The sequence below is a fragment of the Siniperca chuatsi genome, linkage group LG22 (assembly GCF_020085105.1).
Source record: "Siniperca chuatsi isolate FFG_IHB_CAS linkage group LG22, ASM2008510v1, whole genome shotgun sequence".
In the NCBI taxonomy this organism is placed as follows: Eukaryota; Metazoa; Chordata; class Actinopteri; order Centrarchiformes; family Sinipercidae; genus Siniperca; species Siniperca chuatsi.
The window spans coordinates 1,055,203-1,177,500 of record NC_058063.1 but is presented as its reverse complement, the minus strand read 5'-3'; the positions used below and the strand labels follow the sequence as shown (position 1 = coordinate 1,177,500).

Here is a 122,298-nt window from a genome sequence, read left to right as displayed (position 1 = left end):
CAATGATTATTTTCATTATTGATTAATCTGTCCATTATGTATTAAATTCTAATCAGTTAATCTATTTACTATTTCTAATTTAGTCTATACAATTTGAAAAAATACAGAAAAATGGCCACCACAGTTTCTCAGAGCCCAAAACAATGTCTTCATATGTCTTGTTTTGTGCGACCAACAGTCCAAAACCCAAAGATATTCAGTTTACAATGATAGAAAACAGAGAAAAGCAGCAAATCCTCACACTAGAGAAACTTGACAATGGTTGAAATTTTTGTTTAATAATTTTAACAGTTTTTTTTTACACCTTTTTTATTCATAAAATCATCTTTTAGTTACAGACAATATGTGCACAAATCTTTTGATATCCAAGAAAAACGTTACAACATGAGAATAGAATTTTAATAAAATAATATCTTCAATATCATTTCAGATCCATTTTAATGGATATCTTTGACTAGAGCCCTACCAATATGGGATTTTTGAGACTGATACCGATTTTAGAGGGGAAACATTCACTGATATTGTTGCCAATATAGTGAATTTTTGAGCTGGAATGAAAATAGACCTTTTTCTATGTGGATTGTGCACCGATATACCTATGCTCAGAGGGCTGCTTTCTTAAACAAATAACTTTATTAAGAATATTTAAGCTAAATATTGTTTAACATGCACATTGTCAACCAATTCTAGAAATTAACACTGAGAAAATAAAGAAAAAATAAAAATTAAATAAATAGCTTAATAAACATCAGCACTGTTCAGTATCAGTCAATTGCTGAAGTGGCAGAAAATGCCATGGAAATACTCAAGTAAAGTACAAGTACCTAAATTGTATTAAAGTACAGTACTACGAAATGTACTTAATTACATTCCACCACTGCTCTCTACTAAACCACATATTCTCTATCTCTTTGTTACGATTCTGAACCATTGTTTCAATGGATTGAACTCCAATTAGAAATGTTTTTTTCTTGCTAATCAAAACATGTTGTCTGTAGCAATATTTCACTGTTAATGTAACAGTGTTACCAACAGTAACTCATGGTTCGCTGCTGCCAAGTAAAGAGATAAACAGCCCCTCTGCTATAAACGTTCAGGGGAAACATTCAACATATACTTATTTACTTTCCAGCATTGCATCTCACCAACTAGGTAGCAAACTAGCGTGAAGGCAACACTCAACAGACTCAAACTACCACCGCACCGTCGTCTGCTGAGCTGCAGAATGATGAAAAGATGCTTTGACGCTTACCTTTCAATCTGTTACTGATCGACAAACTAAAGCTGGCTAGCTACGTCGTTAACACAATAAACAGTTGTGATAAGCATGAGTGATGTGACAGTTGTCAGGGACAGGGTTATATTAGAGTTTCATTGAAAGGGGAAGTGATGGGTTCGTTGTTTATTTACTTTCCAGCAATGTATTTCACAAACTAGTTAGCAACTTACCATGAACACACCACTTTGACTCTACTACGTCTGCTCAGCTATGCACACGGCACTCTACTACATGTGCTGCGCTATGCTGAGAGTATTGTAGCCATAGCGATGGCCCACATTTCCCAGCATGTACTGCCTAGTGCTGAAAGCAGTTTAAGTTAGCTGTCTTATGTTCCAAAATGCAAGTGTTACTTTTTGTTTGTAATGTGTCTATTCAGAACATAGTGGTTTATGTTGATAGTTGTCATTTTTGTGCTAGTTTATAGTTTTAACCATTAGTGAGGCGGCTGTTACATTTCATGACACCAGCTGTATTTGACTGGTATGATGGGAGTTCTTGATAACTGTGTCTTCTCTGATATTTTACACTGCTTGCTGCCACAGTGACACAAATATATTAACACAGGCCTTTCTTTTTTCCTATTATACTGAGATGTAAACAGTTTCATATTGGCTTATATTGGGTAACATATAAGCAGATACTGATATATCTGTTAAGCCAATATAAATCGTCAATCTTTATCGGTGACAGGGTATTTTATTATCACAGGGTGTTAGACAGGGGTGTCCCCTGTCACCATATCTGTTTCTGTTAGTAACAGAAACATTAGCTATAAAATTAGAAATAATAAAATTATTAAAGGTTTTATTACTCATGGAACAGAATCAAAACTTTAAATGTCTGCTGATTGTACTGTTTTCTTTTTGTCAATTTTGATTAATTTATTTATGAAAATTGTTGTTGTTTGTCTCAATGCCAGCAGGCCCTCATGATGTCTATGTTGGTCAGTTGGTCTGTCTGTTGACCACTTTTATAGAGATTAATATAATCTTGTCAACTACCGCCATGAATGGTTGTATGGATATTTACAGTATTGTCCCCAGAGGATGATTCCTAATGTTTTTGCTGGTCCCCTGAGCATTTATCTAGCGCCACCATCAAAAACATCCCCTGGACCAACACTTTTGTTCATGACAAGTCTCTTAAAAACCACACATTTAATGAATTTGTTGTGAATGTTCACTGTCCTCTAAACAATTAATCCTAGTTTTTTTGGTGGACCCATATTTCCTTATTAATGTTCAAGAACTGAATACCAAGGTTTCATTTAACTTTTTTTTTTTTTTTTTAAATCTTACCATCTTTGCTATCCCCAGGCCACAGGAGGAGGCTACGAAGGTGATGAGTACCAAAACGCAGAGCTCATATTCCTGGACATCCAGAATATCCATGTCATGAGGGAATCCCTGAAGAAACTCAAAGACATCGTCTACCCAAATGTGGAGGAGTCTCATTGGCTGTCCAGTCTAGAGTCTACACACTGGCTAGAACATGTTAAGGTAAGAAAACTAATTTGACTGTTTATTTCATCTAAGTGTACAATATCATTTTTATTTGTATTGTGCCCTTATGGGCTGTCATTACTCATTTTCTAAAAGTCCAAAGCCTTGTCTAAACCGTGTCCTTGTGTGTGTAGCTGGTGTTGTCAGGAGCCATCCAAGTAGCAGACAAGGTTTCCAGTGGAAACTCAGTGGTGGTTCACTGCAGTGACGGCTGGGACCGAACTGCTCAGCTCACCTCTCTGGCCATGCTGATGCTGGACAGTCACTACCGCACTCTCAGAGGATTCCAGGTCAGTAATTACACAAACAAGTTTATGAAAGAAAACCGCTCATCCACGGCAGAGAAAAATGGTTGTGAGTAGCACAATAAGCTTTAATTGCACTGATGCAATGGTTGTACTGTACTTAAAAGTAATAGAATGTCACTTTTTTAGCAGTGTGCCTTTTGGAATAAAACGTTGGTGAAATTAATGGACAGAATGTTAAGACTACAATTAGTCTTGTGTAGTGAACATTTTTTGTCTTGTTTCAGGTGCTGATTGAGAAGGAATGGATCAGCTTTGGGCACAAGTTTGCCTCAGTAAGTAATATTCTAAAATCTCCTGTCTTCAGAATGATCTACTTCAGCTTTGTTTGTGTGTGTTTTGATATACATTTATATTCAATACGGTCAGATATTTTAAAGCAATATTAAAATTGTTCAGTTTAACATTTATACAAGAAATGGCTCAATTGACTGATAAAAATAGTAATACCTTCCTGTTAATCATTTGATGTGTGTAGAGGATAGGTCACGGTGACAAGAACCATGCAGATCAGGACAGATCACCCATCTTTGTTCAGTTCATCGACTGTGTATGGCAGATGACTAAACAGGTATGTTTAATACATCTGAATCATCAAGTTGCACACATGTGGGAATGTAAACTCAAAGGCAGTTACATCATTTTTCTCATGGTAGCTATAAAAATTGATTAGACTGAGATTACACTGGGAGTTTTTCTTCACATTTATTGCGTCAGCTAACAGTACGGGTTTCATTTAATCATATCCTGTGTCACAAACAAGCCCTCCGAAAAGTCCTATTTTATGCACAACGACTAGCACAAATTGTTATTATCAAGTGTTATTGCATGACAATAACTATGCTCAACAAATAATTAACATTAGTACAATTATAATAGAAAGAAATAATCAATTCAATTATTTTGACGTTATTTCAGTCACAATTCTACTGTACTGTTATCTTCAGATGGCTGCAGGGATTTAATTAACTCATATTCATTTATAGATTAATGCACACTGATTTGACAATGTTCCTGGTTTAACTACATTAAATGTAAATTTTTATGCTGATTTGAACGCATCTACATCTATTTTAAGCATTATTCCTTTATTGCTGAGCAACATATTTAGTTTGCTCTTGTTGATAAAATCACCAAAGTGGCAGCAGAAACTTAAAGACCATTCCACCAAAGAGTGTTCCCTGATCTGAGATCTGAGATGTCTGAGGCCATCTGTGATTTGTAACTGGTTAACTCCTCTCCTCTCCTCTCCTCTCAGTTTCCTACAGCCTTTGAGTTTAATGAGCGCCTCTTGCTTACAATCCTGGATCATCTCTACAGCTCTCGCTTTGGGACTTTCCTTTACAACTGTGAGAGTGCACGAGACCAGAATGTAAGACTGGACATAAACACTGCCTGCTCTACAACATGCATGCAAGCATTCTTTGACTTTGCAGTGCATTTCAGCTTTAAATGTGTCACAATTACACTCTTTCTGTTGTACAGGAGGTGAGGTCAAAGACGGTGTCTCTGTGGTCTCTGGTCAACAGTAAGATGGACATTTATTTAAACCCCTTCTACACCCCGGAGTCTGGCAGGGTCCTCTACCCTGTCGCCAGCATGCGCCACCTAGAGCTGTGGGTAACATACTACATTCGCTGGAACCCTCGCATACGACAACAGGTAGGACTTAGTTAGTTAGATAGTTACACTGTATTGTCCCCGGGGGGAAATTCTTTTTCAGAGCTCTGTACATCACAGGGAAGACACGCATCATCACACACAACAGTGACAGACAGAAATACATGAAATACAACACAACAGCAGACAACAACGACAGGCAAAAACATGAAAAACAAGACTCGTCGTTCCCCTAGTGAGTCATCCTGTCTAGGGCTGCTATGGCTGCTTCCAGTGTATTATACCTGCGTATTAGTTAGTTTGTATGTGATTAATTGCAAATTTGTTTCAGAATATGCACTACTACAGTGCAATATCTGCTAAAATGATATGGGCCTTAAGGTGGCTGCTCATATCTATGCCAGTATTTACCTAATTTTTGTGAAATGAATTTGACAGACCAACACATGTGGTAGATGCCTAGACAACTTTGTAATTTTGGAAAATTTGTGTCATCATTCCATAATTTAGAAAAGTATATCAGTCTCAACTCTCAACCATCAAATAAAGCAAAAAAATTGCCCCCAAAAAATTTAAGTATTAAGACCAATGTAAGGAAAGAAAAGGTTGAAATATATCCAATATAAAGTCATAATATTATGAGAAAATCTTTTTCCATCATAGTAAACAGTCCAAACACAATTTCTCTTACAAAGATATTTATATATTTGCAATGCTCAAACATGTACATGTAATTGAATCTACTTATTGTAGCATACAGCATTTTGTTGTTGAAATCTAACAACCTTTTTCGTTCTTAATGAGATAAATGTGATTAAATGTAAAAAAAAAAAAAAAAATGCACAAAACTATATAGTCTCTCAAATTGACACAACATTTTATAATGGAGGCATACTATCAGCAATCTGAATGTTGAAAGTTCAATGTTTTTAAACTAATTTGAGGATGAACTCTTTAAAATGTACCAGGAGCTGTGTATTTGTCACTAATTTGTGTGTGTGTGTGTGTGTGTGTGTGCGTGTGCGTGCGTGGGGGTTGTTGGTTGTGTGTGTTTGGATGGGTGTGTGTGTGTGTGTGTGTGTGTGTGTGTGTGTGTGTGTGTGTGTGTGTGTGTGTGTGTGCGTGCGTGCGTGCGTGCGTGCGTGGGGTTGTTGGTTGTGTGTGTTTGGATGGGTGTGTGTGTGTGTGTGTGTGTGTGTGTGTGTGTGTGTGTGTGCGTGCGTGCGTGCGTGCGTGGGGTTGTTGGTTGTGTGTGTTTGGATGGGTGTGGGTGTATTCCAGCAGCAGAGTCCGGTGGAGCAGCGCTACAAGGAGCTATTGGCCCTCAGAGACGAGTACTTGAAGAAGTTGGAGGAGCTGCAGCTGTCTGACTCCTCCCCTTCCTCCCGTCTGGCTAACAATCCCACCCCAAACACCTCATCCTCCACCTCCTCCACACCATCACAGCAATACACACACCTACACACTCCCCTCTGAGGGCTGGTGACACACAGACACACCTTCAGATGTATTTGTTGACTTGCACTTATGTCCTCTTCACTCTGATTTCTGTCAGTCTCACACACACACGCAGGGTATTAATTAGTATTGTGCAGTCCTAACTGTGGATAACAAAGAATGCTAATAAGATTTAGATTTGATGGTTAATTCTGACGCCATAATGGTGATGATGGTGATTTATGCAATATGTCACAGTACAGCCTTGTCACAAGACTTTTCTACACACATGCATCATACAGTGAAGCCTTAAAGACATTCAGTGGCTTTCAGTCCAAGGGCTTGAACACACAGGACACGCAGTGGGTGTGTATAGGCATTCACACAGACAGCAGAGCAGAGCTTAAGTAATGTTATTTCTTTACATCATGCTCTGATTTGACAAAGACACAACAGGAAGACCGCTGTTAATGGTTATTTTTTAATCCAATCACAACAGAACCACATACATAACCTATAGATTCAGTGATATGAGTACCAGTGACTATACTGTTGTTTGAGTGAGAAAGATGAGTCTTTACTTTGGGAATAGTGGTTAACTCACATTTTGTGGTTGAAAGCTCCAGATAAAGCCAGTAAATGAACCTGGAGTTGCAATAATTTTGTTAATTGTACTGTTGTTGTCCATTAAAGGAACACTGCAACAGTTTGACTGACAGCAGATTCATCTCTGTGCTTCCAGTGCAAAGACATGTCCGGGACGTAGCTTACCTTATGTTAGCTTTAGCATCAATTAAACTAAGACTGGAAGCACAGTTCCCTGTGAGCCTAGCTCTGTCATAATAAAGTAGATCCCTATGCAGTTTGCTACAATAGCTAATCCATGAGGAGTCATTTCTGTGTTTACTATTACAGTTGGACTCAAGAAAAAACTATTTATGTAAAATAGTTTATTGTTATGTAAAATTGAATTTTTGGAGCGCGTGACCGGCAGCGACCTGTCTTGAGAGATGCTGCCAGCACTGGGGAGCTGGTCAGCGGGGTTTGCTCTATTTTTGATCCATTCTGTTGAACATGGGGCTCCTTTTAGTAATAGACTTTATTGGTTCTTACATTTTCAGGTTATAGGAAGTTCCAGGTATTAGGTTCCTATGGTGGAAAAGTGCTACAAGATCCAGGTTGACCCAGTGCTGTGTGTGGGTGGATTTTGTTAGAATGTAATGTGTAACAGGTCCCTCATAGATAGACAGGATGTATTGAGCAGAGCAATCATAAGCTATATTGTTAAAAGTGGACTGATGAGAAACCATTAGAATGAATGATTCTTCCATTTTCAAACACAAGACACATCAAGTCAGTTAAAAGTTTAGGAGCTGTTGTAAGATAATTCTTTCACTAGGCTAGCAGTTTCCCTCTGCTTCCAATCTTTTTGCTAAGCTAGACTAACTGCATCATCAACCTACCTGCACATGAAACTGATGTTGGTATTCTCATCTAAGTCTAGGAAAGACAACTATTGAAGTGTCCTTTTAATATATATATTTTTGGAATATTGGAACTGATTAGTTACAGATAAGAGTAGATGAGCGGTAAAGTCTTGACCTTGGAAACAGTAGTTTGACAAAGAAATTTTAACTCAAGGTCTTTTACTAGCTTTTTCCAGAGCATTCTGGAGCTTTCAACTGCAGAGTTAAGCAAACTCCATCCACTGATGAAGTTATGATTATTTTATCAAACTACATAAAAGTAGATGTTAACATTTAAAGAGGTGAAGAGAGAAACCCTAATCTGTCTCTGTCAGCCCTGCTCCTGCCTATGTCCTGCTACACAACCGTTGGTGTCCTGTGTGTAATCAAGATGTTGTATAATTCTCTTTGCACACTTCTTCCAACTTGCTGCGCTGCCACTGAGTGTTGCCCTGTCCCTTGAGGAATTGATTAGAACTACTGCAGAGTTCATGCTGCGGAGTTGAAGGCTGGTTGCTTCTGCAGTGGATGTCACTATAAGTCTCCAGCTAAGTGTATATATCAAGTGTGTCAGATTTGGATGGATTGATGTGGAATTTGTTGCTTATCACCTAAGGATGAAAGCTAGAGCTGTCTCTGTCACATATGTTATGCCACTGTTTTCAGCTAAGCTCACCTAAGCAGTTTCTTCCAGCACTTCCTAAGCTATGGCACTGAGAGCAAAAACAGTTCTAGCCAGCCAGCAGAGTTTGGTTATTAGAATTGATCAGTGATTTACTTTTATGAATGCAGCTTTGATACGGTTTGAAATATATTTCAGGTGCTCAAGATAGTGTAGGGAAATGATGTGGTGCTGGCCTCTGATCCTGGATCACCCCTTGTATTTTTATGCTCTAATTAAACACAGACTCTGGATGTAGAAATCAGCCCAGGTCCATGATGGCCTTACCATGCCAAGATGTTTGTAACCAGCACATGGTTTTAGGGACAGTGAGCAGAAATAAACCAGCTCTCACTTCCCCTTAAATATACTTTTTGTAAATCTGTTTCTAGATATTCTATCCACCCTCACTGAAAATTCCCATGTGAAAACTCACATGTGATCTCAAAGCATGTGTGCATTTTGGACAGGTGTTGGCTTTGTATGTAAACGTTTTTCCCCCACATTTCAATTGGATAAAATGTGGGGTAGTTTTTACATCAGAAAGGAACGTTTTAATCAGTTAATTAAGTGTTGTTTCAATTTTCCATTTACATTTGCCAGTGTCCCCACATGTCAGCTTTGAAATTGGTGCGGAGCCATGAAAAATAAGGTAAGGGAATTTTATATGGAAAGTAACTGCTGACAAATATATTGTCTTTGTCATATAGGAAATGCTATGGAAGATAATTTCTGCCAGAAAAAGAAAAAATAGATGAAATGTAATGACAAAAATAGAAATATTCATGATATGTCAAAATTATAGGATACCAGGTTCAAATTATCAGCATCAGAAAATCAGGTTTATTGATAAGTAGGTTTTGACATACAAGGAATTTGCATTAGTATTTTGGTGCATAACAAACATAACAGAAAATAAACGGCAAGTACTGCAAAAGTTAAGAAACATAAATAGGAAATATACAATAAAAAATATGAAAAAATATTATTAAAATATGTACCATATGTCTGTTTTAAAGCTAGTTTTCAGAGCTATACAGTTTGTGCAGGAATGTGCAGAATGTTGATGGAGGAATGTGCCTCAGGGTCCTGCAGGCAAACAGGTCCTGATGGGATGGTAGACTGCAGTCAATCTCCTTCTCAGCAGAGCGAATGATGCACTGCAGTCTGCCCCTGTCCTTGGCAGTGGCAGCAGCGTACCAGGTGGTGATGGAGGAGGTGAGGATGGACTCAATGATGGCATAATAAATCAAAGTTATGAGATGTCCTTTTTATGTGAGTAGTTTTTATTTGTAATCTAAAAATGATGAGATAGTACTATCTCATAATTCAGATTTAGTAAATCAAAATTAGGACTTATGTCATTATGACTGAATTTTGACTAACCATGAGTATTTTTCTTTTATACTTTTATATTATCATTTTACTTGTTGTTTCCTGACTCAAATGGGCTTACATAAAATTCCGGATAAGAACATCTGTCCAAAAAGCACATGCTTTAATAGTTGTTTCTTTGGGTTTTGGTGCCGTCGTGGGGCTGATGTCTACAGAGAAGTGCGCAGAGTCAAACTCAGGACATCGCATGAAAAACTGTGTGTGTGTGTGTGTGTGGATAAAAGAGGAATGTTGGAAACAGAATCAAATTTCTCTATCATGACAATGGAATTGAAGGACTTCGAGAAATACCGATATGAGGATTTTGCTGCTAACTCAAAAGACTCCCATTTTAGTTAGTTTGAAAACAGTTGACACAAACCCAGACAGAAAACTAACGGCCAGCGTGCTGCTAAAACGTCTATCACAAATGTATGTTCTGTATCATTCAGTCTGTCAGGATGATGACAGGACTGTTTATTACTTGATCACTCTTGAGTTCTCTGCCGCCATAATTGTTCAGTCATTCTAATGAGTACTGTCTGATAGTCCTCAGTCTCTTATTCCAACCTGGGCCACTTAGCTTGATTACTGGAATACTTTAAGTTTGGGATTTGAGTGTGATATGTTGTGTTGCCAGCACATCATAATCCGTCAGAGAGAGATTTAATAACATGCCAAATGTTGATTGATGTGTTATTTTGGCAGTGCCAGCTATGGGGTTTATCACTGAAAACAACAAATTAAACCAATGGATACCTATTAAAAGGAGCTGGTGGTAGATACACTTGGAAGTCTATATGGATTAGCACTGTAGATAAAGTCCACCTGGCAATATATTTGTAATATTTTATAAAAACCTCTTTCACAAATGAATATTATGTTACAATACCCCAGAAGATCTGTCCAACAGGAGGTGTTTCATTACTTTCATTGGATTGATAGATGCCAAAAAAAACAAATTAGCTTTTTCTCAAGTTTATTTTATCTTTACATTGACACTATGAGGCTCAATTTTTCTTCAGAAAATGTGACTCTAGGCAGACCATTTTAAAGATATGCTGCCCAATAGAATCGCAAAGTGTGAGGAGCTGCTAGTTCCAGAAGGAAAATACGCAGTTGTAATGACCTAACTTCCTTCACAAAAGAATATTGTGTTGCAATAACTCAGCAGTCTTTCTTATTTCTTATATGTTGACAGAGCAGTTTATTTACCTTAGTGAATGTATAGATACAGGGAAGTTTTCTCAGGTTCACTGTAATGACCTAACCTCAGTGTTGCACACAATATACCATACTTACCTACACAGTGACTCGTCAGCGGTCTGTCTGAATGGGTCAAGGCACGTCAGCAACCCTTCTTCTGACCTGGGTAGAACTAGTTGGAGACTGTCCTGCTTTGGTGAACTTAAAACTGCATTTCTAAAAAGCAAAGTCCCTAATTTCAAGCTGCCATTATCAGTGCATGCAACAGAAGCTTGGTGATTGGATGTTTTTGACCAAAACACTCTTTGGGAGTTGTAGTTAAGTCCTCTTTGTACATATGATGTACACAGGACACAGAATGATACTTCTGGAAGCCTTGATACCCAAAATAGCTCCTCCCACTTAGCTTTCTCTGGTGAAAGAGAAATTTTAGTCATGAATGTTAAGAAAAGCCAGCTCACACTCCAATACATTTGCCCTCAGTGTGTTCAACTCATTGGGTTTTCAGCAAGTTGGAAATAACGATGCATTGTATTTACAGTGTGACAATTTTAATTGTGAATGAGGCGCAATAAGTCATTTTGCAAAGTGTGTCAGGTCATGTCCAGATTTGTGCCTTGATTCTTGTGAGAATCACCTTCACCTCTTCAGAGAGATGTACTCTAGCTGTCCTGGGTCATGTTTGAGATTGACTGCTTGGTAGTTCAGGGTTCCAAAGGGAGAAAGCCTTGTATCCTCTGATTTGGAAGGACGCCGTGTTGTTGTTTATGCGTTGTTGGAAGTTTAAATTCGGAGAAAGTGGGTAGTCACTACAGGAATTCTACAGAGTAACTACAGAGCGCAGCCTCTGTTTATCCCCTCCAAATCAGCAATAGTCCAAACTGAAGATGTTTTCTAACAGCTCCAAAGCTGCCTTGCTTTTGAGCATCTTGTTAGCTAGCCAGTCACCAGTCCATCTAAGAGTCACTTGAGTTTTGTTCAAAATTCCAACTGGCTTTCTACTTGTTAAACGTGACGATTTTCTTATAGCTCTGTCCAACCATTTCAGTAACTTTATGAAACCAACAGTCCGACATTTACCTTTCCAAGGATTGGCCTGCAGATTTCACTGAAGCTTTCTTTGAACAAAAAAATCAGGGAGTGTAACCACAGCAATGAAGTCTTCAATGAAGTTGAGTTTCAAGAGAGAATAGGACTTGAGCTACCTGCAAGTATATCAGTCTTAAACATGACTCTTTTCTATGTCTGGGTGGGTCAGAGTGGGCAGATTGAATAGTGCGCCCTGATTCCTGTGTTCAGAGAAGTGAATTTACACAGGTTCTACCAAATGGATACTCCAGACAAGTATTTGACGTCCTTGATGAAAGGTTTGATCTCACTGAAGACGTTTATGGGTAAAACAACAGAGACAGAAAATATGTGACAGCAACATTAAAAAGTGTGCGTTGGTCGGGTAGTTGTGTTTTTAAGGGAAAAACAGATGAAAATCTATTTTTTTTTACTTTTTACTTTGTACAAGCACCATGATGTAATTACCTCAATCAAAACCTATTTTACTGCCTAAAGTTCTATTGTTGTAAAATACAATTATTTTATGTAGTGTAAAATCTTACAGTTTTATAAAAAGGAAAGTAATATTGGTTCAGAAATTGTTGGTATAAATTGTGGATTTCTGCTCCATTGGTTAACATTTGTTTTGAGGGCATTTTTTTGGGTTTGTACTTGTTAACCCAGGATGAAAAGACAGAAGCTTCTGGATACTAATCACTAGTCACAAACCTTGACATCTTCTCAGTTCTCTTAAGGATCTTTAGCTTTTAGATGTTGGCTCTTCGATAATGAATCTGAGAAGTACTCTCATTGTTCATTTCAGTTTGACTCTTTCTTTAATGTATGGGGATTGTAGTTTGAGCGGGGTTTGTGTCATAATATAGCCTGCTTTTTAATAAATACACATAAAATGTGTTTCAGGATCTTTTTGGCATTAACAAGGGAAGGTAAAATCAGAATACATTTCAAATATATTTCTTTTAATCATGGTATATCCTCTCCACAGTTTGTTGGATGGCTCCTGTTATGTAAATATTACTGATTAAATTAATTTAAGCATTTCTGACTGGCTCCTTGCATGTGTTGTTTATTCAGTTATTTGAGATTTTGTATTCATCTTGCTTTTCAAGGTGGTCCTTTCTTACTGCATCAACATATTATACTATGACTAAAAATGCTGAAAAGTGTATATATAATGCATTTTGGTGAGAAATCTAAATTAAATGAGCATGAACAAAATTTTGCTTATTTATAATGAAAATCCTGCATGGAACCTGTGAGTTTTGTCAGATATCATATTCATGGCTAGCCCTGATCTATAACGGTCCTGGGCCCTGTTCTTCAAATGTAGCTCAACTAATTCAGGCTAACATGCTAACATATCAGGCTAAAATAATCATTTTTATTTTTATCCAGCTAATTTGGTTCTTTGATTGCAGATTGAGGATTGATTTGTTAATCTTGGATGAAGTTATCTTGAATAACAGTGCACTCTTATTTTGAAATACAGCCAAAAATTAGTGAGAAACCATGACCAGCATTCATATGATTTGGAGTGCTGATCATGTGACTGCAGCATGCAACAGGGCAATAGATCCATGAACTTAAGTCTCATTTCATGTGTGTTCCTGCGTTACAGGTGTCATTTTGTTCTACATTGTGCTCCACAATGTTTCTGCTGTTTCGACACTTTCATCACTGTTAAACATTAGATATTTCCAGTAAATGTGGTCAGACTACGAGTGAAGCTGATGCATAATTGGTGAGGTTCTCCCCAATGGACGTGCAATTGACTTTTATGTGATAATCATAAGCCTGCTATGAAAATGAAACCTCAACCCCATCTCTTTAAAAGCAGCTTTAATTGTATGAACAATTTTCAGCAGTTAATCATTTAATAGGTTTTAGTGTTCAGATGACAAATTAAATGTCATATGTTCTTGCTCCACTGGTCTTTCAACTGTGAGAATCTTTTAGTTGAGTTTATGTATTTTTGCTGACCGTATCTCAGACTACATTTGGCTTGGTCCTTTTTAATGTACAAACTTTTAGTTTAATACAGATAATGAATATTAAATTGCAGTAATTGCATCAGTAGGTCATACTGATTTCTCAATAACCAGCCTGTTCTCAACTAAAATCCTAATTATATCAACACTCATTATAAATCTAAGAAAGCAGCCATTTGTATTTGAAAATTAGTTCATGTATGTGGTTCACTGTAATCTGTCTTTGTCATGATCCGCTAACTGTCAATAAGCCTGCACTTCTCCGGTTTGGGCTAAAGCACATATTGTTCTGATGACAGTTCCAGATGGATTTTAAATCCGCTTTGAAGAACCAAAAAATCCAGACTTGTGTCAAATTCTCAACATTCTAATCTGGATAAATTGGTCTTCCACGTCTGAAGAACGAGGCCCTGGATCAGGGTGAATTCAGGGCATGATCACAGTGATGTCACCCTCTCTCAGATGGGAAAAGATGTCCTGCTACAGGAAATATATTTTACAGTTTTCTCAACACTTTCAAGCGCATTACCACATCAATTTATTTTATTAATTTATTATTTACTTGATTTATCCTGTAAAAGGAAAACATTTAACTTAATTGTGAAGAAAACAAATTCATCAACCAGTGCATCACTGCCACCAAAATGACATTTCCCTTTATCATTGCTTAGGTCAGGACATTTCTGAAGGTCTGTGTCATGACACTAATACCATGTGTCTGTATTTCATTTCTCATTAAGACTCACATTCAGTAACCCAATAATAAAGTCAATCATCCCTCACAGCCACTGAATAGATTTTATTTCATACAAACACCAGTTTTGACAGTTTATTCACAGGTTCCTCACTATCAATATTTACCTTTCTGGTATCTTCACCATTCACAGCAAGTACCCTACAGTAATGCAAAACAGAAAATGATTTTTTTAAAAATGAAAGTGCAGTAATAACAAATATTTTAATACAACAAAGCCATGTAAAATAGGAATTATTTAGAAATCGGTGGGGAAAAAGTAAATTTCCCCCATGGGCAACACTTGTTGCTGGGCAGAAATCGAGGCAGTAGTGGGAAATAAATTAGTACGTAATCAAAGTGGAAATAGCTAAGCCCAGACCTGGCTAAGTCTAGCTAAGTTAGCCTCACTACCTTATGTTTGGTGTAGAAAAGACCACAACATCACCCATATAACGCCAGCTCAAACAAACTCAGGCAATACAGACACATCATAGCTCAATGAAAAAACACGTTTTCCTCAGAAAATATACTTATATAATAATTACTTACCGGTAAAGTACGTCGTTCCCACCTTTCCACTGTTTATGTTAAATCGTTGCAGTGCAAAAATATTTAAAAAATAACAAACGGCACTGTAGTGTTCAAAAAACCAAAGATAAATATTTATTATTAATCCCATACTCTACATTTTACGGAGCTACCTAAAGGTCACGGTTTTGAGGACTACTTTTGTATGGGAGGTTGGTGGTTAGGAAATGCAGTCAGCAATATGGGGTGTCTAGTTAGGACACGGGAAGCAGGAATATCCTTTGAGTGTTTCATTGTGAACTACATGTAAATATACAGATGCACAGGCACTATTACTTCTCTACTATGCCGTGGATGTGTGGTTCGAAATGAGAGGAAAACAAATACATCAAAGTTATACTACTTAGCTATCTCTATAATCAACATAAACATCACCATTGTGACTAACAACTTCCACAATTACAGGCAATAAACAGTCTCAAACAGGTACTTAAGACTATAATCTTCAACAGGAATGCTGTTCGATAGGATACACATACGAGATGGATAAAAGAGTACCACTCATTCAACACGCTGGCACACTGCTACATAAACAGCTGGCAAACTCACGACATCACTCTACAAATTGCCAACAGTAACTGAATATCTTCATAATACACAAATTAGTACTCACTTTTGGTCATGGACGCGCACAACTGAGGAAATCAACTTTTTAACCGTCTAACTCTTAATTAGGCAGCTGTTCTCTACAACCCAGCATGGGCTGTGTGTAAAGGGACGTTGCCCAGCAACAGGTTAAGCCTCACTGTCCGCACTTCTTCACATTCCTTGAGCCTTTTTCTCAGCCACCCCCTAATTTACAATGTGAATTAGTTCCTGGAAAGGCTCAACTGTCTACAGGAGCTGTGAAAACTATTCCCCATCTCTTCTCTGTACCTCGAGCCTCATTTGACCTGGAACAGACCGAAGCAATCCATTCCTGTTGAGTAGAAAGGAGACTTCATAAGGCAAAGACAACAAGGGGGCAGATCTGCTATCTTAGGAATAGTAGGCTTCACTCTCCGTTTCTGGTACTCCAGGCAGGTTCTCTGATGGTGACACACAGCTTCGTGGCCTTGGAGGATCCAGAACTTGCGTCTGAGTTCTGCAAAGACCCTCTCTGCTCCACTGTCGAGTTACTTCTTGTCATACTATCGTATGATGAGATTGGTGACAGGCTTTTTGGGTTCTAGCATGATTGGGTGCACAGCAGAAGGAAAATAGGACTATGACTGAACTGGTTAGGCTTGACTAGACCAGACACCGTCATTCCTCTGGTGATGGCGTCTGCTGGGTTATTCTGCGTGTCCACATACCTCCATGACTGATGGTTTGTCAGTTCTTGGATACATGGGTCCCAACAAACACCTTGTATCTGAACTCATAGTGTATCCAGGTAAGAACAGGGGTGGAGTCAGACCACAGCACTGTCTCTCTCAACTGAAGGGTGAGCTTTCTCTGGATCAGCTGGGCGAGCTGAGCTCCAGATCACCTCCAGCTGGTTACTGGCCCACTAGCAGATTTTGAAGCTGCCTGTGGCTAGGAGGGCTCTCAGCTTGGTCACAAGGCTATTTGCTTCTTCTTCGGTGGGCAGACTCGATGGGCAGACAGTTGTCAATGTAGAAACAGTGTTCTACAATGTGGTGGACATCTACTGGTTGGCTGGAGGTGATGACGTGTTTCCGGAGTGCAAAGATCGCACAACAGGGACTGCACGTCGTACCGAAGGGCAGGACGTCCCATTGGTACACTGTTGGTGGCTGGTCAGTCTTCAGGTCCCTCCAAAGGAATCTTAGCAAGGGCTTGTCTCTGTCCAACAGATGAACCTGATAAAAGGTCCCTTTGATGTCTCCACTTATTGCAACTCGATGCTCTCTGAAGTGCAGGACTCCAAGGAACGAAGGTCCTAAGGCCGGGCCAGGGAGGAGGTACTTGTTCAGACTGAGCTGAGCTGGAAGCTACAGTTGAACATGATCCGTTCTTTGCCATTGTGCCTGACCATGTGATGGGGCAGGAACCACGACGAGAAAGCACAAAACTACGGGAGAGACAAGATGTCTCTGGCTCTGGCTCCCATTCTACTTTTGGTTAATCTAGGAACCACAAGTAAGCCTGCATTCTGGGAGTGCAGTGTTCTAATGGGGTAATAAGGTATTATGAGCTCTTTAAGATACGATGGTGCCACACCATTAAGAGCTTTGTGGTCATTCAGTATGTATCTTCCAAGATTTTAAGAGCACAATGTAACGTGTTGTCTCAACTAATTCGTAACTAATTTTATAACTGATAGTTATAAAAAGTTCAAACAATCCAAAATGTATTAATTCAACATTAATGAAGTTGCCGTTTTTACAGCAACACCTCATTGGCCATTCAAACACTTTGTCTATCTACTCACACTATTTCATACACCTAGCTAAAACTAATACAGTCTAATACAACAGTCCTACAATAAATCCTCCCTCCCTTTGCTTTAAAATGAAACCACATAGAAATAAAAAATGACCACACATACATAATTATAGGAAAACATACTAATAATGCAAAGGAATTACCAAAATGAGAACCAAAATAATAATGATAAATTTGATATTAAAGTAATACTTATTGTATTAATAAGTTATTATTATTATCATTATTATTATTAATATTGCTGTATTAAAGTGAATATGATCAATGGTATGACCAAGTTCATGATTTGACTAATCATCCATATAATCAGAGGGAGGCACAATGCAAATACCACCTAGAATTTTTAAAATAGTAGAAATGTAATTGTAGTGTTGATATTAATAAATTAATAATACTTAAGCATACTCACCTATGCTTAAGTGTGCCTCATAATCAAACAATTTACATTAGTGTCTCCAATACTCAGCTTCTTGATTTCTAATTATATAGGTTATTCTCTCGTCTCCAAAATTCTGTTTATTGCTGTCTTCAATTTTTGAAGAGAAGGTGAGTGTGTTTTAGCCTACATCAATGCAGTCCTTTCAAACCGACTTTCTTAGTTCAAAGTCCTCCATGTTGCCTTCACCTGAGAGCAGCTGTTGCAATGAACTTGATGATAGCTTCAATTCTCTTCTGTTGGAAAGTATTGATGCTGCTGCACCACTAAGATCCAAAACATTTGGAGCAAATGTAAAGCCCCATGGAGAAATACTGATATAAAGCAACTCAAAAGGGACTGCCGAATAGCCCAGAGGAAGGTTAGAAAAACAAAACTGCACATTGACTGGGACATTTTCAAAAGCACCCTCAGGAACTACAGGCCAGAAAAGAATTCTTCTCAACTCTTATCGACACCCACAAAAACTTTTCTCAACCATTAATAAACTCATTAGTCCCTTCCCTGCTGTCTTCTGATACCTTCTCAACTGCCAAATGCAATGAATTTGCCTTATTTTTTATCAACATCAGGTGCAATATCCATATTACAAATTTCACTGCTAACTACAACATATCTCCACCACTGCGTGCCGACAGTCTCAAGCACGTCTCCTCTCCCTCACTTCCAGCATCCTTTTTTAAAGGATGCTGCCATTAATGTATTGACAGATGACATCCTGTCAGTAGTAAACAGTTCTCTCCAGACTTGTGTCTTTCCCCACTGCATGAAAACTGCTGCTATTAGACCACTTCTGAAAAAGAACAACCTGGACCCAAGTGCACTTAACAACTATAGGCTAATCTCCAACCTCACCTTCCTGTAAGATCATGGAGAAGATTGTACATCTGCAACTGAACTGTTATCTTACATCTAATAACATTTAGAACAAATTCCAAAGTCTGGTTTCCGCATGTCTCATAGCACAGAAACTGCTCTTTTAAAACTTGTTAATGACATGAGCAGTAGGTTTTCCTCTTTGATAAAGCTTATAGTTAGGGCTGGCTTGGGTGAGTCCTGAACCATCACTTAGTTCTGCTGCTATAGGTTGTCTTATTACTATTATTAACATTACTATTCCTATCACTATCATTCCTATTATTATTACTTTATCAATATTAATATTACCACTACCATTACATTATTATTATTGTTATAAAATTCTAGGTGGATTTTGCATTGTGCTTCCCCCTCCCCTCCCCCACCTTCTCTCTCTCCGCCTCTCCCACTCTCTCTCTCTCTCTCAACCCTACCGGCAGCTGCTGATGGCCATCCACCCTGAGTCTGGTTCAGTCCGAGGTTTCTGCCACTTAAAGGAAGTTTTTCCTTGCCACTGACGCCAAGTTCTTGCTCGTGGTGGGATTTGTTGGGTCTCTGTAAATAATATTATAAAGAGTACGGTCTAGACCTGCTCTGTAAGAAAAGTGCAATGAGATAACTCTTATGAATTGGCACAATATAAATAAAATGTAATTGAACTGAATTAGTAATAAATATTTTTATAATAAAGGTTGTAACTGATTGCCAGAAGGCATAAAAAGAGAATATGTGAGTGATTTACATTACATTGTCTGATGTACTGAAATTGGTCTGCTAAACTGAGGTTGTATTTTTGGTCTATAAATCTTGTAACAAACAACAATATTTGGAGGGAGTTTGCTGTTTATTGTGTTCTTATTTATTTCCCAGTCTTTCTCTTACAACTGTCCTTTTAGCTTTGTGTTCCACTCTTGTGTCCTTGATTCTGTGCGATTTTTTTTTTTTTTACGAAAGGAGGGACTAATCATGCACTTGTGTCTGAATGGGAGCAAATCCCTGAAGCTTGGTTCCAACATCTGGTGGAAAGCCTGAAAGGGTGGGGGCTGTTATGGCAGCACATTAATTATCATGGGTGGGTGTAGGCTAGTGTTAAGGCCCCTTATCTCATTACATTGTGCTGGTCAAACAAAGGAGCACCTTCAGCGAAAGACTCATCCCCCCAAAATGCATTATATTATTACATTGTATTATTATACCGTACATACTTATCATCAACCGGTAATCCACTTTGTACTTTACATTTATTTTAATTTATACTTATACCCACTTGATACTTAATTTATCTGACCTGTATTATAGTGTATTATATTTTTTGCTTAGTACTTCTATTCCTGTGTGCACTGACGTGACAGTGAGCTGCTGCAACAAAAGAGTTTCCCCTCGGGGATCAATAAAGTGTTTCTGATTCTGATTACCTAAAAGAACGACCACCATTTTGACGATATCTCCTTGCCAAGTGAGCCAAAAGGACAAATTGCTCAAAGCTAATCACAACGGATGTAAAATGTAGGCTATCACAATATAGACAGAGGCTATTTCTTTCCATGATATGACATGGTACAGCTGAACATGGGATGTCACGTCCAAGCGCTCGTCGAAGCAATGACATGAATGGCTCGTTTGACAGTTGGTGTCGCATCCTTCCTCTCATCCTCGCATCTCTGGCGTGTTGTAAAATAGGCGGAGCTACCGAGCGAGGAAGGGGAAGAGGTGAGCGAGATTTAGGAGGAAGCACAACCAAATGAAAGGAAACCACAAGGTCCACTAGAGAGCCCAAACAGAACACGCTGAGGGTTTGTTTTCATCCGCATCCTCATATCAAAGGTATCGTCCACCCTTGCCCCCAGTGACCCAGAAAGTAAACAGGTCTCTGGCAGATGGAGAAACAAACCGGAGCTGCCGGGTTGGCGGACGGAGCAGGGACGAACAGAAGGCCATGGGGCTCGCCGACTTGCGGACCAGCCGCCGGTGAAACTCTGGACAGGTGAGTAACTTAGGCTCAACACTATAAGAATATGTCAAATGTCGACGTGAAACGTCTTGCTTTTCCACAATATGTAATTTCCCATGAAATATTAACGTTACACAAAATAGACAATTTCCTTAATCAAGAGGATCATATATTTAATTCGGCGTAGATCCAATACAATTCAACTTTTAAAATTGGTTAAATAGTCTTTTCCAATGAGCAAAGTCTACAACATATTGCCAGATTTTTGACTGGAGTTTGGAGTGACTGTACAGTAACGTTACAGTAGCTACGATACAGTAGCTAACGGTGAATAGGCTACAAGCTTATCTAAAACACCATACTGTAGTTATATGAACAAGAAGACTATGTTGCTGGACGAAACAATATAGTCGAACGATACCAGTGGACTTACAGACAACTAATAGCTAACGTTAGCGTTAGCTCAGTAAAACAGGCCTAGCTTAGTATAAAGTAGCAGTTACACTAATGCAGACCACTGTAAAATATATAGTATAACCTACACGTAGATATGGCATTGGCCATACGTCAACGCGGCCGCCATATTGGTACAGGGAAGCCTGCATGTAAGTCTATCAAGGTTAAAATCATCATAACTCGCTGAATTTTCAGCGGATTTTCAAAATGTTTGGTTTGGTACAAATGCCAAACATGTATTTATGATATAAGATACTTGGTTAAATAGAAAATGCTTGTTTTCATACCAAAAGACTTTCTTTTATTAACAGTATTATTACTATAATATTTAAGATGAATTTATCCTACGTAATTCGTTTTTAAAAGTATTTTATGGAAGCCCATATGGGACTATATTCAAATGATAATGTAAACTTGAAAATGAAAATGTAATTCCACAATAGCATTATCATTTTCTACATATGTATGTGTTATTTGAGTAAAAATGAAAATGAAATAATCCAATTTTAATTTTCACGTACTTTACATACATATGGGTGTTCTATGACTATATTAAAATGAAAATGGAAAAGCTGTTTGACATTTAATTTTCAAAGTTGTTAAATGCTGTACCGTGGACAATATTCAAATGCTATTTCAAATTTGATAATGAAAATGAAATATAAACAATGTAACCTGATTTTCCATTTATGCAAGCAATATTTAAGTCAAAATGAAAATGAAATTTTCTAACAATTTGAAAATGAAAACTGCATTTCACATTTCATTTTCAAAGACTTAACCTGCTGTACAGGGAACAATATTCAAATTCAATAAGCAAAACAGGACCCCCAGTCTATTGCATTTAAATTTACATGCCACCATGCTTTTTTGATGTCTAAATGAAAATAAAAATGCAATGCAGCATATGAATCCTGTGGTTGATGCATCGTGTTGACCTCCTTCCTTGGCATTGTTGTTGTGCTCCAAAACCACAAATGTAATGTTTTATTGTACACAACCAATATATAAACACAATATTAATGATAAAAGATTACTGTTAACGTAGCAGGATCAAAAGATAGATGCTTTTAGTAATCAAAATCACTTAGGAATGGTAAATTAACACAGAAAAGAGTTCATGTCAATATGTTTCAAAACTATTCAATTTATTTTTGTCAAGACTGTGAAGATATTATTGATATACAAAAGTTTAAGGTAGGCCAGAAAGGATGAATATTATATATATATACATATATACTATGTCAATGCTACTATTACTTACAGATCTAAATGCACAAGAGTCAACAACTAACTTTTTCAATATTTTCAACAAATTGAAAATCAATTGACCAATCTCAGATATGGGACGGACATGAAGGCTGTTTGTTAAGTATTTTAAAGCACTATACTGATGCTCAAATGTTGTACTTAACTGACAATAACTGAACACTGTGGTATTTGTATATTTTACTGTTTGTAATACAAATGACTTGAATGTCAGTAACAGCAACCTGATTTCAATTTCTTAAACCAACTCAATATATTCAGGTTTATATTTAAAAATCAGAATCAAGGAATAGTTTCTCCTTACAACTGATGGCTGATTTATTACAGTATATAAAGATTTAAACAACAACAAAGCTCTTATATACAATTATTGATTCAAACAATGTGAATGGTTATAGATTAAGTATAAATTATATGTGAACCAGGCAGAATTAATACAATGTATGCAGTGGTATTACTTTTACACTTGTTTACACTCAGCAAAGTTTTCAAACTTCCAAAAATCAGATCAGAGTGGGATAGAATTAGAGGGATAGAAAGGTAGAATGTCCAAAATTAAAGACAGAACTGTACATGGGACAGGAAAGCTAAAGGACCCGTAATTAAGATTGAGAGTGGATACAAGGAATAGGACAGACAGAGAGCCACGTTGATAGAGGAGAGGATAGTAGATGGACAGCAGGAGACCTGTAAGACAAAATGGAAACATACAATAGAAAGTTGTTTCAATATAAGAAATCCAATTAAGCAACTTCTACCCAAAGCTAAAATGTCATTAAAGGTGTCTGCTTTTAATGTCTTCACATGAACAGAGTGTGAAATCATAATCAATTCAATTTTATTTATATAGCGCCAATTCATAACAGAAGTTATCTCATTGCACTTTTCCTATAGAGTAGGTCTAGACCGTACTCTTTATAATATTATTTACAGAGACCCAACAAATCCCACCATGAGCAAGCACTTGGCAACAGTGGCAAGGAAAAACTTCCTTTTAACACAATATTGTCACCACCAAATACCCCTTTTAATACAGCATTTCCAATTGTTGCTAGATTTATGTAAAACACACTGGTGTCATTCAATTTATTTATATAGTGCCAATTCATAACAGAAGTTATCTCATTGCACTTTTCCTATAGAGCAGGTCTAGTCCGTACTCTTTCTAATATTATCTTCAGAGACCCAACAAATCCCACCATGAGCATGCATTTGGCGACAGTGGCAAGGAAAAACTTCCTTTAAGAGGCAGAAACTTTGGACAGAACCAGACTCAATGGGCGGCCCTCCGCCGCTGCCGTGTTAGGTTTTGAGAGAGAAAGGGAGAGAGAGGGAGAGAGAGGTTTTGGGGGGTGGGGGGCACACAATGCAAATACCACCTAGAATTTTTTTTTTTTAAATTGTAGAATTGTAATTGTAGTGTTAATATTAATAAATTAATCAAAATAACAATGACAGTTTTAGGAAAAATAATGTCAGTATTAGTAACAGAGCCAATAACAACAACTGTAGTAGCAGTTGTCGAGCAGGAACACGGGGGCAGCAGGTGGCCCACAACCACAGATCCAGTCTCTGCAGCTCCGAAGGCAGAAATACCTGCTGAAAGCGACAGAAGGAGAGGGGAGAGAAATGAGAAAGCAAAAAACTATGTGAGAGAGAAGATGTCGAGTTAGTAACATGCAGTAATGGGATAGAAATGCATACAGATGGAGAAGGAGAGAGGAAATAGGTGCATCATGGGAAGTCTCCCGGCAGTCTAGGCCTATAGCAGCATAACTAAGGGATGGTTCAGGGCTCAACAGTTAGCCAACCCTAACTATAAGCTTTATCAAAGAGGAAAGTCTTAAGCCTACTCTTAAATGTGGAGATGGTGTCTGCCTCCTGAACCCACACTGGGATGTGATTCCACAGGAGAGGAGCTTGATAACTGAAGGCTCTGGCTCCCATTCTACTTTTGGAGGCTCTAGGAACCACAAGTAACCCTGCATTCTGGGAGCGCAGTGTTCTAGTCGGATAATAAGGTATTATGAGATCTTAAAGATATGATGGTGCCAGACCATTAAGACAATCTATAAAAACAAACCTGAAGGGAGAATGTGTGCATCTGTAAGTTAGCTCTGACACATGCATATGCACATTTTGGAGACAGGGGAAATTGGCGATGCAGATGGTGAGGTGGTGAATTGAAGCCAGATTGTATAATGATGCCTCACACATTTAATTTCACTTAATAGCAAATGTTAATTATAGATCCACGTTATCATAAACATTCAAACCAGCAATGTACTTACGCTTGTAGTGACCCATAACAATTCCTTAAGCACCTTTCAGTTGTAAAAGATATAAGCCAAATCAAATCATAAATCAAAGTCTGCTCAATATTTCATCAGCGCTGTCTCACCATCACACCCCCCGGAGCACAGAGCAGAGGGCTGGACTGTAACTGATGAAATCATCATTGGTTGTAGTACATCAAATAGCATTAAAGAATTGCAGAACAGAGCGTCAGTTGTTTTTAATAATATCTTTGAATATTGTGCATATATCACCCAATTACGATTTTAGTTGTTATATAGTTTTTGTACGTAAAATCGCTGCAGTGAACATGACTGTGCTGTCAGGCGCACAGAGCGCACTGGAGACATTTGGTAAGTAAATTAACATTATACATTAAGGGTGCTCTGATCAGGATTTTTGGGGACGATCACCGATCATGTGGTCTATTTGAAGCCTCCTATTTATTTATTTAACTATTCTTAACAACATTGTATATGAAGTATTAAAATTAAGAGATGAGAAAGTATCATGAATTGACAACTGTTTATTTATTAGTAGGCAACATGTGCAACATATTTGTATTTCTAGTAGTGTTGGGCCGATGAACGATGCCATCGACAGCCATCGACAACTGAGCCCTCTACCATCGTAACATTGTGATTTGAAAGCCCTCCCCCCCGCGAGGAAAATCTTGTTACTAAAAGTGCAATAAAAGCTTTATCACTATGACTAGTATTTCAAATATTTTTTATAATCATATAATTTAAGCATAGTGTTAACCATTCCTGCTGCAGCTTTCAGACTGTGGTTGAGAAGCACAGGGAGGACTGAAGTTGATGCTAACCTCGGGGCTAACCACCTTCACTTTTACCCAGCAGCTGGGAAGCAAGACTGAATGTCTTGGGTATTGAGGAGCTGCAGTGTTTATTTATAGGCAAACTGTAACCTACACTGTTAGGGGTGTAATGGTACACAAAATTCACGGTTAGGTACGTTTTCGGTACAGCAGGAAAACAAAAAAAATGTATTTTTGTAATTTATTTTGAAAAATGTAAACATTCAACAGTGGCTCAATTACACTCAAATACTGTCATATTGTCAATAAGAAAAAATAAATAACAAATAAATAACAGAAATGTCAGTAATGCTTCATCATAAGACTCTGACCTGTTGATAATTCCTGAACAACTGCAGCTTGCGCTGGCATATACAGAGCTGCACAACGGACTGACTGAAATGCTCACGTGAAGCCACATTGTAGCGATTCTCAAGCACTTTGACCATATGCTTAAATTCTGTATTCCCTACGACTGGGTATGGTCGCATATCTGCAGTGATAAATACACCTATAGCATTAGTTATTGCTTTGGCTCGGTCTGAATCTGCAATGAGAGGCTGCCTGAACACTGTGGGAAGAAAGACTCGCCTTCCAGTCTGGTTTTGTCTCGTTCCGCTAATCACCACATTTGGGTGATGCCGTCGTAAATGACACGTTTTAAGTGTTTTCACAGACATACCATCGTAACTAACCGGGAAACCGTAATGCTCCCATACACTTGATCTACAGTGGTGTGAAAAAGTGTTTGCCCCCTTCCTGATTTCTTATTTTTTTGCATGTTTGTCACACTTAAATGTTTCAGATCATCAAACAAATTTAAATATTAAAGATAACACAAGTAAACACAAAATGCAGTTTTCAAATGAAGGTTGTTATTATGTCATCTGTTCGTGACCTGAAGCTGAAGCGAACTTGGGTTCTGCAGCAGGACAATGATCCAAAACACACCAGCAAGTCCACCTCTGAATGGCTGAAGAACAAAATGAAGACTTTGGAGTGGCCTGAAAGTCCTGACCTGAATCCTATTGAGATGCTGTGGCATGACCTTAAAAAGGCAGTTCATGCTCGAAAACCCTTCAATGTGGCTGAATTACAACAGTTCTGCAAAGATGAGTGGGCCAAAATTCCTCCACAGCGCTGTAAAAGACTCTAAAACACTTGATTGCAATTGTTGCTGCTAAGACTGGCCAAACCAGTAATTAGGTTTAGGGGGCAATCACTAGTTCACACAGGGCCATGTAGGTTTGGATTTTGTTTTCCCTTAATAATAATAACCTTTCATTTAAAAACTGCATTTTGTATTTACATGTGTTATACCCTTTACACTGTACAATTACTGCCACTAGGCAACTTCACTGCTAACCTTTCCCTCTGCTCCGATTGGCAACACCTGCCTACTTTGAGCGCAGTCACCGTCACTCTCTCTATCGCTCAAGTCGCCCAAAAAACACAACTCGCGTTTTGGATATTTTCACCCGCAATTCTTTTTTCACAGCAGCAGGTGAGCCGCATGTGGAGGTGGCTTGTTGTTGTTAATGATGTATTTAAACCATCCAACCAACGAGGTACTGAATGACATCGGCAGCAACCAGGTGTATTCCCCTTCCACTGTTACTTTACCTGGTCTGTGCATGTAAAATATCCACCGTGTCCACGTCTTCTAACATAATACCAGTTAATGTCTCTCTCTCTCTCTCTCTCTCTGTTTCTCTGCAAAATGCTGGCGCCGGCCATTAATATACCTGGGCGGCTACCTTGGCAACATTCCGACTTGACGTAATGACATTGTACTGTTATGCACAGCAACAACAAGCATGGCTGAAAGCGAAAGTAACATTGCTATTGGCTCCATGGTGGAGTAGTTGGTTCCAAAAAGGAGAGCTACTTCAGTAGTGGAAGTAGTTTGGTTACTAAAGATCAAGCAGTGTTTCCCACACATAAACTTTATTTGGTCGGGCCGCCCAAAAGTCAACACATACAGAGACAAAGAGAAACAGAAAGAGGCGGGGCAAGCCGGTGTGTGGGGAAAAGAGAACTGAAGAGAAAAGCAAGGTGAGCAGATTAAAGTAGTTTGTGAGTAAACACTACAATAAGGTGGAGGATTAAGTAGAATTAAAATGGTGAAATAAGAAATAATTTACTAGAAATAGGGTAATGTATTCTTTCAAATATTATATATATAAATATTTTTCAGGATTCTTGTCATATCCTCAAGAATATCGTTATTGCAGAAATACCCTGAATTATTGTGATATTATTTTAGGGCCATATCGCCCAACCCTAGTTCCAATGTATCTTTTTGACAAAATCCTTCTTTCTGCTTATTCTGATAAATTGATATCCTCATTCATCTGAATAAGAAAAATCCACGAATTTGTAAGAGCATTTTACAGCGACACAGTGAGCATGGAGTATTAACCTTACCCAACTTTCAGTATTATTACTGGGCTGCTAATATACGCGTTATATTGACTTAATTCATCACATGATAGTGGCCCAAAATGATTACAGTTAGAGAACTTGTCATATGGACCTGCCTCTTTACATGTGTTACTTTGCTTCAAGTTCCCACTGCCTGAACCTATACCCAGACACTCACTCTGTGAACCCAGTGGTTATGCACTCCTTGAAGGTTTGGGCAAAGTTCAGACGAGCCTTTTCACTTAATAATTTATCAATCAATAGCAACCCTATAGCAAGAAACAACATGTTTTAACCCTCTATTATAGACGGATCCTTCAATACCTGGACCAAGAATGGATTAGTCACATTAAAAGATTTATATTTCAACGACAATTTTGCATCATTTAAGCAACTGAGATTAAAATTCAAAATTGAGGTCCTCCAACATCTGCCGGACAATGCTGAAGATGTTATATGAGTCTGTGGTGGCCAGTGCTATCCTGTATGCTGTTGCATGCTGGGGCAGCAGGTTGAGGGTAGCGGATGCTAACAGACTCAACAAACTGATCCGTAAGGCCAGTGACTTTGTTGGGGTGGAGCTGGACTCTCTGTCAGTGGTGTCAGAGAGGAGGATGCTGGCCAAACTACATGCCATCTTGGACAGTGTCTCCCACCCACTCCATGACCTGCTGGTCAAACAAAGGAGTACCTTCAGCGGAAGGCACGGACAGGGATGGAGAACACTCTGGAGAAGTATGAAGAAGATGAAACACTAGGTAGCGGTTGCAAGTCGAGATGAGTCCTTTCCGTCATAAACAAGACCAGACAACTGACTGGGGTGAGTGATGATCTTTTATCCAGTACGGATTTGATGCTGATGGGGAGCAGGTGCGTGTAATTAGAATTCCGGCGAGGGATCTCCCGTCTGCCCATTCGACTGCGGATGGTATCCAGATGATAGGCGGATGAATTGGGGTCCACGGTCTGACACAATATCTTCGGGGATGCCATAGTAGTGGAACACGTGGTTGAATAGAAGTTCGGCAGTCTCCGTGGCGGTGGGTAGGCCTTTGAGGGGTAGTAGTCGGCACGACTTGGAGAATCTGTCCACCACTACAAGTATGCATGTGTTGCTGTCGGAGGCCGGTAGATCGGTTATGAAATCCACCCCTAGGTGTGACCAGGGTCTATTGGGAACGGGCAGAGGAAGTAGCTTGCCGGATGGAAGATGGCGAGGGCTTTTAGAGGTGGCACAGTCCTGACATCCCTGGACGTACCTTCTCACTTCCCTTGCCATGTTTGGCCACCAGAAGCGCTCTCTCAGCAGCGAGAGGGTTTCATTTGCCCCTGGGTGGCCAGTGCCCAGGGAAGAGTGTGCGGAGTGGATGAGCGGGTTGCGCTGAGGCGTACATATTGCAAACCCGGGGGACAGCCCGCCGGAGGATCGGAGGAGGCAGTGGCAGAGGGTACCAAGAGGTCCGCCCATTGAATGGGATTAACGATGATTCTTTGGGGAATGATGGATTCTGGTTCCTCTGTGGACTCATCGGTGGTGTACAGTCGGGATAGGGCATCTGCTTTGCCATTCTTGGAGCCGGGACGACAGGAAATCTTGAAACAGATAGAATAGTGCCCATCGGGCCTGACGTGGTTTCAACCTCTTGGTGACCCGTAGGTATTCTAAATTTTTGTGATTTTTGTATTTGGTACCCTTTAGCCAATGCCTTCTTTCTTCTAGGGCAAGTTTGATGGCTAGCAGTTCTCGGTTGCCGAAATCATAATTCTTCTCCGCCGGGTTGACTTTCCTAGAGAAGAAGGCACATGGGTGGAGTCCGGTGGGATTCCCCTGCTGCTGTGAAAGTACCGCTCCTACTCCAGTAGTGGAGGCATCCACTTCTACGATGAAGGGCTTTCCAGGTTGGGGTGGACCAGGAGTGGTGCGTTTGTGAAGGCGTCCTTTAAAGTGTTGAAGGCCTCATTAGCAGCTGCAGACCAGGACAGTGACTTGGGCTTGTTGCGGAGTAAACTGGTGAGTGGGTAGACAATGGAACTGTAGCCCTGGATGAATCTTCGGTAAAAGTTAGCGAAACCGAGGAATCTCTGAAGCGCCTTTATGGTGGATGGAATGGGCCAGGTTCTGATTGCGTTGACCTTCCCCCCGTCCATCTGGATGCCACTGTGGCTGATGGTATTGCCAAGAAACTGCACTGAGGTTTGGTGGAAAGAGCATTTCTCTGCTTTTAGAAAGAGCTGGAACTTCCTCAGGCGTTTCAGGACCTCCGCAACGTGGTGGCGATGTTCTGCCATGCTCTTGGAGTAAATCAAGATGTCGTCTATGTAGACCAGGACGAACCTGGAAGCAGCAGGGGAAGTGGATGGACGAATGTAGCCTTGTTAGAGTGAGTCATGAATGTAATCCTCCATGGCCTTCTGTTCTGGGATGGATAACGCGGGGCACTGGCTCACCCGGAATTAGGTCTACAGCGCAGTCCCATGGCCGGTGTGGAGGCAGCTTTGATGCTTTCTTGGGGCAGAAGATGTCTCTGAAGGGGACGTAACAAGAAGGGATGTCCACGGACTGTTTCTCCACTGGGCTCTTGATGGAGGTAGAGCATACCGGGAGCCTCTCGGAGCGGGAGGTTGAGGTCGGTGAGGGAAACAGCCCGGGAAGCAGGTGTCGCCCCACTTCAGAATCTCGCCGGTGGTCCAGGAAAGGAAATTGGTTGTGCTGCTCCAACCATGGGCGCCTGAGAATCACCTCAGTGGTTGATTCCTCCAGAACCAGTAGATGTAGTTGTTCCCTGTGGAGTAGTCCGACTTGAAGTGTGACTGGGCCAGCAATCCACTGAACATGGTGCCTGCTGAGGGCTCGCAGAGGTATGGTGAAGTGGAGGACTGGCCCTGGACATGCCTGCATACGAGTGGCTACTCGGATGGTGAGCTGGATGAAACGTTCAAGGCCGATGGAATCCTCGTATGCAGCGAGATGCAACTGCACTCTGGGATCCAAACCCTGCCGATAAGTGGTGATCAGTGATGTTTCATTCCACCCACTGGCTGCTGCGAGAGTCCGGAACCGTAGTGCGTAGTCTTGGATGGTTTGCGTGCCCTGTTTTAACTGATAGAGCTGCTCGCCTGCTGATGAATCACCCAGGGGAATGCCAAAAACCTCTTTAAAGTAACTTGTGAAGGTAGACAGAGATTGTGTGGCGGGCCTATTCTGTGACCATAGGGATTCTGCCCATTGGAGAGCGCGTCCGTGTAGTTGTGAAATGATGAAGGCTATTTTGGACCAATCGTCAGGGTACAGGTGTGGTTACATCTCCAGGACCAGTGACCACTGTAGGAGAAATCCGTTGCAGTCCTCCGCCGAGCCAGATAAGGGCGCGGGTTTGGCCATGGGACTGGCATACGCTGGTGGTGACGGCGTGATTGCGGAAGTAGCGGTGGAGCTCGCTGGTGTGGAGATAGGCGGATTGGAGGAGAGTATCGGGGGGTCCGGTCTTCTGTTACGGACAGAAAGTTGGGAAACACCGATGTGGGACAAGATGGAGTTTTATTCAGACAACAGCAGAGCAGATACAGACGGTAGGCTATGGCAGTACAGACGTTGAAGTGTGAACCAAGATACGGTCCTTAGTCTTATTGATGTGAAGAGGATAATGGAGAGCTGTCAGTTTTTATGTTATATTTTACCGGTATTTTATTCCTCACAACAGTGACAGTTTCCACAACGTCTAATATCTATTTGTTCCTACATTAAACAAGTAGCGTACACTCCACTCGGTAGGTTGCGGTAGTACGTCTTGGGTATAGGCTGTGATCCGCATTTTAACCTAGAAGAAGAACTTGTTTAAGGAAAACACCAAGAACACGACGCTGCGAGCAAGCAATGCAGGCTCAGCCATGGTAAGGCAAATTTAATAAGAAGTTCCAGTGATTCGTACAAGGCGCGATGTGAACTTTGTCGCAAAACATTCAAACTTGGGATAATTGTAAGCACAAATTCTCACGTGAAATCTCAAAAGCACAAGCGCTATGCTAGCACTCAGAAAAGTACTATGCCCATCGAGTTGTACGCTGCTACTGTTAGTTTGGCTGAATGTACTAGAGATGATTTGTCTACTGCAAATATGTCCGCTCTGCAGTGGTGGAATGTAACTAAGTACATTTCGACTACTCAAGTATTGTAATTTGTACAAATTCGAGGTACTTCTACTTTACTTGAGTCTGTTCTCTTCATGCCACTTTCTTCTTCTACTCCACTAATCTTACATCTCAGCATCAAATATTGTACTTTTTAATCCACTACGTTTGTCTGACAGCTTTAGTTATTATTTTTCAGATGACAGCTTTTCATGCCCATCTTGTCCAGTGAAAACCATGTATCTCCACATGTGGTGATGTTGAATGTTTAAATGCGATCAACTGAACTGTGTTCCTTCATGGGTTGAAAAAATTATCCTACTTCTTAAGCTAAATAAACTATTTAAAATTAGCTAGAAAATGCATTGTCACAAAGCTAAAAACAGGCTGTTTTTCTGAGCTCATTAAAAAAATTATTTTTAGAGATACGTGGTTCTCTAAATAGTAAAACACTGATACAGAACATTTTACTGCACAGTGAGTACTTTTACTTTGATACAAAAATATCAAAGTAAGTACATTTTGCTAATACATTATACTTAAATACTTTAACTTAAGGTTTTTAATGCAGGACTTTTACTTGTAGTGGAGTTTTTTTCACAGTGTGGTATTGGTCCTTTTACTTAAGTAAAGGATCTGAATACCACCACTGCCGCTCTGTCAAAGCTTTCCGGCCCCGCTACTATTCATCAGACTACCGCCATACATTAATGAGAAGGTAGTTATATTAGCTAATGTGCACTGAATATTTCAGCTATTCAAATTCAATAAAACTCAATAAAGGTATATACCTTTGTATAAATATATATTTTTTAAATTCTACGTGGTCTTTGCATTGTGCCTCCCTCTCCCCAATCCCCCCTCCCCAACCCCTTCCCTCTCTCTCTCTCTCTCTCTCTCTCTCTCTCTCTCTCAAAACCTTGGCAGCGGCGGAGGGCCGCCATCATTGAGTCTGATTCTGTCCAAGGTTTACGCCCTCTTAAAGGAAGTTTTTCCTTGCCACTGTTGCCAAATGCTTGCTCATGGTGGGATTTGTAGGGTCTCTGTAAATAATATTATAAAGAGTATGGTCTAGACCTGCTCTGTAAGAAAAGTGCAATGAGATAACTTCTGTTATGAATTGCCGCTATATAAATAAAATTGAAAATTTTAATTTAAATTATACTGTAGTCTAGTTTGTTAGATTTCTTTTGCTGCGGTAATGGTATTTTTTCCTTTTAGAGGTATTTTTAGAGGTATTAAAAAGGTCATAAAAGTCATTAAATTTGACACAATGATTAAAGTGATACAAAGTGTTTTGAATATCAAACACTCACTGTAGACTTGAGAGATGGCTGTCACACGTTTGCAGTTTGCTTCCTCAGAGTGTAAGAGAATAGAAGGAGAACAGAGGTCGGGTTGTAATCATGGTGGCTACACTGGATTCCAATAATGACAAGTTTTCACAGCGGAAAAAATAGCAAAATATCTCCAGAAACTATATAACTACTGTATAATAATAACAAATAATGGCCGAATCTCGTGACCTGCATGAACAAATAAACATTGGTTGCTATTAAAGGGCGTGTAAAAAACATTGAGGGGGTGGAATTATCTGTACTATAATGGTTCATATGGTAAATTCAGTACATTGTACATTTCTACAGCACTAATTCCATCAGTACAACAACAGAGTAACGTCATACTCACCACTCTGCTGCTCCCACTTTCTCTTTTTAAGACAAATACTGTTTTTACTCACTATTTCTAATCACTTCGATGCTGCCGATGAAACCCAGCTCTTCCTGCAGATGTTTTGCAACAAAAGCATACCAGAAAAGGGAGGGATTATGTCCTGTCAGCCACTGAAAGGCTTTTAATGTGAAGCATCTGTGCAGGAAGTGTCAATTTTCATTGATGGCAGCTTAACAGCAATCGAAAAAATGAAAAAAGTTGAAGGAATTGGAAAAAAGTGTCTTGTTATAGCTTTAGTGACTATATATCAGCTTTTTTTTCACATCTCTTTCTGTTCAGTCCAACAGGTTCTCATGTAGAGTGGTGTAAACAGCTGATAGCAGCCACCATCTCTAGTCAGATCTCAGGATCAGTCCCACTTGACATCGTGAACAGAGACAACAAGGTAGCTAAAAGACACAAACACACACTCACACTGCTAGCAGTATTTCTCATCAGTTTGTGTTTTGTAACTGATAGACTGGGAGAAGACCAGATTTCATGGTAAGGCTGGCAGAAATGGCAACATCTATTCATGTGTGCTATATATGAACTTCAGTGTGTGGGCAGAGCTTTGTGTGTTAAGTGTATGTGAGTGTATTCTATCACAGCTTCTGTCATTGTTTAGATAAGCTACTGTTGAGCTGCTTTACAGTTTCTCCTTTGCTTCTGTCTGTCAGCAGCCTGATTTCTATGGCCACGGCTGTCCTTAACCAAAGCACGTTTGGTTAATTGAAAATCAAACTCTGTCCTCCAACCAGATTGGTTTGAGAGAAAAAAAAAACTGAGTCGAACTAAGCCTGGTGTCTGCGTTTTTTAAGTGTAGCTCTAGATAAGTCAAAAGGTGGGAACAAAACATAATATAACTACGGGGGCATTCTGTCATCACTTTCTGACCACACCCCTCTTGATTTGAATTAATTTTTTCCAACATGTTAGAATGAGGTTTGATTAACCAGAATGACCCACCATTCAGGAGACAAGGGCCTTCAAAGTTGATCCATATTGGACTTGCACCCCACCTAAAGACACAGATATCTTCTTATAAAATTAAACATAACAGTATGGCTCTCTTAAAGCTAACATAACAAGGTTATCCACAATTTTAATAATTTTGGTCAAAATAAATAAATCAATATGCAAATTAAACATTAAACCTTAATATGTTATAGGGTACACACTTCTTTACATCTCCTCAAGTTTTCATGTTGTGCCTGCTATCGGTTGACCAACAGCAGACTTCTGAGTATACGGTGGGTAGGTCAGGCTAGCACATGAATCCTTAATGTTGCCTATGATTTTCTGTTTCACCTCAAATATTACTTCAGTTTTCCCATTTCATTAAAATTAAATTACATAATAAGGTCCGCAAAAATGTGTAATTCAAAGTCATGTGAAGGTGTGATAATCTTTACATATTATTTTGAAGCCACTGATCAAGGGCTGATGCTCATCTCATTTAGACTTAGACAGTGTGTTCTGTCTGTTGCTGTGTATGGCTCAAATCAGCCTCAACTTGATCAGGGTGTCTTAGGAAAGTAAATGATGTGCTTCTACTTGATGCTGCTTCAAATCAACAGACACCACCATACCAAGCCACCAGTCTCTGGCATACTAGCCTTTGATTTCTTCAAAGGTCAGACATCGTCTTCAACTGTGTCTTTAGGTATGGAGGATATTAATATTAAAATATTCTTATTATTTATTACACTACTAGGAATAATCAGACCATATTTAAACTTAAAAAGAAAAAGGAAACTGAAAAAGCAAATTCAAAATGTAAAATGATAATTTGAAAATGTAAAGTGACAATGAAAAAAGTGACATTTAAAATGAAAAAGCTTAAATGGAAATGATGATGAGATGAAGTTTAAAATTTCAATGGAAATAAGAAAAGGTAAACATGAAATATGAAACTCAAAATGGGAAATGTAAAAGCTTGAAAGGAAATACTTAAAAACTTAAATAGAAAAACAAAATAAAATTTCTTTTGCATTTGCACTTTATCATTTTGCATTTTAAATTTTATCTTTTCCATTTGGCATTTTACCTTTGACATTTTAAATTTCATCTTTTCCATTTTCCATTACGCATTTGCCATTTTGCATTTGATATTTGCCTATTCAAGCTGTATGTAAATGAGGAGGCGTGGCCCAAAGACTGGAGGGACAGTTTGAAACGGCTGGAGCGCAGAGGCTTGTTATGGACAGCAGGGGGAGCTCTGACTGCTTAAGAGCACACTGCAATGAAAATGGAGAAAACGGAGCAAGTAGAGTGAGCAGGATCGGAGGGAGGACTATTAAGGTAATGACTTCAATTTGATGAAAGCGTTCAGTCCATGTGGCCTCACACACAAAGTCACCAGTGAAAGGAGCGTTAACAACTCAATCGCAATTATCGGTTTGACGGCGAGAAAGCAGCGGGCAGTGCAGCAGGTAAGATGCTAACATTAGTGACTAGCTGACTAACAGCCAATGAGCTGATATACACTTCAGAGAATGAAGCCAGAAGAATAAACCGGCTGTTTGCAACTCAACCTGCGATGTATATGTATATATATATGTATATATATATGTATATATATATATATATATATATATATATATATATATATATATATATATATATATATTCTACTGTTCAGTTTCCAGCCTTGGTGGGTCTGCTCTGCTATTATTACCCTGCCACTGAGCGTACACTTTCGCACACACTTTTGTGTGTGGCATTGAGTCATATGCTTTCTTGTAATCAATCCAGGCAGTGCACAGGTTGGTATGTCGGGTTCTGCAGTCTTGGGTGACTGTTCTGTCAACCAGGAGTTGGTGTTTGGCTCCTCTAGTTCTTTTGCCGATGCCCTTCTGTGTTTTGCTCATGTATTGATCCATGTGCCCACTTATCTTAGCCGCGATGATGCCTGACATGAGCTTCCATGTTGTGGAGAGACAGGTTATTGGCCGATAGTTGGCCCTTCGGTAAGCCATTCAGGGTGCGTCCCATCCCTTAGCAGCTGGTTCATTTGTACTGCTAGGTGCTCGTGGAGTGCAGTGAGCATCTTTAGCCAGTAGGTGTGGATCCTGTCAGGGCTCGGTGCTGTCCTGTTTTTCATACCTGAGACTCTTTCTTGGATGTCTGCCGCTGTGAAGGTGACTGGATTCTTTTCAGGGAGATTGCTGTGGTCCTCTCTCAGAGCCACCAGCCACTGTGCATCGCTGTTGTGTGATGCCTCGCTTTCCCATATACTTTTCCAGTACTGTTCAGTTTCCAGCCTTGGTGGGTCTGCTCTGCTGTAATTACCCTGCCATTGAGCGTACACTTTCGCAGGTTGAGTTGCGAACAGCCGGTTTATTCTTCTGGCTTCATTATCTCTCATGTACCTCTTTAGGCGGCTGGCCAAGGCTTGGAGCCTTTGTTTGGCAGTTTCAAGTGCTTCAGGTATGGGCATCTGGTCGTACCTCTTGGGTGCTTGTTTTCTCATTGCACCTCTCTTGGCCTCTGTCAGGTGGCTCACTTCTCTCCGTGCCTCCTTGATTTTAGCCTCCAGCCTTTGTTTCCATGGTGGGTACTGTTTCTCATGGTTGCTCTTATAGCCAAGCATCTCGAGGATCACTGCTGCTGAGGTGTATATCAGCTCATTGGTTTCAGTGATGGTTGTAGTAGGGATCGCACTCAATGCTGCATTCATGTCTTCTTGACTGCTATCAAGTTGTGATAGCAGTTGCTGTATGTATATATAAATATTTGTCGAATGTCGTATAGCATAAAAAGAGCATGTAACAGTATTTTGATCTAATATGAAAACTAGAGATCCACAGTAACAGTATGAGCAGTGATATTGTGGAAGTTGTGGAAATAAGACAGACTTTTACAATTGATCATGTGAGGTTAATGATGGGTTATGGCAGGTGAGACGGTGCGTGATTGAACATGACAGCGCGTTACTGCTAGAAGTCAGCAAACTTTTCTTGTTTTTTTTTCTTTGTTTGTTTACTTGTTTGTTCACTTCACCTCCGACAAATACAATAAACTGGATTACAATTCGGACCTGGATCACCTAGAAGACTACACTGACGAATGCATCATGGGACGCTCTCAAAAATCTAAAAAAGCCACGCATATCGGGCTCACCTGCTTCATCCAACTCATCTTCTTCATCCATATTTCCGCACCCCCCGTGCTGTCCCGAGGTAAGCGACATACTTACATCCATAGACAATAAACTATCCGGACTGGACGCCAGAGTAGCATTAATAGAATTACTGCACAAAGAATTTCAACAACTCCGCCACAGTCTGGAATACAGCCAACAACAAATCGACACGCTCACACAAGAAAATAGTTCTCTTCAGAACTCCGTTACAACTCTCACAACGCAACTGTCTACTGTTACCACTCAGCTCGCCTCCGTCACCTCCGAAAATAAAACGATGAAAGAAACAATTTTGGATTTACAAGCACGCAGCATGAGGGACAACCTGATTTTCACCGGCATCGCTGAACCACCCGCTGACGAACCCAAGAAAGCAGTCAAGGATTTTATGGTTAAACAGCTCAAACTAACCCACAGGAACTGTCAACAACATCACTTTTCACTGTGTTCACCGTCTAGGAAAAAAACTCAGTAACGCCACCCGACCCCGCCCAATCATTGTTAAATTCGAACATTTTAAACAAAAATTGGTTCATCGGCAGGGCAAACACTTAAAGGACACTCACTATGGACTTAACGACCAGTTTGCACAAGAAATCATCCATAGACGTAAACAGCTAATCCCCATCTGCAAGCAAATGATAAAAGAAGGCAAAAGAGCAATACTTACAGTGGACAAATTGTACATTGATGGACAGCTATTCAAAGACAAGGACATCACCCCCTGGCTCACCCCACTCAGTCAGACATTATATGGCTAGACATAGAACAATCACTCTGCTAAAACTTGCAAATATCAGACATCCCATTTCTCAGTCTGTTCATTAAACATCACCCGTGCTTCAAAGCATTGACAGTAGCCTCTGCTCTGACAGCCTGGTGGAAATATCATCAAATCACAAACGGGCATTACACATATTAATCACATTTTTCAGTTTAACAACTTTGTTTCATTATCCTACTTAGTCCAGGAGTATGGTATCGGGAGCAATCAGTTCTTGAATTATCTGCAACTCAAATCAGCTGTTTTATCCAAAATCAAATAAAACCATAACTTTACCAACAATCAAATGGGAAGAGGACCTATCGATCGCTCCTGATACCGACTTCTGGACTCAAATTTGTAAAAATATCTATTCCTTTAAGAGGCAGAAACTTTGGACAGAACCAGACACAATGGTGGGCGGCCCTCTGCCACTACCGTGTTATAACAATAATAATAGGCAGCTATAGGAAAAATAATGTCAGTATTAGTAACAGAGCCAATTACAACAATTGTAGTAACAGTTGTCAGGCAGGAACATGGGGGCAGCAGGTGGCCCACAACCACAGATCCAGTCTCTGCAGCTCCAGAGGCAGAAATACCTGCTGAAAGTGACAGAAGGAAAGAGGATAGAAATGAGAAAGCACAAAACTATGGGAGAGAGGAGATGTTGAGTTAGTAACATGCAGTAATGGGATAAAAATGCATACAGATGGAGAGGGAGAGAAGGAGAGAGGAAAGAGGTGCATCATGGGAAGCCTCCCGGCAGTCTAGGCCTATAGCACCATAACTAAGGGATGGTTCAGGGCTCAACAGTTAGCCAGCCCTAACTATAAGCTTTATCAAAGCGAAAAGTTTTGAGCCTACTCTTAAATGTGGAGATGGTGTCTGCCTCCCGAACCCAAACTGGGACCTGATTCCACAGGAGAGGAGCTTGATAACTGAAGGCTCTGGCTCCCATTCTACCTTTGGAGACTCTATGAACCACAAGTAACCCTGCATTCTGGGAGTGCAGTGTTCTAGTTGGATAATAAGATATTATGAGATCTTTAAGATATGATGGTGCCTGACCATCAAGAGCTTTGTAGGTGAGGAGAAGGATTTTAAATTCTATTCTGGATTTTACAGGGAACCGGTGCAGAGAAGCTAATATTGGAGAAATATGATCTCTTTTCCTAGTTCTTGTCAGTACACATGCCGCAGCATTCTGGATCAACTGGAGAGTCTTAAGGGACTTATTCGGGCAGCCTGATAATAAGGAATTGCAGTAGTCCAGCCTAGAAGTAACAAATGCATGCACTAATTTGTCGGCATCATTTTGAGACAGGATGTGCCTGATTTTTGCAATGTTACGTAGGTGAAAGAAGGCAGTCCTTGAAGTTTTTTTCATGTGGGAGTTAAAGGATAAATGCTGATCAAAGATAACTCTGAGGTTCCTTACGGTGCTGCTGGAGGCCAGGGCAATGCCATCTAGAGTAACTATATCTTTAGATAATGTGTCTCGGAGGTGTTTGGGACACAAGTACAATAACTTCAGTTTTGTCTTAGTTTAACATACAGCTTGAAATGCCTAATGGAAAATGGAAAAGATGAAATTTAAAATGTCAAAAGTCAAATGCAAAATGATTTAGTTCAAATGCAAAAATGTTTTAGTTTTTTCTATTTAAGCTTTTAAGTATTTCCATTTCCCATTCTGAGTTTCATATTTGATGTTTACCTTTTTTTTAATTTCCATTTCCATTTTTAATTTCATCTTTACAATTGAAGCCTTCAGTTTGAGCATTTCAATTTAAGCATTTGCATTTTAAATTTCACTTTTTTCATTGTCATTTTACATTTTCTAATTATGATTTTACATTTTAAATTTGCTTTTTCAATTTCCTTTTTATTTTTAAGTTTAATTATCGCCTGATTATTTGTATTAGTGTAATAAAATAATAATCTTTATTGAATTATATGTCTTTTAATTTAGTATTTGGACTTTTAATTTGAATTATGACCAAAAATATCCTCCATATTTAGGTGGGGTGCGAGTCCAATATGGGTCAACTATGGAGGCCCTTGTCTCCTGAACGGTTGGTCATTCTGGATGATCAGACCACGCTCTAACACGCTCTCATATAGGTTAACATGTAGGAAAAATGTGTTAAAATCGAAAGGGTAAGGTCAGAAAGTGACGGAGGTCATTTCTGACGGAATGCCCCTACCGCTCTCATGACTCTTAAACAGGTGCACCATCATAACCTCATGGTAGATGTAGCTGTTGAATCCTAACAAAATAATTGTCATCATTTGTCATTTTACCAGCGTATAAGTGTATATTAATAGATACTCATTTAAATTATTGCAGAATATAGACAAGAAATCCCAGTATCATGGTTAAAGGGTCCGTTTACCCAAATCACAAGAAAACACATGTTCTCACTTAGAGCTATCTCTCCATTCAGATTTGTCCAGGTTTGGAGATATCTGTCTGAGATTTCTGTCGCCACCTGATACAATGGAGGTGAATGGAATATACTGTAGTTTGTGGTGTTCACACAGTTGAAAAATTACCTTTAAAACAACTCATTAGATGTGTCTCTTTTCAGAAATAATGCCCCATTTAAATAGGACAATCCACAGACCTTATTGTCAACAGTTTTCTCTGGGATTATTTTTGTGGTAAGAAGTAGTTCCAATGAAAACTGCATTACCCAGAGTAACAGGTACACTGTCTATGGGATGACACATAGCTAGTGAATTTTTAACAAAAGTCATTTTTCATTGCTACAAATGAAATTTCATTCACCTTTATTGTATTAGGGTGGAATTCGGGCATGAGTTAGGGTCTTTGTTCCACTTAGTGCTGCCCTTTTGGAATTAAGTGATATGTCATATGAAGCGCTTTTATGTTGCTTGTTTTTGAATGTGCATTCACAAATATATTTGCTTAGCTGTTCTGCAGCTCTCTTCTTATATTGTAGCAGGTTTCAATTGTTGTATTTTCTTAGATATTTGCATCAGCGTTGTTTTTGAAGTTGCAGTGCATTTCTCCTTCTGCAGTTGGATTTGGGCTCTTGTGTGTCTGTACCCATCTGTCACCAAATACAGAATGGTTACACTGTATTATTTGACTGTCAGTTTCAATGATAGATACCAGTTTCAGTGATAGATTTGTCACTTACGATAATATACAATATATGCAACAATATGAATAAGAAAGATGTAAGTAAGTAACCTTCAGTTTGATATCAACGATATAGTTGTTTCCATTTCATGTGAACTACATTTGTTTTGTATATTTGTATGTCCTGTTTAACCTCCAGGTGTCCAAGAGGCTGAATCCCAGGGTAAGAGTTGTAGTCTTACCAGCTTGACTTCTGATAAATACTGTACATTTAAGACACAAACATGTAACGCAGGTCTGTGTGCTCAGAGCTCAGTTTTATCCAAAGTTTTGCTAGGCTCAAGGCTAAAGCAACTTTCTATTACTAGTGTCCTTCGTGTAAATGGGGCTAAAATACACAGACAGGAATGTCAGTTTTTGGCTAATCCAGCAAATTAAATACCACCTGACAAATCAGTGTACTTCACTACACTGATGCAAAAATCATATTAAAGTCCAATATTGCCATAGAGCATGTCATGAATAAGTGAAAGCAGTGTTGGAAATTAACTTTTTTGTCCACCTGCCACTGTGGCTGGTGGATTCCAAAATCTACCAGGGACTACATTTTTTTTACCAGCCACTTTCTTGTTTTAACCATGTGAAAAATGAATTTTAAAAAAAGATCTACAATATTCAAGCAATAGGCAATTTTATTTCACAAGGTAAATATTTAAACTCTTAAGGAATATACTGACTCTCTCTCATACACACACACATACAGTAGGTCTAGTATTATTAAGTACGTGCACACGCACGGTTATGTTGTGACTCGTTTCTAAGGTTATATAACCACTGTTCCTACAGTGGCAAGTTTACATACATTAGTCAACTATAACTGACCGCACGATCAAATGTTAGACTGACTATGAATAGTTTCATCATATTAAGAATATTATGTGGCAGTCAGCCAAACATCTAGCTAAGTAGTATTAGGCAATACCATAGATGTAGTATGTTGTAATTAGCATGGCATAAAGCAAAATAGGCGAATGAACACAAGTAGTTTGTGTTTTGAATGATTTCATTTACTCACGTGTGCCGAGCAAATGAAGCCACATTCGAAACGTCCAGTCTGAGGAAAAGTTACAGTGCATGCAGAGGTAAGCTCATCTAATAGGCAGCAGCACAAGCTGGCCAAGTTTACAGGCTGGCTTTGTAGTTTTTCATTACAAATGCATCACAAATAAAGAAACTGTCAGAAGAGTTAATGTTTTGCTGCATTTTCATCATTACTAGTTAACGTTAGCTAGCTATTGACTGTGCCGCTCACCGTGAACTGTTAAGGTGCAATGTTTTCTTGCATAATGCCTGAGTTGACATCGTGAATCAATCAACACACCTTAAATTTCAGCCCCTGCGACACCTCTGTGTCTCCTCATTTAAGTGTCCAAGTGAAACAAGCAGACTCGCTATTAAATCTGTGTTGTGGGATGTCACAAATTACTCTGTTACGCTTTGTTAGGCTGAGCAAATTCGCCCACCACTACGCAAAAACACCCGATTTGGCGGGTGCTAATTTCCAACCCTAGTGAAAGTGAATGTTCACACTTCCCACAGTTTGTTACAGTGGTTTGACTTTGACCTCTTAAAGGTCCAGTGTGTAGGATTTAGTGGCTTATAGCGGCAACAATTTGAATACCGCTCGCCTTGCCCTCCCTTTCCAAGTGTGTAGGAGAAACTATGGTGGCAGAAAAACGGTTTGGTTTGTCCATTCTGGGCTGCTGTAGAAATGTGGCGGCGCAACATGACGACCTCTGTGGAAGGGGACCCGCTCCCTATGTTGATTAAAAATGGATTATTCTAAGGTAATGAAAACACAACAATTCTTATTTTCAGGTGATTATACACTAATGAAAACATGCTTACAAATATTATATTCCATTTCTTCCAGTAGCTCCTCCTAAATGTTACACACTGGACCTTTAACGTTAAACATTATTAGAATGTGCAGAGGCTATTTCATGTAAAGTAAACAGGGATGTGATTGTGTGGCTGAGGTTTATGACGCACAAACCCATCAGTACTTCCTCCATCAGACCCACTATAGACAGAACAGAGTTAGTTTTCATCTCTGCCTGTTCCAGTTCAGTGTGCTTCCTTCTTTTTTTCTTTCTTTGCCTTTCTTCATGCCTTTTTTTTGTTCTTTACCCCTACACTCTCTTGGTCCCTCTTTCACAGAGGCTTTATTTGGCATGACCATATGAGTACGAAATCAGCCCTATAATGTAAAAATAACAACACCACTATGTCAAAATCATGACAGAGCTCACAAGTTCAGTGTAAATCTGAAACTCCAGTTTCCACCAGTGGAATGGAACTCTTATAACAAAAAAAATCCAGTCATTCATCTTTGTGTCACTTTTTCTGCAGTTGGGTGGATCACTTAAATCTTCCATTTAAGATACTGACTGTCACACTGTCGTCCCAACAATAATGACAATGTCGGTCAGTCTTCCACTTTGGTTCAAAGTGAAATGTCTCAACAACTATTGGATGGATTTGCATGAAATTTGATATGGACATTTATGTCCCCCTCGGGATGAATTGTACTAACTTTGGTGGTCCTTTCATCTAGTGCCATCATCAGGTCAAATTCTTTATTTGTGTGTAGTGTTAATCAGCAAAGCACAGTAGCATGCTAATACACTTTGCGAAGATGATGAACATGGTAAAAAAAACAGCATCAAAAAGCACCAACATAGTTATTGTGAGCATGACAACAATTAACATATCAATTAGGATAAAAAACAAACTTTGGACGCCAACTTTGAACTTCAGCCAGCCAACTCACGTGGAATACATCATGTGAATGCAGAATATGTACAGTGTTGATATTTGGTGTTGTCACTCCCTACAAGGACACACCAAGCTCAGCATAGCAAAGAGAGGGGAGTGACAATAATAACAGCATCATACATAGAATAGAAGAATAATGTCTATTTACTGTATAATGTCTCTTTCTCTCACTTTCTCCATGCTGGCTCTCCCCTGCAGCAAGATTTACAAGATGAAGGGCTTTGTTACCATGGAGAAAATGATACTGAGCATCCTTCCAATGCTTTGGCAAGTCTCTCTCTGTCCTTTCTCCTGTTTACTTCCTCCTCACACTGTCCTGGTCTGCATGCCTCTTCCTGCTCCCACTCTCCTTTTGTCTCAGCCTTCTTCAGTGCTGTTTTCCAGAGGAATGACAGCAAATAACACATGAATCAACACCACAGAAATATATTTAAATTCAGATACTATTGTTTAATAGCATCTTTTTAACTTTGAACACAGATTCTCTCATGTTAATAAAACTGCAACGATTAGTCAATTAATTGATTAGTTCTCAACTATTAAATTAATCGCCAACTATTTTGATAATTGATGAATCATTTTGAGTCATTTAAGAAAAAAATTCCAAATTATCTGATTTCAGCTTCTCAAATATGAATGTTTTCTGGTTTCTTTAGTACTCTATGACAGTAAACTGAATATCTTTGGGTTGTGGACAAAACAAAAGACATTTCAGGATGTCACCTTGGGCTTTGGGAAAGAGTTTACATTTTACACAATTTTATGAAATTTTATGGACCAAACAACTAATTGATTAATCGAGAAAATGATCGACAGATTAATCGATAATGAAAATAATTGTTAGTTGCAGCTCTACAATCAAGGCCATTGACTGTCAGCTTGAAAGGCATATTTCTTAATTGCACAGAACAGAAGGCCTATATGTTCAAGTGCCACAATAGTCTATGCAAATATGAAAAAGGAACAAGGAAAGATTCTTATTCACACATGGAAGACACACACCTTTCCCTCACCAAAATTTAGCCTAACTTTGGAGCATTATTTATCCCCCGTTCTGACAAGATAACATGATGTGGTTGGTACCAATGGATGCCTTTTGTAAATCATTCATTCATTCAACCATTTAAATCTTGAGGAATCATTCAGGGCATGCCCTCATTTTCAATGATGTCGTGAGTACAAAACAGAATAAATGCACACAAAAAATAAGTAATGAGAAAACAAACAAACAGACAGCAACAGAACACAGTTACATGCAAGTGACCTATAGGTACAAATGTGTTGAGTTTTAGTGTGTGTTGTAAAATGTTCCAAGTGTGTGCAGCACAAAAACCAAAAATAGTTTTCCTAAATTTAGTGTTTGCATGCGGGGCATCAAGATTCAACCAATCACTAGATCGAGTCAAATAATGACTGTGGGACCAGTTTAATAAGGAAGTGATATATTGTGGCAAGTTGCCATTAAGGGCTTTATAAATAAATAGAAACCAACGCCTGTCAGGTCTTACTGTTAGAGATGCCCACTGAACTTTTTCATACAATATGCAATGATGAGTAGAATAACTGTCACCAGTAATAAATCTTAGGGCAGAGTGATAAACGACTTTAGGTCGTCTAGTTTCATATATAAGTATCTTAACTCTAACTGTAAAACTGAGCCCGCTACAGCGTCTGAAAGACAGTAATGCATTAATCTCTTAAAATGTTTAAATATTTCAAATATTAATGTGTTCATTTTGACAGCACTAATAGAAATATAACTCAGATATTGAGTTATTGCGTTCTTTATTAGTGGGAATGCTGATTAAGCATTTGTTATCTTATCTCTATTATTGTTAGTGTGAGAGCTGGCATAGCACATCCACTGAATCGTGACAAAACTTTGCCTTACTGCAACCTATGTCCAATTCAGATGTCCATCACTCTATATTTTTCAAAATATACAAAGTCAATTAACATCTATATCTCCACAAGTCTTCATGTAAAAACTACCTAAATACAGACATTCTCTAGATGGTTGACATCAAGTGTTTGATCAATCTGAACACAATTTTAAATGGTGAGTCTGCAGTAATATTAATTATCTTGCAGTAATTTCTACTATATTCACAACATTGTCTTTTTTGCCCAGTGTTAGATCAAAAATCACTCTCCCATACTCCCAAAACCAGCAGAATGATGTGTTCTGCACACTTTAATATTATTGTTTATATTTAGATTGATTTTTAAAGTCATTTGAAAAAATTGTGACCTTTTGCTTTCCCCTAACAATGTATTTGAATTTGGTTTAAGATCTTTGGTGCCCCTTTTAGATCCAGAAGTTGGGAGTTGGAACCCAGGTGCTGCCAATATGTTTTTAATTAAACTTACAGATTCTCTCTTACTTTAAACACTTTGGACACACACTGTATATCCTCACATTCTGGGAAACCTTGCTACCAATAATTGTCAAATTTCTGACCTAACAGCTTAGTTTTAGACAAAAAAAATTTTAATCAACAAAATGTGAATTTGTGCTGTATGTGTGAGAGATTCTTCGCTGGTTCTGTGGTCAATCCTTGGTAATGGTCCGTATATTATTGCAATTAAAGTTGTTTTATATTGTATGTTTATCATGTACCATCATTCAATTCAACTCCCTCACTTTTTAGAGACAGAGTGAGAGACAAACAAACCTCAGTTTTTAATATTATTATTTTGTATTTAGATTTAAATGCATTTTTAAAAATAATCATCTTATGCTGTCTGTTAACAGCTTGTCTAAATAGTACAGTTGTTTAAGATACTACCGTTGACAGATTACAAGGTTGTGAGTTTGAATCCTGCTAAGGGCATGGTAACCAAATTCAGTGAAGTTGTACAGATGGCACTACTGAACAAGTAGCATTTGATATAATTTTACATGTAGGTGGCACTAAAGAATTTGAAAAATTGCTGCTGGAGCAGCAGCAGCCGCATCCAGCTCTCACACGTAATTTCTAGGTCTAGTTAGTGGAAATGCTGATTATTGTTAGTCAAATCTTTTTTATTCTTCTTCCTTACATTTTTTGCAACGTTTCAACTCCTACATACTTTCAGCTACAGAAACCATTCAACTATCAAAATGTACAGCTCTTTAAGGACATTTATGTTTGTATTTCTTTTTAATACCTTTTATACTTTTAAAAATGTGAGCTTTTTTTAGCACATTTTTATAATGTAAGTCAATGGAGCAATCCTCAAATCCTCTTCAAACACTCATACTTTGAAATGCTACTACTTCATACTTTCAGCTACAGATGTCATTTAAAACTTTAAATTGGTCACAAGACTTTCAACTATTAAACTTGTAATCAGCTTTTTGATATGTTTTGCAGTTTTTAAATTATCACAGTTTAAGTTTTATGCTTTTTGTGCGGGGTAGTTATTATTAAAAATACTTGCTCTCATCCCAACAGTTTTGACTCATCATACGTAATTTATACATCAATTAGTAGACAAACTGTTCTTGGTTCAGATAATGTAACTAAGCCATAGGACATATAGTTTTTGAATTATCTGCCTCAAAGCACCAAGAGAACCCTTCAACTGTCTCATTCACTGTAATGTTATTTTATCTCTCACAGTCTCAGACAAAAACACAAATCGTCTTCAACAAACTCCATATTTACTACTCCTGCACCCATTTAGCAACAGAAACCATTCAAATATCAAAATGTTCTATTTCGTATAGGCTTCCCCCCTAATGCTATCACTAGTGGGTTTATTCCTCGAGCGCACGCACAACACTGAAAAAACTTTAGTTCATGCCCACCTGTTGTGGGGCCCCTCCACAGTCTCACTTTGTGTATAAATTGGACTGAGACCTTACAATCAGCTCCCATTTTTCTTCAGCCATCGCTACAAGCACTCGAAGAACACTAAAGAGTGAAAAATGTCTGAAATTGGGCTACATTGTGAGCTTTGACCTGCATGGTCACTGCAAGTCGTGCCTGGGTCCGGAGCATGCTGGCCTGGCGCTCACTCCACAAGCATCTGCGCTCTCTCCCTCAGGCTAAAAAGCAGCGATGAGCGGATGCTTTCGCTGCCTTGGCAGAGGGGGACTGGCCAGTTCCAGACTACCCCGTTTCCGAGGTTCTGGATTTGCTACTCCACCTCCTCCACCTGTGGATCATCTTGTGGGTCGCACCTAAGTCCCCTTTTCCGCCCTGCCAGCAATAGGCAGTCTGCTGCGTGAGCTGCCAGACATCATCAGTAGGGCAGCCGCCCACAGAGACTTCACACACACACACTGGTGACGTGTCTGTCAAGCTTGGGCTTCACTATAAATTGGAAAAAGAGCTCTCCTCTCCGCTCCCAGCGTGTCATTTACCTGGTAGTGGAACTGAACTCATTCCTCCTCCCTCAGTAGGTTCCCGATTTAGCCTACTAGAGAAATCATCACACCCTGTCAGCAGGAGTCCCTCTGGGCAGAGCTACGTCACACATCTCAGTGTTCACAGATGCATCTCTCTCAGAGTGGGCGGGGATGTGTCTGTCACAGGTGGTGGGAGAGCAGTGGCCATCTCACATGTCTCTCCACATAAACACGCTGGAACTCCACACTGTGTGGAAAGTTATCCAGCCAATCAGCACGTACTGATTTGCAGGTACAACAAAACCACATCAGCCTACATAAATCGCCAGGGAGGCGTGCGTTCGGTGCAGCTCCTGAGCATAGCCAGACAGCTGCTGCACTGGCCGCTCACACACTCCATCAGAGCAGTGTATATTCCTGGCGAGTTGAACAAAGGAGCGGATATCATGTCAAGGGGAGGCCCTCGTCAGGGAGACTGGTGCCTCCATCACGACCTGGTCACACAGGTTTGGCAGAACAAAGGTGGATCTCTTTGCTGTATGTGGAAATGCACAGTGTGTTCTCTGATTCTCCCTGAGAGCACGAGGCAACCCTCCACTGGGAGTGGACGTGTTTGTGCATCGTCCATGGCCCAGGATGCTCCTGTATGCCTTCCCATCAGTCCTGCTGATCCCTCAGTTCCTGGATCGAGTACAGGAAGAGCAGCTATCAGCGATCCTGATTGCGCCGGAGCACACAGGCGCATTGTGGTTTCCATGCCTGCAGCGGCTGCTGTTAGGCCGGTCGTGGAACCTTCCATGGCGTGAGAACACTCTCTCTCTGGCAGGGGGAGCGATCAGGAATTACCCAATGATAGGCCAAAACCTATGGGTTTGGCCACTAAACGAGAACATCTAGAGAGGCTAGGTCTCTCTCAGGACGGTGTGCGCACTATCCATGGCTATCCTGCCAAATGGACAGCTTTCCAGTGTTGGTGTATAGAAAAGAGCCTGGATCCCACTGCGTGTCCCCTGTCTCACGTGCTGTCATTCCTTCAACTGCTAATGGATAGGAATTTGGCCCTGCCACAAGGGTTTCGGTGACAGATTGGTGATTAGCCACCCTCTGATGAAACGTTTCCTGAGGGGTGTATGGAGACAAAGACCAGTGGCATGCTCCCTAGCCCCTCAGTAGTGCTGGTTTTATCTGCGCTGACTAAAGCCCCCTTTGAACCTCTGGATCAGGTTCTGTTTAAGTTTCTGTCAGCCAAGACAGCTTTGCTTCTAGCTCTGATGTCTGCAAAAAGAGTTAGTGATCGATCTGCTCTCTCTGTGGCTCCATCACGTCTCAGGATCCAAGGGGATGGCAGCTCGGCTGTTTTGCGCCCTAATCTGTCCTTTACGCCTAAGAGCATCACTAGCTCCTTCAGATCAAGAGTGATAACCTTGGATGGTTTCTTCCCCCCTCCTCACAGCTTGGAGGAGGACGCCACATCTTATCTCCTCTGCCTGGTTGTCTTGCTATGTTGTGCGCACGGCCGCCTTGTGCCATTCTCAGTGTCTGTTTGTGCACTACAGAGAGCAATCTCAGAGGCTGCCTCTGTCTGCACAGTGCCTGTCACACTGGCTGTGTGAGGCTGTTTCACAGGTTTATCTCTCCTCTGGGATGGATCCTCCGGAGAGCATCAGAGTGCACTCTACCAGGGGCATTTCATCTTCCATGGCTTTGCATGGAGGAATGACAGTGGAAGACATTTGCACCGCAGCTTCATGGTCTTCCCCTTGTTCTTTCATTCGATTCTATCTGCGGGATGTCTCCCGCTTTTCTATGACTCACTCTGTACTGAGTGTTTTGTCTGAGTGATTGTTCTCGAGGGATTCGGTCATGCGCTCTTCCTCCTTCTGTCTCTGCTTTCTCACAGCAGTAGGCTTTATTTACAGTGGTGTGAAAAAGTGTTTGCCCCCTTCCTGATTTCTTATATTTTTTGCTGGGGCTGCTGGGGCTGTTTGTTTGCCCAGTCTCTTTCTTATGGTGGAGTCATGAACACTGACCTTAACAGCGGCAAGTGAGGCCTGCAGTTATTTGGATGTTGTTGTGGGGTCTCTGAATGGCTGAAGAAGAACAAAATGAAGACTTTGGAGTGGCTTAGTCAAAGTCCTGACCTGAATCCTATTGAGATGCTGTGGCATGACCTTAAAAAGGCAGTTCATGCTCGAAAACCCTCCAATGTGGCTGAATTACAACAATTTTGCAAAGATGAGTGGGCCAAAATTCCTCCACTGCACTGTAAAAGACTCATTGCAAGTTATCACAAACGCTTGATTGCAGTTGTTGCTGCTAAGGGTGGCCCAACCAGTTATGTAGGTGTAGCGGGCAATCACTATTTAACACAGGGCCATGTAGGCCATGCAAAAAAATAAGAAATCAGGAAGGGGGCAAACACTTTTTCACACCACTGTATTCCCAGCCCCCATCCCCTAATGGAGAATCCTGGATATGCTTTGTCATTGGGGCACATATGGGGTTCTGTGATGCGCATGGAAAGCCTATTATTTCGTCTGTGTAGTAGGATGTGTTTGCGCTTGTGGTACCGGACAGACCTAGTGAGGCACGGACCATATCCTGCTTCACCCTTAACCCACTAGTGATAGCCTTAGAGGGCGAAGCCTATACAAAATAGAACTCCAGATTATATGAGCATAGGCGCAGCCCTCTAAGTTCTGGGCCTCAATGGCTCCTTAAATAGCTGAAGAAAAGTTATTTTGGGTTTATTTTAGTTTTAATTTCAATGTTTTGGCAAACTGCCTTCTTTAGGATAAAATACAGCAGGCACTCAACTGGTATTTATACCAACTGGGACAGGTGCTATAAATCAAGCAAGATACTGCTCCCAAAGGCTGTGCCATCAGTGCATGACTGTGTGTGTGAATAGGTGAATGTTGACATGTAGTGTAAAGCGCTTTGAGTGGTTGGACGACTAATAATCTACTAAGATTAAGATTAACTAAGAAAAATAATCCACATTACAAATATATAGTATACTATATATAGTATATATATAGTTCAATGTTTAATGTCAAATAAAGAAGTCAAAATTAATTCTAAAGGTGTATGAAAACTGCAACATAACAAGACACAAAATATAGGCATAGAAAAACATAAACACGTGTATATAGCATAGAAAAAAGGTTTCAGTCGTAACCTTTTCTACGATGGAGCACTCCTGGACGAATGAGGGACTACACCGTCTTGTTGTAAAGAAACACACTTTTAAAACCCCGTTATTAAAAATGGTTTGTCAAAAAAGTGTCTCGCCCTGTTCCTAATAGAAATTAATTGAAGCGAAATCTGATCCGACTGCGCCAAGAATAGCAAATAAATAAATATTACAAATAAATATTTGTCATGTCCCGGAGTGTGGCTGTAATGCCCATTCTAAAATCAACTACCCACATGGCCAGTTTGGCATGCATCTTTTTGAACTAGCCGTTATGGCTTTAATAGAAAGTTGCAGATTTCCTCATTTAAAACTTCATGCGACTCAGCAAATAAACTCATGTTTTCCACGTGTCTCCGTCATCACGCTGGACATCAATAGTAGCACGAGATTTCTCCTACTCCCACAGATATAGCTGTGTTAACGTAAACATTAACAGCTAACCATTGATGTATAATAAGACCATCAATGCAGCTAATCCGCTAGCTAACATTAGCTAACAATTAACGATAAACAGCTAAAACACTGTACAATGTAATTATTAATACACATGTGTTTTAAAGTTTACCCGGATAATGCTGCATAATGTTGGCTAACTACGAACGTACATAGTTTATAATCTGTGAGATCTGATGGATTGCTAACGTTACTTTTTCAGCACGATGCCACAAAAGGAGCGCAAATATGGTATTTATTTTCCTGAAATTCTAACATTACATTGTGAACAACAAATCCCTGTTGAAAACATAGCAATAAACAAAAGAACCCTTGCTATCAAAAATCCTTGTTCTTACCGTCTGCGCATATATCTCTCTTGCAGCAAACCGGATAGTTACTGTGGTTACGGCCGACAAAACTCAAATACCGTCACACACACGTGATAGACAGTGAATTAACAGTGTAAAGAGTCTGTGTTTAATTCGGCGTGTATCTGATCCACCAACCAGAACCTATTTTAGTAAGAAATCTTAATTTATGAAAGCACCTCAATAGAATAGGTATGCATTTTTTATTTATCATTCACAGCATCTGTTGTGTTTGAGTCCATATGTGTGAACAGAGGGGTTACATCCAACTTGTTTCATCAGACCTGAAAGACCTTATCAGCAACATTTTCGGTGATACTGTCTTAGGTGTCAGTGGTGCAGGTCTAGCTGCTGGTCCATGCTGGGTGTTGCGGTCCCACTGACTGGTCTGTGTTCTTTACAGAACCTTCCAGCTCTGAGATATGGGGCGCAGGTCAGAATGTTCCAGAACCAGGTTCCTCTGCTACCAGGGGAGACCATCCAGACTACAGGTACATTCACGTCCTCTGTCTTTCATCTCTGTGTCCATATTCTTGATATTTAACATCACATTGAATATACATATTACTTACCTGCCAATTAATCAATACCTTATCATTTTTGTTTGTGTGTGTCTGTGCTGACATGCAGTCAAGGATGTGATGTATATCTGTCCATTCAGTGGTCTGGTTAATGGAACCCTGACTATCACAGACTACAAGCTCTACTTCACCAGTGTGGAAATGGTACTGTCTTATTTATGATTTACTCAGCAGTGCTTTAGTACCCTTAATTCACAGGACTATTGTTTCTCTCTAGTATGTCTTTGCAGCTGTGTGTTAATGTCTGTGTACATCCAGGAGTCCCCATTCGTTCTTGATGTGAACCTGGGAGTCATCAGCAGACTGGAGACTATCAGCGTTCCCAACCAGGGAGAGAACACCAAAGGACTGGAGCTGGTCTGCAAGGTACCACACACACACACACACACACACACACACACACACACACACATACCAGACATGAGATTTCTGATGAATACTGTGCATTGAAACAGATTATTCAGAATTTTACTCTTCAATAACAGATATATCTTCCATCTTATATTACTTATTTTTCAACCAATAAAAATACAAAATTTACAATAATATAAAACAGAAAATGAGCAAACCCTCACACTGGAGAAGGTGGAACCAGAGAATCAACTAATCATTTCAGCCAGTGGTGGAAGAAGTATTCAGATCCTTTACTTAAGTAAAAGTACTAATACCACACTGTGAAAATACTCCACTACAAGTAAAAGTCCTGCATTTAAAATCTTACTTAAGTAAAAGTATGTAAGTATTATCAGCAAAATTTAGCAAAAGTACTCATTCTGCAGAAAAATGGTCCCTGTCAGTGTTTTACTATTATTTTTTTTATATTTATTTTTCTTATATTTTACTATATATGATGTTGTTGGTGTTGGGATTCAGGTAGGGCAGGTTTGGTTATTAGAAAAATATCAAAGATATTTATACATTTTAATACAATTATTAATATTATCAAAATTATTAATATGGATTAACAATTATGGGGCACCACTCTAGGATCAGGGACCAATAACCAAATGTGAAAAACAGTCTACGCATACACAAAATTTGTGTAGAGTACAATAGAATTTATTTAACTTTAGCACTGATTAATAATCAATAACTTCAGCCAACAAACCACTATCATCTACTCTAAGCACAATAAGAATACAACAATCAGCAAGCATGTAAAGTGTGTGTATATATGTAAGTGTATGTGCGCGGGTGTGTGTGTGTGTGTGTGTGTGTGTGTGTGTGTGTGTGTGTGTGTGTTGGGGGGGACAATAGAGAGGTAGGGAGAGAGGAAGGTGTTGAACGTGACCAAGTGGGTGGGTCACGCAGAGATCCAAAATGGCGGGCAGATCTGCAAAACTCAAACAAAGGGGAGAGCCAGAATGGAGGACACGCTCTATTTGTCCTCAAAATCTGAGACTGCTGTGCCCTCATCTTTACTGCGACCTGGCTGCATCACAACATCCCAGATGAAGCTATCGCACTCGAGTTCCGCACTGACAGAACACAAGACTCCGGTAAGATGAAAGGAGGTGGTCTCTGGGTTTACATCATGCTTGGTGCTCAAACGTAGTTAAAGAGGATGGACATTGTTCCCCAGATGTGGAATTTTCATTGTTAAAATGTCGACCATATTATCTGCCTAGAGAATTCACCAGTGTTTTTGTTGCTGCTGTTTACGTTCCTCTAGATGCAAATTCAAAAAACGCACTTCAGGAACTGTATGAGGTCATCAGCAGGCACATAACAAAAAATGGATGGTGTTTTTATTGTAGCTGGTGATTTTAATCAAACAGACCTCAGAACTATTTTATCTAAATTCCACCAGCATGTCCACATCCCCACTAGGGGAACAAATACACTGGACCGTGTGTACACTAACATTTCTGGCAGCTACAAAGCTCTCCCTCGCACCCATTTTGGTCCATCAAACCAGACTTCCCTTCTTCTCCTGCCTACTTACACCCAACTTATAAAAAGGGTCAACCCATTAGTAAAAACAGTGTGGACAGATGAAGCTACAGCAGCTCTACAGGACTGTTTTGAGTGCACAGATTGGCTCATGTTCAGAGATGCCGCCACCCAGGAGAACCAACCTCAACCTTAAGGAATATACGTCATCAGTGACATCAGCAAATGTGTTTATGATGTGGTGATCACAAAGACAATAAAATCATTCCCCGACCAGAAAGCTTTGATGAATGGAAAGGTGAGGACTCTACTCAGAGCCAAAAAAGCTGCTTTTTGGTCAGGAGACAAGGAAGCATGCAACACCACCAGAGCAAGACTGAAAGCTGGCATCAGGGAGGCAAAGCTGAGACATCACGAGAGACTGGAGAGAGACCTCAACATCAAAGATATGTGGCAGACGATCAAAAACATCACAGGCTGCAAAAGCAGGTGGGCCCCCATCATGTGTGAGGCCACGTTACTAGTTACCACCAATTCAGCCACCATCGTCCCTGTATCTAAAAAGTCTGCAGTGTCTAGTCAAAATGACTAATGCCCTGTGGCTCTCCCCCCATTCTGATGAAGTGCTTTGAGAAACTGGTTCTCCAGCACATAAAGAACAACATCCCAGCTAGCCTAGACCCTCACCAGTTTGCTTTCAGAACCAACAGATCCACAGAGGATGCCATCTCCACTGCCCTCCACTCGGTCTTCACACACCTTGAGAACAACAACACCTACATCAGAATGTTATTTGTTGATTTCAGCTCAGCATTCGACACAATCTCCCCCATGAAACTGATTGGAAAACTTAGCACTCTGGGCTTGAGTACCACACTCTGTTATTGGATATTGGACTTCATATCGTGAGGAAATCAACAATCTTGCAGAGTGGTGCACAGAGAGCAACCTACTGCTCAACGTGAGCAAAACCAAGGAGCTGATCATTGATTTAAGGAAAAAGGAGGCAAAAACAGGCATTCTGTCTACATCAGTGGAGCTGAGGTGGAGCAGGTGAACAGTTTTTAGGTTCCTGGGAATCACAGAGAACCTGACATGGTCCTCTCACATTTCCACCCTGGTCAAGAAAGCTCAGAAACAGCTGTATTTCTTAAAGAAACTTAAGAAGGCACAATTCTAAGTTCTTATTAACTTTTACAGAGGAGCAATAGAAAGCATCCTGAATGGAAACATCACAAACTGACATGGGATGTGCACGGCCCAGGACCGGAGGGCTGTGCAACGGGTGATTAAAACCGCTCAGAATATCATTGGTACCAACCTACCTAGCATCAGTGATATCGGTGTGGTGAGGCCGTCTGGAAAGAGGTACAGAAGTATCTGCTGTTGTACCACCAGGCTACAGAGCAGCTTGTTCCCTCAGGCTGTGAGACTACTAAATTCATCCTCAGCATTCCACCATGTAAAATAGTTCTTCATTTCTATGACTTATTATTTATTCACTGATCTATTCAATTCAATTCAATTATATTTATATAACGCCAATTCATAACAGAAGGGAAGGGTTAGGGAGGCACTGTACTCTGGTGTGACCAGAGTGACTATAAGATATATAATCTACTGTATATCATTTATTTTGAGTGGCATAAAGGGAACTACAAAACAAAATTTCTTTATACAACCCTGTGTTGTAAGATGATCAATGAAATATCTTGTATCTAAGATGGCGTGGAATGTAGCTAGTTATGCTACCACGTTACGGCGGCCATTACTTTCCACAATAATACAAAGCACAATTCACAACAATTGAAGCTTAGATGAAATAACATACAGTTATAAACTCAATCTCTGCCCAGACACAAGCCTCTTACTTGATATCACTCTTGATAGCGATTTAATGCGTCAGTCCCTTTGGATTATCAGGCTTGGACGCTAACCTGGCCTTTGTTCTCCACACGTGGTGAGGCCCAACATTGGAGTAATATTACTGCTGCATTAATGTGTATGTCGCCATTGTTGATTAAGGTTGTGCTGATTTTAACTACTTTATATGCCGCTGGGTAGTTTAATCTACAGCAATGCATCATATTCAATAAGATCATCATATGTTTGTAACGTCACTGTCTTGTGAGAACCACGTATCTCTAAAAAGTCAACTTTTCATGAGCTCCAAAAAACAACCCTGTTTTCAGCTTTGTGACGATGCATTTTCCAGTTGATCCATGGGGGGATTAAAATTGTTTATTTAGCTTAAGAAGTAGGAGAAGTTTCTCAACCCATAAAGGAACACTTAATCCATCAGTTTATCACAAACATTCACATTCAAAATCACCACATTTGGAGATACGTGGTTTTCCCTGGACAGGAAGGGTATGAAAAATTGTAATCTGAAAAGTAACTAGTAAATAAAGCTGTCAGACAAATGTAGTGAAGTAAAAAGTACAATAGTTGCCTCTGAGATGTAGAGTAGAAGTATAAAGTACCATAAAATGGAAATACTCAAGTAAAGTACAAGTACCTTGAATTTGTACTTAAGTACAGTACTTGAGTAAGTGTACTTAGTTACCTTCCATGACTAATTTCAGCAATAACTGTGATGAGTCTGCAGTTTCTTTTGACACTGATGATTTGACACTGACCTATCTTGTAATGTTCTCCCTGCATCAGGACATGAGGAGTCCCAGGTTTGCCTATAAGACAGAGGAAAGTCATCCGAATGTGGTGGAGGGGCTTGCCAAGCATGCCTTCCCCCTCTCCCACGACCTGGTCAGTCTCATTCAGATGTGTTCATTAATGTTGGCTAGATGGCATGTTTGTGTACTGTATGTTGTGCTGCAAGTCCTCCATACATTTTATTGGTGTGACCAGGGTGATTATAAGATATATAAGAGTATGAACTCTATACAAAGTCTTACAATGACAACATAGGCTTGTTATCTGAATTTAAATTTCACACGCTTTCCAGGACGTTTTCGAAATGTTTTAAATCCTTCTTAAAATTGTATCTAGGGAAAATCTTCCATAAGGCACTTAACTGCATGCAAATAGCTAAGCCAGAAACACATCATTTTTCAGTTTGATAGTGACTACTAACATTTGTCCTCTGGCAGCCCCTGTTTGCCTTCCTGTACAAGGAGCATTTTCCTGTAGATGGCTGGAAGGTATACGACCCAACAGCAGAGTACAGACGTCAGGTAACTACACACTAGCCGTAACACTGACGGAATCTGCTGCTGTTAGATCCATCTCTCACAACACACATGGAGTCTGACAGAGCTGAGAAAGCATAACTCTTAATACTAGAATTATAAAACCATGTAACTGAATTGATTAGTCTATTAATGACTAACTCATTTGGCATAACAGCATGTTGTTGGTATGAACATGATGGCATTTTGCTAAGATCATGTTTTTATGAGTTTAGGAGAATGAATTACATATTTTTACTACATGGAATTAATGAGGTGTGTGTGTGTATGTACATATATATATATATATATATATATATATACACATTATACACATTAATTCCATCATCCAACAGAATCGTGTCAAACTAACTTCTTTGCTGCTGTCACTTTTTCTTTTCAACACAAATACTGTTTTTATTCACTAATTATTTCCTATCTGTTCCACTTTTTTTGTTATTGCTTTGAAGTTTCAGTGAAACTCAACACTTCCTGCAAATGTTTGACCTATAAAGCTTGTGCCCCCTGAGCAGCTGGAAGACATTTCATGTGAAACATCTGTGCAGGAAGTGTTGAGTTTTATTAACGGTAGCTTAATAGCAATCAAAAAACTGCAAAATGGAAACGACTGGAAATAATTAGTGAATGAATATTATGAGTATTTTTGTCAGAGAAAGTAGTGGCAATTAGTGGCAATTCCTTCGGAATAAAGAAACACTCAAGGCAATCACTTGTCTTTCTGTAGGTTTACTTCAAGCGTCTGCAGACGGACTCACAGCAGTAAAAACATACATCAGTATAATCTGCTCTGAATGAGTACAGAGGAAAAAGAGCATCAGTTATTTATCCAGTCTTTCAGGTCAGACTCCTCAACCCGGGGAGAAGAGAGTCCCTGAAGTCTGGACATAACAGTCAATAGGATAATTTGTAGTTCCATGTCATCATTGTCAGTGTACTGTTCTCATCTCGCAGTCCAAACAATCATACACAAATGAAGTATTGACGCCAAACAATTATAATAATATCTGTATGTTATTATATCAGAGAGTCTGTTTGTTCTTGCCATTACAATTCCTCCCTTTTTAGCATAAAATCATCTTAAAAATAAATGCTAATCAAAATAATTAAGAACAAACTTCAAGTAGGAACGGAAAAATCAAACAACCAACAAGTGTGGAAACAAACAAGTGTGGAAAAGCTCAAGCATCAGAGGAAGAAAAAACCCACATATACTTATCATTAGCTTATCCAGCAAACTTCAATTCAATAGCCTGTCATTAGCAATCATTACCATTATAACTGGACACAAATAGGAATGAACTAAAAAATTTAATGAGACTAAACCAAAAAACTAAGTTATAACCAATATGCATGTGTGAATCAGCAAAACAACAGAACTATTATTATAACTGTAATCATTAGTTAAATAGCTCTAGCAGTAATATATGAGCATACATGAGCATTTTAGTCTAAGTTTACATCATACTTCAAAACCCAGTGTGGATACATACAATTTTATTCTCCTCAAATCATCTCAATGTCAAACGGTGGAATCCATTCAAAAGAGCTGGATGTGTCTATTGGCATATTCAGAATCTGACCCATAGATGATTTAATTGCTGTAGCAATCATTGAGATGAAGCAGGGAAATACACAGCAGGTCAAAAGGAGGAAAAGCACAATAACTAGGAGCAGGGGTGCCAACATTTTCATCAACACATTCACACATCCATCCTCCCATAGTCAGCCATGACCACATATCCCATCCTCCCACACTCTGGGAGTCTAGGCTTATCTCCTCATGCAGTAGGTCGTTCAGATGGGAAACAACATGAGTCATATTGTCTGTCATGTCTGGAACATAGGTGCAGCAATCAGTCCCAATAATATGACAAACTCCTCCTTGACTAGCCAGCATCAAGTCCAAAGCCATTCTGTTCTGCAGGGCCACGTTTTTGATCCCCTGCATGGTAGGAGTGAGAGTGGAAAACCCTACCTCTACAAGTGCCGTCAAGTTCTCAAGATCTATGGTCAGGTGGTCTATCTTGTGTGCATTTTTCACAGTCCCCCACCAGGGGAGGATGCCACTGATTCCTTTCTCCCCTTGTGACACTCTCGTAGTGGATCGCCATGCTCTGTGTGGTAAGTAATAGTGGGCATAGTGGGTGTGAAAATGAGAAGGTTGTGGGTAGAAGGTTCACAGATGTTATCAACATAGCAAGGTAGCAGGTGCCACACCGCCCCGGTCTGAGGGATTGATAAACATGTCCACATACGTGCTGTCTTAGGGATCCAAATCCATCCTCCGTACGCATCAGGACGATGGGATTGTCGCTTCCTGGGCGGTGTAAGCTGGTGGTGTCAGTCAGATTCAGCTGAGCGACGTATGGCTGAGGTCCCCTGCATCCGCTTCGGCCTCCCTTGTTCCACCCGGTGCCGCACGTTGTAGTGACAATCTGTTTGCATGCCGAAGTCCCCAGGAAGTGGTCTCTAGACGTGTAGCACTGTCTGGTGAATCCAACCGTACCGGCCTGGGACGACGGATTGGTAGTCATGATGGGCCGATGAATTCCTTGCTGGGTTATTTGGCTCATGTTCCAAAACCTGGCTGTGGAGCCGTCGTAGTTGGTGATGCTGATGTTACATAGCTTGAGTGCAGCTCCCATGTCTCTCACTGTTCTGTTCTGCAGAGTAAGCCCCCGGGTGAATGCCACCATGACTCCTAGGGTCTCAGAGACATTTAATGGTGTGGGTTTCACTGGGATGGAATCCCCCACCCCATGGGGGAGCTGCACACAGGCGTAGCAGCTCTGGTGAGTCACTTTTCTGGCAATAGTCAGTATAGTTGTATACCATGCGTTGTCTTCCAGCTGAGCTGGGATGTTGGGGAAGATGGGTGGCACCTCCCTTTTGACCCCTCCTTCTTCTAGGGTTAGTTGTGATTTGAATGTTTCCATTAGTGAGACTGATGACAGGACAATGATGACAGCGAGCAGCACCCCATCTCCGTGGCCTCTCAGTCCGTCACCCCTCCTTCGCCATCTTTCTCTGGTCTCAAGTGTCATCTTATCAGTTGTGTCACCTCCGCCTACCCCCTAATCAGTGTGCCCTCGATGTTGGTTCGGGAGGGTAGTGGTTCTAGGTGGTCCCAGTGGAATCTCTGTGCTCAGAGAAACTCCCCCACGGGACCGCCACTCCCCTCCAATACCCCCTGAATGCACAAGGGGAGGAAGGTTCGGTTCACTCACTGATCTCGATCTCCCTTGTCTGGTGTTTGGCTGCTGGCCCCGGCTCGGGTACTCGTTTGCAGTGGGTGGCGTGGATCCACGTAGCTCTCTCTGCCACCTTTACAGCTGTTTCGGTGGTGAGCAAGATCTGGTAGGGACCATTCCACCTGCGAGCCCGCCAGTTCTTCCGTCTGAAATCCTTCACCACGATCCAATCACCAGGCTCCAAGTCATGCAGTTTCCTCTCTGCAGCCTTTGGAATGGCTTCCTTCACCTGTTTGTGAATATCAGAAAGCACAGTGGACAAGTTCGTGCAATAGCGTAGCATCTGTTCGCCACACTGCTTTTTCCTCTGCCGTTGCTCTTGTCTGCAGTTCCTGCAGATCAGCTGTAGGTGTCAGATGTTCATTAGTTACTGCAACACACTGAGTAGTCGGTGTTTGTTTGGCAGCAGCTTTTGCTGCTTTATCCGCTCTGGCATTCCCCTGTGAGATAGGATCAAGGTTGTTAGTGTGTGCTTCACATTTACAAATGGCAATCTGCTTAGGCAACAGCACAGCATCCAAGAGTTCAGCAACCAGTGTGTGATGTGCAATGGGTTTGCCTGTGGATGTAAGGAAGTTTCTGTTTGCCCAGAGTTTCCCAAAGTCATGCGCCACTCCCCATGCATATCTGCTATCTGTGAAAATGTTCACAGTTTGGTCATTAGCACATTTACATGCTTCTGTTAATGCAACTAACTCTGCTGCCTGTGCTGAGTAATTTGATGGGAGTGGCTTAGCCAGAATTGTTTCATGCAATGTTGTTACTGCAAACCCTGCAAGATTTTTACCAGTTGCTGGGTCTCGTGATGCTGAACCGTCAACAAACAGCTCCAGCTCTGGATTGATCAATGGTGTTTCCTGCAGATCTGGTCTGGGGAGCAAGTCTCTGTTATCACTGCCACACAATCGTGAGGTTCACTGCGCCGTCTGCCGCTGTAGGGAGGAGAGTTGCTGGGTTAAGCACTGTACATCTCTTAACAGTGATATTAGGCATTTCAAGCAATATGGTGTTGTATCTTAACCACCTGGCTGTTGAGAGATGTGATGTTTTCTGTTCAAGCAATATCATTGAGACAGCATGTGGAACCAACAATGTCAGATCAGCGTAACCCACAATGTCACGTGAGGCTATAACAGCTTTCTCTGCAGCCGCCACAGCCTTCAGACAATTTGGCAGCCCAGCTGCTACCGGGTCAAGCTTGCTGGAAAAATAACCTACTGGTCTCAGTCTCCCCCCATGTTCTTGTAATAGCACCGAAGTCATGAACCCACCCCTCTCGTCAACAGTCTGTGTGAAAGGTCTGTTACTGTCAGGGAGACCAAGCGTTGGGGGTGTCTGGAGGGCCAGCTTTAAGTCCACAAAAGCCTTCTCCGCTTCTGGTGTCCAGTGGACTTTGTCCTTCGCTGTCAGACCTCTCCCATGTACAATATCTGCAAGAGGGCCTTCAATCTGTGCATAATTTGCAACCCATTGTCTACAGTACGACATCATCCCTAAGACGGCCATAACTTGTTTCTTTGTTTCTGGCTTTGGGATGAGCTGAATTGCCTGGGTTCTTTTGGGTGATAGGACTTCCCCTCAGCTGAGATCACATGACCCAAGAATATAACCTTTTCAGACACAAATTGCAGCTTGGACAAGCTAGCCTTGTGGCCATTTTCTGCAAGGTGATTGAGCAAAGCTAGTGTGTCTTCTACACAAGCCTCTCTTGTTTTTGAGCAGATCATAAGGTCATCTACATACTGTAGCAGCGCACTTCCTTCTGTTAATTTCAACGTTTCCAAATTGTTTTTTAACGCATCGTTAAAGATTCCAGGACTCTCTGAATACCCTTGGACAAGTCTGGTGAATGTGAAACTCTTACCTTCAAAAGAGAACGCAAACCAATACTGGCTGTCAGGATCCACTGGGATGCTGAAAAAAGCATTAGCCAGGTCAACAACTGAAAACCACTTACTCCCAGGTGGCACCTGTGAGAGTATTGTGTGTGGGTTGGGAACATTGGGTGCTCTTGCATGTACTGCTGCATTTACCGCCTGCAGGTCCTGCACGAATCTCCAATGTTGTGGTTCTCCGGCGTCCCGGAGTTTCCGTACCGGGAAAATAGGTGTTCGGACTGGAGAATTTGCGCATGGAATAATCACTCCTGCTCTTAAAAGAGAATCAAACACCGGTTTAATACCATTAACAGCTTCCTTCTTCAAAGGATACTGGTTCTGACATGGCCTGTATGAAGATTTTGGTGTGATTACTACAGGCTCAGCATCTTTGATTAATCCTACATCATACTTGTGTTGTGCCCACAAGCATGATGGTACCTGATTTAACTCAGGAATTTCTGAGACGTCTTTCACAAAAATGTTTTTGTCATGACTTATTTCATCCTCTGATGTTACCAAACTGGCCATTAAAAACTCTGAATCTGGAATGAGCTCAATGCTTCTTACCCCTGTTGCTATAGCTGAAAATCTTTTTCGGAATACCTGAAGTTGGTTGTGAAAATCCACCCCTGAGTCTGATGTCTTTACCCAGCCAGCAGCTTCCTCACAACGCCTGGTCCAAGGGCCCAAGCATTCCCATGTATCCTGCTTTGCTTTGACCAGGGGGACATGAGGATATGTGTTAGGGACCTGAAACAAAGCTTCACACAGTGGATCATTGAAAGCTACTGAGACAGTGCATCTTTTATCATTCCAGTACAACCAGGTCAGCTTTAGTGTGTTTCTCTCTTTGTCTTGCCTGAACCATGTGTCCTCAAAATGTTTATCAACCCCAAGATGTACATGTGATGTGCAGTGTAACTCTTGTGGCAACTTGATGTCTATTCGTGTATAGTTGTCTGGAAAGAGAGCTCTGACCTCAGCAATCAGAGTGTTATTTACAGAGCCAGCAGCTGTGTGAGGCAGTTTCCATTGATAAGAGTACATCAGCTCCCTGCTACTGTGTTTCACATATTGCGATGCAGTGTCAGAAATTCTGGCTACAATGATGCCTTCGGGAGTGGAAATCAGAATAATTCCTAATCTTATCATCATATCTCTTCCGATAATGTTGATCGGGCATCGTTTAGATAACAAGAATGAATGTTTAAAGTGTTTCTCAATTTCTTCACTGCATGGCAATGGTGTGGTATACCTTTCCACCAGGGGCGTTCCTGAAACTCCCACTGTCCTCACAAATCTGCCACTCATCTTTGGAAGGACTGCAAATTCTGACTCTCTGATGACAGAATCAGTCGCACCAGAATCCACAAGAAAAACAATATCTTTTCCAGCAACATTGATTGTGTGTTCAGGCATGCGTTTGTATGCATCATGTGTATATTCAGTGTATATCTCTGCTGGGGCTTTGTCATCAGTGGCTTGTGTGTGCTCAAGGTAAGAGATAGCCTCACTTATCAATGTCTGTGTGTGTGTCGGTGTCTCATGCAGGCAGTTGTCTGTGTCTTGTGTGTTCACATGCTCTTTCGTGTCAGTGTGGGTGCTCTTACGTAACTGATGTGAAGAATGCTCTGTCGTCTCCAGTTCAGTGTTCAAGCCAGCTCCTTCCTGACCTGGCGTCGACACCCCATCTAGTCAGTCAGCCTGCTCGTGATTCTTGGGGCAATCTTTTGCCCAATGTCCCATTTTGCCACATTTGAAACAAGCGTCATTCCTTCCTCGTCCTCTTCCTCTTCCTCCACGTCCCCGTCGGCCTTGGTCTCGGCCTCTGTTCTGATTCTCATACGCCCTCAGCTGCGCCATCTGTAATCTGTCCGTCAGCTGCGTACTTTTCTTCCTTTGCTCATCTTTGAGGAATTTTTCTGCATGGATAGCGTGTCTCTCTATGGTCTCCAGGTTACCATACTCCCAGGTCACACAGTCGCGTTTCACCATGTCCGCAATCTCAGAGTGGATGCCATTGATGAAACGGTCACGTAGATGTACTTCCCAGGGGGTGATTGTATTATTACCCCCCACAGCTTCAGGCTTTTTCAGTCCGCTGTGTGTATTATGGATCTCTGTGAGCCTGGCCAAGTACTCTACTACCGTCTCACCATCCTTTTGTTTGCAGGCTGTTATTTTTCCCAAATCCATTCTCAGGGGAAAAAGAGTCTTTATTTTGTCACAGAGGTCAGTGACAGCCTGCTTATACGGTATGTTATCAGCATGGTCCCACTCTGTCTGTTTCAGCCTTATATCCGCTGTAGGAAAGCCCCCCGCCACTCTCGGCCAGGTTGTGCCCATCTGAGTTCCTAACAGTCTCTGTAGCTCGATGGTGGTGGGTCTGAACTGTTGGCAGAAGGCCAGTAACTGTGTGGCGAATGCCTCCCCCCCATCCCGAACAGAGGGGAGAAATTGTGCGGCTTCTTTCAGGTCAGCATATGTCCATGGTCTGAAAATCAGTTGTGAGGTCCCATCTCCTGCTGCCACCTCCATCATCGGTGCAATCACTTTTAAGGAGGTGCTGGAGTTTGATCTGGGCCGGAATTCTTTGTTGCTTCGAGTGTGATGAGGGCTGGAAGGGCGATTGGGGGTGTTTGGGCCACCCCAATGTGATTTGTAGGCCTCTTTGGGTGTTGGAGGTGCGGGAATAAATGATCCTTGTCCTCCTGTTGCCTCGTCTGGGTATTTTGAGGCCGCAGTTGGTGGCTGTGCCTCTGCTGGTGCTGCTGTTGTAGCTGCTGCTTCTCGTTGTTGAGGCTGACTTCCCTTTGATGGGGCGAGTCCAGGTCCAGATCCAGCTTGGCACACTGTGGGACATACTGAGACACAGAGGTGTTTGGCTGATCTGCCCCTGCCTTATTTATTTTTTTATCCCTGATATGGGCTTCATGCTGCCAACAAGCATAAGCCTTCCAGTCTGCTTTAAATTTATTTTTTTTCTTTTGAGTGACTTGTTCTTTCTCTTCTAATTTGCCTTTTAATATCTCTATCTGTCTGAGAGAGAAGCTGCCGGTTGATGGAAAACCAAATTCCTTTACCCAGATGTCCAGCTGGTCAATGCTGTGCTTACCATAATTGGTAATCATATAGTTTATATTAGGGGATTTCAACATAGGTGATAGCAGTTTTGATCTTTCATTCTCAGAAGTTTTGCTATTGTTAGAACCCATATTTATTCTTTAACCCGGATTCCCCAACTATAATAACTTCGTTTGGTATTTTAAATGGCCTCTTTGTGCTTTTTAATATTTTGGCTGGTTTCTTAGGAGCGCTTCTGCCACAATTAAGAGGAAAGAAAAAAAAGGACCTTGAAGCTGGCTGCTAGGGGAAAGACAGTAAGATAGTTTACAAACTTCCTTGAGAACCAACCCCAAAAAGATAATAAAATAATATTAACCCTTCAATGCCTCTTAGAGCGGCCTGTTTTATTACCTTCCCAGATCATCTGCTTGGCATTCACGCCTTTTACTTACTCAGTTTTTTAATTATTTTATATATTTTTTGTCTTTTTATTTTCCCTTTCACACATTCACTCCTCCTCCTTTTAAAGATGAGTTCCAAACTACGAATCTTTAAATAGCCCAAGAGGGAACCAAATGAATGTGTAGAAAAGAATTGCAGAAAAGAAAGTAAGATAGTTATCAGTGTACTGTTCTCATCTCACAGTCCAAACAATCATACACAAATGAAGTATTGACGTCAAACAATTATAATAATATCTGTATATTATTATATCAGAGAGTCTGTTTGTTCTTGCCATTACAGTAGAATGTCTCAATTGATAATTGAAAACTGTTTTTAAATAGTGAGGGTAATTGAAATGTATATATTTAAAAATAAACTGCAGTCAATGCCGCTGTGTTCTTATGATGGGAGAGGGCACATTAAGCGTTTCATACATTGTACAGTGTTGAGTTATGAAAGGACAGCCAAGAACAAATCTGCAAAGTCTATTATAAACTATATTGAGAGGAACAAGATTAGTTTTGGATGCATCCTGATATACAACATATAACAGCATATATCAGCATAATCCAGTATTGGTAAAATGAGTTGTAACACAAGCTTCTTTCTAACAGTGAATGAAAAGCAGTTTCTGGAACGGTAAAGAACACCAATACCGAAGTTCATTTTCTTCACAATATGATCAATATGGCATTTAAATGAGAGTTCAGTCAAGCCATAGGCCCAGGTATTTGGTGTGTTCAACTCTTTGCAGTGGCATACCATCAAGACAAGCAATAACACATGAATAAGTTTTAGATTTGGATTTAATGCTTTGGCGAGTACCAAAAATCATAGTGTGAGATTTAGTTTTATTGAGTAGTAATTTATTAGCTGCTAGCCAGTGTTGTAGGGTATCAAAATCAGACTGCAAAACAAATTATGCACACACAAGTAGGTGACAAATGTAGATTTGTGTATAGATATATATAAAAGTAACAATAAACAACAACATACCATGTCTATATAAGTCAAACTGTTGTTGTAAATTGTAAACAAGAATACAATAGTGCAAGGGTAGTCTGTTCCTGTCCTGTTTGGTGGCCAATCCAAACCAGAGAGTGATGTATATACAGAGAACAGACTGGATGATTGCAGTGTGAAACTGGATCAGCAGCTCCTGAGACAGGTTGAACTTCCTAAGATGGTGTAATTTTAATATAAAGGCTGAACAGACGTGTTTTAAAACGTGCAAACCCAGTGCTGGTTAACATGATCATCCTTCTTGGAAAATTTTTCATCTTCAACATAAACATGTAGAATAACTTACAAATTGAATGATTTAAACCTGCCGTAAAATATTATTGTACAGTGGAAACATTAAGTATGAGTAATGCTTTGGCATTGACAAGTATAGGACATATGCAGAAACTGTGATAGTGATAAATTGACATATTCTGGATGTACTTGGATGTACATTAGTGGAGGCTTTCTTATCTTTTCTCCATTATTACTGAAGCATTAAAGTTTGATTATTTAAATTATTATGGTTTAATTATAAGATTAGAGTAGTTAGAGGAATAAAAAAGGGCATTTTCAAAACAAATTGTAATAAAGAATGAAGATATTTGTCCTGATGTGGGGTGTGGAGATAGGAGAAAAAAAAGTTTAATATTTGGGTTGGAACTTACCATCACAATAGTTGAATTATAATTTGCAGAGGAAAAAAACAGCAGGTCATCTAGTATTGTACTTAGTCTTATTTGTTTGCCTCAAAATAAGTGTAAAAATACTTTATACTTATAATACAACCTGTATGTGTTGGCTTCTTTGTTGTTAAATGAACCATGTTTATCCTCTCTCAGCCACAGTGGTCTAGGCTGGTTAATAGTACCATAGTTTGGGGCCAGTATTGTACCTACAGTGGTGTGAAAAAGTGTTTGCCCCCTTCCTGATTTCTTATTTTTTTGAATGTTTGTCACACTTAAATGATCATCAAACAAATTTAAATATTAGTCAAAGTTGTATACACAAAATGCAGTTTTTAAATGAAGGATTGATTTAAATCGGACTGATCTGATACATCACAACATCACTAGAGTTTCATACGCAGTTAAGACAGATAACAGATTAAACTCAAGTGTATAACTCCCAAATTTTATATTTGATGTGTTCTCTGATTGAGGGGGGCACAATGCAAATACCACCTAGAATTTTTAAAATAATAATTATGTTATTGTAGTGGTAACATTATTATTAAGAAATTAATAATAATAGGAATGACAGTCATAGGAATAACACTGACAATAATAATAACAGAGCCAATAACAACAATTGTAGTAGCAGTTGTCGAGCAGGAACACGGGGGCAGCAGGTGGCCCACAACCACAGATCCAGTCTCTGCAGCTCCAGAGGCAGAAATACCTGCTGAAATCGACAGAAAGAGAGAGGAGAGGAACGAGAAAGCACAGAACTACGGGAAAGAGAAGCAACATGCAGTCAATAAAAATGTATACAGATGGAGAGGGAGAGAAGGAGAGAGGAAATAGGTGCATCATGGGAAGTCTCCCGGCAGTCTAGGCCTATAGCAGCATAACTAAGGGATGGTTCAGGGCTCTTCCAAGCTAGCCCTAACTATAAGCTTTATCAAAGAGGAAAGTCTTAAGCCTCCTGAACCCAAGTTGGGATCTGATTCCACAGGAGAGGAGCTTGATAACTGAAGGCTCTGGCTCCCATTCTACTTTTGGAGACTCTAGGAACCACAAGTAACCCTGCATTCTGGGAGCGCAGTGTTCTAGTTGGGTAATATGGTATTATGAGATCTTTAAGATATGATGGTGCCTGACCATTAAGAGCTTTGTAGGTGAGGAGAAGGATTTTAAATTCTATTCTGGATTTTACAAGGAGCCAGTGCAGAGAAGCTAATATTGGAGAAATATGATCTCTTTTCCTAGTTCTTGTCAGTACACGGGTCTCAGCATTCTGGATCAGCTGGAGAGTCTTAAGGGACTTATTCGGGCAGCCTGATAATAAGGGATTGCAATAGCAACCTAGAAGTAACAAATGCATGCACTAGTTTTTTGGCATCATTTTGAGACAGGATGTGCCTGATTTTTGCAATGTTGCGTAGGTGAAAGAAGGCAGTCCTTGAAGTTTGTTTCATGTGGGAGTTAAAGGATAAATCCTGATCAAAGATAACTCTGAGGTTCCTTACGGTGCTGTTGGAAGCCAGGGCAATGCCATCTAGAGTAATGATATCTTTTAGATAATGTGTCTCAGAGGTGTTTGGGGCCAAGTACAATAACTTCAGTTTTGTCAGAGTTTAACATCAGAAAATTGTAGGTCATCCAGGTCTTTATGTCCTTAAGGCATGCTTGAAGTTTAGCTAACTGGTTAGTTTCATCTGGCTTGATCGATAGATAGATACAATTGGGTATCATCCGCATAACAATGAAAGTTTATGGAGTGTTTCCTAATAATATTGCCTAGAGGAGGCATATATAAGGTGAATAGAATCGGTCAAAGCACAGAACGTTGTTGAACTCCGTGACTAACTTTGGCGTGCACGGAGGACTCACCGTTAACATGTACAAATTGAGATTGATCTGATAGATAGGATTTATACCAGCTTAATGCGGTTCCTGTAATGCTAATTACATGTTCCAGTCTCTGTAATAGGATGCGATGTTCAATGGTGTCGAACACAGCACTAAGATCTAACTAGACAAGTACAGAGACAAGTCCATTGTCTGATGCAATTAAAATGTCATTTGTAATTTTCCCCAGTGCTGTCTATGTGCTATGATGCACTCTAAATCCTGACCGAAAATCCTCAAATAAACTGTTATTATTTACAAAGTCATACGATTGGCGACTGCTTTCTCAAGGATCTTAGAGAGAAAGGGAAGGTTAGATATAGTTGGCTAAAAACCCTGGATTAAGAGTGGGCTTTTTAAGAATTTTTTAATTACAGCTACTTTAAAGGATTGTGGTACATAGCCTGTTAATAAAGACAGATTGATCATATCCAGTAATGAAGTGCTAACTAAGGGTAAAACGTTTTTAAGCAGCCTAGTTGGAATGGGGTGTAAGAGAGGTTGATGGCTTAGATGAATTAATCGTCGAAGTAAGTTGAAGAAGGTCGAAATATTTATCAGGTTTTACAGTTGTTTCTAAGGTTCCAGTGTTTGAAGATAAATCGGTACCGGTTGATGGCAGGAAGTGATGAATTGTTTCTCTAATAGTTAAAATTTTATTATTAAAGAAACTCATAAAGTCGTTACTACCGAGGGCTATAGGAATACATGGTTCAATAGAGCTATGACTCTCTGTCAGCCTGGCTACAGTGCTGAAAAGAATCCTAGGGTTGTTTTTATTTTCCTCTATTAATGATGAGTAGTAAGCTCGTCTGGCATTACAGAGGGGTTTCCTATATGTTTTAAGACTAACATGCCAGTCTAAATGTGATTCTTCCAGGTTTGTTGGAACGCCATTTCCTTTCAAGTTTTCATGATGTTTGCTTTAATTAGCAGGTTTGGGGGTTATACCATGGAGCTAACATCCTTTGTTTTATTATCTTCTTTTTTAGAGGGGTGATAGAATCAAGTGTCATTCGCAGTGAGCCTGCAGCACTATCAACAAGATGGTCAATTTGGGAGGGGCTGCGATTTGCATAGGAGTCCTCTGTTATATTGAGACATAACATTGAATTAAATGCAGATGGGATCGTTTCCTTCAATTTAGCGACAGCACTATCAGATAGACATCTAGAGTAGGAGTTTTTGCCTAATGGCGTATTGTCCAGTAATAGCGGTTCAAAAGTTATTAAATAATGGTCTGATAATGAAGGATTCTGTGGAAAGACTATTAAATGTTCAATTTCAGTGCCATATACCAGAACAAGGTCGAGGGTGTGGTTAAAACAGTGAGTGGCTTCATGTACACTCTGACAAAAGCCAATCGAATCTAATAAAGAGATAAACGTATTCATATTCCACATGAATATTGAAATCACCTACAATTATTACTTTATCTGTTTTAAGGACTAAACTTAATAAAAACTCTTAGAATTCAGAAGAAATAGAATTGGCTGTCGTGTTTTCCAGGTTGGGTGTGAAAGACTAAGAACAAGGCTTTCGAATGAGTTATAATATAGTTTAGGTTTAGGGTTGAGTAATAGGCTTGAGTCGAAAATAGCTTCAACTCCACCTCCTCAGCCGGTGACTCGAGGAATGTGAGTATTAATAAATATTATTATTTCCCCCATTAACTTTTATTATGGATACATTTAAAGTCAGAGAGAGTAGGAGAGTCTGTCTGTCAGCAAGAAACACTTTTTACATAATTTATCATTTCCATTCAGTCACATGTGAGGCTGATTCCTGAGCGTCGGTTTTGATGAGTTACACCGTGTCCTAATGGCATGCGATGTGAACGGGCGTCAGCGACAAAATCAGTTTGATTGCATAGTTTTGTATTGGAGTGTCCTAACTGGCTGCGAGCGACACATCTTCACTACAAAAACCTAAATAAAGTGACAGTTGGCTGGAGGGAGATCGCCAGGGAGCTCAAGGTAAATGACCATTGCTAATAACAACCTCTTGATGTTTACTATATTGTATCTCATTTCCAGTAAAGAAACGTCAAAATATCACAATATAAAATGTGTTTTCTGTTTTAAAAAGGACAAAAGTAAATAGCAAGTAGGCCTACTCACCCTTTTACTTGAGTGGTTAACGCCTCCAGTCTGATCTCGAGCGCATAGCTGATAAGTACGTGGTTTGTTTACATGACAACAGACGTGCATATTTAACGGTTTCAGCGATTGTTGGACGCTTGCATTCAGTTAGGATACAGTGTTACATAATTTCAATTTTCCATTAAACATTTAGCCTAATAAATTATTTCCAATGTTCAGAAGACACCATAATCATATTCTGGGTTATTCAAGAATGAATTCACAATCAGAACACCATAAATACAGATGAAAATAATGTAAAAATAATATAAAGGCATTCTACCAGTAGAAATGATTCCTGTGCCTGTGAGCAGGACACAGTACACAGTATAAATACAGAATGCAGGTTGTTATTCGTGTGCAGGTGTTTGTTAAACAGGTAACAGGCTAAAGAGAAAAAAAACACTGCTGCTCTGGCAGTGATAACTGTGCCTTTTATTAGTGTTCGCACAGTGCACATGTGTGCAGACACAAACTCCATCAAAACTCTCTACAGCTGTAAAAGCCGACTGACAGCTCATCCAGCTGTGATCAGCTGCTGCCGTCATCAGAAACGGACGTCACTTCATGTGACGCTTCAGAGGAAGGGACGTCTCATTTCTCTTAAAACACATTTCCTCGTTTCCTGGCTCTTGGCAAGGAAGACACAAGTGAGGAAAACGTGGATGCAACATACTTGGATGCACCCATAGCTGGTCACTGTAGTTTTTAGTAAGCGTTACTCAAACAGCAGGAAATAGTATAATTTGGTGCTCTAGTGAGTACTTGGGTCAGCAGGACGGTGTATGTGGGATTGAGTCAAAATAAACTACAGTGTGTGTGTGTGTGTGTGTGTTCATGGTAATGAAGGAACATGTCACCCAGTGTAACAGGCTCATTGATGTGTTTTCTGGCAGTCCTCCTGGTTCTGAACTGGTCCTGCTCTTCCTGCAGGTCTTGTCCTGGATTCACCCAGAGTCTCAGGCCACCATCGTACGCTGCAGCCAGCCGTTAGTTGGACCTTCAGACCGTCGCTGTAAAGAGGATGAACACTTCCTCCAAGTCATCATGGATGCCAACGCCCAATCCCACAAGCTCACCATCTTTGATGCCCGGCAGAGTAGTGTAGCAGTCACCAACAAGGTACAACATAGGCATGTTTAAACAGAAAGATGCATCTATTTTTCCTGTTTTCTCTCCCTCTCTCCTCACCTTCACATTACAGGTTGACTGATTTTGTTTTCTTTTCCCTCCACTCTCGCCTGCTCTACTTCTGCTGCCTCCACCACATGGAGGCAAAGGATGGAGGGTATGAAAGTGAGAGTTTCTACCCAAACGTGGAGCTGAACTTCCTGGAAATCCCCAACATTCACGTGATGAGGGAGTCTCTGAGGAAGATGAAGGACGTGGTTTATCCCACCATAGATGAAGCTCACTGGCACTCTGCTATTGACCAGACGCACTGGCTTGAGTACATACGGGTAAATCACACACACTACAACACACAATAAAGAACAATTGTTTCTTTATCACTATAGAAAATTCCTAGGGTTGTTTTTTTTTACCTCAAAATTTACATGTGTGTCTGCTGTGTGTAGCTCTTATTAGCAGGAGCAGCAAAGATAGCTGATAAGCTGGAGTCTGGGAAGACGTCGGTGGTGGTTCACTGCAGTGACGGCTGGGACAGAACTGCTCAGCTCACCTCTCTGGCCATGCTGATGCTGGACAGTCACTACCGCACTCTCAGAGGATTCCAGGTCACACACTACATCACAACATCAACTATATACTGTAGTCTTCATCTGTACAACATAATAATGTACTGTATGTGTGTGTTTGTGTTTGCAGGTTCTGGTAGAGAAGGAGTGGATTAGTTTTGGACACAAGTTTGCTTCTGTAAGTGACAGAGAGTTTATTCTGACAATATTCTTGCTACATCATCCTTAATAATCAAAACTAAATCTACTAAAACTAATGTAATTATTGTAACTAGCATTACTTTTACATAGGCCTTGCTGCCAGACCAATACTCACACTGTCTAGTTAAATGTCTAAAACCAACTTTTATAGCACTTTTTACTGAATTTAAACAAAAAACAACACTCAAAACAGTACATAAAGAAAACATGTAACAACAACCACATTTACCAACCACCCACACCCTAACAGTCAGTCAGCACCACAGAAAAATCATAGTGCACACTATGACAAGGAAATTAAAAATAAGAATAAAAATAGTTATAGATACACCATTGAAGTAGTAAAAAAATAATTAATAAAATAAAATGTACAAAAATGAAAGAGCAGGGCATCTTTTGAACCAGTTGTTATACACATTAGAGGAGCAGAACAGTGAGTAGAACAATGGTATGAAATGCTTTGAAACAGGACTTTTTATTGATTATTGAAGCCAACCAAAACCAAAACCAAATATTAGTGTCATGGAAACATGTGATGCTATACATTTCAAATTTTCAAATAAGTTGATACAAATTGACAACAGAGAAGAATAGCTTCCAAGTATGGTAGAGGGAGACAACATGTAGACTGTTAGAAGTTATTTATTTTGAATGCTCATAACACATTGCCTACATACAGTATATGTATAACATATTTCAGCTACTTGTATGTGCTTTGAGTTGTCTTTATGTTGAATACTTATTATACACATACAAAACCATAATGTATATAGTGCATTACTGCATGTCTATTGACAGTATTGTTTTCTGTGTTGTAGCGTGTGGGTCACGGTGATGAAAACCATGCTAACTCAGAGCGCTCACCTCTCTTCGTCCAGTTCATCGATTGTGTTTGGCAGATGACTCGACAGGTCAGTCTCCACTCTAATATTTGATCAAACTTGACCTAGGCTTCAAAACCACTGACCCAAGACATGTCCTAACCAGGCCTGAGTACACATGTATATGTTCAGCCAATCAGGATGAGCCTCTTCATGTGTACATGAGCTCAATTGTAGACATTTAGAAGCTGCCACTTTCCATTCATATTCACTTCTGTTTTTCTGACTGCAGTTCCCAGCAGCCTTCGAGTTCAATGAGCTGTTCCTGATCACAGTACTGGACCACCTCTACAGCTGTCTGTTTGGTACATTCCTCTATAACAGTGAACAGGAGAGGGCAGCCAAGGCACGTACCATTCTTCTATTAACAAGGATAATGGGTCTGTAAGAGCCATGTCAGATTAAACTCTTCTTCTGTGCTTTGTAGGAGGTGCAGACCCGAACTGTATCCCTGTGGTCCTACATTAACAGGTAAGATATGTAGGAAATCTACGTGTTTATGCCTGCATTCTGTATCAAAATGTAGTGATTACGAAGCAGCAGCAATTTAATTAACATTCTCCACCATTTAACAAGTAGTTAAAATTGTGCTCAGTTTTACACTAAGCCATTTCTCTTGATCAGTCAAGAGATAATGCACAAATTATCTTTGTGAGGAATTAACGTGAAATCAGGTAGCAAGAGGTAAAACAAACAACGGATACGTAAAGTGACTGAATGTAAGTTACAGAAACCAAAGGCAACAATCTTTATACATGAAACATTTATTACACACACAACTAACATCACACAAACAACTAGACACACAAACGAACAGATAAATGCAACCATGAGTAAAGATGAATAATTAATGAATGAATGACCAGTGTACCTGATAAATGGATAATTCTGGCATTGACCAGTGAAAATTACTCTGTATGCGCTGTTCAGCAACTGAGAGAAGTTTTGGGAAGCACTTGTGAAATATTTTCTGATTCCATATCATGATTATATTGAAGGGAGATTCTATTCCTGACCTCACAGTAAATTACTTGTTAGTAACCTATTAGCATCAACCCAAATAACACTGAAAAAGTAATGTTTTCATCCGGTGGTTCAGATAGCCAGGGGACAAGTTGCGCTGGAAGGACGAAAAGAGGCGCAGCACTGGCTCAACCCTCGTTACGCGCTCATTTAGAAACAGTTAGACAGCCCCCGCCAGCCAATCAGAAGAAAGTTGAGTCCCCGCTTCTAAAGTCTCAAAAGTCAATATGCTGAGGAAGCAAATGTTGAGCAGTTGCGACCGTATAGGGAGGGTCGAGTGAGCGCTCGTCACAGCCCTGTGCTTGTGGGACTGCATTCCCTCCTGAGGTTTTCTGCACGCTCACATCACAGATTCTGGACAGGCCGCCGTCCAGGCGAGTCACAGAACTTTATTAAGGGTCTGCAAAGTATTGAAAAGAGCGCATTGACGATAAGAGACCTAGACTAGACTAGAGAGTTTGGGCTTTTTCTGTAGTCTTCTGTCCACGGGGCGGCGATGTAATGCCATTGACACAACATTTCCCTCCCACCCCAGATCTGTTCTGTCTTAATTATTCTCCTAAAGAATCAATTGTTTGTTACCAATTAGTTTGTAACAATTTGTTGGTTACAATTGTTTGTTACCAGTTTGATGCTTTCATGTAATGCTCTTATTAGTTGCTAAAAGACGCTAAACACATATGAATAACAGGATATCATCCTTTTGAGCAATAGACTCGTAAACCAGGAAAATGTCATAAATGACAATGTTACATCTCTTATTATTAATACACATATGTTCTTATATAAATGCATACATATACTTGTAACAGCAAATGAGAAAGTAAAATGAAATCAATACAAATTTACATCCTTTCTGGATTTGTTCAGTTCCAAATCAGCATGTTGAAATAAACTTTGCATTCTTCATATCTTATCTTTATGACCCGAAAGGAAAGTAAGACAGGATGTTTGGGGGAAGTTTATCTTTGAATTCTTACAGAGCTTGTTTATGAGTCAGAGGCAGGCTGTTCAGGAGAAGGCATCAGTTTTCTGTGGAATAGTTAAATTGTTCATCATCATAATCCTACAGATACTTCCCATATTGATATAAGTGAGTGAAGTGAATGACAGGAGTGATTCTCTGACTGTTCAGTGTTGTCCCCTACCAGCCAGCCTGAGGACTTCACCAACCCCTTCTATGTGGACTATGAGCACCATGTTCTGTATCCGCTGGTTTCCTCCAGACATCTGGAGCTGTGGAGCAGCTACTACGCCCGCTGGAACCCGCGCATGAGACCACAGGTAACCTGACTCTGTGGTTGGTGATGGAGGATGGAGAGGATTTTTGAAAGCAGTGATGTAGAAAATCACAAAATCATGAAAATAATTTTTCTTTTAAAATTTCACTCATGATATTGACTCTTTCTTGTAAAATTGTCACTTAATATATAATATGCTTTTTTTCCTCATATTACAGTTTTAGCTTAGTGTTAGTCTTTTTCTTTGTAAAACTACAACTTATTACTGTTATTCTTATAACATTGACTTTTACTTGAAAAATTGTAACATGACCCATAATATTACTTTTTCTTTGACTTGATTATGACTTCAATCTCATGATATGCATAGACTGTATATATAGTCTATAATATAGACCATATTGTGTTTTTATTTATAAAATTACAACTTAATGATGGATGCAATTTATTATGGTTATTTTAATATTTCCTTAATCTGCCAGTTATTTTCGTCAATAATCGATTAATTCATAAAATGTCAGAAAGAAAAAAAATGTCTAACAGTTTCCAAGGTCATCAAATGCCTTGTTTTGTCCGACCAACTAAACCCAAAAGATATTCAGTTTACTGTCATAGAAGACACAGAAAACCATCAAATATTCACATTAAAAATACTGTTTCAGCTCTAAACTTAATGCTCATAATATTATGCCCTTTTTTACAGCTTTAGTCACAACAAACACCAAACTTTTATTTCTTGAAATTACAACTCTTTTTCTCACAACATTAGACATTAGATAGACAACATTATTACTCTTTAAATCTCGATTTAAAGAGTAATAATGACTTTAATACTTTCTGACAAGGTTTCAGTGTTCAAACAAACCAGAAGTCTTGGATATGTAGGGCCAATTCCAACCTGGATCTTGGTTGTCAGTTAACAGTGTAATCTTCCTCCAAGGGAAAGGACATTGGATCAACTTTTGAGTTACCCATGTAGAGGAAAGCTTTGTTTACTGACACAGTGATTGTGTGATGTATGTTTCAGGTGCCAGTGCACCAGACCCTGAAGGAGCTGCTGATCCTTAGAGAAGAGCTCCAGAGGAGGGTGAAGGAGCTGTCCTCCTCCTCTGAACACCCCCTCACACACACAAACACAGCAGGAACTCCACTGCACACTGCTGTCTGACACACAGACATCAGAAACACCCCTACACATCACTGTCTGCCACTAACACAAAGTTCAATGTTTTAGCCCAAATACTACAAATACTGAGATTCCATGGAGATTCCTAAACATAAACATTCCTATATACATTTTTAGCAAAGTAAAATGATCTCCTCAAGGTTTGAATTTGAACCTTCCTGTGCTTATTATTTATATTATTTCAAAATTCAGAAATGCCAGCTCAGCCTGTATTGTGGGAATCTTAAGATTCAGTTTGTGGGGTCATGAACCCCTTCAGACTTGAGTCTCAGTTCAGTGAAGTTGGCACCAGTTTTATCAGCAGTGTTTTTATTTTTGAGTGAATAATTGCTATTTGTCTCAGGGCTCTGTTTTTCACATGACTGCAGAAGGCTGCCAGTAACATGTTACAAATGACTGCAGTTACCTGTAGCGTTTTAAATAAAATCACTGCTTGCTCCCTCTTTCTTACATTGTCAGTGTTTGAGTGATCAGTGATCGTCTTCGTCAAGATTAGAAAGATTAGCAGCTATGCCATAGTTCTCTCCGAAGTCATGACTGCACAACACAGACTTTTTTTGTTCCATCAATGTAGCAGAAACCTTAACATTATTAAAGTGGAAATAAATTAATAATAAATAAAAAAAAATTGGAATACGAATCACAGAAGATAAGAACCACAACAATTTTTACATGCATCTATTTTGTAGTTCATGACAGCCCCCAGATCCCTCTCTTTATATACAGGCATTGTGATCCCTCAACTACTTCCCACCTTCTGACACTGTGTTGGATGATCCCAGCTCCCTGCACTGATGGACAGCTGCTTTTTCCCTATTCATTACCTGGACGCTGCTTTACTGTACATGTTTTCCTTTTATTTGTATAAAAATAGTCTTTTTAATTTTGTTTTTCTTTCTTTACATTACCTTTCCATGTGTCAACCATGTCACATGGTCCCACATTTGAGAATGTGGGACCAGTGGAGGAAGGTTCAGTGTTTCTCACAAATTAATTAAAGGTCTATGTATATGTAGAGCTGTTCTTAAATTGTAAGTAATGAGTGTCTGACTACGTGGATTCATTGACTGAAAGAAGCAAGTTTAGGTCAGTTGAAAACCATGTTCAAACATCAGGCTTGCTTACATCAGGGTGTGAGGCCAAACCTGCAACATTTCAAGCTGAACCACATTCAGTCACAGAAATCATTTTCAGATACGAGTGAATCCTTTCATTATGGGCATCAATAGAACATTGTTAAAAAAATTAGGATTTTAGAGGAGTACATGTAAACTAATTGAGAAATCAAGATATTTGCTTTTAATTAAAATTTCAGATTTCAAATTAAAGCAATACATGATCAAATAAAGTTAAGAAATAGCCAATCCAAATTGAGTATGAGATACAAAAGAATTGCTATATTAAACTACAAGTTTATGATTTGATGAAACCAGAAAACATATTTGTTGAAGAGTCAGTTTCTTAGATTGTAGGTAAATGATTTAAGTTTTATGGAAATTTAACAGTCTATACCAATTTACAACACAGGGCTTCTCAATGAAAGTTGTAGCCCCCTTCATACTACACACAGTACATATAAACAAATATTTAAAGTTAGAATAGAAGAAAATAAAAGCTATATACGGTTACTTATATACATATATCTATACACATACTATAGAAAATCATCATACCTTGTGTTACATCACACCTTGAAAATTTAAATAAATTAAATGTAACTTTGGTAACACTTTATTTTAGGGTACATATATTCACTATTAACTAGTTGCTTATTAGCAAGCATATTAGTAGCATGTTGGCGCTTTATTAGTCATTATAAAGCACTTATTAATTAATGCCTTATTCTGCATATTCTACAACTACTAGGCCATTAAGAGTTTTCCCTCAATAACCTCCTAATTACTGCTTATTGATAGTAAGTAAGGAAGTTGTACATGAATTACGATCTTAATATGCTTTGCTCAGTATGGGCCTTATACGGTGGTAGTACCACAAGAATAGTCATTGTCCCTTAATAACACATAACTATATTCTTATGTAACAAAACTAAGTGTTAATAGTGTCCAATTAGCCCTTTCTAATTCAGAATGTTCCCCATTCTAAAGTGAGGTCTTGCTCATAACCAATTCACTAGTAGTTTGACACTTATTAACCCACATAGGTTCCCTATTCTAAAGTTGTCCCCTCTTCACACGTTAGTTACTTCACTTTTCACAGTTAGCTTTGTACATATTTTTACATTATTGACTGTTCGTTTTTGTATATAGTGTTTTTTTTTTTTTTTTTAAATCATTGTTATAATCACCTCAGTGTCTTAGATAGGTTGCAGGTTCTCTGTGATGCTGATTCTCAGGAACCTAAAACTGTTCACCCGCTCCACTGATGTAGACAGGAGTGTGTGTTTGCCTCTTATTTTTTTAAGTCAACGATCAGCTCCTTGGTTTTGCTGATGTTGAGCAGTAGGTTGTTCTGTGCACCACCCTGTAAGATTGTTAATTTCCTCTCAATATGAAGTCTCATCATTGTTTGAAATCCGGACGATGATGGTAGTGTCATCCGCAAACCTCACAACAGAGTTCTCTCCATTTCGGGAGCTGCAGTTGTGGATGTACAGCATGAATGAGAGGGGGCTGAGCACACAGCCCTGGGGGGCTCCGGTGTTCAACACTAGAGTGGAGGAGGTGTGACTGCCAATCCAAACTGCCTGGGGTCTGTTTATGAGAAACTCCAATATCCAGTTGCAGAGTGCGGTACTCAAGCCCAGAGTGCTGTTAACCGATCAGTTTCATGGGAGAGATTGTGTTTAATGCTTAGCTGAAATTGTTATCTTCAAGGTGTGTGAAGACTGAGTGGAGGGCAGTGGCGATGGCATCCTCTGTCGATCTGTTGGCTCTGAATGCAATCAATTAAATCTCTCAAGTTTAATGTGTTTTATGACAGATTTTTTGGCAGGTTTCACTGCATACTTAGAATATGTTTAAGGTGGTCCTTCAGCTTTAAACTAATTATACAACTGCAGTGAAAAAATGCTGACTGTAGCAGTAGTGCCACACCAGCAATTATGAAAACAATCACTTGATCAGCACTTAGCCAATAATGAGTGCTGATCATGGTTTCAACTCTCCTCATTTTGCCTTTATTTCAAGAGTGCAGTTATTCACAATAACTAACAGTTGATATTAATAAATCAATCCTCTGTGTTCCAAGAATCAAATTAGTTGGATGAGAATTAACAGGATAACTTTAGCTGGCTAACATCATGTTAGCCTGGATTAGTTAAGCCACATTAAAATAGCAGGACTTGTTCTAAATAATAAAAACTCATCAGTTTTAACCCTCTAACACCTCTGTCGTCTTGTTTTTTTTTTGTCTTATCTATGTATTTTTACATTGTAATGACATCTCTTTGTTCTAATGAAATGTAACCTATAAATCACACTTTCTACCTGTGGCATGTGATCATATAAATCTTATCTTTTGATGTAAATATTGTGTAAATGCCAAACCCCCTAATGAGCCATAATCACTTTAGACATTCCATTTTAAAGATAAAACGGAAGAATACAAAACTCTAGCCTCTTTTTTGTCTTTTTAAATGGTTTCTTTTATTGGTTCATATTAGTAACAAGTACCTGTAACATATTGCCAAAGAGTTATCATAGTGAAATAAGAGAGAAGAAAGCAGAGTTCACTATTACACATTCAGTTGTCAGAAAGACACAGAGTTCAACAATTGTAAGCTACAAGTAACTGTGTTTGCAGTATGGAGAGAAAAGCATGCATGAAAGTGTGTATGAGAACAGTATACTGGATAGGTGCATATGTGTTGTACGTGACACTTAGCCTTGCAAAGCCATATAATACAATGCAGATACCATACATAGTTTGGAGGTCTAGGGAGACACTTTACAAAGCGAGTTAACAGTATATTGTGTAATGGCTGTGCAAACCTGGACTGTCTCAGCCAGTCACTGACTGTACTATGTAAAACGTGAGCTGAAATCTAACTTTTTTTATGACGGCCTTGATTATTTTAGTATGCTTTGTAAAATATCCCCCTCTCCATATCTATATGGTCCCTAAACCTAATCCAGTGACACCGCTGCTGCATCTTTGGACCTTTCTTGCTATGGAATTGCATACACGTTCCATCTGTCCCCCCAACTCAGTCTAATGGTATGACCCATCACCACAACAGTATCATAGTATGACACAATGTCATGCGCACCTGTACAGTATCTTATACAACAACACTAACTATGACCTTGCAATTTAAACAAACATCATAAAGGCGCTGTCTGTACAGTCTGGTAACCAGCTTCTAACAGCAGTATGGCATGTGTTCCAGGATAATTGTCCACACTGAATCTTAAAGCAGTACCAACATCCACAGTGCCAGTAATAACTGAGTCATTCACGCATTGTGTATCTAAGTGAGCATTGTAAAGGTAATTACACATTATTTGTAAGATATCAGGTGCATCAGTACTGTCTTTTCATGGACATAAAAAAACATTCCCAAACACTCTACTCTTCACTCTAATCCATCAAGTCTTCATCTAACCATCAAACTAATTCAAATGTTGCACTTGAGACATGCACGTGAGGACATCTGTGTAACATTCAGATTCAAGCCCAGATTCAATCCGTTTCCTTCATGATTATTTCAAAACCTTTTTCTTATAAAACAGATAATTTGATCCCAATACATAAAGGCAAAGTCAATCTCAATAAATTCTACATCTTTGGTGAATTTGTATTTTTGCTACAAGCCAAAGGTTTTTGCTAGACATTTAATACATTCAGTAAACGGAAAGGTTTGTTATTTTGTGTTTGCTTTGTGTGAAGTTCAGCTCTCAGCAGCCTGAGCTTGACAAAACACCAACACCATATCAGTCCTCTGGGTACTGTACCCATTTCCCCCTCCCATTCTTCCAAGGTAACCACACAAAGGAGCTGAAAGCTGTGGGTGTTGCTCTTACTCAGGTGCAGCTATGGGGTGTTAAATGAATACTGTTGCATGTCCCTGTGGGACTGTGCAGGGTATAAGGCAAAGAGAGAAGCACCATTTGAATTACAGCTGATAGGGCAGAGAGGTTATTCATGCATGACTCTTGCAAGGTGAGTGGATCAATTAAACAGTTTGTAACTCAGTTCAAACAGCAGCTCAAAACCATGTTGATTGCTTTAAAATGTTAAAGCCCCCTAAAAACGAAGATTCCTTTGACTTTAGTTTCTCTAAATGTTCTCTTATGTGCAACACTGCTTCATCAGTCTCTATTTTAAAATCAGATGACGTTTCAGCATTGACATCTCTCAAGGTCTGATTACACAAAGATTTTTCAGATAGGGGGGGTTCAATTTGGTCAATTAGATATCACATTTATAAATAGATTTCACAACCACTACAACTAAGGTAAGGTAACAAGGTAATTTCAATTCAGCTTCTGTTGTTTTCAGTGAGCTTTGCATTTGCCCCCTTCTCAAGCGACATAATTAGGCTAACATTACTGTAACAAGTGTTCTGTTTAACTACATCCTAACTTTAGCTAGGTTAAATGTCTACACCGTTGTCTCATGTTCCAAAACAAATCCAAAAGCAAACTGTATAATTACGTTGTGGTTATGACAGTATTAGCCTTGCTAATATTATCTTAGAATAAAGATATGAAAAAAATGGTAACGAATCGAATCCCCCTCCCCCACGGAAATCGGTTAGAGTGGAGGCAATGTCAGACTGAAGATGGAAAGGGATTGTAACGAGTTGACAATCCTGTCTGATATCAGGCAACAGTGTTGTATTAAGACTCAGAAGACTGACAAGCAGCTGGAGTGTTTAAGGGCTTTTAGAGGAGTGACACAATCGACTGCATCCTGTCGAATACGTAACACATTAATTTTATAGGCCAACACTCATACAACATATACTCCCTCAGTTTCTGAAATGACACGATACAGCAAGGGATTTTAAACTCATTCAGGCCAAGAGCCGAAATCAAAAAATCCTTCACGCATTCACCTCTCAATGCATAATGATAGTTGGTTTACCAATGTCACATACATGTCACATGTGTATGGGTGTCGTTTGCTTCCACTAACTTATTTGTTCAAGCACTAACTAAAATAACATAATTGTGGAGATTTACAAAAGTGTGCATGAGAGTGTAAAGACCAGCACAAGAACCATGCAAAGGGCCCAAGTCATAATTGTGACTGGGAAACTCGCTCCCACTCGCTGGGAAATGCTTTTCAGGAAGCTCAGAAATATCCACCTTGAAAATACAGAAGTGGCTGAAAAAGCAAACAAATAAAGATGCCTCACGTCAGCCAAAGTCCATCATTCAAGGTAAACAAACACAAATCTAATGGATAGAGTGCTATATGCACAGTATTTTTTAACCCTCACACAACGAACTGCAATCATACAACTGTCTTTGTTCTCTGTCTGATAAAGTGAACATTCTCAAGTTGTAAATCTTTCCCATTGCTACCTTCCATCATACATGACGTGAACGCGACAATATTCAGTTTGATGTTACATTGTGGAATAATGTAAGTCCACTACGTACAGTTCAATAAGTCTCACTAGAGATTTTGATCAGTGCTATAAAAGGACAGACTAAATATCAGACGGTATAGAAAACAGTGACTGATTTCTCAGGCCACCAAAACAAAAGCTTTCTCATTCAGGAACATACATGAGTCCACGAGTCTTTAGGAAAACAACAAACCATTGGCAGTACAGAACAAGCTCACTCACCATGAAGCAGTAACTATCTACAAAAATTTAAGTTATTAAGAAAAGTCAAGTTGGGTACAAAGTGTAAAAAGAGCACGTGATGAGTGTAAACACACACACTAAACACTAAAGAGTATAGTTCAATATAGAGCATTATTATGTTACACACACTTATACACTGCTAATAGTACAAACACAGAACTGCTAACATATGTACTTATGTAATATGTACAACCATCACAACTTTCCATAAGCACTCGTCGACACTATTCAAGATCTTAAAGCTTACTACTGTTGCTAACTTCATCTACACAACTAAAACTGAGTACTAGTTTTTTTTTTTTTTTTTTAAATGCATACTATCTCAACCAGTATCGTCTTTGTGGCATTGGAAACCGATTCAAACTCCTCTTTGACTTAAAACATCTAACATATTTTTATCTTTCACAAATACCTCACTTTTCCACTCTTGTAAATCTTGTTCTATTGCTGGCCATTTTTAAGTCTACCAAAAGCCGAGCTACAGGGGAATATCAAAGAAACACCTTATAGGCCTCTGTATGCTAAAAAAAAGTGTTTGCTGTATCAGAGAGGTGGTAGCTGCGTAACCTTCCCGAATAAGACAATCTGTCAATCATGCCCACTTTATGCAGTGATTAGTCAGTGGTAGCCTAAAGGCGGCTATAAGGGCAGCCTTCAACCCCACCTTCCAGTGTCACTGTTCAGTACAGGTTTTGTTTTTACACCTCATACGAACTAGTTTGTTTGAAGCATATTGAGGCAATAATTGTAATGAATAGGGCAAACTTTTGATGATTTCACAGATTACGATAAAAAAAAAAAATGTTTCAGAAAATACTGCAGCAAGTGGCAATTACAGGGTGTAAGTTTTGTGATGATTAGACAAACAATGCCTGATTTATAGTCTGATTTGTGTTATGCCACACTATTTGTTTGCATTTGGAGCACCCCTAGTGGTCAATTTGAATGAAACTTTCAGGGTATGTTTCAGGTATTTATGTGGACATATCCTGTAAGTTTTGTGATGATTGGCTCAACAGTTGTTGACTTTGATCTATTTATCTGCTGAGCCACACCCCTTTTGAAGTATCTTGAAAACTAAATAAGATATCAACAAGCTCATTAACTTTTGATAAGCTTCATCTAATGATGATCCACCGAAAATTTGGTAGCAATCGGACCTATGGTTTAGGAGGAAATGTCAAAAATTCTAAATGGCGGAATATCTAGTTAGGCAGACTTTAGTGGTCCAAGAGGCTTTTTTGTAGAGCACATTGAGCTGGACTTGTGAAAGTAATTTAGACTATTCAAATTTGCATTTTTGGGAATATACAGTATGTATAGTATTTTATTCCACTATGGTACAGTTTAGTACCTATTATTATGAGAGTAATCAGGTTAAGGGTGCCCTGTGAAGTTTTTGACTACAGTAGTGCTATGGAGCAATGTTCTTTAAGAGTATGTCCTGTTTTGTTAGTATGCATGCAGGTTACTGTTTCATGTTATTCCACTGATCGACAATTGGTGGCAGTAACGCACCACAACCTTAAAGTTGTAGTCTTTGTCTTTATCAATTTATTCAATTTGTTTGGGGCTTCCATAAATGCTTGGGCCAATGGCGGTCTGGTCTACAGTAAGTACAATCTGTTTAGCTTGTCTGCTGATGTAATGCTAGTTTTATACATATGCCAATCTTCCCAGTAGAATTTCTTACAATGATGAATGATAAATTTAAAATGGTCACTATGCAATGAAGATAAATTCATACTTCTTCTGCACACACTGACACCTCAATGTTAACACAATAAAACATATGTAGCAGTTGTATCGTCAAGAAAAATCACATTTCATACATGTTCTGCCTATCCACAAGCCTTGTCGCAGCCTGCTGAGGTTTCCTCTTTTTCAAATAGTTTACCCTTTCAAATTACCAGAGAAATGAAGTACACGCTGTGCATTTTTAAGTTAACTGCAGTGGAACTGATTTAGCTAGCATCATTTTATGCTACATGAAGTGTGAGTCCTTTTTGATGTTCCATATTTGGCACCATGTTGAAGTTCCTGAACTCTTAGCATTACAGGGCTGAATGTTAATCTAACTTTTCTTTTTAAACTTAATTTGTTTTTCTTCTTTAACTTAACATTTTAGCTTTTTCTTTGTCAACCACTCATGCACGGTTCACTGACACTGTTACAATTACAATTATTTCACCATCACCACTTTGGAAAACCCAGCTTCTCTAGGCTTCCTTCAATAGACATTGTCATTAAAGGCTACTTGAAAAAAAAGAATTCACCTTTTTACTTTATATGTAGCTATTTACACTACAAAAAGCCACAGGTTATAAGTACACAGAAATGTTTAGATGCCTTATTTTTCCTCTCTGCAAAATGATCCAAATCTGAATAAGGCAACTTTGTACATCAAGATAGACATAATATCACAATGAAGGTGTAGATGGAGCAGTATATAGCAACTAATGATGAAGGCTAACTGTCACATGATGTAAACAGTAGTTACCTGCAGTAACTCCAGTTCTATGAGAATGTACCTCACCCATCAATGGACTTTATAAGTAGTGGAGCCCATTAAAGGTCAATACATGCACCAAGTGGGTCAAAATGTAAACAAAATTAAACTAGTCAAATAGCAATCACTGATTATGACAAGATAATGATAATATAGTAAACTGAAAATGTAATAAATTAACTACAAAATGTCTCATTTTGTAGGAATAAGAGAAATTCAAACTGATAGTCATCATTATTACATGATGTAACGGTACATAAAGTAGTTCTATGAGTACATGCTATGCCCTTAGTTTAACATGTTACTTCCCTTATAAAGTAACACCAACTGGCTACTGTGATAATGGATGACTACATTATCTGACCATTTACACATTTTATCGCAACATTTCACAAGTGATTACATAATCAGTTGCTACAAGGCTTTGAATATAAATCTAGGAAATATTGTTAAATGTTCTCCATTCACTCTACACATCTGTGGAGAGTAAAGACAAACCTCCAAATTATGGATTCTGTAAAGTGTTGTTGGTTTAGATTTGATTTAACTCATTGTGCGTCAACAAAAGTAACATCTATGACTTGCCACAAATAATCAGTTATATGTCAAAAGGGGGAAACTGAGAACTACTGTATTCCATTCAGAGTCAGGAAATCAGATATTGCTGATTACAATTCACAACTTTCATTCATCAAAAAAAAAAAAAAAAAAAAAAAAAAAAAAAAAAAAGGGGGGGGAGATAAAACACTGGCTGTTTTACAGCGCTCCCTGGTTCACTTGACGTTCCGCTGCCTTAAACTTTCCCAAAATGTTCTGTATAGAGCAATGAGCATCTTTGCCATTAACAGGCTCTGCTTTGTAATCATGCTGCAAGTCATTGACTCAGTGTCCCAAAATTTAATCAATCCAATTCACTGAACACTGACTCCCTGTGAACTCAAAGAAGCTTGACATGCTCCCAGATGCCCAGAGGAGTTTCTTTCCCTAACATATAATAAGACTTTTTGTATTTTTCCCCCCTCAGTATTCCAACTTCACTGTGTCTGGAGCACTGCAAAATGTTACAACCAAAGCCCAGGTTCACAGGAGAGAAATCACAGAATACATGCTGAAGGCTGGATAACTGTAAACCAACATTGTTAGTGGTGTTCAAACAGTAAACAATAAATTATTATATACGCATACATTTGGCAAGGTCTGATACACTGTTGGCCATGTTTACAGCAGACAATAAAAAAAATGTGTGTTCACAGTCAGCATAGAAGGAATACAAATCCCAGCTTTTACAGGATCAACAAGGACATGCTACACAATAGACTATCCTGTAGCATGGCTGTGTGTGTGTGTGTGTGTGTGTGTGTGTGTGTCCGCGTGTGCGTGTGTGTGCGAGCGTGCAGGGCGTGACCTTTGTGTGAGAGATTGTGTGTGTTGTTACACAGCATTATCTTCAGTGGGAGGTTCAGCATTGGGTGGCTCCAGGAGAGTCTGTTGGACTGCAATGGCAAAAAATAAAAATAAAAAATAGAGACAGTGGTTTATACCATAGACCGTATATAAAGATGGACGATATGACAGTTCCCCAAAAGTGAAGCCAAAACATCTCATTCACCCCCTGGTGACTGCAGTATAGGTTATAAACCCTGTCCCCTCCATGTTAGCGGATGGGACATGGGCCAAACTAAAAAAAAAATCAAAGTACACGTCAAATACATTTTTCCCCAACAATAGTCATTTTAGGTAGTTCTTATCACGCTGATGTATATTCAAGTGTTCATTTTTCTGATAAATTTAGTTTTAATTAGTTATTAGGTATTTGATGCTATAAAAAAAGAGAGTTTTACATCATGATTGACAGCTGAGCCCTGCTCGCAATTGAGTCGGCCGGGTGTATGGGCGGGACTTCGATACCGTGGCTCCAACCCTGATCACTACTGCGCAGACTCTGGTTCCAAATAACGTCACCAGCACAAAATGGCAGTGGGATATTATGGCTTCATTTTTATACAGTGGGAGGAAGTGGAGACGCGTCATTTTTTTGCTGTATTTTTTAGAAAAATATATTGTTTTATATTTGGGCTTCTATAGTAATAGATAAGACTGGAAAAGAGTGTATAGTAGATGTGAGTAGAGTGCAGTAGAGATGTGTTTACCTTGCGGTTCTGTAGCCACCACAGCCTCAGGGTTCTCAGCCTTCACCATGTCAGTATTCAGGCTCTCTGTCACAATGCAACAAAACATTTAGTAAGCATAAACAAATGCAATTACTGTGCTACTGCTCCTGTTACCACTGCTACTGCCACTACTGCTATTACTGCAACTGTATGTACTGCTACTTACAATGCTTTTACTACTAGTACTACAACTGATGAGTGGGTGTTAAGCACCAGGATTGGGTTGCACCAGCTATTCATAAATAAATAAAAAAGTGTGAACATAAAATCCTTCCTAAGTTCTCGGTGAGGTTGGTAGTTTAAATTGGTTGCCAGGAAACATCTATAGCACTGTTCAATGAACAGCAATCAATTATGTAAACAGGAAGTCACTGTAGCATCAAGAGTTAGCATAATAATACACGTCAAATACATTTTTCCCCAAAGATGGTTTCTGTCATTTTAGGTAGTTCTTATCATGCTGATGTATGTTCTATCACACTGTTCAAGCTGGGTAACAGGGAACACAAGCTACTCTGTGCTGCTTAAGCTCTGCCCTCAGGAAGGAGTCTTCCTGACTTCTTCCTGAGGGCAGGGCTTAAGCAACACAGAGTAGCTTAAATTTCGGAGTTCTCAGACCATTGTCACAATTGAGAATGACTTCCGGATCGGAGCCGAAACATCTTGATTCTGAAAAGTGTCCAGATGACTACGACTGAAACCGTTTCTACAAAGAACAACAGGCTTACAGTGTACTCAGGCAACCAGGAAAGTCAGTCCAAACACAGGCAAACAAATCCGAAAGGAGGCAGGCAGAAAATCCAATGTCCATAAAACAGGCAAGGTCCAAGAATTCAGTCCGAAACACAAAGAACAAACACAGGGAAAAATGGCTGAAACGTAAGCACATGAACCAAGACGAACTGACAAGAAACAAAGGAACCACAGAGACTAAATACACAAGGGAGGGAAGATAATTAGACACAGGTGAAACTAATCAGGTGGGCCAAACAATCAAAACTGGCGGGAAAAACAAAGACAGGAAGCGAAACTACACAACACATGAAAAGAGGTGAGTATACAAAATAAAACAGGAAGCAGACAGAAAAACAGGAATCAAAGGAAAACATAAAACTAGGGACAGGACAGGTGAGGACATGTTCAAGTGTTCATTTTTGTGAGAAGTTGGTTTTAATTAGTTATTTAATGCTATAAAAAGCATTTTAACAGCTGCTTGCTGCTGCTGGAAACCAGGATGATGAGAGCTGTTAGACTGAACCAAAACAGTAAAGTTATGGGCCGTAAAACCAATTAGCAATGACCAAAACAATGAGCTGAGGGCAAAAAGCTCTGTAGAGCTGAGGGGAACTGCAGAGTTGCTGATAATTCTCTGTGAGTTCATCACTATAAATGACACTTTTCACATTACACATGGTAATTTGACAAGTATATATTGATTAGAGCAGCTTTAAGTTTTAATGGTGAAACCAGATTCACTAAATAACTAGTTTGAAAATAGCTATAAGTTACTAAGAACTTAGGAAGGACTTTACACACAATTAATTGGCACTTTCCTGACTTGGATGGATTTACTTATCGCTGGTGCAACACAATGCAGATATTTTGGTCCTAGTGTGGTTATCGATTATGAGACTAGGCCATCATAAAATATTACTTACCCCTACATAAAGGCTTCCAAACAGAATATAATGTAAAAGCCTTACGCTGTATACCAAAGCACAGCTTCTTCTTCTGGTAGGAGATGTAGCTGCTGATTGCACCCACCAGTGCCATGGCAACTGCACTGACAATCCCTGCAATGGTGCCCACCTCTGCTGTGGTCTCTGGAAACACACACACACACAAAACAGTAAGCTCAGGCAGCCAAACAGACAGACATGCATTTATGAACACTACAGACAGAGAAAACCCACCACTATTGTCATCATACTGGTTTTTCTGGTCACTGTCACCACTTGGATGTCCACCTGTTAAAAAACAGTTCAGATGTGAACATGGGCTGTTAGTCTGTTATATGCAGTGTTGGTCTTTTCTATCTCTTCAGTTGAGCGTACAGGACTCGATAGTACAATCCCTTAGAATAATTGGCACTTTCTTGACCTTTTGAGTGGGGGTAGGGGTAATCACTTGATTGGGGTCATCAGGTGGGCACCCTCCTTCCTTGGTGTTTCGTAGATAGGCCCACAACACCTCCAAAGGGCTCAACAGCGATACCTGGCATCCCAGGTTTTAGCCACAGCCAGTTGCAGCTTCACTCAGAAGTCTCTGACAGTGACCTGACGACTTGTCGGAAGGCCTGTCCTCTGACTCCCAACCACTTCAGTAGCCTGGTTGTTGCTGTGGCTACAAAACCTCTGCAAAACAACCTCTAAGGGGAGCAATTGGATTCACCAGCCTATTGTACTGCCTCAGCTGCTAGGTCTGAGTACTTCAGCCTTTTATGTTCATTCGCTTCACCAATTGTAGCCTCCCATGGAACAGCTGCACCTGTCCTACGATGTCTCCATGCCTGAGAGCGGATTTTGCTTGCTGTACAGCCTCAGTCGGGGTCCACTTCCTCCCAGTTGCCAGTCTGGGAGCAGCCGCTTCTGTTGTATCATCTTGAGACTCGGTCAGGGTTATGTCCAGCCTCACTATGGTACATTCGTACTCTTCAGTGAGGCTAGAGACAGGCAGTTCCAGAGAACTTTTCCCATACAGGTCGATATTGCTGAGGCAACGTAGGAGTCAAAGCCACTTCCTGATCCAGCTTCTCGACTTTGGTAATGGGGACCTCATAGATTAAGAGCAGTCTGAATTGCAGGCACCACAGTTTCAGCTTGCCAGGAAGCAAGGTATTGTTTATGGTAACAAGGCCTGTGATGGTTTCTTCCCTCAGTTGGTCCCTCTGGTCTGAGTCCTCGAGGCTTGCGTTGTACCATTGCCTTAAGCAATGCTTAATTAAGCAAAGCTTAATTGTCGGGATGGGTGTTTCATCGGAGTTTCCCTCTGACGATAGATGCTTCTGGATTTGCTGGGTTTTAACTTCATCAGTGCCCACTTTATGTTGGCATGAAGCTTTTCCAGTACATGTTTGGTACATGCGATGGTTGAGGTCAGGGTGGTCATGTCATCCATGTAGGCGCGAATGGGAGGTAGCTGCTGTCCAGACTGCAGACGTTGTCCTCCTACAACCCATTTGGAAGCTTGGATGATCAATTCCATTGCCATGGTAAAGGCTAGAGGGGAGATGGTACACCCTGCCATTATTCCCACTTCCAATGATTGCCACGATGTTGTGTATGCATGTGTGTAATGGTCATTGGCACATGGAAGAACTCAAAGGCTGTTCAGAGGACAGAATGGGGGTTAGATCCAAAAGCATTGGCTAAGTCCAGGAATAAGATGTGCAGATCTCTTCCTTCCCTCTTTGCAGTCTAGATTTGATGCCATATCATGCTTGTGTGTTCTAAGCATCCAGAGGAGCCTGGTATACCAGCTTTCTGTATTAACGTATCAATCAAGTTGTTCTGTTTCAGGTATGTTGTCATCCTTTGAGCAACAATGCTAAAGCAGATCTTTCCTTCAACATTCAAGAGATTGATTTGCCAGAATTGGTTGATGTTTGAGGCATCCTTTTCCTTGGGGATTAGCACTCCCCCTGCTCTTTCCCATGCTTTTGGGATGGTTTGCTTTTTCCAAGCCACTTTCATTTGCCTCCACAGGAAACGTAGGATAACTGGAGCGTTCTTGTACAGCTGGTATGGACCTCCGTTTGGTCCAGAAGCTGAAGCTGCCCTTGCCTTTCTCAGTTTTCTCGGCCTCGCTCCACCTTGGAGGGCTGTCATCCAACTGATGTTCTGGCTGAAGAATGGGTGGCATGTCTGGTGGTATCACCCTCTGCTCATGTCTCTTGCTGTCTGTGTGTGTTGCTTTCAGGTGGTCCTCCAGCTCCTTCTTTGACACCTTGAGTGACCCGCTCTTTTCCTTTGTAAAGAGACCTTTCACAAATCTGAAGGGATCTTTGTAGAAGGATGTTCTTGCCCTCTCCTTCTTCTTGCGTCGAGTTCTGATGTTTTCTGTTCTCCACAGTCTTCCCAGTCGTTCCTTTAGATCTGCTTCAGGAGTTTTACGCCAGATCTCTCCTCTAGTGAGGATTTCTTCCACTGTTTCCTCAAGTCCCTTCTCTCTTTGACCAGGTACACAATTTCTTGCTGCCTTCTGGACTTGGGAGGGGTTGTTGTTTCCTTCTTTCCTCTTTCTTTTGTGCCAAACCTTTCCACCCCCTATGAGTAGATCAGATCATTAATTTTCTTCAGCTTCTTCTCTGCTGTTTCTCAGAGTTCGTCCAGGACCTAATAGCCTTGGATGTTTTTCTCCGTAGCAGGCTGCGGCTGGCTGGGTTCCAGGTTCTTAGATGTTGTGCTCGAATTACTATCCTCGGCCTTTGGGGTATAGATGCTCGGTGGACTGCGGGTTATGTCCTGCCGCTGAGCTTCACTCGACTGACTTGACCTTTTCCTCAAGAGATAAGTATCAATGCAAGGCCCCGGCCTCACATCCTTCAAACACTTCATCCACCCTTGATGTATTTTTAGACCTCTGATGGATGTTACCTTGGACCAGCCACAGCTGCATGTTTGGAGTTTTTGTCCCGCAGCTGATGCTGTAGGTGCCATTGCGATTATCTGATTCATCGTCATGTTCATGCCAGGGTCAATTACCAGGTTGTCAGTCAATGAGTCATCTTCCGCCCCCGCTCTCGCAGACTCAATAGGGTATTTTCATTTTTTAATTTTCCGTAGCTATATGGGGTGCCTCCTATTCACTAATCAAAATGACGGAGCCTGCTGTCATGGTTAGCTAGTCCATGACAGCCCCGTTGGGGTCTTTTCCACCTGTCAGCTGTCTTTCCATGCTGTCACAAGGTCTTTCCCTAGTTGTCAGCTGCGCTCTCTTCAGGGTTAATATTCTGTAGCTACCGAGTTATACATAGATTTTCTACAAAGGTACAGACATTACCTTCGCCTTTGTCAGGTTTGTAGGTACCATCTTTACTAATATTGTTCAGATCATCGTCAGAAAGTAAACCTGAAAGAGGGGACAGAGATAATCACCACACTGAGGATGAAGATTTAACTAAATGATAAACTAACTGCTTAAAGGTACAGGAAAATAAACATTTTGAATTTGTACAGAGCCTTCATTTGTCAGTTATGGGGTTGTTAAAGTGATTTGGTGTATGTGATGCAGAAACTGGTATTCAATATGTGTAATTATCAGTGTTTAGCACAAACAATCTTTTCATTTGGTTTCTTGTTGGCTTGAACATGCTGCTCTGTTAGGTACATTTATTTATTAATAATAATTATGATAGATTTAATTCATAGAATCAAGATGACTTCATACAAGAAATTATTTGATTAAAGAAATATAGAACAATATAAAATATTAACTGAGAATGAAATATAGAAAAAAATGTTTTTAAAAGCATATGGGGATGGACTTCAGCTAATAAAACACTGAAACTATATTTTGGTCTTCAGCAGTTAAACTCAAAGAAAACTTAGAATGCAAAAGTAACGAATATATGTGAAGCAGAGGACAGTGTTACTCTTTCAGCAGAGTGGGAGGGAATGATGAACAACAGATGAAAACAATAAGCTCCTTCACTTGGAGGGAAATTACTTGGAAGAGTGTTAAATTCTTAAGTAGCACTAAACAACAGAGTACTTATTCAAACAGACTGTGTGTCTTTCTTCTTACAGACACTGTCTTTCCGTTAACCACACAATAAATTAATAATTTTTGCACAGCAATCTGGTCTATCCCCAAAGAATGTATATGCAAATATGGGGACAACTGTCCTGATGGTGGAGCTACAGGTACTGTCTATAGTTTTTTAATGAGCTGTACGTGCTATGGCTTTGGAAGTTTTACAGGAATGTCAGAACAACTGAGGAGAATCTTTCTTGGAATTTCCCCTGGATTTCTGGACACTGTAAACTGAAACAAGTTATTCCTCTGTTTGGTCTGATCCTAATTTGAACCTGTAAAATGCCACAATGTCAGACTGTAAATGTTACAGTAAATAGTCAGATTTCATATCTTCAGATAAAGACAATATTTACCTAAACGTTCATCTTTCTGACACACAAAAGGACCTGTACATTTTACAGATTTATTTTAAAATGTGGAGCTTTGGCTTCTTTTTTTTACATTTTGTAGTAATTTCATAATGTAAATGAATGAGCAATTAAGAATGCATGAGATAGGGCTATAACTTTTGATATGAAATTCAAACATTCAAACGTGAAAAAAAAATAAAAAATTCTGTAATGAGCTGTGTTCTTAAAATGCACTGTACGTTTGACCCATTGCATGCTCTGCTGTCCTATCAGTAAACTAGGCACCTGGGAAGCTCTGTGTGAAAGCCTTTTGGTTTCAGCACCAAAAAAAAGTTTATTTTCTTTATTATAATAGCTAACTTGTATTTATTGGCATTTTGTGTCTTTTCCCATTTTTGTCATGGCCTATGGGCCGGGTTATGACAGAGCTTCGGTAAAGTTACTATTCACTGTGAAACTATACTCTTGTGAAAACAATTATCTGCACTCTAAATAGTTTTAAAGCCCCCTAGGAGGTGTCATTCATTTGCGATCTCTGAGAAGCTCTTGTGGGTATTGCACAGGTATTGTGAGGCCAATACTGTATAGTGAGGCAAAAGAAAGAAAATATGGGTGATCTAATGCACCTATTTGCCACAGATGCATTCAATTAGCTGATTGTGTTTCTTTTTGCCTCACTATATAAGCCTCACAATACCTGTGTATTTGCCTGAGGAAGACCTTCTCAGAGTTTGCAACATTGCAAATAAATGATACCTCCTAGGGGGATTCATAACTACTCAGTCAGATTATAACGTGAAATCTTAACATTTTCAGTCAGTAATAAAGACAGAAGGAGTACAAATATAAATAGAATTTATTCAAATATGAACCATGTTTTTTTTTTAAATAAAAGGGCAAAACACAAAAAGTTGGACAATATTTAAAACTAAATGTAAAAGTTAACACATTTATTCATATAAAATGAACAGACTGGGCAGACAGCTATTCCCAGAGAGCTGCAGAGTCCATGGGGTGGTAGAGGGAAAGGGGGATAAAGGTTGGGATTGTAGGAATGAGGAAGAGCAGAGGTGGTAACAGATGTTATGGCTACAAATGTTATTTTTTAACAACCATAATGAACATAAAACCTTGACGGTCAGTGCTATGTTAAGGTGTAACAAAATGGGTCCTAAAGGCCAAATTCAAAAGCAGTAACACTGCCAAATGTAAGCAGTTCACTGTGTTTGGAGGTGGTCTTTAAGGCAATTAACTACTGTACTTAAAAACATATAATTTCCTCTAAGTGTGAAATGAACATCATCTTTCAAAAATTGCCCAGTACTGTCATGTCTAATGTGAGGGTGTCGTAAGCGGGCAATTTTCTAGGACCCAAATGCAGAAATTCACAGAAAACGGCTGGATGAACGTGACGGTTTTTATTGTGCAGATAATTATTGACAAGGATGAATGCTGAATCCGGCGTCACCCGTGGCCTCCCCGAGGATCCGACTGAGCAGAGTCGGAGACCTGACTGACGGCACTCTGGACGGAGATGAGGCGAGCTGGCTCCGGGCTGGCGAGCGTAGTGGGGAGGCAGAACCGACCAGGCGGAAGATCACTGGAGCCGGGCGTGTGGTGTGTATGGCCGGCAGTGTCCGGAGGCAAAGATCAGCTGGATGGCGCAAGTGGCGTGGTAGTTGAGGTCCGGGTGATCGGAAGGGCAGAGTGGGGCGATGGTCACTGGCAGAGCGAGAGTCTGTAATCAGGACAAACGGGTTATTACTGCGGCAAGAAACAAAACCGAAACTTTACGTTAAGCGCTGCAGAAGCCGTTACGTGTACTCATACTGAAGTACGGAGGACGATCTGGCACTGGAAGCGTGGATGAGCCCAGTAGATAAACTGTTGTAACAGATGATGATGGAGAACAGGTGTGCCGGTAATCAACCGCAGCCGGGAGATTGGGGAGCCAGCCAGAAGACCAAGTGGACGTGTGCCGGACTGAGGACCTCGGGCAGACGGCCCGGGGGCTGGACGTGAGGTGAACGGGGAACCTCGGGTGGATGGCCCGGGGGCTGGACAGGTGCGGAGCTGGGGGCCTCGGGCGGACGGCCCGGCGGCTGGACAGGTGCGGAGCTGGGGACCTTGGAGCTGATCTCCCGAGGTCCGTGATGGAGACTGTCACCATCCGAAGGCCAGACAGAAGACCGGCGGCGAACACTGAGAGTCACAGGAGGCTGATGGCGAACACTGAGCCCTTCTGGAGGCCGGCGACGAACACTGAGAGTCACAGGAGGCTGATGGAGAACAGTGAGCCCTTCTGGAGGCCGGCGACGAAGACGGAACCCTTCTCGAGGCCGACGACGAACACTGAGAGTCGCAGGAGACTGATGGCGAGGACTGACCCTTTCTGGAGGCCTGCCCATCCACTCAGGGACTAATGGCGGTACAGCGGGGCCGAGGACTGGCAACGAGATGTCAGGACGGGGAGCCGGCGACTAGACACCAGGGCGTGGAGCTGGCGACAGCGGAACATCAAGGCAGGGTGGCGAGGCGACAGGGCCGGGAGCCAGCGACGAGGCGGCTGGACCTGGAACCGGCGGGGCATCAAGGCATGGCGCAGATGCGGCTGGGCCTCGGGACAGGGAGCCGGCGGCTGGGTAGCTGGGCCTGGAACCGGCGACTGAACCTCGGGATGGAGAGCCGGCGACTGAACAGCAGAACTGGGAGCCGGCTCCGGACCAAGGAGCTGCTGCGACTCAGCAGGGACTGGAGCTGGTGATGGGGCTGCTGGGCTTGGGAACAAGGAGCTGCTGCATCTTAGCAGGGACCAGAGGAGGCTGCTGTAAGGCTGCAGGACTGGGAGCCGGCGACGGGCAGCAGGATTGGGAGCCGGCTTGAGAACAAGGGGCTGCTGCGAGGCAGCCGGGCCTGGAGCCGACTTGGGAGCAAGGGGCTGTTGCGGGGCAGCCGGGCCTGGAGCCGGCTTGGGAGCAAGGGGCTGCTGCGGGGCAGCCGGGCCTGGAGCCGGCGTGGGAGCAAGGGGCTGCTGCGAACCAGCAGCGACGGGAGCAAGGGGCTGCTGCGAACCAGCAGCGACGGGAGCAAGGGGCTGCTGCGAACCAGCAGCGACGGGAGCAAGGGGCTGCTGCGATCCGGCGGCGGCGAGGACAGGGTGCGGCTGCGAGCCGGCGGTGGCGAGGACAGGGTGCTGCTGCGAGCCGGCGGCTTTGACGGTCAGCCTGGCCTGCTCGCTGCTTCTAGGACCCAAATCCTGGAACTCACAGAAAACGGCTGGATGAACGTGACGGTTTTTATTGTGCAGATAATTATTGACAAGGATGAATGCTGAATCCGGCGTCACCCGTGGCCTCCCCGAGGATCCGACTGAGCAGAGTCTAAGCGCTGCGGGAGCCGTTACGTGTACTCGTACTGAAGTACGAAGGATGATCTGGCGCTGGAAGCGTGGATGAGCCCAGTAGATAAACTGTTGTAACAGATGATGATGGAGAACAGGTGTGCCGGTAATCAACTGCAGCCGGGAGATCGGGGAGCCAGCCAGAACACAGACAACAACAGACAGGGGACAGCCAGAACACACGAGGAAAGACAGGTACACAGAAACATACAAAGACCGGGGGGGCTTTGTGACCCACCATGACAGAGGGTGCTCAATCATAACACCATTTAAGCTATGTAGCACTGTTGACAAATTTCCTGGCCTTGTCACAGACAAAAACATGATCTTCATGCCAGGGTGCTGGAGGTGGAGCTGGAGCAGGTCCTCCATCATTATGACCAGCTTGACACTGCTGACCTCCCCCATACCGTTTCCGCCACAGTGGATGATGAGGACATCCGGTGCTGCTCTTCTCGCAGGGACTAGGAAAATAAAGGTGACAAGGCCTTTCAACTGCAGTCCACCCCAGCCAAACCAACAGACACGGGCCTCCAGCATGCTAAGGTTGCTTCCCATAGTCTCTGCAGCTCTCACCAATGGTCCACACTGTGATTATGGGAGGAAAATAAATTAGTGTAATAAATGCTTCAGGTAATGAAAAATACAAAGTTAACTATAAAGGATGGCTCAGTTTTTCATGTTTACAATACTATTATGTCACATCTGTAGGAGAAAATGGAACAAGGGAGCAACACTTCAAAATATAGATGACAGTCTAACATTTTTTGTTGTTGTTGTCCTTTGAAGACAAACTATGTAAAATCAGCTGTCAAGTAGTCAAGACTGGTACTTACAGTTTATGCTGTGTGTAGCAGGTGTGGTGGAGGCATCACAGGTGGCCATGATCTCAACAAGAACTGAAAGAAAAACATCTTGTAACAAATATGAAAGTGCCTTTTTTTCCTCAATCTCAACAGCCATATCTCACACAGCGCTGTCATTAGCAGTACAAAAATCAAAATCAAAATAGCAGTGCAGGGAATTACAATCTATCTGTAAGCCGTTATGCACCGACGCATCCACATTGGGAATTGAACTGCAGACTTTCGAATTTCTTGTTTGGTATAATTCCTTAATAAGCTAAAAAAAAGCAGCAATAATAATTATGACTATGCAATCACATGAAGGTAACATTAGCTTATTAACGCTAACTTAAAATTATAAGTAACGTTATAATCAAGTGACATCCAAATAAATGACTCGCAACTAAAGTTATGTGAAAATCTAAATTCAGGTTAATTGATTTGCTTCAAATTGTTCGTTAGACATGTATAAAGTAAATATTATGCTAATTCACGGTAACACTGGCCAAATTTCTGCAAGTCTGGACAAAATCTAGTGTTGCAAATTACCACAATTATATATTTAAAAAACGTTGAGGCATTTTAAATATTGTGTAGTATAATCTCAATAACAGATAAATCATTATTTCAAGTTTTGTTGTATAGTTTCAGGTTAACTTACCTCAAGAATAAGCTGGGACGACGACTAGGTACCATCCAGACTGCCAACCGCATACAACAGGGTTAGCCAGCTAGTAACGCAGAGTAGTATATAGCCTAGCTTCTTATCCTTAACAAGCTTGGTAACTTCGAGCTAGGTGGGCGTGTTTCAGCAACCAGGCTCTGGGAGTTGGGCCGAGTGACGCGCTGCCAAGATGGCGACGGCCGGCGGCGCCCACTTTGAGCTTCAAAATGCTCTTCAGAAACCTATGGGTGACGACACGGACACTAAGTCCATGTTTTATACAGTCTATGGGGAGGACCCCGAGACCCCCTGCTTTATTATGCCCCCCAATCCCCGTTTCAAACCAATGTTACGCCCTTGCTTACAGTAATGTTACCTTGTCACTCAGTGAGGCAGTAGAGGCACTGCGAATGAACAGAACTTTGTCAATTCTACAACATAGTTTAGATTAAGCTACATAGACAAATTAATTTAAACAAATTGTTTTTAGCTGTTATTCATTCAAACAGATATTTTAAAAAAGTGACAGCCCTAACATGTACACAAAAGCTTTACAGAGAAGAAATATTTGATGTGTGACTTTTTCCAGATTTGTTTCTCGATAACCAACTGTGATAAATGACCAATTGCACTGTATTTCTTTTTTTCTTCTATTCTCTCTTTTGAGAAAAGCATTACTTCCATAAAATTAAAACACACTACATTTAGTAGAATGATCCAGTGGCATGATGAGACTTAATTGGCAAAAACCTTTATCCAAATGGTGGCATTAGAACATTTAAATATTTTGGGTTTTTTTAACTAGGAGAAATGACTTCTGAACAAAATCTTTGTAATCATTTCCCCAGTGACTACACTGCTAAACAGGAGAATGGTCACTGTATTGCTGCTTGCAGCTACACATAATACATTTTGGAGTTGTCCCTCTGTGGCTCCAGTTTGGACAAAAATACACCCTGGAAGTTGTTTCATGCTAAATTAACATTGTAAAAGCATGTTTGTTGAATTGAGACACAGGTGGTATGTAAGTCCTAAACTAGGAGATGGCAATAGAAAGAAATAACCAGTGTAGATGAGTGGATAGGTTTAGGCTACAGTATACTAATAATGGTGAGGGTTTGGCACCTGTACCAAACAACTGTACATCACTGATAAATCTTAGATAATGGCTTACTATCAATTAAAGCCCCTATGTGTAGAACTTTAGAACATTAAGCTATTGTGGTGCCATATGTTTTTTGTGGGGGTATCAGCATACATTGCTGTCTACTACCGTGTCTTTTTTGATACAACCAAATTTTGCAAATTTCATATTCTACAAATATTGGCTTTAATTCCATATGAAATCTTTAAGTCATTTGACATCATAAATAATGATGATTTTAAAGTGTTACCAAACTAATACAAATACTGATCCTATGGGGTACACCACCCACCTCCCTGCCCCTTGTTCTTATCCTTGTCACCAATGTCATTGTTGGGGTCATCAGCCAGGTCAAAGTCATCACCAGCATATCAATGTTATTGCAAAAACATTACTGTAAACTGAGAAGGTAATAACCCCTGAAAAATACTGTAAAATGTTTTGGTTCCTATGTAGATTTGTCTTTAGCTGTTTTATTGAACTGGATTGTGTGGACATCGGAGCCCACAGATACTGTATTATTATTATATAGACCATTATGTGAGTAAAGAGATGCAGCCTGTTGCACTAGCTGAGCATAAATATGACTGAAGGTTCGAGTGTAAAGTCAACACTAACTGCTACTTTGTAACTAGTTAGTTTGACACTAAACTCCCCACTTTGTTCAGTTGCACCATTTCTACTTACACTATAACAGAAGTAAGGCGACCATAATCAAACATTGTCTCATATGTTTCACCTAATGCAGCATTAGCATAATGCACAGGCACCTCACTGATATCACTGATGTTAGGTAGGTTGGTACCAATGATCTTCTGAGCGGTTTTAATCAGTTTGTAATGGCACATCCCATGCCACTTTGTGATGTTTCCAGTCATGATGCTTTCTATTGCTCTTCTGTAAAAGTTAACAAGAACTTGGCACAGGAATTTTGCTTTCTTAAGTTTCCTTAAGAAATACAGCCGTTTCTGAGCAGTTTGGTTCTAACTAGTTATTTAATGCTTTGAAAACGGTGTTTCACGTCATGATTGACAGCTGAGCTCTGCTCGCAATTGAGTCGGCCAGGTGTATGGGCGGGACCTCGACCGCGGCTCCAACACCGACTGCGCAGACAACTATGTCAAAAGCGCAAGATGGTTGTTCCTGTATCCGGGATGTATTGGCTTCATTACAGTCTATGGGGAGGAAGTGGAGATGTGTCGTCAATCTATATATACAGTCTATGCTTACACCTGCTCAAGAGAGGTGTATATTTTAAGTCTTATCTCAACTTGTAACAAACTTGTATGGTGCAACCTATTTCTACTAAGTTATAGCATAACTCCTGCACTATTTTTAAACTAATCTATGTTTTAACTTACACATAGTTGCTGCAACAGGCTGCTGGTACTTAACATAGCTGTCACATAGTCAAAATGTTACGTGTTGCATATATGTATTTATTTTATTGTTCTATAATGTACATTTCCACTGCTTCAGCTTTGTCATGTTTTCAGTGTATGTTAAGCTACTGCCAATGACACTCCCTGCACATATTTCACATTAAAGCCTACCAGGAAATGGAGGAATTATTCCCTTTGAGCCACTGGAAGTCTTTTATTGTTAAACATCTGTGCAGTTGTGTTGAGTGTTGAGTTTCACTGACGGTAGCTTAACAACTGACAACGAAAATGATTGTGTGTTGGGCTCTGAGCGTTGCCAAAACGCTCACTACTGTGCCAGAACGCATCCATGTTTACCATGTTCATTATCTTAGTTTAGTGTGTTAGCATGCTATCATTTGCTAATAAGCTATGCTAACACAAAGTAAAGCTGAGACTGATGGGAATGTCATTAGTTTTGCAGGTATTTGATAAACCAAAGTATTGGACAAATGAAAATTATGACCTAATGGTGAAGCTAGATGAACATTCAGAGGATTACCAAAATGTTGAATTTGGATTAACAGAAAATTAAAACAAAAGCAGATCAGAAAACTGGTTTCTAAAATATAAAGCAGGGAAATAAAGGCACATTTCTAATATAAGCCTGCTACTCGACTCCGCAGTTGAGGTACAGGCCTCAGGAGGAAAGCTGGCTATAAACACAGAGGAAGGTGGATTCTCTCACCTGACTTGGGACTGACTGGGGCCTTGGTGCCTGTGGGGACTTTAGGCACAATCTTGGGTGGGGCTTTGGTGGTAGTGGTGGCACTTGATTCCCCCAGATCAAGCTCTGCACAGAACATTGACATAACTGTATTTGAATACAATTATATGAACGTACTGTATAGATTCACTGACTTCAGTTATGACAAGTGCACTGTTTCACACAGGTAGATAGTCATAGTTACTATCATTCCACTACTATACTATTGCCACTACCATTACATTATTACTATTTTAAAATTCTAGGTGGAATTTGCGTTGTGCCCCCCAGTGTTGCAGATGAAAATAGTGTCAGAAATTCAAATCTAAACCAAGAATAGAGTAAACAGCGTTAACTTATTTTTAACAGACAGTGTGTCATGGTCAGCCACCATGCCATGCGATCCCTGCAGAATCCAGTGCAGTTTTCCTCTCCCTGTGTGTCTTGTGTGTCCTCCGTTTGTCTTTAGTGTGCGTGTGTGTGTTCGTATGTGTTTCCTGGTCTGGCTTCCCGTGCTCCCGCCGGCTGTTGATCACCGGGGCACCTGACACCAATTAGTCATCAGTCTCCACAGCATAAAGACCGAACTCAGCACCTCATTACCAGTGCCAGATCGTCTCCTTATACTTGTACGACCCTACGTAACGGCTCCACGCTTCATACAGCTAAGTACTGTTGTAGCTCTGTCTAGTTGTTTTGCCCTTTGTGAACTCCGGTTTTCTTCTGACGCAGACATCCCTCTCACCGGTGATCACAGCCACGTCACCTCGCGGATCTCTGCCAACCTGTTTGCCTCTCTTGTCCCGGCTCTGCCAGATACCCAGCGGTCTTCAGGCTCTGCCAGCTAACCAGCGGTATCCTCGGCCCCACTAACGACACCTCCCGTGCCACTCAGAGTTGGTCCTCGCCACTCTACGGATCCGCTGCCGGCCTAGCAACCGCTCCCGGTCAGTATTGGTTTTCGTCTTGGAACTCTGCCATGCAGGCCATTACTGCCCAGTCTCCTTCTTATGGTGGAGCCATGAACACTGACCTTAACTGAGGCAAGTGATGCCTGCAGTTCTTTGGATGTTGTTGTGGGGTCTTTTGTGACCTCTTGGATGAGTCGTTGCTGCGCTCTTGGGGTAATTTTTGTCAGCCGGCCACTCCTGGGAAGGTTCACCACTGATCCATGTTTTCGCCATTTGTGGATAATGGCTCTCACTGTGGTTCGCTGGAGTCCCAAAGCTTTAGAAATGGCTTTATAACCTTTTCCAGAGTGATAGATCTCAATTACTTTCTTTCTCATTTGTTCCAGAATTTCTTTGGATCTCGGCATGATGTCTAGTTTTTAAAGATCTTTTGGTCAACTTCACTTTGTCAGACAGGTCCTATTTAAGTGATTTCTTGATTGAGAACAGGTGTGGCAGTAATCAGGCCTGGGTGTGGCTAGAGAAATTGAACTCAGGTGTGATAAACCACAGTTATGTTTTAACAGGGGGGGCAATCACTTTTTCACACAGGGCCATGTAGGTTTGGATTTTGTTTTCCCTTAATAATAACAACCTTCATTTAAAAACTGCATTTTGTGTTTACTTGTGTTAGCGCTGACTAATATTTAAATTTGTTTGATGATCTGAAACATTTAAGTGTGACAAAAAAACAAGAAATCAGGAAGGGGGCAAATACTTTATCACACCACTGTATGTGTAAAATGTACGTGTATCTGCAGAATTCTGCATGTAAATAGGCAGCGGCAGATGGCCACCCTGAGTCTGGTTCTGCTTGAGGTTTCTGCCTCTTAAAAGGAAGTTTAGCTCATGGTGGGAATTGCTGGGTCTCTGTAATCAATATTATAAAGAGTACGGTCTAGACCTGCTCTATAGGAAAAATGCAACGAGATAACTTCTGTTATGAATTGGCGCTATATAAATAAAATTTAATTGAATTAAGCTGGTGTTTTATTATATCATATATACAATTATTATAGAATATAGAATTAAATGGTCGCTGTATCAGCAGCTGCTGCAAGGTTCTTACCTCCTCCTGCTCCTCCTCCTGGTGTTGCTGGCTTTGGTGAAGGGATCACTGTTGTGAAAGTGGAAGATGAATTATGTATTATATTTATATAATTATATAAAAAGGTAATTTTTTACCTGGTATCATTCATAAGTGATTATTAGATATTCTACAGTACACTATCATTTAAAGTCCCACAGTCACTTTTTTACAGTTGTGAAGAAGTCCATGTGGCTATGTCATGCTTCCTGTATACAATCTTAAAGGACCATATAAGTGTGTTTGTACGTTTTAGCCCATTTTTTGCTATAATGCTATACATTTTTCGATTTCGGGATGTATTTGTCTTACTGTTCCAGGCCATTGGTTTCCATTCATTTCAAGGTTCAAGGTTCATTTATTTATCATTATACAACACAGGGTTGTATTACGAAATGCAAGCTGTAGTCAGAGGATGAGGTAGAGTTGAGGAGTCTCACAGCCTGAGGAAAGAAGCTGCTTTGTAGGCTGGTGGTACGACCGTGGATACGTCTGTATCATTTGCCAGATGGCAGCAGGGTGAACAGACTGTGGCTGGGGTGGGAATTGTCTTTTAGTATCATTTGGCCTCTGCACAGACACCTCACCTCTTTTAATCACCTGCTGCAGAGCCATCCTGTCCTGGGCCGTGCACTTCCCATGCCAGTTTGTAATGTTTACAGTCAGGATGCTTTCTATTGCTCCCCTGTAAAAGTTAACAAGAACTTGGAATGGATCTTTTGCCTTAAGTTTCCTTAAGAAATACAGTCGTTTCTGAGCTTTCTTTACCATATGATATTATCTCATAATGATAAAGTAACATTGATGGAAATTAATGTAGATTTGATGTTGTCATGGATTATACAACTCAAGCAAATTTCAAGAGTTTCCTTACTGATTTTCATATTGTAGAAAATGAATGGAAACCAATATAAATTAATAAAAAGATTTTCTTGCAATTATGAGAGACAGATCTCATAATTATGATATAGCTTTCTATTGTTTGGAAATATGCATCTCATAATTACAAGATAGTTTTCTCATAATTATAAGAGCCCACCTCAGTATATACTGAACTAATGGTCAAACACCCATTTAAGCCCTTTTTAGACATGGAATATGTAACATTGCTGGCTTTATCTGTCTGTTAAAGAAATGGCTTTTTGTCAATAGCCTTTTCAAACATGCACCCCTTTAATCTGATGGTAACTTCACTTCACGTCTAAATAACCACCCATGTTGCTTTTACGTAAAAGTCACAGTGACAATCTTACTAGTTAGGACCGGAAACATTTCTGTATCACAAGTCTGAAGTGAATGCCAGCAGATTCATGTAAAGCCTGCTGCAGCACAAAGTTAAAGGTTCTCTCTGGAGTTTTTTTTTTTACCTCTAGTAGCACTCTGGAGCAGCTTTTTAATGGTGGGTTCCCATTTTGTTTGTCTCATGCACACGCACTGAAGATGCACATGCACATACACATACACACGGGTGACGCAATACACATTCCTGCCAATGGTTTCACAGTTTTCCACTGATCTACAGGTAACGGTAATGTCCCAATATATGCTGCAATGGCAGGGAAGAAGAAGACTGCATAAGACTTCTTTGTGCATAAGAGATAAAGATTGAGATAATAGATTTATTACAATGATCAATGAACAAGTTGTATTTAATCTCTGTCTATGTTACCTTCTACTGCTGTAGACTTACATTAAAGGCCCCTTACACCCGCACAGGTGTTTTCACTGATTAGATCTCTGCTCAGGTTTAAGGTGGGCAGACTATGCTAGGCATTAAGTGAGGTCACCGAACTCCATGAACCAATTAGAATAATAAAGGTGTGATTTGAGAGATGACACTCCCACACACTCCCGAGAAGAGAGCTAATAAAAAAACATTATATATTATAAATTATAAATCATCCAAAATAAGCGAAATCACCTGTGTGGGTGGACCATGGGTGTGCATGGCCCTTAATCCATCTGCATTCAATTCAGACTTGTGCCATGTTCAAAGTGTTACAGAAAAGTTACAGGTTTGACCTCAACAGATTACTGTTGTGAATTTTACGTAAAAGTGACCAACATGTTAAATTGCCATCTGATTCACATAAAGAGGTGCATGTCTGAAAGGGACTATAGAATTCTCAGTTCACCTTATCTTTGCACTGTGAAAGGAAACGCCAACAAACACAGAGGACATGGAGAACATGCAAACAACACACATATAGGAGGACAGGTGAGACAGGTGAGTGGTGTTCTGTTGTACTTACACGCTTTACTAACATTATGCTCCAAAGCATCTTCCAGCTTCCAGTCATGCTGTGACAGGACTATAGTCCAGAGAGGACAGAGGGATGGACAGAAGAGAGGGACAGAGGAAGGAGACACGTTAAACTGAATCTGACACATAAACCGAAAAAGGATTCAGTGCATGCTGTATGAGTGTCTTAAAGTTAAAACTGATCTCTTTGATTTAATCTTTAATTTGTAGAGGTATGACCATTGTAGTAATCAGTTGGTGCCAAACTTGTTCCATAGTACCCTAATCCTCTCTCTTTCTTGTCTGGCTTGCAAATGATGAAAGGATGGGAAATAATGCAATTATTGTTGAACTCATTTGTCATTCATTTAACCTCACATGTTGCCTCAAGTCAGGGACAAGGTCAGTGAGCTAAGGTGGCCGTGCAGGGGTCCACAGTAGCAACCGGACACCGGACAGAAAAAAACTAGAGAAATTAGCTGCATCTTTCCCTGAGGGCTAAGGGCCCGCTAGCATAGTCCATTGATCTGTGAGTGCTACAGGCGGCAGATTAATTAATATGTCGCCGCCGCTGGGAAAGTCTCAGTTTGACGTTTCTGAGGCAGCCATTTTCAAAAAGGAGGTCAAATTCTCACACCACATAACACCAATAAATTGCAAATGCAAAACTTTTCAGGGTTTGGTAACACAGAGCAGAGATCACGAACCAGAAAGGAAACAAAAGCAGAGACAAACAAACACTAGCTAACCTCAGTGGCTGCCACTCACAAACACACTGTGAGTGTGTGCGTGAGTGTGTGTGTGAGAGAGTGAGAGACAGCTGCAGTAAAGGAAAGGACTTTCAGATTGTTTAACCTCAGTTCTGCTTACAAATCACTATGTACATTTGTATTTACAGAACTTCGATAACTTTCTAAACCTAAATTTGAGGGGTGTAATCAGGGGGCAAGAGCCAGGATGAGTCCAAGGGCCCTGGACTGACTGGCTCTCAAAAATACTACAAGAGCACAGAACATTAATTATCTGAGGAAATTATTTAGGGCCCCTAATATAATATTTTAGCGTCTTGGATTTTCAGAAATAAAATTATGGTGCTAAACTCATCCAGGTTGCCTGCCATATAACACCCCTCAGTACAAACATTGAATTGTTCAGTCCTACCTAGCTGCGCTCTCAAGTCAGGAACATGGACGTATTATTAGAAATGGATACCGGACCCAAAGACGGCGCCTATTCAGTCCAATGAGAATTGCCCACCTGGAGCATACGGCAAAAGAAGTTTCTAGCTTCTGGGTTTACTTCTGGGTTATGCGGCCCACTGAATATGCACAGTAGTGTTTCTCCCGCTGGCCCTGCCAGCGTGTTCCCACTCAGCTCGTAGACTTTACATTGTGATGACGTCACAAATTTTAAAAATGCTTACAAATATAAAACCTCCACGGATCAAAAATTCATAATAGAAACAGTCATAACTGACCTTGTTTGCAGTTTATGTGTCCTGTCAACAGTTTTACAGAAGTCTCTTTTATAATGGGAGCCTATGGGGATAATGCTTTTTGGGCCGCTGGGGAAATTTTCATTGCAATATAGCAAGTGACCACTGGAAAAAATTGGAATCAAGGCTGAGTAGCAGTGCCATATCCATGTCTTATTATACATCCATGGTCAGGAAAGGTGGAAAATAGCTGACAGTCTGTCTTAATCTGTGTGTAGTCTCTCTCTTCTTCTTCCTCTTTTCTGCCCACCAAAAACTGCCACGCACCCTCTGCTGTCACTAACTCCCCCTTGTGGACTGATCATAGTGCTGCTATTTGGAGCCCGGGTCCCTCTAGTGCTATTTTTAAAATTCCTGTGGTAATTTCGGATAGGTCCTTAATGCGAAACAGACACAGCCGACGCATAATAATAACTTAATAAAGATCCGGGCCAGAACCCTACCTCCACTCTCAACCTCAAATCTGAAGCAGCACAGACTTTTTAAGATGGCTCTTCTCAATGTAAGATCCCTCTCTAACAAAACGTTTATTTTAAATTATTTTATCTCTTCTATTGAGTTAGATTTTATGTTTTTAACTGAATCCTGGTTACGTCCTGGTGATCACAGTCAGCTGTCTGACTTGTGCCCTCCAGATTATGACTGCCCTAGGGTTTGTGGTCGAGGTAGGGGCCTTGTTACTGTCTATAAGAAGCATTTAAAGTGTAACCTCATAGCTTGCAATGATTTTTCCTCCTTTGAAGTGCTCGTGTTTAAACTTGGTGGCCCCCTTCTGGTCATATTTGCTATTATTTATCGCCCCCCTAAACCAGCTGGCTCCTTCTTGTTGGAACTCCCTGAGTTTTTATCCAGTCTTGTTTTAAATTATGATAGAATTCTTCTTTGTGGTGATTTTAATCTTCATGTTGATGACTCCTCTAATGCCCTTGCTGCTGATTTTTTAACTTTCAACAACATGTGTCTGGCCAAACTCATTCCCGTGGCCACACCTTAGACCTAGTCTTTAGTCTGGGCCTGAAAACCCCATCTGTGGAATTCAGGGACATGTTTGTATCTGATCACCTATGCATTGTTTTTAACTGTGAATTACAGGCTGCTAGTACTATCTTATCCCGCTCTAAGTACACACGCGTCCTTACTGAGTACCTAGTGCCTCAAAATTCTGTACACTGTTCAATTCTCCTGGGAATGTGTTTCCCGATTCCTCCAACACCAACGATTTGGTTGATTATTTTAACTACCTGTGTTCTTCAACCTTAGATCTCATAGCTCTTCTGAAAAATAGACCAAACTCAAAGACTAGAAAAGAGCCATGGTTAAATGACAGTATTTGAAGCTGTAAAAGGAAATGCAGAAGAGCAGAACACAGATGGAAGAAATCAGGTCTCCAGGTCCACTTTATGGCCATGAAAGAGTTATTACGCCTTTATAATAGGATGGTGAAGGATGCAAGAAAATGTCATTTCTCTGCACTTATTTCTGCCCATCAACCCCAGATTCCTATTTAAGACTGTGGATCAGTTAGTTAACCCTGCCTCTCCTTGTGCCCCTGCTGATTGTGATGCTGATTGTGAAAAGTTTCTTTTGCACTTTGCTGGAAAGGTGGAGTTAATAAGATCTGATATCACCCCCAACCCTGCCTTTTTAGATGTGGATCAACCGCTCAGGGATTCTTTGAGTCCTAAAAAAACCTGGGCTTGATCCCACCCTCTTGGATAACTATCGCCTAATCTCCAAATTGCCTTTTAGTTTGAAGATTCTCGAAAAACTTGTATCTAAGCAGCTTCTTGCTGCTGTGGAAAACAATAATACGACGATGTAGTCCCTCATTCGTCCAGGGGTGTTTTATCATAGAAAAAGGTTTCAGTCGTAGTCATCTGGACACTGAAAACATTCTGAAAACAGTGTCCAGATGACTACGACTGAAACCTTTTCTATGATAAAACAATAATACCTTTGAAAAGTTCCAATCTGGCTTTCGTCAACACCACAGCACTGAGACAGCCCTTGTCAAAGTCACTAATGACCTTTTAATGAATGCAGACGCAGGCATGTGTTCAATTCTTGTGCTGTTGGACTTAAGTGCTGCCTTTGACACAATTGATCATGGCATTCTTTTAGATAGACTGAGGCACTGGGTGGGCATATCTGGCACTGCACTAGACTGGTTCTCATCTTATCTGTCCAATAGGAAATTCTGTGTCAGCATTAATAACTTCATGTCATCCTTTTCCCATATCAAGTACGGTGTGCCTCAAGGTTCAATTACATGCTTCCTTTGGGTGATGTAATCTGCAGACATGGTATTTCTTTTCATTGTTATGCGGATGACACACAGTTGTACCTCCCTGTCAAGCCCACTGACCTTAGTATGCTGAGTTCTCTGCAGGACTGCCTGTCGGACATAAAAAATTGGATGTCGATAAATTTTCTTCAGCTCAACTCAAATAAAACTGAAATCCTTGTTATTGGGCCCCAACACATCACTAAACAAATACTGCCATCTACTAACCTGTCACAACATATCAAGCCTGTTGCAAGAAATCTTGGTGTCCTGTTTGATAACAATTTATGTTTTGAGCAACATATCACTAAGCTTGTCCAATCATGTTTTTATCACCTCAGAAACATTGCAAAAGTCTGATCTATTTTAAATCTTAGTGATGCAGAAACTGTTGTATATGCTTTCATCTCCTCACGCCTTGATTATTGTAACAGCCTGTTCACTTGTCTTAATCAAAAAACTTTGACACGACTGCAGACTGTACAGAACTCTGCTAGGCTTTTAACCAGGACCAAGAAATACGACCACATAACACCTGTTTTAGCCTCTTTACATTGGCTCCGTTTGTTTTAGGACTGATTTTAAGATCTTGTTGATTACTTTTAAGGCTCTTCATGGCCTGGCTCCAAACTATATTTTAGACCTTGTAATCCCTTATGAACCTTCACGTAGTTTGAGATCTTTGGGCAAGGGTCTCCTGTCTGTTCCTGAATCCAGGATGAAAACTAGGGACAGAGCTTTTGCTATCAGGGCCCCAGGCTCTGGAACAACTTGCCTGAAGAAATTAATTTGTCTGAGTCAGTGTCTTCATTTAAGTCTCTTCTGAAAACACATTTTTATCTGAAAGCATATACTGATATTACCTGAACTGGCTGTTTATTTTATTGCTTTTGTGTATTTTATTTCTTTATATTTCGTCATTCACTGTGATATTTTATTTCTCTTGTTGTGAAGCACTTTGTACTTTATTTTGATAAGTTCTCTATAAATAAAGTTTTATTATTATTATTATTACATGCATTAGGCTACTCAACAAACTAGTCAGAATGACAATGGGATCAAATTACATAAAGTAGTTCCTCAGATGCCCGCACTTAAATAATAAAAATAATTACACATCGTTTTTTCTGGAACTGATGATGGAAGTAGCTAAGGAGTGAGCCATCTCAGTTCCTTGTCATCTCTCTCTCATCAGACAGGTCGCGGCAAGTTGACAACAGCTACAGTAGTTAGTGTAAGTAACTTATCAATACATCTGTTCAACAAGCATAAACATGAACATGCAGAAAGCGATATTTTAATCTGCTGTCTCTCGTGTTTTACACAAGCATAGCGAGCTAGCTCGGCTAATTGCGAATTGTTATAAACAAGCTCAAATGAAGCTGTCTGGATGTAGTCTAACTGTCTTTCGTTGTCTTGTATTTGTACATGTGTAATGACAATAAAGTTGAATCTAATCTAATCTAATGAATCTAAAATTTGTCAAATTCTTGTAAACTTAGCTGAGACAAACCAGCCCTTCCTCCCTCTACCTGTTTTCTGTTTTGCTGAATCACATCAGCAGCAGAGGGAGGAGGACAGAGGACAGGAGGAGGGACTGATACTGACTGATGTTTAGAAAGAATGAAGAACACAGACATCACTCAGTATTTTGATGTCATGAATATTTATATATTGACATTTATTTTATTAACATTTTAGATTTGTTTCCAGTGAGATATCATTGAGTTTATATAGTGACTTTGCTGTTGTAAACACTGTTGCTCCTCTAGAAGCAACATTTAGTTATATTTACAATATTCAATTCTAATCCTGTTCTGAATTTATTCTTTTTTTAACTAATATTTTTAAAAGCAATTATTTAGTAAAGAACCGATACGAGTATAGATAAATAACCGAACCGATAAGAGTATAGATAAGAATAGTAGTATTAAGAAAATCTGAAAGATACACATCCCTACTCACGGGAAAATGGCTGCAAGTTTGATAATTTATCACTCAGTTAACGAGTGCATCTCTAGGGAGAAGGAGGGGGGATTGTCATACCATTTGCAATATGCAAGAATGTTTGTTGCTTTGCATCTATGACACACCGTGTCCTTGTACTGAGTCATTTACTTTATTTAAGATTAAACATGACAATTAACAAACTTAGCATCAGTGATATCGGTGAGCTGAGGTGCCTGCGCACAGCCCAATGTCATGGTTTTGGGTCTTGGGTTTTGTTGTTTCCTGTTATATTTTGTAAATGTGCTGCCTCATGTGTCTTGTGTAGTTTTAATTCCTGTCTTTGTTTGCTTTTCCCTCCAGTTTTGATTGTTTGTTTGCTTGCTCCACCCTAATTAGTGTCACCTCTGTCTAGTTATCCTGCCCTGACCTGTGTATACAGTCTGTGTGCTTCCCTTGTTCTGTGTCAGTTCATCATGGTTTCTGTGCCTTGCATACCAGCCCTTTTTTCCAATGCTTCTCATGTTTGGATTTCCTACCTCAGTGTTTTAGATGATCTGCCTGATTTATGGACTTTGGATTTTCTGCCTGCTCCCATATGGATTTGTTTGCCTGTGTTTGCACTGACTTCCCTGGTTTTGGATCTCTGCCTGCCTGAACATCCGTGTAAGCCTTGATTTATCATTAAATCTTTGAACTTCACCAGCTTTGCCTCTGTGTCTGCAATTGGGTCCAATCCCCCATTTTTCCCTGTTGCCCTGTCTCGGCACGGAACATGATACCCAACGGATACTAAAAGACAGTACCCACCCCAGCCACAGCCTGTTGACCTTGCTGCCGTCTGGCAAGAGATATAGAAGTATCCACTGTCATACCACCAGACTACAGAGCAGCTTCTTCCCTCAGGTTGTGAGACTCCTTAATTCATCCTCAGCACTCCACCAATTAAAATAGTTTTCATTTCTATGACTTATTATTTCTATGACTTAGTTATTCACTGATCTACTGTATATAATTACTTTGAGTAGCAAAAAGGGAACTACAAGACAAAATCTCATACCACCGTGTTGTAAAATGATCAATAAATCTCTTGTATCTTGTAATATAATAATAGTAATAATTACACACATTTTAATTATTAAAACACATCTTTGAACATTAATACAATTGAATAACACTAACATTTGATTTAACCTTATTTCCTTACCTCTTTTAAATCACTTTATTTGGTTTTTAAATAACCTACACTAATCGTCACACTGGATATCGACAAGACATCATTTTATTGCTAATAAGTCTACTAATAAATGTTTCTTTATATTTATAATGCATATATAGGCCTATATTTTCAGACAAGTCAATATAGCCTAGCATTTGGCATTAGATAGAGCAGAATTAATTTAGATGATTTTTGAATGGAGTTTGGTCTCACATTGTTTTGTGCAAATTAAACCTGGTAAATGTCCCATGTTACCACTATTACCACCTGCAAAACCCATCCAAAAGGAAAAAGAAAGACTCTGCAACAGACACTGACAATCTACAAACCACAGAAATTGAGGTTAGTCTGTTGGCCAGCATAAACAAAAAACTGGATCTTATAGTATCACTACACAAGGAAGTTAAAGCCATTCGCAATAGCCTAGAATTTGGCCATAACAACATAGTAACCCTGCAAAAATCAAACCAGGAATTAAAAACCGCTATTAAATCACTCAATGAACAAATGCATGCTGTCACTAAAGAAAATAAACTGATGAAAGAAACTATTCTGGACATACAATCCCGTTCCATGCGCAACAGCCTCATCTTCTCAGGCATCCCGGAAAAATCACCCGACAACCCAGAGTCATTAATCAAAGATTTCAAGACAACTCACTTAAAATTACCGTCCGACAACGTCAAACACATCACGTTCCGTAGAGATCAGACAAAGGACCTCGACGTATCATTGTAAAATTTGAGCACTTTCAGCAAAAAGAACAGGTCAGAAGCAAAGTAAAGGAACTTAAAAGGCACAACATTCAGACTGAACGATCAATACTCACGAGAAATAAACAAATGATGGAAAATACTGTACCCAATCTTAAAAAAATTGGACCGGCATAAACCTCCTACCCGCCATCGCTCCACAGTATCTCTCTCTCTCCCCCCACCCTTCTACTTCTCCATTGCCCCTCTTCCCTCTCCACTTTCATTCAACTTGGTAACATGGAATGTATGTGGCAGAACTACAGAACTACAATATATCAAATTTAAACAATGATCATATAAGAAAAACAAAATGAAGACTTTGGAGTGGCCTAGTCATACTTTTTTTGGTTTTGTTGTTTTTCCTTTCACTTTGTTTTATTATTCATTCCTTACATTAAGATTGTCGTTGCTCTCTTGCTTTTGCCCTTTTTTATTTATTTTGTTTTATTTTTTTAATTTTACTCATACATACTACTAATTGATTTATAGAATTGTTATCACTATTATTATCTTAACTGTTAAACAATAACGATGGGCCTACTTCCCTTCCTCTTCAAGGGTGAAAAAAAACAAACAAAAACAAGCCAACAAATACAGAAAAGATAAGCTGCGTTTCCACCGCAGGGACTTGCTAGTTGGGGGAAGCTGGGGTGCGCGCACCATGCATACCTTGGGTGGAGGAGGATGATTGTCTCGCAATGGCAGCCGGAGTTGGCGGTGTTCGACCTCGAAGATAGTCGAAAGTACTGCATTTTGGCTTTTACTGATGCGCAACGTTGAGGTGCTTCAGTATTGACGTTGTGTTCTCCCCTTACACGAAATTAACTTGGCATTTCACTTCCTTTTTGGCTTTACTGAAATGTTGCCAAGCCTTTGACTGCTTTGCATGTTCAGCCATCCTAGCAAGCAACCATTTGACCTAATGAAAAATGTAACGAACAAGGGCATGAGGCAATTCAATTAAATTCAAAAACGTTATTAGATAATTGTATGTTTGTGCACCAGTGATTTGATTTAAATGGCATGACTCTTGTCTCTCGAGACATAATGTTAACTCCAACTCAATAGCAGTATCCGGTAGAACCGGGTCCTTATAAAACCGGGTCGCGATCCCAATCCTTAGTCTCATCGTGGATCTTTGGAGTAAACTCGCCTTAAACAAATGCCCCGCAAGAACACCTCTTTTTGATTTGGTCAAACACCAATGTTTGATCATTTAGGAAAACCCCAGAATATGTTTAATGATACCTTTCTTTACATCCAATGCCCAACATTTTCAAAAGTCTCACTTTCTACAATATCTGTGCATGGCAGCTACAGTATGGCTAAGATTAGGGAACGATTGAGGTCACAGCAAATAAACTATGCTCAAAGGGGAACTCTTTTACACATCAAAGTGTGTTCCCAGGTGTTGGGGAGTACTACTGCATATGTGAAAAAGCTGTATCAAGGCAGAGGGAGCTGTGTGAAGTCTGACAAATGTCCTTAAGTGATGTCACTTGATTCAGCATTGGTTGGGGCTGAAGACTACAAGTTTGAAACAGGAAAAAATCAGGGGGTGTGGAGTTAGAAGGAAGTGAGTTTACCAGTCCTCTGTAGCCTGGTACTCATCTCTGCTTGAGGCTAGAGCAGGGATGGGCAAACTTTTTGACTCACGGGCCACAATGGGTTCTAAAATTTGACAGAGGGGCCGGGCCAGGATATATGTATGTATATATTACATTAGAGATTTGGCCTTTAACAAGTAGCAAAGCATAAATATGCAAGGCTCATTGTACAAATTGTTTTCCAAATGCATTAATTAAATTAATAATTCATTTATTAAATTTCAGTTGAATAAACACAGCAGAAAAACACAAATTCAGTTTCATCAAGTGCCAAAAGATCAACAACTTGGTGATTTATTATTTTTTGCCAGTGCATCAATAAACAGCAGAAAAACTCAAGTTCAGTTTCAGAGGGAACATTGTTGTTGAACTCCTTGTTTTGCCAGTTCATCAAAATCTGGAGTAAGTTTTGTTGTGGCAATTCTCAGGATAGATCCGAGGTGTTGGTCAGTTAACCTGGATCTGTGAGGGGCTTTGTTGATGTTCATGACGCTGAATGTCTGCTCACATACGTAGGTCGAACCAAACAAAGTCAGCATCTTCTGTGCCGTCTTCCAGAGCTTTGGAAACATGGCTTTGTTAAGTGAAGCATAAAAGTCATTCAGTTTAAGAGAGTTGAACTTCTCCTTTAAGACTGAGTCAGACTGAAGATCGATCAGTTCCAATTGCACTTCTTGTGGTGCGGTTTCAGGGTCTTGTGACAGGGGACAGGACACCCGTTGAAGTGACTTTTCAATGTTTTCAAAGTCAGAGAAGCGACAGCTGACCGTGCAGGTCATCCAGTAATTTGCTGTATTTCTTTGCGTTTCGCGTCGCCTCTTTCTGCGTGCCAAGTGTGGCGAAATCAGTGAAAGATGTGTTTGCCATTTGTCTGGAGAATAAAGTTAGCTTAGATTTGAAGGCTGTAACATGTTTGTACATGTCGTGCACAAACTGATCTTTCCCCTGTAGTTTCACATTCAGCTCATTCAAGTGTGAAAATATGTCCACAGCAAACGCAAAATCACAAAACCAGTTCTTGTTGCTTAGCTCAGGAAATTCGTCAGATTTCCCCACCGACTCCAAAAATGCGGCAATCTCCTCTTTCAGGTCCCACCCTCGTTGAAGCACTTTGCCCAAACTCAACCAGCGGACACGAGAGTGGTACAGCAACTCCTGATGATCCGCATCAGTTTACTCTAGGAACTTGATGAACTGACGATGCTGAAGTCCCCGTGCGCGTATAAAGTTGACGAGTTTAACGACTGGATTCACGACATGATTAAGCTGCAATATAGACTTGCAAAGCGATTCCTGATGGATGATGCAGTGAAGGAAAATAACATCCTGCTCTGGGTTTTCCTCTTTCACTTTATCCTGGATTCTTTTCAGCAGCCCAACGTTTTTTCCAGTTAAATTTGGTGATCCATCCGTCGTGACATTGGCAAGTTTACTCCAAGGTAGCTTATGTCTCTCGATGGCAGCAGACACCGTGTTATATAAATCCTCTCCCCGAGTTGTTCCCTTCAGGGACTCCATGCTCAAAAACTCTTCCGTTATCTCAAAACTATCATTAATCCCTTGGATGAAAATTAGGAGCTGAGCAATCAGCTTCGTCAATCAGTTCCACACAGCGAGTCACAGTTCTGCGTGACAAACTGATTTTTTCAAACTTGCCTTGGCTCTCCGGACACAAGACACCTGCCGTCTCTACCATGCATTCTTTTAAAAACTCGCCTTCGGAGAAAGGCTTGCTAGCTTTTGCTAATTGGAATGGCAGCAAAAAACTTGCCTTGGTACTTGACTCTTGAATCGCAGTTTGCTGGTGAAAAAAACGTTGCTGAGTCTGTAAATTAGCTGCCAACCTCTGAGCCGTCGCCGCCCGTTCCTGCGCTGACTGCTTGCTAGCATAGTTAGCATGCTTCGTAGCAAAGTGACGGCTGATATTATACTCTTTGAAAACCGAGATGGTTTCTTGGCATATTAGGCATACAGCCTTTGATTGGACTTCAATGAAAAAATATTTTGTTGTCAACTCCTTATTAAAAACTCGGCACTCACTATCCACTTTTCTTTTCTTTGATAAGCTCATTTTTGCAAAAGGACTCATAAGTGAAGAAGAGAGTAATACGCGCGAACAAGGTCAATGTAGCAGTGCGCCATCTTTTGGGGAAACGTGGGCATTACAGGGGAAAGGTAATTGGAACAAGGTTTACCAATACCGATTTTAATATAATTTGGTCACGTTCGGCGGGCCGGATTAATAAGTCCAACGGGCCGTGTGTGGCCCGCGGGCCGTAGTTTGCCCATGTCTGGGCTAAAGGCATAACTCAGCAAAATCTCAGACCCAACTGTTGTAGTCAAGTTGTATTGTGGGTAATGTAGGCACCAGGTTTTGACAAGGAAGAAGAATAAGAAGAATGTGTGGAATAAATTATTATTTAAGAGTACGGTCTAGACATGCTCTATATGAGAAGTGCAGTGAGATAACTTCTATTATGAATTGGTGCTATATAAATAAAATTTAATTTAAAAACACGATTGTGAGTCTACCAGAGTTATTGGAGTGCATTGCTAAATCAGTTGGGTACTCTTTTAAGGTATGGTTATGCATATGCATCTACACTTTGTGATTATAGTTAATAAAAACGCAAGCGTTAATTGTCGGTCTCTGTTGGGAAATTTAGTCTCCTGTATGAAACTCAGACGTGCTACAAGCCCATCCACCACCCCAAGATCCAAATCTGACTTTCCACATCACTACATATAATTCCAGGCACAGGCTACTGGGCTGTAGTTTGAACACAGCCTTACAGGAGCTGGGTCTCATTCATCCTCCAAGCTGCCCCACCCAACTACTGCCCAGTGCCACGGACAAATAGCCAACAGAGCTGTGATGAACAATAAAGATGTTAATGTTTTTATTAAATCATTCAGTCAATTATTATCTATATCAAAACAGGTGAAAATGTTCAGAGTAAATCTTTTCATCAGTTGTTTTTACCATGTAATGTCTGTTGAAAGTGCAGCACAAACGGCAGAACATGTGGATTTGCTGAGGTGTGCAGGACAAAGCCTTACCTTCCCGCGGCAGCAGGAGCGCCAGCAGCAGACAGACCGACCACAGAGAACGGTTAGCCATGACTCAGTCTCCACAGACACAAACACCCAGTAAATGCTGATAATACAGTGGTTAAATAACAGGCCTGACGCCGTTTAGTCTGTTTGAAGCCTGCCGCAAAGCCCCGTCTCACTGGAAAGCCGCATCCAAAGCGTTAATTGTGACATTCCCATACAGTGCTACTTCCTGCCCCTTTCAAAATAAAACCCTCTACTCGATAAGGAGGCTTCCAACGGTTTGGTTTTGCTAAAAATGAAAAGTGAAGAATGCCAGCAACACTCAATGACCCTAAACTATTTTTAATAGTACGACGCACATAATAAACATGAAGTTTCAATCATGTCCTGCAATTAAAGATCCCCTCCAGTCAGACACGTTTAAGACATAAAAACACTCTTCTTTGAATAATAATGTGTGTCATGTATT

General features: G+C 40.3%; 4 protein-coding genes across 15 annotated transcripts in view; 2 read left to right on the top strand and 2 right to left on the bottom strand.

The window, feature by feature from the left end:
* The window catches only part of mtm1 (myotubularin 1), a 60,405-nt gene extending 47,441 nt beyond the window's left edge, over window positions 1-12,964 (top strand). For 2 of the 5 annotated variants that reach the window (XM_044183537.1, XM_044183532.1), the window contains 7 exons: window positions 2,599-2,781; window positions 2,919-3,074; window positions 3,317-3,364; window positions 3,568-3,660; window positions 4,348-4,461; window positions 4,575-4,751; window positions 5,955-12,964. In XM_044183537.1, coding sequence (XP_044039472.1) covers window positions 2,599-2,781; window positions 2,919-3,074; window positions 3,317-3,364; window positions 3,568-3,660; window positions 4,348-4,461; window positions 4,575-4,751; window positions 5,955-6,185 — 1,002 coding nt within the window. In that variant the 3' untranslated portion in view covers window positions 6,186-12,964. The remainder of the gene's footprint in view (window positions 1-2,598; window positions 2,782-2,918; window positions 3,075-3,316; window positions 3,365-3,567; window positions 3,661-4,347; window positions 4,462-4,574; window positions 4,752-5,954) is intronic. The other 3 variants (XM_044183535.1, XM_044183534.1, XM_044183533.1) reach the window with 3 other exon arrangements.
* A 7,599-nt stretch (window positions 12,965-20,563) lies between these two features.
* On the top strand, window positions 20,564-79,881 carry LOC122870663 (myotubularin-related protein 1-like). The gene is made up of 22 exons (XM_044185020.1): window positions 20,564-20,905; window positions 34,275-34,380; window positions 42,193-42,216; window positions 45,030-45,098; window positions 53,573-53,660; window positions 53,800-53,894; window positions 54,009-54,116; window positions 58,311-58,409; window positions 58,754-58,851; window positions 60,743-60,861; window positions 60,953-60,973; window positions 61,120-61,264; window positions 61,522-61,579; window positions 74,026-74,331; window positions 74,484-74,669; window positions 74,787-74,945; window positions 75,037-75,084; window positions 75,926-76,018; window positions 76,221-76,334; window positions 76,416-76,459; window positions 78,163-78,295; window positions 79,280-79,881. Exons 1-22 carry the CDS (start codon window positions 20,799-20,801, stop codon window positions 79,418-79,420), a joined length of 2,361 nt encoding a protein of 786 aa, XP_044040955.1. The 5' UTR covers window positions 20,564-20,798; the 3' UTR covers window positions 79,421-79,881.
* On the bottom strand, window positions 59,879-65,397 carry LOC122869989. Of its 4 annotated transcripts, XR_006376462.1 has the most exons (3): window positions 64,587-65,397; window positions 61,108-62,332; window positions 59,879-60,966 (listed from the first exon to the last, which is right to left on the bottom strand). XR_006376462.1 is itself a non-coding variant. In XM_044183519.1 (2 exons), exon 2 carries the CDS (start codon window positions 61,894-61,896, stop codon window positions 60,850-60,852), a length of 1,047 nt encoding a protein of 348 aa, XP_044039454.1. In that variant the 5' UTR covers window positions 61,897-62,332; window positions 64,587-65,381; the 3' UTR covers window positions 59,880-60,849. The 4 variants fall into 4 exon arrangements, 3 of the variants coding, with proteins under 3 accessions (XP_044039454.1, XP_044039455.1, XP_044039456.1); XM_044183519.1 differs by having other exon boundaries at window positions 59,880-62,332; window positions 64,587-65,381; XM_044183520.1 differs by lacking the exon at window positions 64,587-65,397 and having other exon boundaries at window positions 59,880-60,966; window positions 61,108-62,390.
* A 3,136-nt stretch (window positions 79,882-83,017) lies between the features above and the next one.
* cd99l2 (CD99 molecule-like 2) lies at window positions 83,018-122,053 on the bottom strand. 5 transcript variants are annotated; one of them, XM_044183514.1, is made up of 9 exons: window positions 121,833-122,053; window positions 109,476-109,535; window positions 107,206-107,253; window positions 105,169-105,273; window positions 95,901-95,969; window positions 92,813-92,866; window positions 92,603-92,722; window positions 90,879-90,944; window positions 83,018-90,221 (listed from the first exon to the last, which is right to left on the bottom strand). In XM_044183514.1, the coding sequence occupies exons 1-9, from the start codon at window positions 121,891-121,893 to the stop codon at window positions 90,160-90,162; spliced, it is 645 nt and encodes a 214-aa protein (XP_044039449.1). In that variant the 5' UTR covers window positions 121,894-122,053; the 3' UTR covers window positions 83,018-90,159. The 5 variants fall into 5 exon arrangements, 4 of the variants coding, with proteins under 4 accessions (XP_044039449.1, XP_044039450.1, XP_044039448.1 ...); XM_044183515.1 differs by lacking the exon at window positions 95,901-95,969; XR_006376461.1 differs by lacking the exons at window positions 83,018-90,221; window positions 90,879-90,944; window positions 92,603-92,722; ... (4 more) ...; window positions 109,476-109,535; window positions 121,833-122,053 and adding exons at window positions 97,845-98,744; window positions 98,837-100,994; window positions 101,243-101,305; window positions 101,913-105,155.
* Window positions 122,054-122,298: the final 245 nt, after the last annotated feature.

Excerpts from the sequence above, each read along its gene's own strand:
- LOC122869989 (XM_044183519.1), bottom strand. The coding sequence starts at position 61,896 with ATGACACTTGAGACCAGAGAAAGATGGCGAAGGAGGGGTGACGGACTG.
- cd99l2 (XM_044183513.1), bottom strand. The coding sequence starts at position 100,964 with ATGGGAAGCAACCTTAGCATGCTGGAGGCCCGTGTCTGTTGGTTTGGC.
- LOC122870663 (XM_044185020.1), top strand. The coding sequence starts at position 20,799 with ATGGAGAAACAAACCGGAGCTGCCGGGTTGGCGGACGGAGCAGGGACG. Across the intron at positions 61,265-61,521 it reads GGCCTCCCTTGTTCCACCCG|AGTAAGCCCCCGGGTGAATG; the intron begins GTGCCGCACGTT and ends TCTGTTCTGCAG. Across the intron at positions 75,085-75,925 it reads TTGGACACAAGTTTGCTTCT|CGTGTGGGTCACGGTGATGA; the intron begins GTAAGTGACAGA and ends TCTGTGTTGTAG.